The sequence below is a fragment of the Anoplopoma fimbria genome, chromosome 2 (genome assembly GCF_027596085.1).
Source record: "Anoplopoma fimbria isolate UVic2021 breed Golden Eagle Sablefish chromosome 2, Afim_UVic_2022, whole genome shotgun sequence".
Classification (NCBI taxonomy): Eukaryota; Metazoa; Chordata; class Actinopteri; order Perciformes; family Anoplopomatidae; genus Anoplopoma; species Anoplopoma fimbria.
In genome coordinates this window covers 7,488,537-7,615,825 of record NC_072450.1, presented here as the reverse complement: position 1 = coordinate 7,615,825, position 127,289 = coordinate 7,488,537, and the positions used below count along the sequence as shown (strand labels likewise).

The 127,289-nt window shown below is 39.2% G+C and overlaps 2 protein-coding genes across 2 annotated transcripts; one reads left to right on the top strand and one right to left on the bottom strand.

The window, feature by feature from the left end:
• Positions 1-9,640: 9,640 nt before the first annotated feature.
• On the bottom strand, positions 9,641-12,955 carry senp8 (SUMO peptidase family member, NEDD8 specific). Its single transcript, XM_054619155.1, has 2 exons — positions 12,697-12,955; positions 9,641-10,972 (listed from the first exon to the last, which is right to left on the bottom strand). Exon 2 carries the CDS (start codon positions 10,951-10,953, stop codon positions 10,285-10,287), a length of 669 nt encoding a protein of 222 aa, XP_054475130.1. The 5' UTR covers positions 10,954-10,972; positions 12,697-12,955; the 3' UTR covers positions 9,641-10,284.
• Positions 12,956-13,852: 897 nt separating this feature from the next.
• On the top strand, positions 13,853-125,920 carry myo9aa (myosin IXAa). Its single transcript, XM_054609584.1, is given in 45 exon segments — positions 13,853-14,157; positions 40,624-41,594; positions 73,429-73,523; positions 73,617-73,679; positions 75,969-76,068; positions 78,135-78,188; positions 80,668-80,765; positions 81,486-81,612; positions 82,425-82,514; positions 85,643-85,759; positions 85,991-86,125; positions 91,042-91,163; positions 93,450-93,591; positions 94,397-94,592; positions 95,934-96,053; positions 97,586-97,661; positions 102,749-102,889; positions 103,418-103,457; positions 103,549-103,671; positions 104,664-104,744; positions 104,962-105,072; positions 108,206-108,328; positions 109,355-109,504; positions 110,267-110,574; positions 111,039-111,487; positions 111,490-112,768; positions 113,635-113,734; positions 113,973-114,179; positions 114,884-114,981; positions 115,531-115,658; positions 115,769-115,783; positions 115,786-115,988; positions 116,215-116,328; positions 117,137-117,325; positions 117,571-117,621; positions 117,855-117,966; positions 119,628-119,689; positions 119,946-120,138; positions 120,673-120,801; positions 120,959-121,064; positions 121,152-121,283; positions 121,882-122,005; positions 123,626-123,834; positions 124,041-124,183; positions 124,295-125,920. Coding segments are annotated over 44 exon segments (8,034 nt in total). The 5' UTR covers positions 13,853-14,157; positions 40,624-40,709; the 3' UTR covers positions 124,789-125,920.
• Positions 125,921-127,289: the final 1,369 nt, after the last annotated feature.

Sequence of the window (127,289 nt, the reverse complement as noted above, 5' to 3'; positions counted from 1 at the left end):
ATGTGTACCATTGCCATCGCAAAGAACTTTGACCATTGAAGCCGGCTCTTTAACTCTAACTCTTTCTCATACTATAGTCAATACACAGTGCTGAGCGCCATTTTCAGCAGACAGTCGAATGTCCGTTCCACTGTCATTCTATGTCGAGTTGGACACTGTCCGGTTTGTTAAAGGAAATATTCAGTACCGTTCTTACTTTCAGTGTCACAAATGCAATGTGAATTTAAAAAGACATCTGCAGCCCAGATTGATTAAATGACAAACAAAGTTCGTTCACACTGTTTCCACAATACAACGTAATCATACTGTCGTGCTTTTGAACAGAGCAACTCTTCAACAAGTACAACAAGCAAATAATAAGGAAGAGCTGAGAACATTTCTTCACTCCTTAAGAAAGTTTTCCACTTTTATTTACCCTAAAAAGTACAATCTTGAAGATCTGTTTTGTCTCTTTTGCGGCACCTTTGGCGATAAACGGTAATTGTATGTGTGTTTTTGAATCTCTCTTTCCTTCTGTGTGACGCTTGTCAGTTTTCCCAGTAATGTCGCCACAGATGTTTGTAAAATTGTAAATGTAGGCCTTTCATGCCTTCTTGCCCAGGGGGAGTAAAATGCAATCTCGAAGGAGTAAAACACTGACAGCATACTTATTCTTGATCAGCTTGTTCCAGCTCTTAATTGGAGCTATGTTATATTGACACTGAGTAAATATTCAATCCAAGACTCATTTTATGGCTGTGCCATTTCTTAGATCTCCTCTGCATCAGTTTATACCGATTTCCAACAAAAAACAGACAAGAAGACACCTGAGGAATATGCCAGAAAACCGGCAAAACCGATCCCGAACAAACCTGCTGACGATCAAAACCAGAACTAAACAATGTTTAATCTTTTTTTTTTTTACTTTTAAGAACAGCTGGGAACCCTGCTGCAATCTCTAAAAATGATATTGGAGATATTCTTCAGTCAGAATATTTGCAGAGTACATGATTTAGTTTAATGTGCTGATGATTTTTTTATAATCTAGAAATAAAACGTAAATGTATCTGACAGCTAAATTATTTTTAATATTTAGTATATATTTAGTATATTTAACCTTTCACATTTTTTTACAAGACACACTGGGAGTTTAAAATAAGTTTTAATTAATGTAAAATAAATGTCAGAAGTCTTTTAGGTAAGAGTGGTTTAAGTGGTTACAAACGCTGCATACCTTCCTGTGAGAACTGCTGGATGCACGGCCATTTACAAAGCAGGAAATCTTTAGATCAGTATTTAAAGAGGCATATTTTAATGTGAATCTGCAGCCATAACTAGCCTTATTTTTGTTTCTTTGACTAACAAAATATACATTATCTACAGTTATCATGCACAACTCCACTTCAAGATCAAAAATGATAGAAGCAGCAGCTAAAGAAAGAAAAGTGAGATAAGGTGGATACAGAACCTTTAAGGATTTGGGTCATTACATTACAGTGTTTACAGTGATATTTGGTCACCTCATTTAAAAATGTCCCCCATAAGTGCACAGTGTTTAAAGTCCATTATTCTAATGGAGATTTGTTATCCCTGGAGGATGTTCAAAAGAACCACACTTCAGGTTTGTTATGAGAAAGACAGATTTAAAACCATTTGGAAAAGGCAAGATTGTTGAAATCTGTGACTGTTGATACATCACAGCTGTAAACTATTATCAGCAGAATAGTTTCATCTTCAACTCTTCACCATTTGGTCAAATGCCAAAAGTTTTGAACAATTTACCTGAACAAATGCATTCATCAGTAAGTTGAAAGCTTATTTAAAATAAATGTAGATCCCATTAGTCCATTTTCACTCTGCTTTCATGTTTAGCTCGTGTTTTATATAAGTAGGCATGTCATGCTGTAATGTAACGGATATATATACCAGTAATACATAATACAAGTGCTTTACTTAAGTACAGTACTGAGGTACTTGTAATCCCACTTAAAAGCAACCTCAAGACCTTTTTTCCATTTAGCATTGATTTAAAGTATTTGTATCATATCATACTACGCTTCATCAGTGGTGGAATGTAAAAAATAGGACATTTGCTCATGTACTGCACAATTTATAGGTACTTAATGTTTTAATGTATTTTAATGTTATGCTACTTTATACTCCGACTTCACTACATTTCAGAGGGAAATATGCAGCTTTTACTCCACTAGAACAGCTGTAATTACTTTGCAGATTTATATTTCACATATAAAACTTGATCAGCTTATAAAATATGATGCATTTTTATATATTAAACCACCCATCTTTATATAATGAGGACTTTTACTTCACTATAAGTACATTATTCTGATAAAACTTCCAGACCTCTACTTGAATTAAACTTAAAAGGCAGGACGCTTACTTATAATTGGGTATTTTTGGGTGGTATTTTTACTTTTACTTCCATAACTGAGCTTTTTAAAACTATGCAGCTCTTTGTCACTTTGCATGCAATAATTGAGCTGTAGAAACAAGTTAATTCTAATTATTAGCTCATGCAGCACCTGGTTTATCGGTCTCGGCTGAACAGCGAGGCCTTCTGGAGACCTTGAGAAGCACAGAGGGCAAGAGGCCAACCACTGTAACTCTCTGTGTGTGTGAGTCAGCTTTAGCTGTAGGGTGAATGACGGCAGGCCGGAGCAGATGGCCAGACAAGCTGCAGCCTCATCCATACCTCCAGGGAGCCGTATTGTCTGTGGTGGAATGCTCTCCCGATGACCTTTGACCTCCAGTGTGGAGGAGAATGCTGACTGTAACTTCACGGTACTGGGGCTGAATCACACACAGTAGAAATATTCACACATGAGCTGCGTAAATTGGAGGCTTTCCTGGAACACATTACCTCAGCGGTGCATTTAATGTGTGTGTGTCTGCCGAGAGCACAATCCAAGTGCATTACAGTTAATCAATTTATGTACACTGTGCAAATATGTCTTCCTATCCGAGGCGGATTTGGAACCAAAGATCCAGAGAGAATACAATTACAAATGCCTTTAATCTCACAGAAAATATTCTTATGCAATAAAATGATAGCTTTTATGATTACTTTTTTCTTCTAAACAGTTATGTAAGTGCATGTTTGTGAAATCAAATTAAGAAATATGAATTGAAAAAAGGTTTATCTGATGTAAAAGGATGCACTTTGGTTTCACCAGGCAGGCATAACAAATTGTATTAGAGAACAAACTCTCTTTAACAGAGTGCGGCAGGGATGATGTATTTTTGGAGGCCAAATCCGGAAGTTAGCATCTCACTTGTTTCCTCGACAAAAAGCCAATGCGAATTTTCCATTGAACTTTTGATTATTGAAAATAAGCTCTGTGACCAACACAAGTTTATGACACTTACATGTTTAGTTCAGCAAGATAATCTTCACAAATTAACTCCACTTTTATGATTTTTTATTAAAAAGCTAACGTTAGGCTTTACATGAACTACATCACAGTTGCATTAGTGCAAGTTTACCCAACGTGGTTGCGAAGGCGGACTAGTCGGTGCAATGACGTTTTGTAGTTGTGTCATTTAGCCACTTGCTGAGATTGAAAAAATCACGTTAGGTGTATTAACTGACAAATTTAAATATGGTAGAAACTACTTTAAAATCTCTTAAGCTTGTGTTAACCACTGACCTTACTTCAGGCATCTAACTAAAAACACATTCATAAAAACCATTATCTTCGTCACAAGGGAACGGGAAGTGTAAAAATGCTGACTCATTTCTTGGTTTTAGGACTCATTCCTGCAGCACTCTATATTACATGGTTAGAATGATGCATTATGTAAAGATTAGCAAGTATTTGATTCAACAGATCTTATAAACTATTCCATGTGTATCTACAGTTCTGTTTGAGATCAAAAACCAAGGCCAACTCTGTGAGGAAAGAAAACACTTAATAGGGTTGTGTTTTTATTATCTCCATGGAAAACCACAAGAAGGCATGGCATCATCCTAGACGGCTACAAATGAGTTTGAATGTACAAAAATGTTATTCGAAGTTTCAATGGTAAAACGTTTCATTTATTCCCTGCCAGTAGACCTTAAAGGATCAGAATGCAGTGCAGCCACAAGTTAATCTGTGTTTTGATTATCGTAGGTTGACTGTAACCACAGACACGCCCAAGTAATATTTACGTGCGCACCATTGACTTAGAGCATCAAGTTCACACCCTTTCTCTGGAGAGCTGTTGAAATGCATTCTGGGAAATCTGGGAAACCAGTCAGATTAGGCCAAAACTATATATTAACATTTCATCACAAGTCACATCTTTGTTAAATAGAGTATGCATGGGCGAATTTGTCCATTAAGTTATGACTATTCCTTATTTTACAAGTCTCTTGCTGGGAATTTTGGTTTAAATCTGAATAGTGAAAGTTTAATGATGCTATTTATTGTTTCATAACTTCAACTGCAGGCCTGAATCTTGAACGTAACCATGGAAACAAATCTACGGCACCGTTTCATTTTATTTTCCTCTGTCTATTTCTCTATGTGTTTGCATCTGCACTTAATCAGCTCTTTGGATTTCTTCATTTTTCCTTCCAGCATTAACTAATTTAACCCAGAAAGTGAAAGATCTGCAGTCCATCATCATGACTCAGTGGCTTTGATCACAAGGATCCACAAAGTGACAGAGATGTGGTGAAGCTAATAAAAATTTGTTTTCACATTTAGGCTTTTGTAGTTTGAGCAATTAAAGACAGAAACACCAGTTGCTCTAATATGTTACAATTCAAATACTTAAAGTAATAGACATTGTAAAAGTAAAACATATTTTTTGCTAATAGGCTTCCTTGCTGTGAATAAGATGAGAATATTGATGCTCTCCTGTTTGTATGATACATTTAGGTCTACAGTAGGCAGCCGGTTAGCTTAGCATAGAACAAACGGTGGAAACAGGGGGAAACAGCTAGACTTGCTCTGTTCAAAGGTCACAAGATCCGCCTACCAGCACCTTTAAACCTCACAAATTAACACATTATATATTGTTATCTCTAAGAAGTACAAAAACCCAAGTGTAAAAAAGTAAAAGTGTACTTTTTGAGGTGCTGAAAGGTAAACATTTCTTACCATTGGATAGAGCTAGGCCAGTTTTTTCCCTCCTCCTTCCAGTATATATGCTAAGCTAAGCTAACCAGCTGTAGCCTTACATTTACAATACAGACATGAAAGTGGTATCAATCCCATCACTTTACCCTGCAAAAAACATATTAACGCATTTTTCTCCAATCTCCAGCTTTTGTCATAAATATCTGTCAGAGTTTAATAGGTTTAATATTCACTGGTGACCCAAATATTTATTTCCCTGATACTAATCCTATCAAAATGGGATTTACAGGATTATTTGTAGCCAATTTACACAGTACTTTAGAAGAGATATTGCTCCAATTCTCTGGCTGCCACTAGAGGTTGATAAAAGTCAAGAATTACTTACATCTTATTAACTGCTCACAGATTTCCCCAAATGTGTTTTTATAGTCTTGATCTTCTGTTCACAGTTTTTTTACACATTGAGGAGGGAGCCTTTACTTTATTATTGTCTGCTGTTTCTTTGTTGGATTTAAGATACGACATTTCCCAACAGATCTCTGCAGGTACTGAAGTTACCATACAATGACTGACCTACATAATTGTTGTTTACCACCTGATCCAAGGACTTGGACAGGCCTGGCTGGTATGTCTTCATTTCACTGGTACTGTGTGTGAACATGGAGCACAATGGTGACGCCTTATCTCGGGGGGGGTCATGCTGCACATGCGGCAGAGCATCGAAAATCTTGCATTCTCCTTTCTGATTCCTGATGTGATGTTGTGACATGGACTTGACCTACTTCCTGATGAACAAGACTTGTTACCGTGCAGTTGAACACAGGGGAACAGTGCTGTCCAGGATGTGAGTGTGAGTGTGTGTCGTGGTCGGGGCCTCTCGGAAAGGATGTCGCTTGTTTGAATCAAACTGATTCTCACGCATTCCGGCTGTAAATGAAGCTGAAATGGGTCCAAGTTGTTGTAGATGGTTCCAGATGTGTTGTGACAGGACATGATGTAATCTAGAACCAACACTCCCAAAACGTATTTATTTCGGAAGTCAGAGACATACATGAGCTCAATGTATGGTTTGTGTGTAACTGCGTATTTGTGTATGTACTTGTACCTGCTCCGGGCCCAAGGGGTTAAATGTGATGAGTAAATATGAACCAGCTGGAGATCCTGGAGAGGAAACATTGGCTCCTGAAATCAATTACACACAACACTGACGAAGAACAGTGGTGAGTGAGTTCACTAAAGGAGCTCTGTGTTGGTTTATGTCTATAAATGAAGCTAGATGTCTGGTCATACAAAACCAAATACATACTTCAATACTTTCAGCTACATGTGTGTATTTTTAATACAGGTTGAGCTCAGAACTGTTGTAGCAAATGTGGTTTAAGTCTCTTGGAGCATTTGTCTAAGAAAAGCACTCACAAGATAGTGTGATTAAAGATTTATCTTGAACGCTGTGTTCAGTATCAAGGACAACGCCAAAACAATGACCTCATGCAGGAACGATATAAGAGCATGTTTACTCAGATTGTTGTCTGTATCCAGGATTTGTTCTTATTTTGTTCGGTACCATGCATTTTTGGGGATTCACCGATGTCTTCTTGTGAATGTTTTGCTCCTCTCTTAGGTAAAAGAATGGCCGAGAGCTCTTTTACCAAGATAAGAAAAAACATCTTGTTTTCACAGTGCACAAATTGTTTTTCCAATGCAAAGAAGCAAATGTTTTAAATTTGAGTAACATCAGAAATATGTTAATATCATATAACCAAGTTTAGATAATTTACTTGCTTTAAAGTTATTATAATGATTGGATTATTACCTTTGTGGGCAAAATTATTTGGGATGGTATTGAGTGTGTTAAGCGTCTGAATGACTTAAGAACTGCTCTTCGATGCTTTTCGATCCTTCCTTTCCTGTAACACCAGTACTGATGCTATGGAAAAATCACATGTTTACTTTGTTTAAGTTTATTCAACAATACCTCAGTTCCACAACTTCTTACATTCTTCTTCTTACAGCATTATTTTTGGTTGCTTCTCTCAAATTCTTGGGCGTATGCCAGAGTATTTGCAGACGGTATAATACCTTCCCTTATATGGTGTTTAGAGGGGCGTTACCTATGCTAATGATAAACAATAGGCCACAGGTGGGATTCAGCACACCTGCATATGGATGGTTAAGAGCAATTGGTCCATCTAGAGTTGACTTTTCTTATTTTCTTCCAGAAAATGTAGAGAAATTAAAGAGAATTATAAGAGAATGTTGCTTCAGGAGACCCATTGTGAGTTTAATTAATTTTACAGTTCCTTTGGTAAAACTGTTGTTAATGGGTTTCATTGCTTTTCTGATTTCTAATCACTATCATCCTATTTGTTTGTTGACCAGTACTGCTTCCACACTTCCTTCCAGTAAAGACTTTAAAGTCCAACTGCTACTTTAACCTTTATTGAATGTGTCTTTAGCTCACTGCATGGTTGTGCACCTGCATGTATAGAGAGGGCAGAAGACTCAAACCAGGGTCCTGAAGGTGAAGCATGTCCTTCAGTGAGTATCAATGAACCTACTGTTTATTTACAGCATAACAGAAGCAGAAATACTAAGACGCTTGGATTAAGGCCACAGAAAGATCTGCATCGTTTGCCAAAAGAGCAAAGAGCAGGGTTCAGTATTTTGTAGGATTTAAGTTTATCCATCTCAGTTTGTTATTTTGCACAAAGAAAAGTTGCCCCTTTTGTAATATTCCTTTTGTAAATTACAACACCAAACCATAGTGCCATAATATACACTTAGAGTACCATGACCTGAGATGACAATAGACAGAAAGTCAAGTTTGGTTTCCATTTAGGACATTTAGAAGCAAATCTGTCCCCATTACTGTGCCTTTCCCTCGGCTCTTTGTCTCACTAATGCAGTGCACCGCCAGGGTGGCGAAGGCCTCGGCTTTGTGGCGTTTTATGAGGACAAAAGTAAACCCTGATGTCTGGTCTGACTGGTTATACCGGGTGAAATACGCCTGTGGGATGAAGAAGTGCACAGGAATCCAGAGGAAGGAGAGCAGAGGGTGGAAACAGTTCAACCAGAGTGAATTTAAGAGCAGTGCAGGGCGGCGAGCCAGGTCAGGAGGTTGTGATCTTAATTTACTGCAACACAATTACTGATAAGTATTACTGATTATACTGATATGTGTTCAATTGACTTCTTGTAAACAGATTTTTAAAATGACCTTTCCCATTTTTTAAATCCCCTCTTCTTCATATCAAACTCTTCAAACAGCTTGGTTTGTTTTAGATAAAAAAAAAAAGGGATATCTATTTATCTAAATTGAGTTTTATCTTGACTTTTACATCACACTAGCTTTGTCTTCCTGGACAGGTTAGGAAATAATCCAAGACAGGAAAGTGATCCTTCAATTTCTGTGAATGATCTTTCTCTGGATGGGGTCAGCGTTTCTTTGCTGCGTGTCCGTCCATGTTGAAAGCCTAAATCATGTTCCAACTATAGTTCCACTGCTATAGTTATGCTCACTTATGAATATGTCAAAGGCCACAGTCTGACTCTGAACAGTAACGTCGTAAATAAAGAATACTTTGACCTTCCTGTGTGCTTTCTTAATTTAAAGTACAATGCAGAACGACAGCTTGTACCGTTCCACTTATGGAAACTCTGGATATATTTGACACTTTTCTAAAAATGAAAGCTGTTGCTTTTAATAGAGGAACATAAACTTATTTTTAAAGCTTGTAAAGTGAAAGTATTTGTTTCAGTTTTCTGAATAATAACTGCTACAGTCAGAACACAATGAAGTTTACTCTTTGACCCTGATGTGTTTCTGCTTTATTTAGCTACCACCCATCAAGCTGTTCCATTCTTGTAAGTATAATGTCCCTTTCTTTCAAACCACAAAAATGAGATATGTTTCAATGATAAGCTATCAAAATACAATCCATGTTAAGCACTGACTGAATTGTTTGTAGCATTGGATGATTGAAAACATTCAAGTACTGAAAGTCTGCTTCGAATGTTTTGTCAGGGTCTCACTTCTGTTTACTTATTTCTAATCTGTTTCTGATTTTCTTATAATCTCATAACTTCTTTTTAGATTGTAGACAGTTTCTGTATCATAATGTATTACTTTTGATTTGTCAAATACTCAGACTGTAAACGTGTTAAACATATATAATAAAGGAAGGTATCCAAAACAAAATAGGATCAACATTTTCCAATAATACCCTTAAAGCTTAGAAGTGAAGGCTTTTTTAAAGATTAATTTATTTAATAGATATATTTTTTTATCTTCTATATTGCATGTTGGTTCACAACTGTACCTAAAACACTGTATTATCTTTATTCATGCTAAACCCTAACAAAAATTGACTCTGCTTCCATAAATGTGCATATACATCGTGATGTAATTGTGTTCGAAATATCATACAATTAACTTTTATAATATTATAATATATTTTAAATTCAACATATTTACATGAGTAAGACTTGAACTCTGTGAGAAGAAGTCGGGACCACAAATAAAAACCACAAAGCACATTTAACATTGTCAACAAAAAGGTGACAATACAGTTTATTAGCTCAACAGACTATGAGTTTGATGCTTTTTGTGAGAACATATCATACATTCCACCTCTCAACATTGCCTTTTGTCCCGTAAACAGCCACAACACACAGTGCACGGCTCACCCTCATACAGCAATTTGCTTTTAAACGTTTCAAAAACTAAAAGTTCGTAGTTGTAGACATTGACGCCCGTTCAAACAGACAGAATGAGTATGTGACAAAAAGCAGGAGCCAAAGTTAAAATTCACATTCTTATCGTCAATACTAGTTCATTTGAAATGACCCTGAGCAATAATCTGTGTAAACATTTCTACAATCGCCCCAAACTAATACAGCAGAGAACGTCTGTGCCTCCTTTTTAGACACGACCTTTTCTCCATCCTCACAAATACATGGGAGTAAATTCCATTATAGGCATGCTGGTGTTCAGGTTTACATAGTGTATGTTGCTGTGCGTATACAAGACATAAACATGACACCACGTTTGTTGTAACCGTTTTCTTTTTAAACATTTTCTCTATTATTGAGTATGATAGAGACTGTAATAGAAATATATGTCAGATGTAGTTTTATACTGTATTTAAGGAGTTCATTCAGACGCTCCAACAGTAGATCTGTAAAGGCTGACAGCTGTTCTGCATATAGTGAGGGTCAGTCAATGTGCTAAGGTCAGTGCGCAGCAGAGGTCATTCTGAGCTAGACTCTGGATCAGTCTGCACCACTCAGCCCTCTTCTGGGTGATGTAGGCCGGGGTGATGATTTGCACGGGAAGACGTGGCGAGCCCTCCACCCTAACCTTCTCGCACAAGGCCTCTGCGATACAGATCACGTACATGCCGCAGTCATAGCTGTTCTTCTGCGACGGGCAGGGCTCCTCCACAAACAGCGCTTCCCTCCCGGCGCCCAGGAAGGGCTCCAGGTTGACGGCGATGCGCCGCGCGTGCAGTGAATTGCTGCCGTTTTGAGAGTCATAGTGTGCAAAGTGGTTGGAGCTGTGGTGGTAGACCAAGAGGCTCCAGTGGGATCCACCGGCGCTCTGGTTGGAGTTGTCGTTAACGGCGAGGAAGACCCATTGACGAGAGGCGAGATCCAGCGGCTCCAGGAACAGAGCTAGCTCATTGGGGCAGGAAGCACACTTGATGAACTGGGTGACCTCGGGGCTGATGAAGGTGATGGTCTCCCCGAGGACTCTGAAGCTCTCAGAAGCAAAGTACTCGAAGGCAAAACCAATGACTTGGTCATTGAGCCAGTGAGGTCCTTCCAGTAAGGTCACGTCAGAGCGACGCAGCAGGCTGTCCTGGTAGCTCAGCACCACAGGGTCCATCCTCCAACACAGTGTCAGTCTGAAAAATACAGAAGATTTTACATTACATTACAGTCATTTAGCAGACACTTTTATCCAAAGCGACTTACAATAAGTGTATTCAACATAGGTATTCTAGAGAACTACTAGTCACCAGAAGTCATAAGTGCATCTCCTTTCTTAAACAAGCATCTAAGAGCATAAATCAGAGCAAACGTACAGTGCAGTAAACCAAGGCAATCTTCAGAGAGTTAATCAATAATGTTTTGATCAATTTATATTTGTATTGATTTAGCAAGAATGTATGCTCTCAATTGTGAGAATTGTCCTCTTTTGTTTGTTTTATGTGGTTTTTTTTTTTTAGACTATTGGTCTGTTAGATATAGATATATTCCTTTAATGAGCCCCATGGGGGAAATTCAGGTGTTGCAGCAGCTCAACTGCAGAGAAACAGATAATAAATAAATAAAAAAGTTTTTTTTAAATTGTATAATATGCTTATATGCTCGCCAGAGTCTATAAAAAAAATAAAAAAATAAAAATGTACAGTATATGTATATATAAATAAAAATGTAGTATATATATATATATACATTTTTTTACAGTATATATAATTATATAAATAAAAATGTACAGTATATATATATATAAATAAAAATGTACAGTATATATATAAATAGAAATGTACAGTATATATATAAATAAAAATGTACAGTATATATATATATATAAATAAAAATGAACAGTATATATATATAAAAATAAAAATGTACAGAATATATATAAATAAAAATGTACAGTATATACATAACAATGTACTATATAATTATATAAATAAAAATGAACAGTATATATATATATAAATAAAAATGTACAGTATATATATAAATAAAAATGTACAGTATATATATATATATAAATAAAAATGTACAGTATATATATAAATAATAAATGTACAGTATATATATAAATAAAAATGAACAGTATATATATATAAATAAAAATGTACGGTATATATATATATATATATATATATAAATAAAAATGTACAGTATATATATATATATAAATAAAAATATAAATGTACAGTATATATATAAATAAAAATGTAAAGTATATAAATATAAATGTACAGTATATATAAATAAAAATAAAAATATATATATATATATATAAAAATAAAAATGTACAGTATAGATATAAATAAAAATGTAAAGTATATATATATATATATATAAATATAAAAATGTACAGTATATATATAAATAAAAATGTAAAAATATATATAAATATAAATGTATAGTATATATAAATAAAAATGAACAGTATATATATATATATATATATAAAAATGTACAGTATATATATATAAATAAAAATGTACAGTATATATATATAAAAATGTACAGTATATATATATAAAAAAGTACAGTATATATATATAAAAAAAAAAAAAAATGTACAGTATATATATAAATAGAAATGTACAGTATATATATATATATATTAAAAAAATGTACAGTATATATATATATAAAAATGTACAGTATATATATATAAAAATGTACATATTCTTTTTAATTTACTTTTATTTTTATTGTGATGCCCCTGCTGAGTCTCACATCACTGCGGTGCACTGAGTTCATCGGTAGTGAGCTAATCACACGAAGCTAAACAACTCCACGAAAAAGCTAATTTAATCACACAGAACATAAACAATATATTGTCAAATTAAAATACGTGCACATGATTTAATCTCCATACCTGTGAAAGACACACTCAGAAGAAAAGTGCAACGAAAACTGCAGTCTTGTCCCTCATTGCAGTGACTGCCGTAAACCGCGGCAGGAAAGCCGTCGACGTTTTTACGACAGTGTTTTACGACTGAAACCTGTCCGTGTGATTCGTCACCTCCAGTGACTGAAACCTTATCGTTGCTTACATTTCACAGTTACATAATTCAAAACACAGCCACATATGTATAAAACAACACATCTCCCGTCATGTTAATCTCATATATAATCTAAATATACACTCAAATGTGTTTTAACCTCTTTTTAAAATCATGGGGTGTTCGGTGCGTACAGCGCTGCCGTGTAATCTCATTCTCCTCTGTACTTCCGGGTTGTCACTACGGAAGCCGGAGTGGATCAAACGGACTGGATACTTCGCTCAAATGGCGCCCCATTCATTCCCATTAGAATTGCTCAGCTGGTGCACATTATTAACATGTCTCTTCCGTACATCCTCACACCTTAGCGTCCATAGAGCATGCACACTGGAGTTATTAATAAACTAAGCAGGTTCAAGGTTAAAAAAACATGCATTAATAATTTACATACTCCTTTTGGCAATGCTTTTGTATGTGTATTTATTGTCTGTGTCTGTGTAGTTGTATAGTATGTGTATTTATTGTCTGTGTAGTTGTATAGTATGTGTATTTATTGTCTGTGTCTGTGTAGTTGTATAGTATGTGTATTTATTGTCTGTGTCTGTGTAGTTGTATAGTATGTGTATTTATTGTCTGTGTAGTTGTATAGTATGTGTATTTATTGTCTGTGTCTGTGTAGTTGTATAGTATGTGTATTTATTGTCTGTGTAGTTGTATAGTATGTGTATTTATTGTCTGTGTAGTTGTATAGTATGTGTATTTATTGTCTGTGTCTGTGTAGTTGAGCTGCTGCAACAAGGAATATAATAATAATAAAGAATAGTTTTTTAGGGGGGGCTGTTATGATGAATACGGAAGTTGCAATATCTCATTCAACCACTATGTTCAACATATCCCCACAGTCATGCCCCCCCCTCCCACCCAATGTTCCCAGTATACATCCTCGTCCCTCCCTCTCCATTCTCTCCCCGCCCAGTAAGCAGCGTGACCGCGCACAGACGCGCGTCCCCTGGAGCGGCGGCTCTGATTAGTTTCCAGCGACCGTGAGAGAGTCTGGACGGACTTCTCCTCCTGATGAGTGTAACCTCACCACAGCGGACACGCACTGGGATCATACAAAAAGAAAAGACAAGTATTCAGCTTGGACTTGTGTTTGGAGGAGTTGTTTGGAGTCGAGCGGCTCTGCATAGAGAAGAAAAGAAATTAATTAAATGGGAATATAGGGAATTAAATAGAGACTTTGGGTGTTTCTGTGCGTCTGCGTCTGCAAACCCATCCTGAGAGCGCACTGGAAAACTTGCACTCACTATTGACTTCAATGTTCACGTCTGGAGGTAAGAGTGTGATGTTTGGTAGTGTGTGTGTGTGTGTGTGTGTGTGTGTGTGTGTGTGTGTGTGTGTGTGTGTGTGTGTGTGTGTGTGTGTGTGTGTGTGTGTGTGTGTGTGTGTGTGTGTGTGTGGTGGGCTTTGGTGGGCTGCAAGCAAAACAGTGAATCATGAAAACTTTGTTTCTTTTTAATCTCCACTCATTTAGCAACATTGTTATCCGTGCTTTTTAAGGTGTGTGTGTGTGTGTGTGTGTGTGTGTGTGTGTGTGTGTGTGTGTGTGTGTGTGTGTGTGTTTGTTGAATGAATAGTCACAACCTGAGGTGTGTTTATTGTGAGGTGTGAAAAGATTGAGTTGCAGCTCAGTGTCATGTGTCATCTCCACCTAAATCCACCTATGTTGCATTGAATCCCTGTGCAGGTTGATGATGTTATGCAGTAAAAAGAAACAGAAAGCTACGCATCAATTCACATTTACATATAGGATGATACAGCAGAAAGGAAAGAACCGTACCTTACAGTATTTTGTAATCATCTTAATGATAGGATGAAGTTCTGGAGCTGAGGTGAGTGTTTTCCCTGCAGTAGGGTGGGGTAAAATGTTTACATGTATTATTTAGCAGAAGTCAGACAGTACAGCTTTTAATGCAGTGGAGGCAATAAAGACTGCAAAGCTGCTGTAATTGTACAGGGAGGTCTAACGGGGTGAGGAAGCTGCTGAATCATGGCTGCTCATCCTCAGTCTGATCAGGCTGCAAACCAAAACACCAGATACCATCCTGTGCCAGATGCCTTTAATCTACCTTCAGCTTTGTCGCTTTAGTATTGCTTTTTGGTCTATATTCGGTCTTTGCTGCTCAATTGCGAGTTTAAAGTCACAGTTCTTTGTTGTACTTGCTTTGGATCTTTTTGGGGCATTTATTTCCTTTTTTATTATAGAGTCGTGAATGAAGTGATGACGGGACAATGAAGGGGAGTAACGTGTAACAAAGGTCGTTTGCTTGGGACGTTGCATTTCATGTTCAGTAACCCTCAGTTGCCCCTGATCGTCTTCCATCACTGTGTCTGTGTGAGCGTTATATAACACCCCTATTAGATCTAGAACAGGATTTCTGTGATTATCAGGGCTCAATGTTTTTCTTCTTTTCTTTTCATTTGGAAAACCATTTGTTATGGCTGATTTAGATCCTCTCATATCTGCATAAAGACTATAATTCAAGTAGCTGTGAGGTATTCCCCTCTCCCGAGAGCTCGTCCTGCCCTCAGATCAGCACAGGTGATGAGGGTAAAGTGGGTCTGTCCTGCAGGAATGTGAGGTCTGAGAAGACACAGCTGCCGTCAGCATGAGAAGGCGGCCCGGGCCGAGACTCCAGCAACTGGTCCCACCGTCGACATCCGACACCCCACCGGCCCCCTTCTGTCTGCTATTTCTAAAAGACCGGCCTCGGTTTGTATCACATTCGGAGGCCGCGTCTGTGTCGACAGATATCACCGACACCACCTGAGAGACCCAAGCTGTGGTCGGAAAGGTTGAAAGCTCCTTTTTGAAGCTTTTTGAGGAGAACATCTGCACATTTGTAGGATATTGTGGTGATATGAACATACTGCAGCATTGGAATAATAAGACAATCTGCACTTCTGTTCTTTGAAACACTTGTAGTCACTTTAAAGAAGGGGATTCAACTTCTATAACTAGTTTGATGAAGTTTCACAAACTGTTATTTGGAAAATGCATCACGTCATGCAGAGTTTCATCTTGACTACCACATCATTTTCGGTCTGTGTTGTCTCAGGCAAACAATGAATGACTTCAGGTTCTGTCACCTTGTACATCATGTCCTGTCTATCAGTAAAGCCTCAGGTGTGGCCTCACTTTGTGCAAGTCCTGCTCAATGAGTTCACCTCTTGCTCATACAGATTCACACATTTAAACTGTTGCCATTGGCTGTACTTCCTGTTAGTCAGTCACCAGTAAAGACGGGGGCCATAATGCAACTATGATGTGAGATATTGTAAGATTCCTCGGGGAAATGTTGTACAACCTTTTACGTGTTTCAAGCTTTCATACAGGTTGTCATGGACGGTTTGAGTTATACGTCCTGAGATCATTTTGCACAAAAGAAAACACCTCCTCTATGTCTTGAGTGTGTCATAAATACACTGCAGCACATTTTAGATGCAGACCAGCTGAGGCATCACAACGGCAGAGAGAGCAAACCGCCCCTCTGCAGTTTTTAAACCCCCCTGTCATAAGATATTTATCAGTCTCTGTCTTTATATATAACCTTGCATTCTTTTGACAGTGAAATATGTCTACGGTTTAAAAAAATACTTCTGTAGACATTGTACAGATATCAAAATTAGAATGAGGTTAAGAGAGTTATCTGCGATGGGGGCGCTACTACAGAAGTACGTTTCTATTCTGAATAATCAGAATATCAGCTTTGGGGGTTTGTTTTCTTTTTTGCTTATTTGTTGACTATTTCCTCGATTGATCAATTAGTTGTTTGGTCTATAAAATGTCAGAAAATATTACAAAAAAAAAGTTGAGCTGTGTTTCCAAAAACCCAAAATGACGTCTTCGAATGTCTTGTTTTGTCCAAATTTTTTATATATTCAGTTAAATGTCACGGAGGAGTAAACGAACCAGAAATATTCACATTGATGAAGCTGGAATCAGAGAATTTAGTTTCTCGAAATTAGTCGGTTATAAAAATAATTGCAGATAAATGATAGCTAATTGATTCATCGCTGCAGCTGTATAGCTTTCACATACATTTACCATTATTCTTGGAAATTTTTATCATGATGGTGGGATTTTCTGCTGCCATTTTATACTGTTATAGAAACAATTGCAAACACATTATTTTATAATCCATTTCTCACAGAACAGGAGGATAAGGTAAAGTATTTATTTAGCCATTTGCGTGAAGAGAGCAGATTTCAATTTTGCCTCATTTCCTGCGTACGGTTCACCCCACTGTGACCCTCATACAGAGTGTCTGTAACTGTGCCTAAATAGGCCTACGTGTGATATATTACCACGTTTTCAAAGTTGCAGTTCCTTTTTAAAATTGCAGCCTTGTGAAGAAACGCTACAACAGTAGTCGGAGCCTTTGTCCTCACGTTCATTTCTTTGCTCTTTCAAAACATAAATACAGTGTTTTAAAGCGTAGTGGCTCCTCAAACACGATGTTTTGTTCTCTTCATAATTGAGGTAACAAGCCTCTCTGTGCTGTGGCTTCTTCTTTGCACATCCGCAGCAGCTCCATTAAGCATAGAGTTTCCGACCTGCTCCGAAAATAGGAATGACCCCCATCATCAGACCCCCGAGGTGTTACCTGCTGAACCCAGTCTCAGCCTGTGTTTTTGGGGTTGGAACGCAGGAGTCACGTGCTCCAGACCCACATGATCACGCTCTCCTGAAAAGTGGCCCGCATGATGGGATTGTGTGGCGTAAGTGATTGGCATGCACATGAAGTCATTAAAGAGGAACCTGCTTGTGTTGCAGCGAACAAAGCTCCCCTTTCTTTAGTCGGCCATTATACGAGGGAGGCTTTGGCCTCAAAGGCTCAGCTAGCCACCGCGGTTTGCATTTCCTCTCATTAACTCACTGGTGCCGCTAACAGTAGCTGGACTGAAGAAAGTGCATTGTGTTGTTCTTTGCGATTTTTTTCTTTTTCTTTTTGCTTATTTGAAAGGAGCTTAAGGAGCTTGTTGTTTTTTTAATGAATCCCCAAAAAAGGGAAATGGAGTCAACAAACAATAGTGATCTGTTTGGAAGCTCAGTTTGTGTTCCCCCTAAATTAAATTCCATCCTCCGAGGTTTGTTTTGGACGGAGAAGCAGGCGTTCAAAGAGCTTTTTTCAAAGTTTAGAAAATGACAGAAAAGCTGAATGTCGTGCAAAGTAAGCAGTTTGTTGAGCTTTAAGAGCTATGGTTTTTGAATAATTATGCGATTAGAAAGGACTGTGCTAATAAATGATTAAGTTAGAGGAGGATATAGATGCTCACTGGCATGGGGTTTTGGCAGCGGAGCACTGACTCCAAACTAAAGTTGTGACTTGCAGAGTTTGTGTGTGTGCGTGTGTGTGTGTGTGTGTGTGTGTGCGTGTGTGTGTGTGTGTGTGTGTTGTGACACACAGCTGTGACAATAGCTCGTGGCCCCCTGCAGCCTCGTGGTGCAGACAGGACAGGGCCCACAGTTAATCCTCAGGCATGTGCTGCTGTGTAATAATGGTTCACCGTACTGTCCATGTTTAGAGCAGTGCTGCCATCAAATCACTTAAACCATCAGTGAAAAGTGTGAAAAGCTTGTTGAAGCCTTCATATGGCAGCATTGGTGTTTACATTGTGTGTCAAAGCATCAGGAAGTATTAATTAGGATATTTAACCTGCAAGTGTTGTGTTTATGTTTCTTAACACCCAATCAGTGCTACATGTAACATTAAAACCTTAAAGAAACCACTTGATGTATTTGTTTTACGTCAGGGATACAGGCTTTTCAAGAGGACAAGTTATTAAATTAACTTTTTAAACAATTTGCCTTACGTACAAACAATCAGGCGCAGATTTCCGAGAGAACAGTATTGAAATACTATACATGCATAAACACACATTTAATTAAGAACAAAGAAACAAAGTAGTTATTTTAGTTTCTTTGGTCCTTTTCCAATATAAATGGTCTCACTGCATTTTTGCTTTCTGTAAAGTTCAAAGAAGACTAACGTCTCTCTTTGGAAGATGATGAAGTTCAGAGTTGTCCTGAGGAATCTTGTTTTATGAATGGAAAAACTTTTAATTTAAAAGTACAGTAGCACTTTTATCATCGAGTACAGAGCCAAAACATGATATCAACTATATGAAAAGGTTGCTTAACCAAATAATTTAGTTTCTAACAATCATGTTTGCCATCCCAAAATGTTTTTCCTGTGTTCTTTCATTTCCATATCACTTTTCTCAAGTTCAATAACTATGTTATACTAATACAAAGAAATGTACGCAGGGGTAAAATGCCACTGATCAGTTTAAAGGAAGGCACTTTGGGAGGAACTTGGTATTGGATACAATTTAAATGGAACTTTCTGATGGTGATTTAGTGAATTTCAAGAGAATATCATTTTAATATGACAGGCCGGGAAATAAATGTGATGGGAAGCAGCCTCGAATTACTTTAATTAGACTTTTCCTCTCCTTGAAGTTGATAAGCTGCAGATAAAAAAAAAGGTGGAGGTGTGGAGCTGGAGGACTGGATGTGCTTGCAAAAAATGTCTCAACAACATTAGGAGCACAGCTGGAAATAGTTTTTTCATCACAACGTTTAAACTAGATTTCGAACCAAAGTTCTCAAAAGACAAAACGTTTTCCTGCAGGTCATGTAAAATGTTCACAACAGAACAGATGTTCTTCTCCGTCCAGGCAGGAGGAGAGTAGGTTCAGAGTTGTGTCTCCCTGGTGCGCTGCCGCTCTTATCTGTGAGGAATTCTGTCAGTTTACACTTACAGTAGTCTGCGCTCCGTCAGAATGAGGCGAGAGGGAGGCAGAGGGGAGATAGTTGTGGCTAACTGACAACAAACAGGCCGCGATAAGCTGCATTTCAACTGAAGCCCGAGACTGGCTCAGTACTAGCTGGAATGCTCTAATCTATACTATAGTTATCAGCGTAGTAAACCAGCAGGTGATACTGGCCACTTTGAGGTGGAGTCTCACCATTAACTGTATAAGTGTGGTGTAATAAAATATATTGGTTTTATTAAAGAAAAAATAAGTTAGAAATGCAGCTGTTCTCTATCTGATTACTTTTCTATTTGTTTTAGAGGTTAAATACATCAAATATCTATCTTATGTAAAGGGCAACTCTCCAAAATGCATTATTAAAGTCTGATAATATGTTTTAATTCAAGATTTTTATATTGCGAAATGTATTCTGTAGCAGACTTTGCTCACTTTGCTCACTTGTCTTTTAGTTTTCAGAATATCTTAACATTTTGATACCAGATTTCACCGTTAATCCTTGTGCCAAGCAACAAGTGATCTGGATCCAGTTGCAGATCCTGGTATTTTATAGATCATTTTTGACATGGAGAGACATTTTTCTATTTTTTGTGAATTTATGATCATTAATTTACATGGATAAAAAAAAGAAAACCTTCTGAATCTTCGCGCCCCATAACGATCAGAATGTATATTTTTTGTGTATTTAAATGACTAAATAATTAATAAGATGATTGTTCCACCTTGGCAGCGTTTTCTTTTTGTAATAAGAGACAAGCGGTAACAAGAGATATATGGTCTGTGAGAAGGAATAGGAGTTTTGGTTTTTGTTTTATTTTCCTACTGGTAGAAGTGCTTTAAAAGGTGCCAAAATCTAACAATTCTCTGTCAGTCTGAACAAACAGAGCCTTAATTAAAGGAATCATTGTTTAATCATCAACATCAGGTGAAAACATGAATCATGACAGATACATGTGTCCTCAAGAACTCTGCTGAGTCAGGTTGTGCCACAGTGTCCAGTTTGATGCGGCTGTTCTGTTACGCTGGCACCTGCATTCATCCTGATTAACCACTGATGCACTTCAGAGCTCGTATTCACTGCAGTGACTTCAGTAGTCTGGTTGAACGATTACGCTCAGACACGCTGGAGACGATTAGAGGGTCTCTATTGTCCCCACAAAGTCAGAGTCCTCTACTCACAATGAACAGAGCCCACTTAACAGTGAAGCTGTCTCAGGTTGGCATGTTTTCGCTCTACATGTCACGCTGGCCGAGCCGCTCTCTATGTGAAGAGACTCAAAGCAGACTGTAATGAGTTTTTGCTTAAAGTGGAGAGTTTGAGTCAGAATGAGCTTAATCAGGGTTCACTGTTCTGACCTTTTCAATAAGAGAATGAAGTATTGTTTATAGAGTGGACTGAGTGTTTTGGTACTCTTTTGGTAAACTATAAGTGTATTTAAAATGTGGATGGTTTTGGTTCATTTAAAGCATGAGGCTCTGAACAGTGTGTAGATAAATCTGCGTTCTTAAAGGGTAAATTCACCACCTTTGTTTTGTGGTAGTTCAATCAGTGTTGATGTTGAATGTAGTCAAAGCAATGCATTCCTCAGTGTGTGCTACATCGACCGAGAAAGCAGCTGCAAAATCAGTTTTTCTAGCTGCGTTCAAAATCGTCATTTGACATAGTTGGAGGCGAGGAAGAACGAAGCGGAGATTGTCCGAGGCTCCGACTGCGTTAGCCGTACCGGAGGGTGTGGCTGGCACAGTTCTTCCCGGCATCCGAAGCTCACGTGCAAGTCATCCTGGTTCCTGTAGGCCTTGCCAGCAAGTCTTTGACAGCAGGAGAACGCAGCTTACCTCGGTCATACACTGCGGAATACATTTGCTTCAATTGACTACATTCACCGTCAACATTTATGGGACATCCACAAAAACATTGGCACATTTTCCTTTTAATAGTCAAACAGTAACGTCATTATTTGAGGATATTTGCAGACAGTTTCTAAAAGATGGAAACATGCTGCTTTTCTTTGCTTTATGCCATCATTAATTGAATATCTTGCGGTTTTGGAGTTTAAAGTAAAGAATTGTAACAGTGCACTTTTGGAAATGTGGATGAAAGTAATTAGTGTTAGTTCTGAACCTTCTATTGAGTTTGACAACAGAAGCAGCCCAAAAGAAGGATTCAAAGAGTAACCAATATTTGGTGACCACAGAAACCTACATTAAACTATGAGGAGATATCATATGTTTGTTTCCTCCGCGGACCAGAATGCAATGCAAACACTAAACATATCGTGTTTTAACCAAAAGGCTCAGTGCTTGTCCTTTCTTGTCCACAAAACTCTTGGTCCTTGTTTTCTATCGCTATTGTGCACAAACCCATGAAACCTGACTGAATAAAACATGACTGTGCATGTTGTCTGGGGTGGTCGCAGAGCATTCTGGGAAATGAAGCAAGTTTCAGAACGAAGGGTTGATGTTTAAAGTGCAGTATTTCCCCCGCAGAAAAACCCATGAAGATCATATATTAACGATATAAAGTGGAAGAGTTTCTGAGAATGGAAGTTTAATTGAGCATGACCATCCTCTCCCCTCAGGTTTTGGGTGTGCAGTAGAACATGAGGTCATAACACAATATGAAAGAGATCTCTCGCCACCGTCTCCCATCATCTCCTTGAAGCCTGAAAAACCAAACATGCGTTATCATCACGCTGCAGCTCTTTCTGTCTCTCAGTCGACCGCGGCTCAGACTGCAGCACCAGGATCGGGTTTCAAAAAGGCCTGCGGTCCGCTGGAGGCAGAGAGACAGCCGTCATCCTCCCATCCTCAGCCAGAGCCACTGTTACGCTGCCCTGTAATTACAGGTCATGTTTTTTTTTTCCTAATACGCTAAACAGATGTGCTTAAAATGATGCTTAACATTCAGACCCCGAGTTAGACATGATGACATGTCATTACTATCAGCCGGTGGAGACGCACACAGTTTCTGTCGCATACGTGATTTGTATCTGATCGTTTACAATGTGTTGCTTTCATTCTCTAATAGAAACATCAATTTTATTCTAGAAAAACCAACAAATTAAACTTTGATTCAAAATATTAAGTTATAAGAATATATTTTTAAATAGAATGACATATACCGTTTATAAAAGTGAATAATATATTACATTTCTAGATAGCATTTAGTGGTGTAACAGAAAATAAAACTAAGATTCAAGGATGGGCTCACAGATGGGATCAGCAAAAAAGAAAAAAGGGAGCAAATATAACTTAGAGATCCCTGATCATGTTTAATTGCCGGTGATACTAAATGCCAATCATTGATGATCATATTGGAAGATACAGATCCCTTTGTTGTTTGATTATAGCTAGCATTAGATAAATAATCTAAAAAAAGCATTTAAACTGTTTGAAGTTCATCATCAAATATTCTAAATGTTATCCTTTTACTTTGCTATAGTAATTTATTTAGTTTTTTTCTTCATAAAAACACACAATTCAAGTCTAAGTTTATATTTTTATTGATTAAAACAAATCTTATCATTAGTAGTTTTAACGATGTATTATAAGCTGCTTAGAGGTATTTTAAACAAGTCATAATTCATCTCTAATATCTATTTATATTGCTGTGACCAACACTTTATTTTACGAGATTACATTTGAACACACTATAATTTACATTCCCCAAATGCTCCTTTTCACAATAACACTTTCTTTAAGTGCCTTTTTACAGTCTGTTTATCATGTAAAATTAAATTTGCATTTAAAAAGAGGCCTTTGAGATAAACTATCTAGAGGGCTGACTGCACTGCACCATACGAGGAGATCAGATTGTGGGTGTTGGGTTTGTTTAACTTTCTGTGTGTTAACAACATGTTATACACACAGACTTGCAAACATGCCCACGAGTGCGCTTTTGAATTCCAATATGTATTGCATTGTAACATTTTCCTTTCATCACTGGTGCCCACTCATGTATTCCATGATTCACAGCGATGCCTTTTGTAAAAGCTCTCGGTGTAGGTGTCCAATGGCCTCGAGGAAGAAATCTTCCCTCTGTATCGTTACGCAACGCTTCACAAATGAAAAACCTTTTGGCAGCTTAATTTGATCAAATTCACTGCAGCAAATGGACCGTGAAGATGACGCGCCCATCTTTGATTCTGAGGTTGAAGAGTAACTTTTCTTTTTCTTTATGTCTTACTGTCTGTACGCATGCTTGACCTCGTCACAGGTATTCAAAATAAGAAACAGTGCATATGACGTGTGTGTTCGTCGCGGTGAATGTTGCCGGCATCTTGGCACCGCGCTGTGTGGGCAGCGCCACTCATTACTGCTCGTCTCCGCTCAGCTATGAAAGACGAGATGAGTCCTTTTGGCACTCGCAGCCTCTCTGAGTCTGAGCGTCGGCGGCTGCAGACAAGCTCTCCATCTCGTTACCCATCCCATTTAGTGTTTGCATCCTTCGTACACATTGTTGTAAACACGACCTTGCTGCTGGTTGGTTTGTTGTGTTTTACATGGTTGAATGTTTCGTGGCGGTGTCCTGGCTGCTCCTCAGCGCTGTCTTTCTCCCCCCCCCGAGGCCAGAGGTGGCTGAATGGGTCCGTTTGGCCGAACAGACTCCCCTTTCTGAGGGGGAAATGGAGTGAGCATAATCTGGGTCATTGATACCTCCTCGTCATTTGCCTTCTTCTTCCTCTTCCTCCTCCTCTTTTATCTCCCCCGCTCTGCCGTTGCTCTCTGATAACACCTTTTGTTTAAATGCTACTAAACTTTTTATTGTAGTCCGACCGATACAGGATGTTTGACGCTGATAAAGTTCCCTTAAAATAGCAACTAGGCCATGCGTACAGTTGTAAAATAAATGGGTCACTTCTCTTTGAAGGACAAACTATAAAAAACACATCTTTGGCATTTCTGTAATTCATTTATCGGTTGACATATAGTCATCACAGATATCTGCAATGAGCTAATATCGGCCCTTAACATAGTAAGATAGCAGCTTTGAGTGCTGTCAGTCGGCATTTGCAACCTTGCTTTTTACAAATGGAACATTTCTACTAGAGCCCGACCGATATAGGACTTTTAAGGCCGATACCGATACGAATATTTTGTGATTTAAAAAGCCGATATGCCGATATATCGGCCGATATAAAAAAAAATTACCCTAACATTGGTTATTTGTAGTTATTTATGAGTCCTCACTAAAATAATAAGGTAATGCAGTTTAAAAATAAACTTTATTTTATTGTTTTATTGGCACAACAGAAAAGAACATCAAAATATATTAAAGTTCTGATGAATAAAGTGCTTAGAACAAAAACACAATAACAAGTATCAATAGACTTGGTAAGCTTCTTAAATATAACTTTGAACAAGACTGGAAAAAAATGCATACTTGGACACAGAGCAAAAGAGTCTGAAGCAGCATTTTACATAAAGTAGGTTTACTCACTGTTTAGTTTGCTAAATTTAGTCTCCTTTTTGACGAATTAATTTGGACTAATACATGTTATAAGAGGAATAGAGCAGCGTTACGTGTGTGTGGTAAAAGCGTGTGCGCATGCTGCGCATCTCGTTACCCATCCCATTTAGCGACCGCGCAAGAAAGACGTTTCCAAAAAAAAAGACGTTTTCCAAATAACGGGCCGGGGAGAGATGATACGTCTCATTGCTGTAATGCTATTAAAGAAATACATCTTCAGTCACATTGTCAAGAGTTAAACCGACAGTCAGTCAACTATACTGTAACAATTAATGTTGGCTAAATCCATTTCACTCTCATCTAACACGTAACAACAGCAAAACTGGACATGGTAGTCATGAATTAAGTCATGCTTATCGACTTTAGAGAATTGATGGGGATGTTATTTTAATTGTTATTCAAGCAATGTATGTCTCGTGACAGTTGCCAACTTACCATGAACGCACTTGCACACATGAACAACACAACACCGATGATCTCCGTCGATCTCCGTCATTCACTCTGCCTGAATCAGCGGGTTTGGGACGTTAGAGCGCCCCCTGGTGGACAAACTATGCAACGCCAATACTTTATTTTTATTTTTTTTATATTCATTTATCGGCCATTATTTTGCCGATACCGAATAGTTTGATAAATGCCTAATATCGGCCGATAATATCGGCCCGCCGATAATATCGGCCCGCCGATATATCGGTCGGGCTCTAATTTCTACCACAGTTGTTATTTAATTGCGTCAGAAATAGGGATGCTCCGATCCTGATATTGGGCCGATACTGACTCGGGGTGAGGGAGCTAACAACGACTATTTTTGTCCAAAATTAAATGTCTACGGATATTTTATTTTACAAAGTTAAGAAAGCAATGTTTAAGTCAAGCCTGACGTGGCCTTACACATGAAAGAATGATGCCAGTCCCTTCCACTCAGTAACTCGTACAGTGAAATAGGCACCGGTATCTGATCGGTGCTCTGGACTCTGTACTGTTTAAATGTTTCTATTTTCCCAACACTGAAAACATGCTGTAAAAACCAACCAACCATGTGGATTTAACAACCTTTTTTTTGTTATATTTTAAGAAAATACAAAATAACATCTACAATCCTGGAAGTAATTAAACCTAAACACTTAATGCCTTCTAAAAACAACAGCTGTTGATGATGGATCTTCCATTTGCTGGCCTTCTTACTGCGGGGTGGTGTACTTTTCCTATTCCGTCGGCCAAATGTAGACTGTGCAGCGTCATACTGATATTTCCAGAGTCTGAGAGGAAAAACACATTTTTTTCCACTCTCTAAAACAATAAAATGCAAATGTGAGGTCAGTTCAAGAGCAAGGGTCTTGTTTCAGACTCAATCGTTTTTAACAGTCATACAGAACATGGAATACCATTTCTCCAACTACAGTAGCTTAATAAGATAAGTAATTCAGGCTCTTAGAGTATTAAATCAGTATTGAGTGAAGGGGAGCACAGGAAGGTCGTCAGGGAAACAAAAATAGGCATGATGAGAAAACTGCACAGACAATGCCCTACTTGTATGTTGAGTATAGGAAAAGGAGTAATGGTTTTCCTTTAATGCTCCTCATATTTGGTTGTAAAACACTTTGATATCTGTAATTTTTTTTACATGTAATCATGCAGTGGTTTTATTACGTACTGAGGACTATCATTAAAACCTTCACTGCAATTATGGTTTTGACTCAGACTGACCTGGTTGACTCCCACATTCACAGGCTGTACAAATCTGTATGTAGACACTTTCCTTTGTTAAGAAACAAGAAAACTCACATGGTTGGATATATAAAATACTCTGATCTCCAAGAGATTCAGCCCACCAAGATAATTTAGTTCACATGTGCATGAGCCAGAGTAAAAGTTTGGCTTGAGGGTAAATGGCGGAGTTACCAAACACAAAGTGTTGTAAAGAAACCAGCCGTGGAAACGCCGAGTCGGAGACAGACAACCGGTTTAGAAGCAGGTGTTTCAGGATCAGCTGACATGACCGTCTCATCGGCTACGTCTGGACCCGCGAAACAGGAAATACTGTGTCCAAAAAAAAAAAAAAAAAAAAGTTGTCCACTATGTTTTCTACTTATTGCAGGAATTGCATTTGTGCTTTCTAACAAAAAGTGGTAAAAACAGGGTGTTGTGCACACTATGGAGTCTGCCCACTCCACACCACTCCCCACTGTGTGTCCGTCTGGGATTGTCTAAAATGTCACATGTCTTGTTGTATTGCATTGCTGAAAACCCAATCCTTTTAATGATTTCTTTTTTCCTGTGCTGCATGGTCCAAATCTGGCTCTGTCACTCTTTCACCACAGCCCAAATTGATTTAGTTATTTGGGGTTTTGGTTCCTTGATGTTTACATGTTTAACTGAGCGTGCTGCATGGAATAAGCACAAATTTGTATGTGGCGCCGTAGTCAGCTGTGTTTCCATTGTGGTTTATGTTTGACTCCATTGTTTGCTTCCAAAGTTGGCTGCTTGAGAAGTCCTGATTGCCAATTTTTTCCAAAACTCTTTCGTCATGGTTTGTGTGTCTGACTGAGAGTTAATTTAGTTAACTACTACTGTTTTTTATCACCAAGTCGCGAAACAAAACCGCTTGTACCTACTTAAAAAGAGACTTAAAAGATAAATATGATTCATGAAGCATCTTTTGCGAAGGGTGAAATAGAGAAGTATTAACAACGCCATGATGGTGTTGTTATGTTGAAGCCCCCTGAGCCACACTTCCTGTCTCACCCAAAGCTGCTGTCATTGTCCTGGGAGTGGACACAGGAAGTTGAACTCTCCATGGCGACAACAGAGGAGTGGTGCTGTTTACTCCCACAGTTTCTAGTAATTCTTTTCATAGAAGCCCCCCAGTTGCATTACATAGTCATCATTAACTTAAATGGCTTTACCAGAGTGAGTCATAAGAGGAGTACATTGTGACTTTTTTTCATCAGGGTCCATTAGAATGAATCCAGCATTTACGAGCTTTTGACTTGACCTTGAACTTTCTAATTGTGCTTTTTGTGTCGGAACGTAAAGTTACATTGAAACTTTGACTGAAACTGGTTGGAGTAACAACATTTGCTACAATGTTCCTTTTTCCGTGAATGCTTGTAATGATAAAATACTGAGTCAGTGAAAATAATTGCTTCAGGAATTGCAGAGATATCAGAGCACACAGTAGCATGCAATGTCAATTTTTTTCCTACAATGTTGTCCTTGGAACTGCTGCTGTACTCTGTATTAATTTCCTTCCTCTTCTTTCTCCCTCCACTCTCTCCAGTCCACCTCAGGCAATAACAATAATAGGTCCTGCACAGCACAGTTGGGCTTTTAATTTAGAGCACACACACACACACACACACACACACACACACACACACACACACACACACACACACACACACACACACACACACACACACACACACACACACACACACACACACACACACACACGGCACTTCCTCCAGTGTCATATTTTTCGTGTGGGTGGAATGCGGAGGGAGTTGGTGTAGGCCCGGCGCTTCATTCAGAGTGACCAGCCACAGTTATCCTCTGCTGTGTGCACAGGCGGCTCTAAGAGGCCTTCAGTCATTTTTAATTACGGCGTGGACAGTGATTCCAGCGTGGACTTGTTCCAGCGCCGCTCCGGCCTCACTGACTCAGGTGTCTTGGTAACTCACTTCCTGTGTGACCTAAAATACCAGCAGAATAAAGGCAAACACTTTGTAGTTTAGATTTGATTTTTATGACTCAAACTGAGTCAGCTATTTCTTGGTTTCCTGTCTCTTTAACTTTAATAATATCCTGTTTCACTCTGATGAGCAGTGGTTTGTTTGTTTAATGAATACGTATTTTGTTATAAACCTAGATATTGAATTTGAACTGGAGCTTAAATACTAAATAATAAGGATTTTAAGGACCATACCTGTGTTTTGGAAAGTTTTAGCTAATCCTGGATGGTTTACAGTTATGAAATACATGCCGTCCAATTTACTGTCCAGTGTATTTCTCATACATTTAGAGGTATTTCTGTTTGACAATTGATCAATAGACTTTCGTTGGTTAAACCTTTTTTATTTTAGAATTTTTGTTTCAGGAAATCATTCTGTTTTTCCACAACAGACCTCTCTCAACAAAACTCTATTTTTTGCAAATATATGAGCACAAACTGTTGAAAAAAAGGACTCAAATAAATAAAACATACAATCAATAAACAAAAAAAATATTTGATTTCAGCAAACACTACAAAAGTGTTCAACATCAATATAGTATAAAGACTCTTCAAATCAATCTGCACTTTAACTGTGTTTCCATGCAACAGTTACTTGAACTTGAAAAAAGAAATGCACTTACATGAACCTAGAATGAGCGCCAATAGATTTGAATGGAAACCAATGGGTACCTGGAAAGGTGGGAAACAAACTCGATAGCTTGGGCAGCAGAATGTAAAGTACGTGTTATTAGTGCTAGAACCAATTATTGTTTTATATATTGATTAATTAGTCAATTGTGTTGTCAATTTATTGATTTCAACAATTAAACATTTCAGGAAATAATGACAAATCCAATCAGCCCAATTCCTGCTTTTGTCTGACGAACAGTCCAAAACTCAAGGAAATTAAATTTACAATCTGATATGTAAAAGAAAAAAGCAGCAAACCCTTTATGTTAAGCTAATTCCTTCATAGATAATAGTCAATTATCAAAATATGTTAACGTGCTAAAGTAAGCAAATTCACCAGTATGGTCCTTTAAACAATGTGTCCTATATAATGTGGTTTGACATTACCTAAATAAAGAAAATGAAACGTGTGTTTGGTTTAAAAATTAAAACGCTGGTCAGTGAAATACATTCTGACCTTTTTGGTTGTATTAAGTTGATTTCTGTCTACATTGTGAAGTGGAGGGAGACGTCAGGTTTTCTTGACATTACTGCTAGTAAACTCTCAGCTCTGAAGCCAAAGACACAGATTGTCACTGAAATGGTGGAACAAACCATGTGTTGAAGAGCGGTAAAGATATACAGTGATGTCTCGTTATTCTGAAGCCAGGTTGTCACTCAGTGTTTCTCACTCTCACTTTGCCACAGATCAGATTTCAGAGTAACTAACATCCTCTTCTGTCCTCATCCGTCTGTCTCTCCGTCATTTTTGTCAACTTCTCACACTTTGCCGGCTCTCTGAATATTTCCGTCAGAGCTCATGTTCCACACCCCGGCCTCCACTTCCTACTCATTAGTAGTAGAAGAGAGACTTGAGTGCTGTGTGAATTGAGCGCAACATAACACGGAGGTAGTAAAGTTTGTTTCAGGCCCTGAAACCATGTTACTGCATGTCCTTCTGGGCTTCAACTGACAAGTGAATTCAGCAGTGACACTGTCACACGTCCACTCCCTTACCCTTTAATTTGAGTCATTCCTCTCTAATGGGTCATCAGAGCAGTAAATCTAGCTGAACTAGATATTAAGGGCTATGATGTGTTTCTTTCAGGTAGTTTTGCAGGAATTGTTTTAAGGTTGTCTTAAGAAGCTGTTTTTATTTAATTATTTGTTTGGCCAAATTGAAAACGATCATCGCACTTAAGTGTGGACATGAGTTGTGTGCATTTTAACCAGAGAGTGGTTCCTGCTTTTCAGATTTTTTTTTAAAGATATGAAGAGATGAATGTGTAACAATTTACAAGAAAAATACAATATCTGTGACCCCTCACATTTATATTTTGTCAAGATTTCAGTTTTGTTAATTGATGTCACAATCAAGTGTTATTTGTCCCAAATCCGAGTCGTTATTATAACTTTGTGTTTGAGAAAAAAATGTTGCTATTTATCGGTTTCCATCACTATCCTGGTTCAAAACTATTAAACGGATCATCTTAAATTTTGGTTCGATATCATAGCCTGACTGATGCTGGATTCTTGAGACATATACTGTGATTTTCAGGGAATTTAATACTTGACATATGAAAAGTATTTCGAGCCAGTAATTTTTTAAACGGTAAACATCTTGATACTTGTTTTATCATGACCAAGATATATTCTGATCAGGACATTATATTTGAAGTAAATGATGTAAAGGAGAGCCGCAACACTAGCAGTCTGAGGTGGACAAAACAAAGAAAAGTTCAGTTCAGAAAACATCAGGTTTTGATTTAATTTGCCCCGATACTGATCTTTAGGACTAGCTCATGACATGTCTATTTTTGTTGTTAAATATCAGAGGAAGTTAATAAATAGTCCTTTTTAAAAGAACTAAATATGTTTTCTCAGTGAGTTAACTTTAGTTACAGTTTAGTTTTCATCGTCACTTAAAAAAATCATCTGAAGAATTAGAACTGCTTTCAGTCACTTTGAGCATTGGTAAGCTGCTCTGATAAAGTCTTACTGGTGCTGAAAAGAAAAGTCCAGGTTCTGGAGCAGTGAGCACCGTCTACACATTTGAGCTTTGAGGAAGCATTTGCATGTCTTAACTGCAATTTTAACAAAACCCCAAAACCGAAATGTTAAAGACGCTGACTACAGCATTGGCATCCTGCACTCTTTTTCCATTGACCCAAATTAGCGTCAAACATGGTCATTCACCATTGACTTAAATACAGGGAGAAGTTGCCGTTGGCTGCCGAGCCATATCCTCATGTTACAGTCAATTTACGTCTAGGAAGGAAAGTTAACCTCTGTCAAACTTGGGGATGCCTTTATCCAGTAATGGTTTTCACACTTGAAATGGTGTTAACAGCAAATTGATTGCTAACTGTAAGTAATGTCCTCACCTGCATTAGGAGCTACAAAATAAAACTAAACAATCATCTATGAGCTTTACCTTTCTGCTATTTGTCCAGGTTTTTGTTTTATTTTCATTATTAATTAATTAGCTGATTATTCTTACACATCAGAGGATGGGTGTCCAAGGTGGCATCAAAAAATGACGAGGCCTCGTCATGCCAGAAAATGGCACATTACAATAAATCTGTGTGTCTTAGGCTTTATGGGGACAACTTGCAGGGCTAGTCTCTCTTTTTTTCCTTTGTAATATTACATGTTCTTCTCCGTGGCATTTTGTTTTAAGGATCTTTTCATTTTATAAAACGTTTTAATGTAGATTTGGGAAAAGCTCTCCAAGAATAACGCGCTCTCTAACGGACAGTTAGCAAGAAACTGTTACCTGCAAATATTTGGTTTTTCTTGATAAAGTCTCAAAACTATTAAAAAATGGTGATTAATTGGAACTAATTGGCAAACTGTTTCACTTTGCAGCTTTCTGTTTCCACTGCTATCGTCATTTTACCAATCTGGTATCTATATATATATATATATATATATTCTAAACTATATTTATATATACATATTCCACCTACATCATGTGCAGAAAGTATCCTGTGACAACCTTTCCATATTCATTCAAGCATCCTTGCACTCTTTACCATTTAATTGTCATTGTTTTTGTGTTTCTATAAATATACTTTTGCATATATATTTATGTGTAAATAGTAGTTAAATGTTTATGCTTACACTTTTTCTTCGTAGTTGTCCTTGTTTTTATTTGTTTTGTTTATTTGCCTATTTCGGTGTATGTACGTTGAGAGCAACGAAAAAAACAGAGTCAAATTCTTAGTATGCATACACATACATGGCCAATAAAGCGGATGATTACTACCCTAATGGAGCCCAAACAAGTCGGAGGATTGTAGCTCTCTGCTTGACAAGGTCAAAGCTGTTCTCTGTGAGCTACAGCGTTGCCTCCAGGCTGAAGGTGAACTGTTTCTGTGGGACACCGCAGAGGCCGAGTTGTGTTACACATTGATACATTTAGGTGAAGAGAATGGTGACCTCTAGATATGTGTATGCGGTGTGTGCATTAGTTGGGCATGTTGGTGCTCGCATGTCACGTCCACCGCCATCATCAATCAGCTGACCTCTCTGTTTCTTTCATACAGCTGGGGCTTCTCCTCCTGCACTCTAAAGTAATGACCTCAATATATGGTGGATAGACACAGACATGCTGTTCACATGTGGAAAAAAACTGCATCTATGTTAGATTTTCACTCTGATTTGGAAAGTTACAGTATTACTCTTTATGATCACTTAGATCATGCTTTAGTATAGTCAAATACACGTTTAATTGTTGTTATTGATATCTTTTTTTGCTGCTGTTGACTCTTTTGTTGCTGCTGCACTGAACCGAAATCCCCATTTTTATGCTTGTGAAGTTTTCAAACATAAAATACAGATGAATGACCACATCCATATTGTTGGATTGGCTTATATTGACATTAAAAACAATTGATTACAAGTTAACCTTTTAACCAGGTATAAAACACAGTGTTTCATTGCAAGTCACAGAGGTAAAAATGCCAGATAAAACAAGTAACATACTATTCAAACCAAATCACATATTTCTAAGCCACGCATGATGATTTGGAGAATATTTAGTTCTTCAGATATTTTCTTGTTCACTATGTTTACGAGAGTACATGATACTGTTTAATACATTTTTACCAGACACCTATGGAGACTCTAAGTTTAAGCTTTAACCAGGCATATGCTGTGTGTTTTTATTAATTTTGAACGTTGTGTTAACTCACACTAGATGTTTTAAACCACCAGAACCTACTGCTTTTATTCAAACTGGATGTCCGTGTCCTCAACAGTGTTGACAAAAAAGATAAAGGCAGATTTACTTTGTGCAATTCTTTTAAGGACTTAAAAATGATCCGAAACAAAAAGAAAAATATGGAGCCGCAGTTTGCTAGAGTTCTCGACACAGTATAATACAAGACTACAGTTTGAGCGACAGCATGTAAACTACTACTCTAATAATATTAAAGCAAGTTCACAACAGCTTATAAAGGATCTTTTCACAGCGTTCAGGATGGAAATCAGACCATTGAACTGCTCAGACAGGTGACCAAAACTTCGGACATGTCAGAAATCCAACCAATCCTCCATTTAGGCAACAATCGTTACTCCTTAGACGTTACGCCAAACAACAACTGAATCTGGCTGTAATTCGGCCTGATTCTAAAATAAATCGGCAAAAAAATCTGTCTCAGTCCGTACCGTGTTTGCCGGCTTTTAAACACCTGCTCCCAACATGTCTTTGTATACAACACTATGTGATGTGTAAGATCTTTACAGGAAATGCTGCGGGCGTCTCGCATAGCTTAATGTTGTTTGTAACACTTTAGTTATATCCTCCATATGACAATCAAAGCACAGTCTTTATGACTGCCTTGTACTGTATACGTTTTATGTCTGAAGGGCAATTTCCTCAGCCTGTAACAGTGAGGGGGGTTGGGCCTGTTTGTGAAGGCAGCGTGAGCCTATTAAAAGCAAGGAAATGAGTTTCTGTGTGGTATTTATATTGCATAACGTAGTCTGCCTCTCTGTTCCTTATCTGTGTCTCATCTTTGCTGTAATGTCGTGCCATAATTAGCACCTTCTTTCACACATGTGAGACACCAATAAAGTTAGCACACCTTTTTGTTATCGAGTATTGCAAAGTACTTTCCAAATAAACTTACGGGTTAGCTAATTTACCGTCAGCAATACAAACTTCAAACCTATTACATTCAACAACATTACCATCATATAAAATGTATACCAAACGTAATGACGGCAAACTTTTCTGTAGGATTTTAAATCATGCTTCTCCATCATACTTTTTATATTACTAATGTCAATATCTCTCTTATCTAATGGTGGATATTAAAACCGAATCTTAAGAAATTATTGTGGCACAAGCTCAAGTTGTCCGTCAAATTCAATGAAAATCTCTTTCAGCTTTGTTGTGCTGTTGGAGAAAACAAAAGGGCGTGAAATGATATAATAATAAGTACAATTCATAGTAATACAACTGGTAAATACAAGATGGCACGCCTGTTTTTATATAATTATAAACACACCCAGTGAAACCTTTACTGGCCTTTAGCTCCGCTAGGAAGCAATGATACCTACATTTAAGGTTTAACAGATGAAGTATCCAAATAACATCAACATAGAACATTATTATCATTTTCTGTTGTTTCCTAACAATGAAAACAACACTGTGACGTTAAGCTAATAAACATAGCAGCTAAATTTGGCACCGCGGAGCTGTCAGATTCACGGATGAAACCTTAACAAAACGTGTAAACAAGATATGAGAGTTCACAATCCAGTGCCAACTCACACACCTTTGTGTAACTCATACAAACTCCCAGTGTCTAAAGGCACAATAAAGAGCCATCTAGACATTATGAGCTTTGAATACACAAGCTCATCCCTGAAGACGGTGACACACACACACACACACACACACACACACACACACACACACACACACACACACACACACACACACACACACACACACACACACACACACTGCTTTTCAGAAAGATGATTTCACAGCGTAGAAAGCTGACCAAACTTGATCCTTCAGTCCTCAGCAACAATGGCAGCCATTGAAGAGACTGACTCACATGGTTGAAACTCTCCTTGGCTTCTTCCAAACAGACAATGTTCGGATTACAGAAAGAATGCACAGAGCGCCATTTTCTTCTACTTGTTGTATATCTGTCCATAAATCACATTGGAGGTGTGAATCTTTACCGGCCTCACGATTCAATTATGATTCACCTGTCAACAATTTGAATGCAATACCTGATCTGAACTTCCTTTTTATGTAGACCGTGAAAGCTTGCACAAGAGAAACTTGCACAATGAGCTGAAATGACAAACAAATCCAAGATTATGTTCTGAGAATTAAAACACCTCACCAATATTCAGACCAACAAAAATAAAAAATATATAATGTTGATGGTAAAAAAAAACAGCACTTCACCCAGATGTTTTGATGTCATAGCTTGAAAATCGGTCCATTTGTTAAATGCTTTTTGTTTTATTAAATCTACCGCACTTGAAATGTAAGTGGGACACACTTTTTTTGTATTCCTGAATACAACACACCATTGTTTCCATGTTTCGCTCCTGTACAGGTCGTTTTAAGCCACTGATCCAAGTACAGATACATTCCAACATTACTCTTTACATTAGTGAACTGAGAAAACATTTGACTTAAATTTGAACTCAAAGCAAAAACTTGTGTGTTGTTTTTTTTAAAAATATATTTAGCATTTCCTTTACTGTCCATATCTTCGTAGAGATTGGGTCAGTCAGTCCTGGTCCACTATGTCTCGGGGAAAGTACCGTCAAACAGATTCCAGGTCAGATTACCTGGCTGCGATTCCTAATCTCTGAGCATTCAGGTGAAGTAACCAGATCTGTTTCTGGTTCAGTTGTTTGAGGAGGACAGAAATGAAGAAGAGGCCCAGCCAGCAGGTTTCTTCCAGCTGTGGTCCCCCCCCTCCTTTGCTTTGTCACTTCCTCCAGGGCACAAACCTCGCTTATCTACAACAAGCATTTTTTCTTTTAAAGTTACCGTGTCGACGCACACGCACAGCGCTCAGGTGAAATGACATCATGCCTCAAACATTCTCTCTTCTTCTTCTTTGCTCACTCCGTTGCTGTTTGCTTGTTCGGTCTTACAGGTCATCACTGCACAATGTGATGCTGTCTACGAAGGGTGTGAATGTGAATCTATACTGTGTTGGAACAGAATACTTTGTTTACCAGTTTAAAAAAGTGCAACAAATGTGATTATGTGTGAAAGTTTTTAGTATCACACTATGTGCATCTTGTCCTTTTCTTATCCTTTGTTGCAGTCCAGAGAACAATGCTGGTGTAGAACACGTAGGCCTGAACAGTGAATAGTTTACATGTTATCTGAGAAGATATTTTCCTCTTGGACACAAGAGTAACAAACTTTCACAAAGAAAGTTTTTGTGTTTCACTTGGACAACAACTGAACTTGTGGGTTGGTTTCACTGACCAGTTGGTTGCTATGGGCCTGCCGATAACATGGAACAACGTGGTAGTGTATTGTTTTTTATCTTGATGACATATTAGAGGTTTAACCACAATGAAACAATGAGACGATTATCATTATTTTATCATCATGCTGAGGCTTCATCTCTCATTTGTTCTCATGCTTCCCTGTCAATCAACGGTCATCCTATCTGAAGGGTCTTTAAACTAAGTTAGCTACTTTATTAGAATCTTTATCTGTGGACGACATATAAACAGCAGAATGTGCCAAAACCTTTTCTTTCCAGTTCCTCATTCTCAACTCGTTTTACTCCCTTGTTTTTAGGGTTTTAACGTTTTTCAAAGTACGATAACCATCTCGGAAAATATCATGGTAGACTGTATAACATTAAATAACTGAAAACAGAAGCATGTTAGTTTACATGTTAGCAGAACTGGCATGTAAAGTTAGCTTCTAAATTAAATAACGACAGCTGTGAGCTATTACTTTAACATCCTATAATTATGAACAATTAACAAATACTTTAGGTGCAGACTATTTCTGATTGTACATTTTATTTTGCACATACTCAGTTTTTTGAAGTACCACAGATAAGCAAATGTAGACTGTATGATAAAAGTAAGTTTTAATACTGAGGTGTACTTTGATACCGATATATCAGTTACAACCTACTCATTCAATACACAGGTAATTGGTTGTGAACATAATAAGTAATTCCATACACTGTGATGTATTTTAACCCAGGCATCATTTCTTTCCTAGTTCAGAGAAAAGGCTTGTAATACACATCTATAAACGTACATTTTTTCACGTTAAGATCAGGAGAGTGAAAGTGAAATAAAAACACTAGTTTCTGTGACGCCTCTCTCGTGTCATTGCAGTCTATGCACCTACCTGACTTCTATCCCACCACTGTGGCTCCCTACAGTCACCACAATGTACTTGTACAGTAGATTAAAATACAATTTGTAATATCTTTCCTGATTTAAATTAAGTAAACATCCGTTATCTAACCAGCTCAGCATGGTAGCTGCTTTGTCCTTCCTTGTAATATTATCCTTTTCAAAACCGATCTGCCAAATATTCATCAACAAGGATTAAATAAACACTTGTGCGGCTGGTCTGTTTGTCTGTTGTCAGAGGGCCAGATCAGACCATTTCATTTTTCTACCAGGTGATCTGTATTTGTAGGTAACAGCACCTGCTGCACTGGTGACGCTTTTATTGCCCTGAATTTATTTAGTACCGTTTAATTTATGTCTTCAAACAGCCTGTCATTTGTTATAAGTACTATCTTTAATCTTTTAAAATTTGTGTGGTAAATTTCTGAATAATAACAGGCTGATTGAGCAAAAGCAGAGTTAGTGTTTTACAACTGTATGACTTTACTATCCAAATAAATTGCTTAGGTTTTTTTATGATTCATTTTATAATTTAATTATGTGGTTGATGAAGTTGTAAAGATATCTAAAGCAAGGGAGCAGTGGAGATGGTTTTTACTGGGAGATGTGATTCAGTGTTTTCCTGAGAGAGACGTGCGTTAGTTGGTTGTCCTCGTGTGATTGTAAACAGAGAAGCAGCCAGCATGGCCACAACCCTAAATCCCCCCTCCCTCCCTATCCTTTAAGCAGAGCTGACCATCTGTTCCAGGCGCCGGGCCCTAACTCAGTGCTCAACACACACACACACACACACACACACACACACACACACACACACACACACACACACACACACACACACACACACACACACACACACACACACACACACACACACACACACACACACACACACACACACACACACAGTACAAACACAAACATTCACAGTCGGTTAATACCTGTCATTGGCTTGGCTGTGTGTATGGATATGAGCTAAATGCAGTTGGATTGAACGTTTTGTTCGAGGTTAAAGGTCATATGAGTGTGTTTTTGTCTCACGCGGGTGTGTGTGTGTGTCTGTATTTGGAAAGAGGAGAGGATCTGTTAAAATGTTTTTGAGCGCCTCATGGTCATACCAAAGTTGCTGAGGAGACACATGGCAGGAGAGGTTGGACATGGGGCGACAGGAAGTGACCAGGGGGGCAGGAGCCCTTTGTGCTCCACACCGCACACCAACTAAACGTGTCCCTGTTCCATTTCCTGTTTGCACTTGCTGCTCATGCAATTCATGCTTTTTTTTTGTTTGGTTTGGCCTTTTACCCATTTATACCTGGTGGTATGCAAACATTTCCAGAACAATTGAGATACTGATTGGAGCTGCAATACTGTAGAAAATTCATCTGAATGGACATTTCTTTGTTCCAGCTTGTGAGCATTTGATCCTTTTCTGTGTCATACATGAAAATTAACTTAATATCTTTAGGTTATTGTTTTGTCTGTTGTTCAGGCAAAACAATACATATGACAGAACAACTTCTGGCTGTATGAAATTACAGAATACATGGAAAATTAAGTAACGCAGTACGTCGCTTTTCTTTTCTCTTACCTGCTAGAAAAAATCCAGAGCTGATAGCAACAAGTTGAAGCTCATTCGCCTGCTTTGAAACTCGGTTTCTTAAGGAGAAGTCGAGAGACAAGTTAAAGGAAAGTGGGTACAATAAAGACAAATTACAACGCGTCACATACTAACTCCTGGAATGCATTTAACATTTCAGACTGATGATACACTAGACTGCAATGCTATCTGGTTGAGATGAAAGGAATGCAACCGCAATTGCAATGAAGGATTCATCTGAGGACAACAGAAATAAACACAATGAACACAGTCATACACCCGCTGTGCTCAGCTGTGGCTTTTTAAGAGCCATCACGTATATTTAGCCTGTTTATTTGCAGTTTTGCAGACACACAACCATCTCATGCAATGCTGAATGTATGTTATCGTAGATGGCTATTAGGAACATTTTGCCCTATTTGCTAAATGCTTGCGTGTATTGTATGAAAATTCCAGTTCAGTTGTCCATTTAAAAATAACCTAATTGATTTATTCAGATGTGGTCTATGAAATGTTTTTGCTACAGAACTCTTACAGAGAGTTTTAGTCAGCAGCTCAGCCACTCGTCTCTCTCTCTTCGTGGCCTCTTCTCACCCCATGATGCCTCTCTTCTGTGTATTAAAGAGGGAACTTGTGAATGGCGTGATTGTGTCGTCTTCAGTAAAGAGGACGGCAGCTGCTGGTCTCGGCGTTGGCGAGAGCTTATGTGTGTGCTCGGGAGCGTGTGTGTGTGTGTGTGTGTGTGTGTGTTAATGGTAATCCTGTGGATCCAGATGACTTATCCTTTATCCTTTATGAGGGTGCATGTCGGGGGCTCCAGCTAAAATAATTTGGCCCTTTTTAGATTGCATAATAGCACATGAAGTCTCTGTGTCATAATCCGACAAATGTCTTAATCTGGTTGACTGCAGAGGGTTTTGCTCTGGATTAAAATCAGTTCAACAGTTGGTAGAAGTCCGCTTTTGTTGCAGTTTCAGATCATAGATGCGCAGCATCATCCCTGCTGTTTATTTGATGTTTAACCTGTGTTTTCGTTGTTAGTTTTAAACGTGATATTTAGATTTTAAACCAATCCTCAGTCTTCAGGGTATTGATGGATATTTGTGTCTTCCTCTTCTGCTTCACAGTGGTAATGTCTTGACTCGGCGACCTTTCCAGCCCAGTAAAGGACGTGCCAGTGCCGGCTGCTGCTAATGGGAACTCCTGCTCCGCCATGAGTGTTCGCGATGGCGTTGGTGGCGCCAGTGGCATGGGCACCCTGGGCCGGCGGCCGCGCTTCGAGAACTCCGAGTTCACCCTGCGCATCTACCCGGGCGCCCTGGCCGAGGGCACCATCTACTTACCGATCAGCGCCCGCAAGACCACCACAGCCGCCGAGGCCATCGAACGCGTCATTGAACGCCTGCAGCTGGACCGCACCAAGTGTTATGTTCTGGCCGAGGTGAAGGAGTTCGGTGGAGAAGAATGGGTGCTGAACCCCTGCGACTGTCCCGTGCAGAGGATGATGCTCTGGCCACGCGTTGCGTTAGAGCACCGCCCGCTATCTGGCGGCGAGGATTACCGATTCCTCCTCAGGCAGAAGAACCTGGACGGCTCCATTCACTATGGCGGCAGCCTCCAGATGTGGCTGCAGGTCACGGAGGAGCGGCGGCGCATGGTGGAGCGAGGACTGCTGCCACAGCCGGATTCTCAGGGGGACCACGCCGACCTGTGCCACCTGCCGGAGCTCAACGAGCGCTCGCTGCTGGACAACCTGCGCTCGCGCTTCCGCCAGGAAAAGATCTACACTTACGTTGGAAGCATCCTCATCGTCATTAACCCCTTCAAGTTCCTGCCCATCTACAACCCAAAGTATGTGAAGATGTACGATAATCACACACTGGGCAATTTGGAGCCACATATTTACGCCGTGGCGGACGTAGCGTACCACGCCATGCTGCAGAGAGAGAGAAATCAGTGCATTGTTATATCTGGGGAGAGCGGCTCTGGGAAGACGCAAAGCACCAACTTTCTCATTCATCACCTGACCGCTCTCAGCCAGAAGGGATTCGCCAGTGGAGTGGAGCAGATCATCTTGGGGGCCGGGCCAGTGCTAGAGGTAAGCAGAAAGCATTCTGGGATTCAATAAATGTGCATTTGTTGTACGCAAATGTGCTCTGTTGATGACGAAGTGAGCATTTGAGATGAAAGACCTGACCTTGAGTCAGACCAGAGTTGCAAAAATGACGACTTTAGACTTGACTGCAATGACACGACATTTAACTGAGATTAGACTCCCAAAAGACAAAAAGTGACTTGAAGGAAAGTAATTAGTGTTTTGAATCCATGCATCTTGAAGATTATAAAGCCCCTGAAGGAAAGTTGTGATATGTGATGGACTAAATAGATTTGAGTTGACTTGGGACTTGATCTGGAGATCTGAAGTTGCGAGCACATGGATATAATTGATTTCTTTAGAATACAAGCTTTATGTTAAAACATTAGTTGCTGCCTCTTATTAAAAAGCTCTAAAAGAAATTGCGTCTGTTCCCGACCTCATCACATCGGATCCTGTCTCAGATCCTTGTTGAGGCTTTTAGTTTTGAGTTGGCTGATGCGTAGAGATTCTTGAATTGAGACTGAAATGACTTGAGACTTGACTTGGATTTGAAATGACTTGAGACTTGACTTGGATTTGCTCCAAAAGACTGACAGTTCCTGCTGAGAATGCGGCGTGGTTGACATTGTTTTATAATTGGATTTACTACACAAGAAGATAACGATAACTATCTTGTGTAGTTATTGAAGTCATACCAACATGTGGGGGCTGATGTTTGCCTGTTTAAATGGATTGATTCCTGCGAGTTTCTGCCATTGTGTGTCTTTTAACATCAGTTACACAACGCTGCTCAGCCACATTTGTCTCTGTGGTCGACCCCGAGTCGTGTCTGCCCCCATACAGAGGTTTTATTGCACTTTGGGTCCAGCTGTGAGAGGATTATTATGTAGCACACACAGAGGAGCTCTCTATCTGCAAACAGCCAGTGACCCATCAGTGGTTATAGTATTATTCTTGTTTATGTGATTAAGCCCATTTGTTCTCTGCCGGGTGGAAAGATCGTCCAACCTCAGACCTCGCGGAGGCCCCGGCCAAAGGTTGTGAAGGAAACCGGTTGTTTTCATATCACTCAAGACATTCCACTCATATTCTTTTTCTTCTTCGAGGACCTGTCACTTTAACGCCCGCCCCGTCAAGAGGCTTTGACAGGTTCACAACCACACATTGTTTGCTCATTTGTCTTCAACTGAATTCCTGGCGGTTACACAACACCCTCTTACTGTATGCACAATGCTGCCAGTCAAGAAGTCAAATAACTGGTTGCTTATTGCCAAGATGACAACATGAAGGGGTGGGATCGATCACTGTCACGTCACCTGACCACCCGCTGTTCACTCTTGATTCACGTACAAAGAACAAGGGCAGTGTTCACAGTAAATGCATACTTTGCCTTCTGGTATTTCTTCATCTAGGTTGGGTCAGCCATTATGGTGGAATTGTGTTTAAAATCTACCCGCAAAATAATGTTTATCTTGGCTTTAAGGCCACTTTGTCAGAGGTGATGTCAGATTTAAATTGTAAATATCGCAGTCCAATTTATCACAGTTCCTCCCAATGTAATACAATGACGATCCCGCCATTGTTCCCAGTATCAATGTCAAGTTTAAACCGGCAGCTTGGAAGCCAAGTTCAAAGGTAACCGGCAAGACGACAATCTATGCAACAAGTAGCTCTCCGCTGTGTTTCATTGCCTTTCGGTTTAGCAAACACAGTCCTCAGGAATGCCATTCATTGGTGTGTCTCCGGGGTTAATGAGTAAGCGCGTTGGGTTAATCCTCAACGCTGCAACACGAGTGAGTAGTTTTGAGTGCAGAGGAGCAGCCTTTAATTGTTTGCACAGTAAGATGCGTATCTGCCCGCTGGTGATTGATGCCAAGACCGGAGCTGCTGTGCTACTGCAGAGAGAGAGAGAGAGGTAGAGATGGAGGAGGGGAGGAACGGCAGCCAACATTACCGCATAGGAAAACTTCATCTTCATTTTAGCTCTTCATTCAGGAAAGTAGACAAGCAGAACATAGGAGGAATGATAAATGCCGGTTTTAACATTCTGTGGATTTTCTTTATCATTATACATCCATCCATCTTCCGTAACCTGCTTATCCAGTTAAGGGTCGCGGGGTGCTGGAGCCGATCCCAGCTGTCAATGGGCGAAGGCAGGGTACGCCCTGGACAGGTCGCCAGCCTATCACAGGGCAGACATATATAGACAGACAACCACTCACGCTCACATTCACACCTACGGGCAATTTCAGAGTCATCAATTAACCTAACCTGCATGTCTTTGGACTGTGGGAGGAAGCCGGAGAACCCGGAGAGAACCCACGCTGACACGGGGAGAACATGCAAACTCCACACAGAAGGTTGTCTGGCCCGGGAATTGAACCCGGGCCCCTCTTGCTGTGAGGCGACAGTGCTAACCACTACACCACTGTGCAGCCCATCATTATACATCTCCCTCTGTAATTGCCTGTACTTATACTTCATCACAGGATTTTGACAAGAAGTTTGATGGCTCTGGTCACAGTTAAAAAAGTACCGACCTCTACAGGAGTTATTTGTCCTTGAGCTTTGAATTCAACCTTGACCTCTGACATGCACCATTGGTTTTAAAGAGCTGTGCCTCAGTTGGCTTAAAGAGGAACTCTTATTCTTTGACATTATAGTCTGTTTGTAGGTGTTGATGGTTGGAGTATTGGCGGGGGTATGACTGCAAATGGGGAAAACATTGGTATGGGTAATGTAGGTGCAATGTTTGGACAAAAAACTGTTGTGCACAGTTGAACTTGGCACATGCTTTTGTGGATGTTTGCTCCGGTTGTGACTAAATGTGTGTCCTACAAGTACGTCTAGTAGATGGCATTTTAAAGTTTTAGGAAATATGTTTAGGACATATGTTCTCCAGGTTAAGTATCAGATCGTGGCAGTGGGTCGCAGATCAATTGCACTTTTTGCCTTATCAGAATTCAGGGTCACATATTAAGCAAAAAAACACATCAAACATGCCAATAAAAGCAAATATTAAACTTGCGTAGCTTCGTCATTTACTTGTGCAATCAAATTTCCAGATTTTAGGACAGGTTTTCACAAGACATTATGAGGTAAAGCAGATTATTCTCTGATTAGTAAATAAAACATTACTAAAACATGACTCTTGAGGTTTGTTTCCTGGGTTAAATAGGTTTAATTCTTGCCTAATGGCAGTGATGATGTGTTTAATTTAGCATATTCTTTTTCTTCCCACCTCCTTTATCAAAGACCAGTGTTGAGCCATCGAGTCAACAAACCTTTAGAAAAGCAGACATGCGTTTCCTGCTGACTGTCAATTGAAGGCCAAACCTACCCCGAGGCCTAAAGCGTATAGGGAGAGAGAGGGTTTTTTCCTTTAACTCCTGATACAGGATATCACTTACAAGAGCTTTTGGCCCTTATTTTGGACACCAGCCAACAGCTGCAGTTACGTGTTAAGATCCTGACAAGCCCTGTCGCTCAAGTGCTTCAATTAATAAGACTCAGCCTAAAGGAGATGAAAACTTAAACCATGTCGTGCTGGTTAGATAAACACAGCGAGATACAGTGTTTCGGCTGAACATTGTTATTATTCTAAAATAAGGACATTAGAGTTGTGACAGACGGGCTTCAATTATCGTAGGTTGTAGTTCGAAGAAGAACAGACTGATTTTTACTGATCCTACCTTCAACACCTTTGGTTTTCAGTTGACCCTGCAGAAGGAAATACGTGAAATATGACAAATACTTCACCAGATATTGGTTTAGCGCTTATCTGCCGTCTGTCATTCCTCACGCTGTTTTCCTTCTTGCGCCAGATATGACTGAAATTGACATTAAGCTTTAAATTCCTGTGACTACTGCACCCTGGAATTTATTGTGTGAAATAGTTCGAGTAGATTCGATCTCCTTTTGTTTCCATGTCGACATGGAACATTGTATGTATATATGTATAATAGAAACTTTAAAGCTTTTTCCCAATTCACCAATTGATGTGATCACATGTTTAAGCTTGCATAAATGTGTGTAATATAGAGACAGACTGACATTAGCCGTAAAGCAAAAGGGTTCCTGCAGATAATTTAAAAGTCTTAAGAGACACTAAAAAATACGGCCTTACTTGGTGTTGAAATGTCTTAAATGAAAGTCTTTAAAATGCTTAGACATGGGAAGCTGGATATATAGTTTTTTTCTGTTTCCTGACTCAAATCTCTGTTTTTAAAATGATAAACTGAATGCCTCGCATATTGACGCACTCATATTAAGGTAGCTGGTAGCTGAATCTTTCATGTCATGTTTTACGTGCAGTCGGGATCTGATAACTGGCGACGACGTGGGGAAGTAAATTCAACCAAGATTTTGCATAGCTAGATCTGCATGCGTAGATAGATCACTGTCACTCCCAAGTACAATCATCTGCTACCTGTTTTGAAGGAAAACTTCACATATGACTCAAAAACTAAGCTCTGACTTGCGCTACCTGTTTTATGAACCCACACAACTCCATGAAATTGAAAAAGCACTTTGAAAGGGTTAACGTTGTAAGACATAAAAACACAGACAACTCCCAGACCAGACACTGCCGTGTTAGGAACCTGTCATGCACAAGGTAGCCACGCCCACAAGCATACCATGTTTTATGGTCCATTTTACTCTCAATGTCACCACTGCATTGGCTTAACATTTAAAACCTGGAGGTTGCTGCCGGGGCATTTCACTCAAACTTGTCCCTTAACCAAAGTAATTGTGTTGTTTTTCTTTCTCTCCTTTAGTTACGGTTAAATTGGTCTTGGAGTCGCATTAAAAAGTCTTAAATCTAACTTGCCATTCGCTGTAGGAACCCTGAAGCAATGGATAAAAGCATCGCTATTAAACCCCATTTGCTGTGGGTTTCTCCGCTTGATCTCTATTTGTTCAACAGTGCTAATCATCAGTAATGATAGGTTAGTGCAGATGTCTTGTCTTTGCTCAGTTCGCTACATAATAGTTTACCTTTCCTCTCCTTTTTTAAGCTCTTTGTGGCACATCTACAAAGACCAAACAAGTGTTGGATTATAGCTTGATAGATGGAAAAATGTATCCTCTATAGTGTGGAGATGGATCCTTGGTGTACTTTATTTATTTATACATAGTTTTCTTTTACTGCCTAGTCATAATCTTGTGTTTAACTACCACCCAGCGTCTGCATCCAGATGTCAGCCTGTCGAGTCTTAAGGTTTTCAGGTTTCTACCTGGCATTTAAGAATGATTTAAAGCACAGTCGGGGAATGAATGTCCGAAGTAATGATAATGCAATATGTGGTTAAAATGCTACATGATGGGGCTTCATGGTAGACGAATGGTTAACATAACTACAATGTGACACTCTGTACTCTCTCCCCATGTTTCCTTTGTGTCTCTAAAGTATCTGGCATCAGAAATGAAGGAAAAACTTCTAAAAACTAAATGTAAAAAAAGAATACTCTGCAACGTATTTAACAACTATGTCTTTATGGATTATAACAAATTAGAATTTTGATTTGCGTCATTTTCACATACCAAAACAGGGTGATGTAATGCTTTACTATTTAAATAAAGGAGCTGGTTCTCGTTCAACATTGTTATTGACGCTGATGAAAACGTAGACTGCTCACAGGAAGCGCGGTCATTTGTTTTTACATGTGAGCCAAATGTCAGCTTAATATGAGCTCAGCTGTCGTCTGTTCTCCCTCTGGGTCAAATGGGAGAGTGTGGGGTTACCTCAGAACGCTCACTCGGATGATGCATCATCAGGATCTGCTTTCCAAGACCGGAGAGGAGGCGTCACAGGGCATTAGTGCAGGAGCACAGCTAATGGTGTGTTCGTGTGTGTTCGTGTGTGTGTGTGTGTGTGTGTGTGTGTGTGTGTGTGTGTGTGTGTTGTGTGTTGTGTGTGTTTCCGGGGTACTGCACTGCCATCAAAGTCTGGACCCACTTTCATGTGCACACACATGAATTCACAGTCTGGCACAGAGACATGAATGCTCTCAATCATTATCTTTACTTTATGGCGCGTGAATACAGCTACTGACCTTGTGTGTATATATATTTATAATCTATACATCGGCTCCACTGTCATGTGACCCTTAAACCTGCTATTATCCATATATTTTATACTAACATTGAAATACGTTAGTTTTGATAATCATTTAATTACTGAACACTGTAAATGTCAGGATTTGCTGCTTTTCTTTTATTCTTTTTTATTGGCTTTTTTGAAACATACACACTGGCCACACAACAATATTTATATAAAGACTTCACTATGTGTGTGCAGTGACAACTTAATAAGTCATATACATGACGGTTGTCTAGGTCGGCGTGTTTATGTGTTAGCCTCTGATGGACAAAAATGTCGGCAAAGTTTGAGGTTTTGTTTTCTTTAGGACACAGAGACAACTCTTGTAGTTCTTTGTTAATGTTCAATGGATCTGGATCTCACCTGCTAGTTGCATCTTTTTTTTGTTTTACCTACAAGTATTATATTTTGTGCCTGTGGAGGACCTGCAGGCCTCGTTGGCCCTGGTGATCTCTGCAGCTCCTGTTGTGCTCCTCCGTGGTTCCCTGGCCAACAGAAACACTCCCAGTGTGAGTCGACCCGGTTCAGCAGTTTCACCTCTCAGCATCTCCCTCACTGCTGCTACCTCAACACACTCTGACGCAGAAATGCACACACACATTTGCTCATTTAATACCATCTTTCCCCAGAGCCCCTGCTAACAGTGAGTAGGATTAGTGTGTGTTACTGGGATCTCCCCCAAACTGGGCGGGTCGAGCCAGATCTACTGTGCCCTGAAAGTGTTGTTTTCCTCAGGCAGGGTGAAAAAGAAAAAAGAGATGAGGAATGATCGAGCGGCGTTCATGTGCAGTGTCCTTTCAGATGAGTGTAAATGTACAGTGCTGTGTGTTTTTATTGAGGTTGAAACCAGGGTAAAGAGTGTAATTAAACTGGACTGTAGGTTGAGTAACACGTCAGTGTCGAGTGCCTGGTTATCTGTACGATACCGGACTCTGGTTGGAGAGTAAAAACACACACAGTGGCAAGTTACACAAGCAATTCACCACAGAGTTGTTTGTGCAGCGGCTTGAGGTTAGCGGTGTTGTTGAAGAATAGAGTTGCATTTGTTTAAGCACCACTACCCTCCTCACCATGGCATGTGGATTACGTAACATCACAGCCATATGTTCAGAGTTGTTTGCTCAGGGTTGTCCCAGATGATCGAGGGAAGGCTAATCCGTCACGGACACTGGTGCTAGAATCACGTTCAGACAATTAATTTGACTCTTAGTAGTGCTGGACGACATGGGGAAAATCAAATGTCATGATATTTTGAGCAAATACGTCGATATCGATACTGTGACAATATTGTGTGCTTGAGTTTTGCTGCTTTTACAAAATATTTACAAGAGATTTTTTGATAAATAATCATTAGTAATGTGGATCTAATGACTAAGTGGGTAAAGGTAAATCAAAAAACAATGTTGCCAAACCATAAAGATATTAAATAAACAGTACAGAATAATGGTTAAATAAATATTAACACAAAATAAACATAGAATGACGATTGTTATATAATAAAATATTTATATGGTATTATATTTCATTTTATTTCAACAGCTAGAACAGTTTGATTCATGCACTTAAATCCCTACTGTAATGCAGCGTTTAAAACCACAGAAATACAACACTTATGCCATATTATGATATCCAAAACCAAGAAAATTGCTCATATCATATCTCATATCACAATATTGATACAATATCAATATATTGCCCAGTCCGAACTGTTATTATCTCTCTTATTTCCTGTTTTCCTCTTGTTAACACTTATTAACTTACCTAACAGGAAGCAGAAGTCACATCCAGGATGGTTTTGGTTTCTCTAGCTCCTGTCAAAGTCTAAAAACTACAACTCCCATGAAACCACAGCTGCTTATGTTGTCATCATATATATCCATAAAATGCCCCAACACTCTTTTGAACAGTAATTTTTCCAACATTTTTTGTTGTAATATGTGTTGTCTTATTGTGAATTATTATTGTAGCTAGTTTCATCTGGTCGATATTAAGCCATGAGAACGCAAAAGCATCAACTGAAGACTGTATAAAGACATTTTTACAACTAAAGGCATTTTGCTCGAGCTTAAAAAAGCAGAATGCCAACAACAACTCCAGCTGTTACTTTTCACAGTTTGTTTATTTTGCCAACCCGGTGCCAAGCTTTGATTTTCCTCGAAACATGTACACATTCAGACTGGTTCCACTGGCCGGGACAGAGGAGAACATACTGTTCCTACTTCTTCAACTATTAAGAGGAGAGTATTGATAGAGCTTCTCGCTCTGACAGTAACAGCTTGAGGTCAGAGGTCACAGAGAGATCTGCTGGAAGCCACATCAGTCTCAAAAGGGGTTAGAGTGATTTGTTTGACTTCTTAGCTGAGTCTAGTTTGTGCTGTGTAGCCGGTCAAACTTTAATTAAACTTTCCTCCAGTTGGATCATCTGCACGCTGCAGGTGAAGTGGGCGTAGAAGTTGCTTTATCCTGCTTATTTCATTCAATGCCACAGTCGTCACGGTAACAGCTGAAACAAATAATTAGTTGAAAGAAAATAACCTGCAAGTAGTTTGATAATCAAATAATTGTTCCAGTAATTTTTTGAAGGAGGAATAGTGAAAAAAAGGCTGAACGATCTTGTTAATGCAGCTTTTCTTTGTCGTATGTTCTTGTAAACTAAATATCTGTAGCTTTTGGCCTGTTTTTTTTGTTTTAATACACTAATCAATGAATCAATTAACTGATAATTAGAAAAACAGTTGCAGCCCTACATCTGTGCGGAACTATCTGCAGATTTTTATGGCCAATAAAGTAACTTGTAGCCTTGTCTGCTGCGTCTTTCATCTCAGTTTTTGAGCCAACCAGTCAGTCGTCAGCAACAGATGTCAGCAGCAGCACGACAATGTGCCTGTTTGTGTCCCCTCACAGGCTCTTTATTTATGCTGGGATACGCCAGAGTCTGCAGGTGCCTGGTCAGCATCAAACACACACACACTAACCATCGTCAGCACTTCGACCAGCTGCCCCACTGCCCTCACTACACCTGCAGCAGTAGAAATGAGACGGACAGAAAAGGCTTTATTCTGTCTGAAGTCCAGTCACAGTGGACCTGCTCTCTTCTTTGTTAGTCTTTAAACTAAACAAATCTGCAGCACACATGACTCTGTGTTGTCCATGCCCTCATGTATAATATAATATAACTTTGTTGTTCATATTTTATAAAACTAAAGAGCAACTATTTTAATAAATTATTTATCCTTTGAGTCATTTTTCACAGCAGAAAAGTCAAAATTCACAGGTTTCAGCTTCTCAAATGTGAAATATTTTCTGGTTCTCCTTAACCTGAAAATAATGTTTAAACCTATTGTTTTTTTGGTCTTGGACATATGCTTGGACAAAAGAGCAGCCTGTCCATATTTAAGTTGTGGAAAGAAATTTTAATAGCAAAAAAAAAAAAGAGAGAAGTTTAATTGAAACCTATTTTTCTTAGATGACAAACCCATACTGAGATTCATGCACTCCCTTCTGTTGCCGTCACTTTGTTCATCTGCAGCTGGCCAGATGTTGCCTCCCCCCTCTCCTCCCTTTGAAACCCCTGCACTGATTTTGTGAAGCAGCGGATGTTCGGGGCTTATTTTAAAAACCCTCCCCCCCTGCTCTCCTCCTGTAGGAGAGGCAACAACAGAGAGAGTCTTCTTTTGATGCTCTTTTACAGAAACAGTTCCAATTCGCTCTCTCAAATTCAAACGTTTTCAAATTCAGTCCAGGATCTGAAGGATAAGTAATGTTTTTGTCTATTCAAATGTAATCTTTTTATTCTAAAACCCAAAAGTTGATTACATAAACCTTGAGACTAAAATCTGAAACCACCCCTCGGCCTCCTTCAACAGCTCACAGACGGATTTTCAATCCTCATGATTTCGAGTATCAATAAAGTCTGTTACGTAAATGCTGAAAGCACACGCCCTCCACTCCTCACTCCAGTTACATAAATCCTCACAGGTGACCTCTCTCTGCTGCGAGGTTCTTGTGTGTGTGTGTGTGTGTGTGTGTGTGGTGTGTGTGTGTGTGGGTGGGTGGGTGTGGGTGTTTGTGTGTGGTTTCTGGTCATTTTGTTCTTTCCCTATATCCAGATGTGCTGATATAAAACAGAGTGTGAAAAGAGCACACATCTGGCAGGGAGCAGAAAGCATTGAGGGATGTGACCCTTGCGCATGGAAAGATCATCGCTGCTCTGTATATTTTCCCGGTAGTTTGTCTTTTGTTGGTCCCAAGTTGAGGAAAGTTAGATTACATGGCTGAATCTCCTCTGGACCTGGAAGTTTTTTCAAAAATAAGATCTGACTTTTGTGCCCCTGATACGTTATCACTGCAGGAAATGAAAAGCAATTATGAAGTGCCGTTATCTTCCTCCTCATTCTCCGTCCCTCTATTCCTCTCTTCCTCTGTTGGCCCATAACATCGATAGCGGTGTGTCTATCTCAACCGGCCCATCCAAGTAAGAAGAGATAAGTGTCAGTGCTAAGAATACATCTTTGTTTCCTTGGAGAGCTGCCTGTTGGAGAATGACTCATTAACTGTCCAGTATACTGGCTCTGAGGAGGCGTTGTAGTAAGTGTGGACTGGAGATATGGTTTCCTTTTAACAGCAGCGACTTCTAGACATAACCGCTTCTGTTTAAATCATTAAAAGACCATGACTTGATTATGCTCCACCTACAGTGCCACTCAGTCCATATTACTCTATTTTTTCATAAATAATGTTAGACTTTCTCATGCTCTTTGAGGAGAGTAACTTTGCATGATTTTCTTTGAGGTTTGCATTTGTAGGACAGTTAGTCAAGTCGAGTCAGTTATATTTACATAGCCCAATATCACAAATCCAAAATGTTCTCACTCTGCAGTATGGTAGTTACATGAAATTCCTCGCTTTCATACTATTCCACTGATTGCAAGACTGCCAGGCGATGTAAACAAGGCAGGTTTTAAAATAATCAATACATTTACTGTGCAACTGTTTTATTAGGAAGAAAATGAATTCAACATCTTCGTTACACCTCGAGGATACACACACTGAATATAAAATTGACTGTGTTTTTTTTTTTATACAAGAAATCACTGCAAAGTACCTTTAAAGTACAACTCTGTAATGAGCACAATGAGGTCATTTGCTAGTAGCTTACTTTGCACTACATTGAAGTGAGCTGATGTCAAAGAAGTGGGGCCGGCCAGCTTTTCAGATTACATAATTAACCAAGTAATTTCAGACGTATGTATAACATAGTTTACCTGTTCGTACTGTTAGGTTTTTTGATGCTTTAATGACTAATAAAATGCATTAATGTATGTGGCTGCAGCACATGTGTGTGTAATGTACGACAGAGGACCTGAAGGGGGACGGATATTCTAGGCCTGTCACGGGATTGGACAGAGCTCCATGTTTGTGTCTCTCAGATATAACTAATAGGATTGACCTCCTTTCCGCTCCGACCACGTGGCTTAGCTTTAGCGTGTTGATTGTGCTAAGTCACTCACCTCACCTGTCTGCATCATCCTGCCTCATAGCGTTAGCCTAGCGCTGGCCGGCTAATGCTGGACATGTGGCCTACATTTGGGCGTGCTGCTGGTGTGACCACCTGTTCTGACTTTGCTCCAACATGGCTAACTGTGTGGACGGAGCTTTAGGAACATGACCTGGGTGTTGGCTAATGGCCGATGAGGTCACAGCACACACATACATAGATGCTTCTGTCAGCTGTCAGTTAGAGGTCACCCGGAGCTTATGCACTTCTTTGCTTGCATGTGCCGCTTTTTTCATAAAAAGAGAGAGTTTTCGACACTGTTATTATCAAAGATATAAGTTATCACAGTCAGTTTAAGGCTAGCTCCTTAAAGGTTTTTAGTAGGTAAATACTTTGGGATAGAATGGGGTTTTTAAACCTTTTTGTGATTTTTCAAAGATTAAAAAGACACCTATAGTTCTACTTATTTATATATATTGTTTTAGTTTGAGTTGCCTGGTTTTGGAGATATTGAACGTAGAGATGTCTGCCCTCACTCGAATATAATGAAGTAATAAAAAAACACATTTATAAAAACTAATCTGCAGTGTCTCTTTACAGTAATGATGACCCGCTTACTCAAGATAATGAGTGATTGGCTAATCTGTAACTCTAGCTAGCTCATTGATGCTAAGTGAACTAGCAGTATGGAATATATATGCACGCTTCATTCTGCGGGGTGATAAGATTGGCGTGTGTAGTTCGGTAGAAAGAAAATAGTTCCTACATGAAAAAGCTTAAGTGATTATCGTGACATATCTGATCGTGATTTCTGGAAAAGGAGTTTTTCACAAGTATTTTTTCATTATTTTATTATATTTGAGAGAAGACAGACATCTCTAAGGTCGATATTTCCAAAACTCAACAACTCTGATAAATAGCAATAAATGCAAGAAGAAAAATGTGTAAATGCTAAGCCCAATAATACACTTTCATTATCTAAAAACACATTGTAATTATGCTTCAAATGAGATTGTGTGGGTTTAATCTAAATGTTGACTATAACAATGTATTAAATGATTAATGTGAAAGGGGGTTGCATTACAGAAGATTATCACCTGAATCTACAGCCCCTCTCTGCTTTATGAACCATTATAATGAGTTTCATTGTCAATGTTTAACTGTCTGACACACAGCTTTACGGTTTTGGTTCACTCTGTGTTCTCACAGTCTTCAGAGCTGTAAAAACAACCAAATCAGTAGTGAAAATGTTGACATTGTATGTTTCTATTAACCATGGGATATGTTTCATAAATATGTTTCATATCAGCCTTGTATCACGCTTGCATAAACCCACAATACCATGTGGTTAATGTTGTGAAACGATTTGTAAAGTTTAGGCAACAAAAGTACTTGGTTATAATTATAAAAAACATCATGATTTGTGTTAAATAAATAACCTGATTAGCGTAAACAAATAACAACCGCCCTCATCGGACTTAACGTAACAAATTTAAAGTCAACGTTTACTTTTGGTTCCATACCGACACAAACAACCGTCTCCAGGGTGAAAGTCCTGTGTTTGTTTCGCATGTCATGCTATAATCCCAACTTGTTTCCGCCGCCCCCAGGTGGCCAAAAGAAGAGGTATTGCAGGTTTAAATTTTTAAAGATTTACATTTTAGACATTCAACTAAACACAACCCCAATTTTCCAAATGCAGCTGTTATCAAAGAATTCCAGTTTTCTTCCAGGATCTGTCTCCTTCTGCAGCCTCACAGCTGTTGCTCGCTGTTATCCCTCGATGAACAGATAAATAAATGGATGATCCCCATTACGGAGTGCACAGGCAGCTTAAACTCAAACAGTGCTGACAGTGTCGGGTACACAGCTCGGATTTATTGAGAGAGAGTTCCTGGATGTAGTGATACTCAACATTGAAGCCAAGCCCTCACAGTGGAGGCAAATATTTACAAACTGATCTTGACTCGTTTAAAAGTAGCTGTCGACCTCAAATAAATTAATTTTAGAGCTAGCATGGATATATTTTAATATGCATTAAGATCATGGATGGTGACAGATTAGGAATGTGACAGGACCTGATTCTTCCAATCAAGTCAAGCTCATGATTTGTGACTTGATAACCTGCTGTAACCTTTCAGCTGTGAAATATACTTTATATAAGCAACAGGATCATACATTTGCATTTAAAAGGATCCCAAACCTGTTTTAAGTAGCACTTTTGTTTCTTTCCATAAAACTTCAGCAGGACCGGTTCTACTATCCCTACATGTAATCGATCCTCCTCAAGTGTCACTTGTGCTGTAATCATCCTGTGTGCGTTCAGCTCGCTGTGATAACTTGAGAGACTGGGAAAGCTGAGGCCCGACAGTGACTGATCTGTAATAACAATTAGCAACAGCTTTGCACTGTTATTTTAAAGACACTGTTGAGATTATAAATACTTGTAGAGAGTGAAGGTTTAGATTTTTGTGGTTTGACTAATCCTCTCTGTCCTGCAGCGTGATGCCTTGAGCCACGTTATCGTCAGTACGCAGCTTTTACTGCATGAATTTCTGCATTTTTTTAGGGTTAAAGGACATCAGGGTTATGTTACCGCCTGTTAATACAGTGTGAGAAAGGAAAACAAGTCTGTATATTTACCCACTTCAAGAATTAAATTCAGCTACACATCTGTGAAGAGTTTCTGAAGCACACGCATTGGGGTTGGTCTGTAACTTACAATTACTTTCATCTTGATGAGTCAATGAATCATTTAGTCCATAAAACCTGAGGCAATGCCATTGAATCGCTTGTTTTGCTCCAAACAACACATAAAAACCTCAAAATCAAGTTTAGTGGTGAAACCATTCATTGATTATCCAAACAACAGTCATTTTTTCCAAATTCTCTGATTTTAGCTTCTTAAATGTGAATATTTTCTTGTCTCGTTCCTCTATGACAGTAAAGTGTAGATATTTGAGTTGTGTACAAAAAACTCTTGTCTTGAGTTTTGGGAGTCATTGATCAACATTTTTCTTCATTTTCTGACATTTCTTAGACCAAGCTGCTAATCATTTAATTGAGAAAATATTCCATAGAATAATCTATAATGAAAATAATTGTTAGTTGCAGCCTTAATGTTGTCAAACTTCTTATTCGTTAAATGGATAAATAACGAAACAGGAAAATGCATTCTGGAAACTTTACTATTGTTCAGGCTTAAATAAAACGGCTGTGAGCCAATATCCATAGACATGAAATGAAAAGTGTCTCTTTAAGACAAAGAAGAAAAGTAAAGAGTTAAAAGTTAAGGTGCTGGAACAAGGAATACTTAGTATTTATACTTTGATTCTAAATCGATTGCTATTTTTTCTGATGATTGACTTGTTATGTTGACCAAACCTTTTAAGTTCTACATTTGCCTCATTCACTCAAAAGAAAAGAGTCATAAAACTGTAATTTGCTGTGGGACAATTTGAGACAATATTATAGATATTTCAGATACACTTGGTCTCAACACTTTTCAGGTTTTTGGTTCTTTCCTTACTTTCCCTTTTTTACGAACACTTCATCGGGATGTGACTCCATGTTTCCAGCCCTCGCTCCCACTCACTGTTACATTCCAGTTCAGTTGTATGGTGGCCAGATTTCGGGGAGCTTCTTTCTGCTCCTCCCGCATTTCCTCTCTTTCTGCTGATGTCTGGACTGTTTTGGCTCTTCTCCCTTTACAGTGAGCACCTCTATTTTTTTTTTTAGAGGAGGGCTGAGAGGAACTTCTATTTATTTTCTCTGGAATAACCGCTAAAACCGCAATCTTTCACGTAGGAAATGGTGAAATATATCATACGCTGAATGTTTTTTTGTACGGATTCATACAGGCGTTGACGCTTAAAGACTGCTGTAACCGCTGATGTACCTGCACTCGTACAGATATTCACATACACACAGTCAGAATGCAAAGAGTCGGATTAAGGTTTTCTTCTTCTTGCCCAGAAAGCTGTCACCGCTTCATAAATCCACCCGTGAGCCCTCATGGCAAAACACACAATTATGTGTGTGTGCATCATAAAGTGTAGGAGGTTTAATATGGGGATTCTTCTTTCTTTGTAAATATAGTTGGGTTATCTAGTTTAACCTCTCCTGCAGCCAGTCCTTCAGAGTTTTTGTGCTCAGCTGTGCTTTTCACTCTTCTTGCATTTTAATGATCTTGGTTTATATTTTGTCACACAGTTGGTTACACTTTCTATCGACACTTTCTTTATTAGTGACATAATAAAGTCTATGAATGGTTTGTGTAGTTGTTTAAGGCATTGATCAGTCCTCTTGGTCATGACATGTCAACCCCAGTCTCATTCCCACTGAATCTCACACCGACGCTTTGTCACTCCCCTCGGCATCTGGTACCAAAACATAAGGCACCTTTAGCGTCTGTATGAGACGCACAGGGCTTTCAAGTAACTACAATGTAAACAAATAAGCGTCATTATTATGAGATGCTTACTGAAAAAGCTCCGAGAGTGTGATGACGAAGTATAAAAAGCAAAAAAAGGCACACACAAATACAGGACTTTCAATAAGGAGACAGTTGTTCTTGTCCCCAAGTTACGATAGGGACGTTTATGATGTTTTGGTACGAGTGTATGCATTTATTTTAAGCCCAACTATGATGTTTTTCTCAAACCAAACAAAGTGGTTTTGTTGCCTAAACTTCTGTTATTTTGCTTTTTTAAGCCTAACCATGATGGTTTTCCCCGACCCAATTGGTTTTGTTGCCTAAACCTAAGTTTGTGTACTTATTTTAACCCAAACCATGATGTTTTCCCACACCAAAGCGTCAGTATGTGACGAGCTTGAATGAGAATGTGTCGGTTGATCCAATGGTGTACATGTACCTAGATTGGTGGCCATTTGGAGCTGATCTCGAGATATGTATGTATGTATCTTATATGTTGTTTTGCTCTATGTTATTTGTCTCATACATAAAAAGAGGAGGAGGGAGATATTTCCTCTGTAGCTGCAGCAGGCTATCCAAGCAGCTCGTTGGCACAGAGCAATAGCATATTGACACAGGCTTCTGGAGTGAGTGGGATTAGTGTTTGCTCTTAAAGATAGGCCTGTTTTCCTAATGGCTGAGCACATTTACTTAGCGCTTGTCAAACACATCCTATACAGGGAAGCAAATTGACTCGGGTCATTCTGTCTTCGTCAAAGCAAAGCGCTGATTGGAAAGCCACCAAATCTGTTCCGACACTGACCACTTTATTTTTCTCTGGTTTTAACAAAAGAATATTTAGTTAAATGTAATTCACTGCAGTTTTGAAAGCATTAATACTTGAGTTTATGTTTTTGTGAGACTTAAAATGCTAATTAATCGACATTTCTGAGAGAAATAATGCACTGTTTACTCTGCTCCAACCGCAGGGAAAAAGAGTTTAACTACAAAACATGTACATTAATAATCTCACAAAATAAATAATTTAATGTTTTAATGTACGTAAACTAGCTAGAAGAAGAAAGAGTAGTAAGACTGCTCCAGCATTTATATACTTTGCAAATGCAAAATGGCATTTTTTGCTTGATAAATGAATTAAATGATTATCAAAGTGGTTGCAAATAGATATTCATTTTTAATAGTCGCTATAGGATAGTTTTTTATTCAACACTGTGATTATTCATATATTTGTGCTGTTATCGTAATGAAGAGTGTCATATTGTAGCTAGACATGATGGAAAATTTTGATTTTTTAACTGTCACGTTTATCTTGACCAATATTACTGAGATTCATGATACTAATAAGCTTAAAACTATTACTCTTATAGCTCAGTACCACTGTGTACATTAGGATTTAAATCCTATCTCCCAGATTAACATTTCATCTACAAATCAAACTTGGTGACCACTTAATAGCACTTCTGTGTAACTGACTCACTCTGAACTGATTGTAACTCATCCTTCTTTCTAAAGTCTGCTGCAACACTTGAACCCGTCTCGATCCCCACCCAGCCGTTAAAATAGACGTGTTGAGTGAAGAGGGCATTTAAAGGTGTTTCTCTGTGGAGGCTATGACATCACCAGAAGGCGGAGGCTTGTAGATTTTGGTGCGAGCCAATAAAACCTCTTTTAATACCAGATAGACGTCATGGTTTTCAAGTTTTTTTTTTTACTATTTTCTTTATGAAATATCAACATGAACAATTTTGTTAATTGCTTGTTATTTTTCAATCTTTCTTTTGTACTTTACAGAGCTGTGTTGTATGTTATGAATTAAGAACTGGCGTTTCCCTCAGATGCTTCTTCAGCTGCCTCTATGAGCGTTCAGCATAACATTATTAACCCTCGTGTTTCTAACTGGATTTATGTTGTAGTTGGCCCTTATATAAGATACATTTGATCGAATATGTGAATATTCTCTTGCTTTGTCAGTCAAACATGGTATTTACCAGTTAACATGTAGTTATTCTCCAGTGTCTTTGCAGTAGGGTCACATTTTGAGGTATTGATGGAAAAACCTTTTAGTGAAGCCACACCCATGTCTGCAGTGCTGCATTGAGCTGGCAGAGAGTCAAGCTGAGGGCTCAGACTCTGTGTGTCTGTGTGTGGATTAATATGCGTGTTGCTGGCTTTGTAGCCCAGTCTGCCCAGTCACTCTCTGTCTGCCAGCTCAGGTTATCTGCTGGTTTATAGTTTGTGTTGGTTGTGTTGATGCCAGCGGAAGGTCAGTTTGTACAAACGGCAACTAACTAAGACAGCGTTATAAACTTTATATCTTTATAGTGTATATATGTGGATCAGGTTCAGTTGTGATTCATTCCTCGTCTTATCATATTAAGATAAGATTAGCATTTATTGATCTCTAAAGGGGGAATTCAGGTGTTGCAGCAGCACATGGAAAGAAATAAGTACCGTTAAATAAAGAAAAGTAAAATGAATGAATGAATGATTAGAAGTTTGTAAAATAAGAATGAAACTGAAATACAAAGATACAAGTGCAGTTAAATACAAAAATAAAAGGATATAGGTAGTGTGCATAAAGAACCCACCAGTAGAGTTGTACTTAAACTAAGTACTGTCTCAAGGGAAGTGACATTGTGATTATTATTGTCTACTTATGTTAAGCTACTAGTTTTCTTCTGGTCTATTAAAATGCACCCTAACAATGACAGATGTGCTTGTTTTCATTAGATTAATCTGCTGATTACTTTCTAGAGTAATAGATTAATGTTATTCTCTATAAAGTGACAAAAAATGGGATAAAATGTTCATTATAATTCCCAACATCTTCAGATGTCTTGAATTGTCCGATCAACATTCCAAAAAATACAGATATTCAGTTTTACAATCATTTTTGACAAGGAAAAGGAATATAATAACCAGATTGAGAACCTTAAACAAGCAGTTGTTTTCTTAAAAGAACAAAACCTAAAAAGTATCAAAATGGAAGTTATGTCAAAGGGGACATCTTCATTTTTTTTGTTTCGTCTGACCAACAGTCCAAAACCCATTTATATATATTTACTATTGTAAAAGATGAAAGAAACCAGCAAAAACATTTAAGAAGCTGAAAGTAGTGAATTTGGTGCATTTTTGCTGAAACAACTTACATTTCTTATCGACTATCAACACCATTGAGATCCACTAATTGTTTTCGCTCTAGTTGTGGTTTCTGTCTGTATTTCATCTTCCCATATCTTTCCCTGGACTCTTTATGTGGCTCATTATTGTTGTGGGTTCTGGTCAGTTTGATATTTGACTCAACAATCAGGTCTTGTGTCTCGGCTTGTTGGTGGAGTGACTCACAGCGCTGTGGGCCGAGTGGAAGGAATGACAGCGGGTCATGAATATCAAACATCAGCTCCTCCTACTGTTTTGCTAAAACCCCAGAAAAACTAAAGACATCTGGTCTGATGAAGACGGACAGTGAAGACATTTTGTATGTATATGCTGTTTGTATACTGGATACAACAGGAGGATTACGTTTCTTCTGTTGAACTACCACTACACAGGAGTTATTATAAGTTTATATATAAACAAATAGTAGGGGTGTAAGAAAACATGAATACACTCGTGTATTGTAATATTATGTTTGTGATATTGTTCAGATCAAATGCAGATCCCACTCTTCTGACTGCGTTAAAAAAAGTAAACTTTTAGCAGTGTATTCTTTATATTATGACAGTTTTCACAAAATTAGATTGTAAAAATCACAATTGTTCGCTTTGCTCTCAGTATCGCAATATATTGAATCATAATTCCTGTATCATGATACTTATCGTATTGCCAGATTCTTGCCAATACACAGCCCTAATAAATAATGGGAGTTGAGCTTTGTGTTGGTCGGGTGAATGGAAACAGCATGGATGGTGTTTGTTTAATCTTTTGTGTGTTGCTCAAAGAGTGTGAAAAACTTTTTGCATTCCTTCATCAGGAGGCCTGGAAATATCTGAAATATCGGGTTTGGTTCCTGCTTATTTTAAGATTTAAGAAGTTCAAAACAACAATCAACAAAACTTTATGTTGCTATATATTGAAAGATTTGTATCCTGTTTAATGGCAAAAAGTTCCATTTCAAGTTTGCCATAATTTTACAAACCACGGTCTTGCTACTCTGTTTTTAAAATGTTAGTGTGTCTATTTGTTTAAGTAAAGGTTGATGTGGGGAGTCAAAGGAACAAATATCATCATGGGGCGGCTGTGGCACATGAGGTAGAGCGCTTGACCCGCAACCACAAGGTTGGTGTTTCGAACCCCTCTACAGGCAACATGTCGAGGTGTCCTTGAGCGAGACACCTAACCCCAAAATTGCTCCCCGGGCGCTTCATTGCCTTGATAAAGTCAAACCAGCAGAAGTGAACTGGAAAGTTTCTTTGATCTACATTTCTTTTACATCTTTCTATTTTCTCTCTCTCTCTTTCTGTCTCCCCCTCCTCCCTCCCTCATTTTTCCCCTCCCTTTCTGTGCCTCTCGTTCACCTCATCTCGTTACAACTTGGAAACACTGCACTATTGTTTCGTCTCAGAAAATTGATGCTGAAACAAGAAGATCCACCGTCCCCACCGTTTCCACATATTGAGCTCCTTTTGAGAAAACTGTGTATCTGACGTCTTCGGATCACGTTAACTTCTTTTTCACTCTTCAGAAACCCAGCGCTCTTATGTAAGGTCAAAAGTTCAGCCTAAGAAAAGTTTTGCTGTGAAATTGTCACATGGCAGAAAGAGCAGGAATAATGAGGTGAATGACTGGAGAACAGAGCCGACTCTGTGTGCCGGTGTGAAAAGTGACATTGCGACAAAGGCATCTTGACAATGTTTGAAATAAATCCTGTAAAGCAGCTGAGCTCCACGGAGGAGGACGAGGCCGCGGCTGTAAATAGTCACCCCACACAGCAAAGGACTACAAGTTCAGTCATCTGGTTACACTGAGGAAGAATGTGGTTTAACTTATCTTTCTAAGAAATACAGACCTGCCTTCATAATGTTATGAATTTAGGATTTTAAATAGTTAAAACTTTTTGTTCTGCACTCAAGCTGGAGGATATTTCCCAGAGAAGTTGCAGGTGCAGTAACTTCTGTCTCACCTGGACCTGAACTGCCTTTAGCCTAAACTTTTTTTAGTCTTATCATCATTAAGTTTGGGTTTTATTTTCCAAGAAATTCTTATAAATTGAACTTATCAGTGTTCTTGTAACCACCTTTGGGTCATTCACATATATGTGCGGTTATACTTTAGAAAATCAAGAGAAAACTATATAAAATAAATGGAAATTGGAAATGAATGTTATGATTTCAAATCAAATGTGAGAGGAAACTTTCTTAACCAAACAAAGACAAAAAGCCAAACATGAAGGGATGTTAAAGGAAGGTCAAGGACTCTTCTTCTTTTGTCAAAATACAGTAGTATAGTATCAGTTATCAATATTCCTCTGACTGATATTTCAAAAACTCTACAATATCAGCAACACTACACAACAACTACACAGCTGGAGGAAATATCCTCCAGCTTGAGTGCAGAACAAAAAGTTTTAACTATTTAAAATCCTAATTTCATAACATTATGAAGGCAGGTCTGTATTTCTTAGAAAGATAAGTTAAACCACATTCTTCCTCAGTGTAACCAGATGACTGAACTTGTAGTCCTTTGCTGTGTGGGGTGACTATTTACAGCCGCGGCCTCGTCCTCCTCCGTGGAGCTCAGCTGCTTTACAGGATTTATTGTCCTCTGGTCTCGTACCCCCCCCCCCCACTCAAGCTTGCTGCTGTCACCCCCGTACTGAAAAAACCTGGTCTTGACCCCGACATCCCCAACAACTACCGGCCCATCTCCAACCTCCCCTACCTGTCCAAAGTCCTTGAGAGAGCTGTTGCATCACAACTCAAGTCCCACCTCAATCTCCACAATCTCTACGAACCCTTCCAATCCGGCTTCCGTTCAAAACACAGCACAGAAACCGCCCAACTGAAAATCACAAATGACATACTTCTCTCTGCTGACTCTGGCTTCCTCACCATCCTCATCCTCCTTGACCTCAGCGCCGCCTTCGACACCATCAACCACTCCATCCTCCTCTCACGTCTCCAGCACTCCCTTGGCATAACTGGCACTGCCCTCTCCTGGTTCACCTCATATCTCTCAGACCGACATCAATTCATTGCCATAAACAACTGTAAATCCTCCACCTCCCCAGTCACCCACGGTGTCCCCCAAGGTTCCGTGCTTGGTCCCCTCCTCTTCATCATTTACATCCTTCCCCTTGGACAAATCATCCGTCGTCATGGTCTACATTTCCACTGCTACGCTGACGACACCCAACTCTACTTCTCCTCCAAGACCATCACCTCAGTCACCCACTCCACTCTCACCACCTGTCTCACTGATATAAAATCATGGATGCAACAGAATTTTCTCAAACTCAACTGCAATAAATCAGAAATACTCATCATCGGCCCTAACTCCCTCACCCGCTCAGCCCAGACCTTCTCTCTCAACATTGATGGCTCCATCGTCACCCCCTCCACCCAGGTCCGCAACCTCGGAATCATCCTCGACCCCACCCTCTCTTTCCTACCCCACGCCAACCACATCACCAAAACTGCCTTCTTTCACCTCAGGAACATTGCACGCCTCCGGCCCTCCCTGTCCTCTGCCACCACCGAAATTCTCATCCATGCCCTCATAACCTCCAGACGACTACTGCAACAGCATCCTCTATGGCTCTCCCAACAAAATCCTCAATAAACTCCAATATGTTCAGAACTCTGCCGTCAAATCAGGATAGACTGCTCACCTCCAGCCCTAAACAACCTGGCCCCTCCCTATGAACACATCACCGGCGCAAACACTCTGAAGACCATCAGGACCAAGCGCCGGACCTGGGGTGACAGGGCCTTCTCAGTTGCTGCACCCTCCCTCTGGAACGCCCTCCCCATCCACATCCGTCAGGCTCCCACCCTATCATCATTCAAACAAGCCCTCAAAACCCACCTCTTCAAACTCGCCTTCACCTGCTAACCCCTGCTCCCTTTCCCTCCCTACCCTCCACTACATGACTCATTCCGCACAGCTTCTCCAGTTTTTTTTTTTTTTTAAATGTTCTGTTTGTTTGTTTTGTTTGCTCCTTTGTGTTCTTTTTTTGTTTTGTTTGTCTTCGCCCTATGTAAAGCGTCTTTGGGTATCTAGAAAAGCGCTATATAAAATGAAAGTATTATTATTATTATTATTATTATTATAGAGTAGGTCTGTTGTTGTCTGTGAGCTGTTTCTCTGCTGTTGTCGAGCATCAGCTCTTTGTTTGTGTGTGTTTGCTGTTGAGGGGGAATTCAGTGCCGATGGGAACTTTAAACCAAAGAGGACTAACCTTCAATTTAGCTCGGTATCATATCTCCTCACTGCACCTGCATACTAATAATCCAGACTGAGACTTAGCTGCATTAAGAGAGTATGTGAACGTCTCTTTAATAAATCCGTATCACCGTTAATATGATTTACTCACTACAGTTACAGTAGTTGCTCTTATCTTTATGTCTGTGATTGCTAAGATTGGTAGTACACTTAATTGCCATGCACCCATAATCCTTTGCAAGATTGAGTTTGTGCGGAAAGTTTCAACCGATAGTGAAAGGAAAGAAACATTAACCTTCCACAGCAATGTTAAATTCTTTAAATTGGATTTAAGAACAATTAAATATTGTTTTTTCAATAAGATTAAAGAAAACCAAAGTTCAGCCATAAACTTTACAGTTTTATAAAACTATCCTTAATCTTGAATACCTGTTATTTTCTGCTGCTCTTTTAATGTTGTGTTCTAATGTGTTCATTACTTTTTGTACGTCAAGATACCTCAGATTTAAGTATGTATGTTAACACTTTATCTAAAATTTAAGCACTTTGAAACTGCTAACTATATAAATTGTCCTCGCCTTGTATTGTTAATTTAACTGGCAGTGAAGTAGCAGCAGAAAAACAGTAGGATTAGTTGTAATTCACTGTGATTATTTTATTTTAAAGCTCATCAATATCAGTGAATGCTCACACCAGAGTAATGTAAATTGAGTATTTATTTTAGCAGATGGTTGCACTGCACTTTGTGTGTGTGCGTCGATTTGTTTGAAAATGGAGTGAAAGTAATAATGCTGTTATCGTTTTGAATAAGTTGTTCTCTGAGGCGTTCGTCTGCTCTCTGTCTCACTCTCTTCCTGTTTAGTTTTTGGTGAACTGAACATTTTCATTATGTTTCTGTCCTGCTTGTTCTGTTCTCTGTCCCTGTTGAATACTCTACTAAAGAGATACTGTAATCTGACATGTGTTTTGAAGTATTTCACCCATTAACCATCACAGTCATAATATGTTGTGGTTTCTCATAAAAAGACTTTAGGATTTCAGTTCCAACATCAGTATTATGTGCTGGTGTTCCTCTGTCCGCTGGGATCAGCTATCTGTGAGAGAGAGAAGAAGAAACACAAATAAAGTAGGGCTCAGATGGTTGAGGGAGGAAGTCGACAATTCAAACACACACACACACACACACACACACACACACACACACACACACACACACACACACACACACACACACACACACACACACACACACACAGTCGCTCCTGAAGGTTCAATCAACAGCATTTTCTCAAGCTTCATCCCAAAATTTGTGTGAATTATAAACACATTGTGATGATACAACTGTCCCTACAATTTTTCATGTATTTGATTGTGTTGTTGAATTTTAGTTTTGAGTTAGTGTTTAAGTGTTTTACTGCAGATTGAGAAAAGTTTTCTGACCCTGGGCTTTTACATTCTTTGCAAAGTCCATCGCATAATTTGAACAACCAATAAGGTTCTTGTGCTCCTGGAAAGTGTTTTCTGTGCTCCTCCGACATTATGGATGAACTGAATTTTCTTTGGTACTCAACTTCACGCTGCTGTTAACGGTGATTATTGCAAATGTCAACATCTTCTCTTAAAGGATAAGATTACCTTGACTTAAGTCTGTCTATACTGTTCAGACCATTATGGGTAAACACAGGAAATGGATTCACCTAAATATGTTCATGGTCCATGGTAATTTTCTCGCTTATTTATTAGTCTCACATTTCAAGAACAGCACAATGAAGGAGAAGTTCTCACACAGCCTGAGGGTCAGAAGACGACTGTCCTCTCTCGGGATTCGTACACAGGTCTGTGATTCATGGAGCAGCATGGGAAATGAATTCGCTAATTTGGAGGTTTTGTTAGTTTGCTTCTGTCTGAGGGGTCTTTGTAACGCAGGAATGCAGCTTTTTTTCCCCTCGCCACTCATCTTCTCTAACTCGGTGAGGTTTATGTTATATGAGAGATGTCTCTGATAGCTGAGGACTCCTGGAGATCTGTAATTATTTTTCTATTATGTCTGGCTTTCATCTCCATCCCTGTGACTAATGTTCACTTCCTTTCATGCTAACTCAGGAGGACTTTCTGTTCGAGCCAAATACTTTAGTCAGCCATTGGACTGATCAGAAGGCCTCTGCTTTTTCTAATTAGGTTTTTCTTGTTTTGTTCTCCGTCACACACATTCTTGTCAGCCGTGGTCCAGTGATTCACTGGAGAATTGTTGATTTGCTTTTCGGTGAGTTTGAGAAGAAGATGGAAACCATCTCACATCTGTCTGTTAAATATGATCCTTCAGCAAGCAGCCGGTTAGCTTAGCTTAGCATAAACACTGTAAACAGGGGGTAACTGCTAGCCAGGTTCTATTTTAGGTAATCAAAATGTATTAAAAAGATCCTTTTCATGTTATAACTACATATTTTATGTATTTTTTTAATATTTTCTTGTTATTATATTTTATCATATAACTCTATTTTATTTAATTCAAGAAAAGTTCCTTTTATAACAACAAATCACCTTGTAATGTCTTAAAACTTTCTCTTTGTTACCAAAATTGACATATCTCGTTAAAACAAGAAACGTTTTCCGTTGTAACAAAAAAATGTATTACAACATAATGATTGGTACAGTAACTTCCATACGTTGTTAAAAATTTGAAAAAAAATATCCGCTGGGTTCAGCATGGTTAGAAAAGTGGCTGGTTGTCACGGATTGGTTTAAGTTCATTCATGAGATGATATGATGTGTTTCCCAGCTGAAGCCTGTTTATTTATTGTTCCTTTGGGATGTAATGTGTCTATCTTTGATACAAACTGCATGTTCTTACATCAGCATGCATGACTGCGGTTTTATTAAACAAACTTGAAGCTGATATTCTCCTGAACAGTTGTCAAAAACCAGAAAGCCCTGCGGTTTATGGCAGTTCATTCAAGCGTGACGCATCTTGCCAGAGTTGCACAACCTGTCAAGCTTGACGTCTGTACGGCTAGTTTCACTGGACCATCAGATCTGCTCCCGGGGGTGTTTGAAGCAGAGTGATGATGAGCTTACTGAAAATTATGAGTTTTGCAACCAGTGAGTGAACGGAGGTGACCATATGTGGACTGCGTAGGAGTGACACCTTAGTAGAGACGCAATGGTAACAACCTGTCAATCGCAAGACAGCCCGCCCTAAAGCATACCCTGCTTTATTGTCTATTTTAGTCTATATTGGACCATAATTTACTAAATGAACATCACGCTGTATTGAAGAAGACTTGAAACTAGCGATTGAGACAATAAACTCATGTTTACAATGTTTATTGAGGGAATATATCAAGTGAGAATAAGGTTAATTTTCGCAAATACTTCCATACAGTTAGACTTCTTTTGCAACCAAAATAGTCGTCCCCTGTTGGCCATTAGAAATAATGCAAGTTTAAGGCTCTTCCACATGCTTCACCTTCAGAACTGGAGTTTGCTGCCTGCTTACGACCAAAATATTGGTGCATTTTTAAATGTACCAATGGCTGAATCACAAGAACCACAAACAAAAGCTCTCATAACTTCACTCCTATTGCACGTAAGAGAAAAGCCTCTTTAATGTTTCACACCGACGGTAAAACATCCCACCTCAAACACTGTTTTGACAGAAGCAGCCAGAGACCACATCCCACTGTGCTCTCACACTATCCCCATGACTGCAGATCCCCCTTGTGAATCAACAACCACAGTGACCACAGTCCACTCTGGTGGTCAGCATGACCTCAGGTGTGACTTTACAAGGGGGTACGGTAAGGAATTAGCATCTGGAGAGCATTGGCTGCCCACACAGGCCGTGACATAACGGTGATACATGTTGGGCCGAGTCCGTGCCCCCTTTCACTCTTTTGTTGACATCCTGACCGCATACTGTGGTGTATGAGTCATTCTGGTAACGGACTCAGGAAAGGATATGAATCTACGAGGGTCAGATGAGCAATGACCCTGAGTAACCATTGAGTCACACAGATGCTCCAAAAGCTACTGTTGGGGAAGGAATGCAAAATATTCGGTGACAATTTCCTAAATCAATTTGAAGTCAGAAGAATGTCGTTTTCATCCCATGGCTCATTTCACTTAAGTGACTTTGAAATTCCCACAAAGGATTTCTCTGTTTACAGTTTATGAACGCGCTGTCACATGACCTCTAAACACAACCCAACGTGGAAATTAATTTGTAACCCCCCAAGCAGTTGATGCCTCACTGAAAGATAATCCCTTTGTGAGTTAAATCAAGCAGCGTTTTGTCTGCATGTTCTATCCGAGCGCCTAGCGTGACCCCTCTGTCCGTTTGAAACACTCCCCGCGGACTCGACAACAGGACGACGGTCTGTTTTCCTGTTTTCACTCTACTCTGTTCACCTCAAGAAGCTGCTAATGAAGTCATCCTCCTATGATTAAAAGCCACGTGTCTCTGCTCCACACGGCATGAGTCAGAGCATACAAAGGCGGATGAAGACCTAATTATCTCACTACAGACCGAAGCAATAATAGAATAGAACTGATTGCCTCTGTGTGAGGCGACGCTGGAAGCCTAATTGATTTCCTAGAAAAGAAACTTGCATATTGAAATGTTCCTGTTAGAGATCTATGACCCTGTAAACCATATAATCCTTCTTTTTGACAAAACCAGTTGTGTAGTGATCTGATGTACTAAATATAAAGAGATACATTTATTGAGACCTATTCAATGGATCAGGTCCCAATGAATGACTTTCTTCTTCTGTGTTGTCAGTGTGCAACTTTATACGTCCTCTTCAAAAACCATCATTCGGCAACTTCTGCAGTTCGTTCAGAAAAATAGAAATTATGACTTGGTAGAATATTTAAATATAAAACCATTGGACTACCAGCTCTGATAAGTGGACTTCACACTACCCACCTCCTTCCATATTGAGTCAGTTGTAACTCCTTAACGCCAAGTATTTCGTGAAAACAGGCACGTAAACAAGCACAGAAGTTTAAGAAAGCTAAAATGAATGCATAAAAGATAGAAATGACTATCTTTTGCTACTTCAATTGGTGGCTGTACAAAAGTAAACTTCACGAAACCCACTGAAAAATAGAAATCATCACTCCAATTCCAGGATATCTGTTCTCTATGAAAAAAAATGTTTATTAAAAGTTTATAAATATTGAAGGTGTTGCTTTTTCACTTCCCTGGAGTCACCGAGCAATGAGCGTTTCTCGAGAATGCTGCGAGCGATTGTCCTGCTCTCAACGAACACTGCACTAGTAGATCTAAAATTGTAAAGAGCTGGATAATGGTTGGGATTAGACCCCACCATGAGTGAAGACATCATTATGAGTTAACTTTCCCACAAAAAAAAGTTGATTGAGTTTGAAAGCTTCAAATGAAAGCCATCTATATAGAAGGCCTTCTCCCAGTGAACACCGTATTCAACACAGCTGAACAGTTGCAGACACAATGATCGACTGAGTGCTTTACTTATGAAAACATCACATCAGCCTTGTGGCATCCTCTCTGCCCTGACTTCCTCTGGATGACTCTGACCGAGCCTGTGGACACATTACACCCAGAACACACTGGCACCATCTCAAGTCTGTCGTTGGTCGGCCTCTGGCTCCGTCTGTGGTCTGAAGCCAAGAATAATGCTGTTGACCTGCTGGAGTGACTGAAGTGGTGCGAATCATGTCTGTCCAAACAGATTTAGTTCTGGTGTCCCTTTCAGTCTTTGTCATTATTCAAAAGGGGAAAAATCTGCTGTTATATGTTAGAAATCGTCTTCAGACTTCACCTCAACTTGCCCACTTTACTTGAACTCAAGTTAGTGACTTCACCAGAATAACTTTTGACAACTGCCTTAGGAGATGTGCATTTGCATTGTTGTGGGTGGTTTATGTAGATGGAAAGTGAAGTAAATTCCTTTTTTTCCCTAATGGAAGCACAGCTTGTCTTGCGGCTGCTTTGTATTCGGGCCTATTTGCAATTATTTTGAGTGAAAAGACGTCACTTTCTTTAACAGATTCAATACTGACTGATTGATGTTTTTGTCTGTTTACATGTTGCTAAAGATTGCTCTTTTGTTCTGCTCTCAGGGAATATCTAATGCGGTTAGGAAAGTGTGACAGATATTACGGTTAATTTACTTTTATCTTAGAATTTGAAATTGATTGTGGCAGTGACTAACTACTTCGCTGACCTAATGGCAGCAGGCTCTGATTAGTGACTTTCCTCCATTTCTTTTGCATGTGCATTTATGTTATATTGCATGTTGTTAAGAAACCTCATCCCCTCCAGAGGTCAGTTATGACATATCTTTCTGTTTTATTGCCGTTGATATGGAGCTTGCCAAGGTTTAAAAGAGATACAAACTGTCGGCTGTAAATGTGTCTATCCGTTTTGTCTTTTTTTACACAGACCAGGTGGACGAATACACGGTGCCTCAACATAAATCAGCTCTCAGTGTTTTAGTTTTTCCAACATCCTGCTTCCTGCTGGCCCAACACAAAATGTTAAATGTCAAGCAAACACCAAAAGGTCTCATATCAGACTCGTCTGACCCGAGTTCCTCAACATGACTTTGAGCGGTTGGGTGTTCTGAGTGCTTGCTTTTCATTGGCTGTCAAATCAGGAAGTTCTTAGGGACGCTGACTGATGGCGGTCTGTCCCTGTCTGACCTGGAGTTCCTGAACCAGGCTGGTCAGCCGGTTCATAGACGGACAGAGTGGTGAACAGAACACCAGCTCCTCTGGAAATATCGAATGCATCAGGCGCCGCATTTTAAACCCACATTTCTGGATGTTAAATCATATCGGCACTGTTCCGCAGTTTGACCCTCTGTGCTCTTTCTTTGTCCAGACGGCAGAGTTGAATCGGTCTTTCCACAGCGTCTGCCCATTTTAATGATTTGCTAGGCTCGGTGAGTCATGAATGAAGGGGCGAGTTCATTGTTGGGATCCAGTTGTTTGAGTCAAGCTCTGGAGTAGAGAGAGGCCAAAGAGTCCTTTGTCTTGATACCCAAAGGCATCTTAAAGTCAAACGGACGTTGGAGCGTCTTTAGCTTCTGTACTGTGATGTTTTTTCACAGTGGAAGAGAATATTTACGGCGTGTACAGTTACAGAAGGGATCAAATCAAATCCTTCACATTAGACTGAAGCACACTCTCTCACACACACACACACATACACACACACACACACACACACACACACACACACACACACACACACACACACATACACACACACACACACAGAACACACACACACACCTGTTGTTAGATTCATGAGGAGGACGAGGAAGATATGGAAGGGAAACTTCGCAGATTCTCAACCGGCTCTATATCAATGCAGTGTGGCTACTACTTGCAAAGTTTCCCTTGAATGATTAAGACTTCAGCCACATTGTTTTGGTAATGAATGCAACTTATATCCAAACTCTCTCATCTCTTTTTATCTGGCCATATTGCATCAAGGTTAAACAGATAGATAAGCATGATTTGCGAAGCGTTCCCTCGTGATGCTATGGCCTGCCATTTTAAGCTGAAAAAGATAAATGCATCCTAATTGTTACCTCAGTGTTGCATTGCCAATCATGATCCACCCGGAAACAAAATGATATTTTTTAAAATACAAGGCAAATTCGACGATGGACGAACTCAATCTCAGCTTCAAATTTGTGAATTCGGATGATCCCGAAGCCCTACAACGTAGCATATTAGCTTACCACTAGCCTTCTCCTAGCATGCTTGTATTCTAGAAAGCGGCGTTGGTGAAGTGTGGGATCAGAGAGGGGTGTTTTCCCATTCCTCAGACGCTGGACTCGGGGCAGCTCTAAGTGATTCACTGAGGAATTTGTTTACTTGTGGCGGAGCTACAAATAACTGCAGGGTTTATATATGCCAAAAAAAAAAAAAGACTTCCCTTCCAGGCAGCCATACAACATAAACAGAGCTGCGAGGGGGAAATACTGGAGCGTCTTATTAAAGCCCAACCACTACACATGTTCCACACGGCCACATGGATCCCATTACTCACTGAGGAGCATTTTTTTTTTTTTTTTTTTTCATCAGGCCCCAGCTCCTTCATCCCCAATTTTGGAAATTTGTCTGACTCTGACTTGAATGGATCCTAAAACCATGTTAATAATCATCCGTCTCAGACTGACGCTGTTTGAAACTGTGCAAGAGGAAAAAGGTTGCTCTGCGCCGTCGAGGCTGACCGTGTTTCAAGACAATGTTTGGCACGAGGCCTAAGTCTCTGTGTGCTTGACCCACAAAACAAATTATCCACGCCTAAAACCTCTGTCGCTAACGTGTGTGTATGATATGTTATATGTGGCCTATTCCCATTTATTTGTGTGCATTTGTATTTGTCTCACCACTTTTTTGTCTGTTCCCCCTTCAGGCATTTGGGAACGCAAAGACAGCCCACAATAACAACTCGAGTCGATTTGGCAAGTTCATCCAGGTGAACTACCAGGAGAGCGGCACTGTGAGAGGGTAAGGAACCAGAGACGAATGCTTCTCATTTTCCTAAAAAAAATAATGATGTTTTTGAAGTTAACCATTTTATTTTGTGATTTTTTTTTCCAGAGCATATGTGGAGAAATACCTGCTGGAGAAGTCGAGGCTGGTCTATCAGGAGCACAATGAACGGTGAGCACTTCAAGCAGATCACAATCATAGAAATCAAAAACTAAAGTACATATGGTTTGTTAGGAAGGAAGTGGCACTTACAGGAGAGGTCGCTTCACTTCTGAGAAATGCAATATATCATATAAATACTAAAGTAAATATGAGTCATGTTTAAGTTATAAAATGTCAGCATGGCAATTCTTGCACAAACTTGAATTTTGAATCAATCTTACGTGACATTTCAATAGCACTTTGCTGAAAACAATATTGACTAAAAAATGATGCTAGCAGCAAGTGTGGTTTGAATTTTGGCAAGAAAATAAAAGTTAGAGTGCATTTTACTCAGAGAGCTTGTTGTTTGAGTTTACCGAAGTGTGATACATGAAGTGGGTTGAGCTGTAAGTGGAGCTGACACTAATGTGTTGGACCGGCTGGACGGTGTGTGGAGGGTTAACCTCACCATGGGGGGCTCACAGTGGGCCCCCTGCGTTAGCCACTTCTTATTGAGATGGATTGCTGACTCCGGGACCATAATAGCTTGTTTGTGTGTGTGTATGTGTGTGCTCCACGGGGACCATGGTCGCACAGCTGCTACACACTTTTGACCTTTAACCTTTAAGCTGCAGCTAGATGCGGTCAGAGAAGAAAATGCACACCAAGTCACACTCCTACACACAAACAATCTGGGATACCGAAGCTTTCATGATTCTGTTTTCAGATTTTTGCTTTTGTTTTAGCCACATTAGCTTCAAGTCAGAAGTACATCACATTGAAGTTTTAATTAATAATCCAACACATCAGTTAATGAAAGGTTACCTGAAAATATAAAACAGATTTGCCATCGTCAGTTCTCTATTTCTAGTTAAAGTTAGTTTATGCTAACTTGCTTACATTACCCTGCTGACAATAGATCATGTATGCAAGTTAATTTCTGTCGAGCTATAACACCATGTGTCATCTCATAATCCATTTCATCAAATACAAATTGTTGAATAGAAATTATGCAAAAAGCATCATAAACCACCAAGCAGAATTGAGTCAGCATTCAAACACCTTTGACCGAATAAAGAAACTTGCTGATTGACAGTTTAGCAGGATGCTAATTTTAAAGGCTGTTTCCACACTTTTTAAGTAAACTCCGAATGATTAATCAGTAGAATTAAGGCTTTGATGTCTGGACGTTGGCAAATAAGCTGATCCAGATCATTCCATTCCATTTCCATTCCATTTCCCGTAACCTGCTTATCCAGTTAAGGGTCGCAGGGTGCTGGAGCCGATCAATGGGCGAAGGCAGGGTTCACCCTGGACAGGTCGCCAGTCTATCACAGGGCAGACATATAGAGACAAACAACCATTCACACTCACATTCGCACCTACGGGCAATTTAGAGTCTTCAATGAACCTAAGCTGCATGTCTTTGGACTGTGGGAGGAAACCGGAGAACCCGGAGAGAACCCACGCTGACACGCGGAGAACATGCAAACTCCACACAGAAGGTTGTCTGGTAATTGAACCGGGGCCCCTCTTGCTGTGAGGCGACAGTGCTAACCACTACACCACCGTGCAGCCTGATCCAGATCAACCATATGTATTTATCATTGACCATGATTATTGCTTGGCTTGTCATTTATTAATGCTTTAATGCTGCTGAACTTTTGAAAATAAATTTGCGGGGATTGAGGAGTGATGACCCCGTCCCCCGTGGTACTAATGTGAAAGAGGGCCACTCATAAAATGCTCCAACTTTAACAAAACCCAATCTCACTCCAAACTGAATAAAACACTTGGAAGCCCTGATTAACGTCCTGCTGTTGCTGACTGACATTTTAGTATTTAGCGTGGAGGCTTAAAAGCCAATAAGCTAACATCAACCAAGGCTTACTATGTCACTACTTTTGCAACAATTGGCTCGTTAATTGTGAGCTTATTCCCACGCTGACGTTAGGAAGCTAATATGCTAAAAGTTGACATTGTAATTGAGGGCATGCTTAAATGACTGTGGTACAGAAGATAAAGCCATTTTATTTATCATTAGTAGTGGTAAGAATCTAAGAATGCCACATTTGTTTCTCCTTTTGCGATTTGGTTTTGTGTTATTTGTATTTTTTATCTAACAAGTTCAAATGTTTTCCTACTGCTGGAAAACTTGAGCAAATTATCCCTTTCAAGAATCAAATATTTATGTCATATTAATATGATATTCTCAGGAAAAAACACAAATTTTGATTTGTGAAAATTGAAGCTTTAGTTTGTTATGAGTTCAAATTTACTGTAACAAACCATATCTTCTTTCTTCTGTTCTGTTTTTAGAAACTACCACGTGTTTTACTACCTGCTGGCAGGAGCGACAGACGAAGAGAGGGAAGCCTTTCACCTCATGAAGCCTGAAGAATACCATTACCTCAGTCAGGTGGGACCCTCACAACCAGACACAATAAACTTTATTTAAAAAAAAATTCTGGTTTTGTCTTAAACTCGTTGTTGTCATTTTTCGTTTTTTTAATGTCTTTATGAGTTTTTTGCATTTACATGTCTAAGAGTTTTGCGTTGTTTATGTGTTCATTAATTTGTAGAGTTATACGTGTCTTTATTGGTGTCATCTATCAGCCGTTAGACTGATAAACCGAGCACATTTACCTCTGTGTCTCTGCAAACAGGATAAAAGAGACAAATCACGACACAAAGGAAACACATTCCTCTGTTTGTGGCTTTCAACACCTACTATAAAGTCCCTCTCTCTCTGTCACACATACATACAAACAAAACATGCCGCTGTCTAATCTCTGGAGACATGTTTTATTGCAAACCTGTCTGTGTGTTTGAGTTTATTTGATTGTGTATTAATTTGGGTTTTGTTTTGTTTTGCACACACTTTAGTCTGCATTTAGCTTTTGACACATGCACTCACACATCTTTATCCGTACACCACCACTGACAAACACACACACAAAGACTAAAAAAAACACAATCACTCGTCTCCGTTTCTTGTGTTTCCCACAGCGAAAACGAGTTTCACATAACCATAAATCAAAGCCATGATAAGCAAACAAACGCACACACACACATTACATGTATGGAACGTGTGTGTTGTGTAAAACCTGTTGCGTCTGTTCCCTCCGAGCTTTGACAGTAACGCCATGACAACAAGCGACCTGCTCCCCTCCTCCTAAATCCTTCACGCCTACGCAGAAGCGAGCAGGGAATTCCTTCCATTCCTTCCGGCCACTGACGCTCACATGCAAACACACAAACACACATGCATACATCAAAACATTCACACATTCTTGCACTCTGTTCTTATTCTGCCCGTCCCTTGTGTCTTTCTTCATCCTCCTTCCCGTTCTGTGTATTCTGAGGAGTTTACATAAAGAATCCACACTCTTGTGCCGGTTAAACCTCTCGCATGGATTTCACAACGTCTCCTGTCTAACACAACCAACACAACTTGTTTACAGGCTACGTAAACACGTTGGAGTTGAAGCTGTTTTTTCCCCCAGTTATTTATTTTCACACCTTGGCGCTTAATTATTATGACCCATTCTGTATTTTGTTCTTTCTGAGCCACACCTGTGGTATTGCATTTAACCACAAATGTACATTTAACTAGCCAATCATTTCCTCCATTTTTAAACATGATTCATTTAAATTCTGAATGAAAAATCATTTATAAAATGTTTCCTTTTCAAAGTCAAATTAACATACTAAGAAAAACTCTTGCAGATGGTGCATTTAAGGACACCCTGACTGAGTCCTTCTGGCTGCTAGAATGCTTTGCGTTGAAAAGATAGCATGCAAAAAAATTGTTCTGTATAAACAAAGACAAGCAGGTGTTCATATTTATCTGGTAATTAATTACAAATCTCACTTTCAACAGCAAGAGTCTAAAAACCCAGATGGTGCAGCCTTTCCAAACAGACCGGGAGAAGAATTTTAAAACAACAAACTGTTACACCATGCAGTGCAATAGTTACTTTAACATAAAAAGGAGGTCGTACGCTCTGATAGATTTCATATCTCAAGTACGTTCAATGTGCAAGTTTACCCTTGAAGGTAGAAAATCAATCATTAAAACTCACGATACTGTCTTCTTTTAAAACCAGTCAGCCGTAATGTAAACTGAAGCCAATCGTGTTCATGCTTGTTAAAAAGCTGCCGCTCTTATTTCACCCTATCCTGCTTCAATGACTTTATGTGTTCAATCATGACATGTGCTTGTTGTTTAGTTTCTGTTGACATGTTTTGTGTGCATACATCTCTCTTCCTCATGTCTGACTGTGTTAACTTGATATTTGTCTGTCTGTTTGAAATGAATAGAGCTGTGAAGTTCAGCCGTTGCTTGCGTCTTAACAGCACGTCCTTCCATTAGTTGCATATAAATCTCTGTTTAATTGTACAGTGTGTGTCCTCATTTGAATGCTGCTGTCTAACCTTAAACCTCGCCCTCCTGTAAAAACATTTCTGCCTTAACATTTCCAGATGACAAAGTCCACCCATCAACTGCACTGGGACAGTTACTGTGAGAGTGAAGCGGTCAGTATCTCTGTGTGTAACGTCCGTGTGTCTGTTGGAGAAAACCTCACGTAGTTTGTTTTTTTTTGGTCACCTGAGCACTTGCAGATCAAGCCTCACTTTTCCCTGCACAAGTTGCACACTCCCCTCCCTCCTCCCCTCCTCCCCCTCCTGCTCATTTTGTTGCTTTTTTGGGGATATTTCCTGGTTTGGTTCGGGTTAGCGTTTATTTCGGCTTTGTTTTGTTTTTGCTTTTTCCCCTGTTGTGCTGCATCTCTGAGTTATGTTGGTATGTCTAGTCATATCCTGGCCACTGTAGTTGCCTGTGTTGCTGTAACCTGAGTGACTTTTTTGATCATTGACTGCAGTTTTTTATAGTACCGATAGTAAAATCCTCCATGTTGACAATAAGGTTCTAAGTAAGTTACACAAACAAATGTTGGTAATGTTGAGTTAAGACTATTTCAAGTCTTTGACATTTATCAAAAATATAAACATTTTAATTAAGAATTCACACAGGGGCAAGAGAAATGTTTGTTCCACAAGCTGTGACTCTCTAAGGACTTGAGACTTGACTTGGACTTGTTTTCTAAAGACTTGGACTTGTCCTCTAAGGACTTGAGACTTGACTAGAACTTGCACTCTAAAGACTTGCATTAACCCTCTAAAGACTTGAGACCTGACTCGGACTTGCTCTTAAAAGACTTGAGATTGGACACAGACTTGCCCTCTCAGGACTCGAGACTTTACTCAAACTTGGTCCAAAAGACCTCAAAGTACAGTACCTCTACTTTAGTTCCCTGAATAGGACATCATATTTTTGCAGCCACCTGTGTGAGTGTTTGAGTACTGGGCTGAGGTTCAGTCACAGACTGGTCCCATTGTTCACCAGTTAGTGGCTGAGCTCCAGTTTATTTACATGCTCCTTCCTTTATGTTGTCACAGGTTATTTGCCCAAAGACACACCCTCACCTCTCAATCTCTGGATCGGATTCAAATCACACTCTGCAGTAGAAATACTGATTGAATGATGTCAATGATCAGAAAAGTCTTTTGTGATTTGTGTTGGGATTTTTTTTGTTTTTGTTTTGTGGTGGTCATTAATGTTTCTGTTTATTAACTCATGTATGTTAATGTGCTCTTGGATTAGTGAGTTACATTTGATTAATCCATTAATTTTGCACTCCTTCTATCTCAGTAAGTTAACTGTATTATTTTATATAAATTATACTGTGAGATGCTTAATGTAGTTTATATAAATTCTGAATTTGTGACTAGAAAATACTTTAAATATGCAGTAAAAAGGTGATCAGCCCTGCAGTAATGGTCTATATTAGGAACGATATAAGAAGGAATTAATATATATTATTATATAATATATTATTACATGTCGAGAAAGGATATATATAGATGTACTTTAATGATTATTTTAATGTTTTGTTTAATTTACAAAACATTCACACCATCTGGATTCAACAAACACCTTTTTACGACACGGACAGATTATTTTCAGTTAAAGAAGTCTAAGTTATAGCGACTACTTTTAAAATAAATGTAGGTTTTCCTGCTCTAGAAATGTAACACCAGAGTCACTAAGAGGTGAGTGTGAGTTTCTGCCATCAAAGCAGAGAGCGATGGGGCTGTAAGACGGAGGCACGTTGGCGTAAGTGTGAGTCCCGTGTTTGGAGTGTTTGTCTTTCGGAGGCCTCGGTATGTGATAATTATGGCAGCCATAGTGGAATGGGCCCATAAAGCAGAGAGCAGAGCTCACATTACGCTGGGTGTATGAGCAGGGATGGACTGTGTAGTTATGTAGTTACATCAAAGCACGTGGTCCTGGTCTGGGAAAAAAAGCTCTTCCTCTTGTCATAAACAACTAATCCAGATCCAGATTTATCCACGAGTTTACTCCTTCTCATGTGCATTTGGATGTTGGATGATGAATAATAATCCAGCTACACTATTTCATACACAGTATTTTTTTACGACATTATGATTCTAGTCTTGTCAACGAGATCTGCACTTCACATGTATTACATTTGCTTTGTAAGAACTTGTGCATATAAGCGTCTACCTGCATGCATCACTGTTGTTGCATCAAAACACACTTAGCCCGTCGTCCATCACTCAATCAAACACAGGAAGACCCATAAACCGCTGCTCTTCTTAGCTCCTTTTTTTACCAGCTCGCCAAAATTCTGTGGATTGGTTTTAAAGGGGGCCTGCACACGTTCTGCACACCAGACTGGAGGGTTTTGACCCCTGAGCTTCTTAATGATAGCTTATTATAACATGAGTCATTCATTCCGTCTGCTTTAGGCCACTCTGCTGTTTTTTTTGTGTGTCGGCTGCCAAGTAAACAAAAAAAACTATTTCAAGTACCTTTTGTTGGACACTCTGTAAACATTAAAATTATTTGGGCACACTCTTTAGTAAACAGTCTTTAGTAAGTCCTTCATTAGCTCTTTTGACTTTCAGGCCGTCTTTTTTTGTCATTCAGGACTGCTTCACAGTAGAAGGAGAAGACCTGAAGCATGACTTTGAGAGACTTCAGCTGGCCATGGAGATGGTGGGCTTTCTTCCTTCCACGCGCAAAAAGTGAGTCACACACACACACACACACACACACACACACACACACACACACACACACACACACACACACACACACACACACACACACACACACACACACACACACACACACACACACAAGACCGCAATAAGTGTATGATCCACCTCATCGTCCACACTGGAGGAACTTTCTGTTATGCTGGTTTTGCAAATCACCATATCTCTACCTTTTGTACTTCCCTTATTCACACTATACATCAAACTATCTTCAGATACAGTATATGTATATACTGTTAGGATTTGTTGAAAAAGTGACGGTATCTATTTTCTTTTATTATATATATTTTTCTTCTAATTTTAATATCTGTATGTATGTTTAATGTGCTTGTAGCATAAAGCTATGATCTCATTGTGCAACCCTGTGCTTTAATATGACAATTAAATAAACTTTGTAACCAAAAGATAAGAATAACTTTACTGTAATAGTCTATTAAAACAGATGTATTGTGCTTAGAAGAACATATTGTTACAGTACAAACACCTCATTCTTGTTGGCCCCCACATTTATTTTCCCCACCAGCACCTGAACCATGATGGAATTTAAATTTCCATCCTTATTTCAATCAAATCTGCACTATTAAAATCAAAAGATTCCAACTATTAAGGGTATCTGCAGTTACAGATAGTCCAGCAGTAATTCAAACAGTGCAACATCTGTTGAACGTTTCCTGAACTGTTGTTTAGGATCTTCTGCCTGCTGTCGGCCATCCTTCACCTGGGAAACATCCGCTACAAGAAGAAAACCTACAGGGACGACTCTATCGACATCTGTAACCCAGAGGTGCTGCCTGTGGTCTCCGAACTGCTGGAGGTACGGCAAAAATACTGCTTCATATTCTAAATGTGTTTATATAGAAAAAAAGAGGTGGTTTCAAAGTCCAAACATGATATTCCTGCTCTGACTGTGTGTCTTTTTTGTTTGTATTGCCAAACAACAAAAAAAATACTTTTTACAATAACAAAATATGACATAAATTAAGATGAAATAAAACACTCTGGTTTAAATACCTGTGCCTTATGTAAAGGATTGAATAGAGTAAAATGCTTTTGCTTTATTTGCATTTACTTGTACACTAGGAGTCTATCTGTCATTTGAATGTTCTCTTCATCAGACTACCTAAAGTCTCCATAAAGACTGTGTTATCTTTGTCGAAAGGTTCGGGACATAATATGCACATTACTCTCTAAAGTTTCACTTAAATTTCCTTTGGAGACTGAAGTAATACATGAAAACACACAAGGCCTTTATGTTTTAATTACAGGTGACAGTTTGATATCATCCCAGTTATGTGGATTAACTTGTTTTACATAATTGCGGTTTGTGAATCATAAGCCAATTAGATGACTAGGAGACAGTTTTTTTGCTGCTGCTGTAGATTTTTTTAACGCACTTCTTCAAGCTACACACAAGTACTTAAACACTGTCAAAGATGAAAGGCAACCTGAATGAAAAGTTTCACATATCAAAACTTCATGATGATTCAGGAATCTGTGGTCACAGAACACATTGTTGCTATTACTTTTGAGAAAAGGACAGACATAAATACATTGAATTAAATGATGGGTTTATCGTCTTTTCAGTGCAGATTAAACTCATCTCACTTTTTCCCTCGCTGTCATCAGGTCAAAGAAGAGATGCTGTTTGAAGCTCTGACAACACGGAAGACAGTCACCGTCGGAGAGAAGCTGATTGTTCCTTACAAACTTTCCGAGGTGAGAATCTCCTCCCCATAGTAGTTTGAGCATTAAATATCAGGGCACATATGTTATGCTTGGTGAAATGACACATGTAAGATAAAGAAAAGCGGCAACATTTAAATGTCCAAGACAGGAAGGGACATTACAGGTGATAGGAAAAACAAGTGTGATACTTCCCTGCTCTGAAGTAGAAGTGTTCCAGGTAAATTGACCAATGGTGTAAGTATTTTATCACTTCCTGTTAGTATAAAACAAGTAATAGTATAATCTGGTAAGTAATTTAGTGATTAGTGTGTGGCACATATTGTATTATGTAGTATTAAATTAGATCTAAATATTCAGTGGTATGACTGAGCATTTTTTTAAAGTTTAACTAAAGTATCATACTCATAAAGCGTCTAAAGGCATTTTGCCAACTCAACAACGGCGCTGCAGCCTCGTCTCTTCAGTCTGACCCGGCCGTGTGTTTACAGGACAGCGTGCACCAGGACCGGATCTCCTCCTCCTGCTCTCTCCTCTTTCAGTCTGTGGCCACACATGAACACACATGTGCACACAGTCACACCGGCAAGCACTTACAAACACACAAACACAGAGTCCTTCAGTGTGTTTAGAGAGACAGGGGAAGGCATTTCAAGTCCCTCTACAGTTTTCTTTGAAAACAAACACATGGTCACGGTCTGCAGATGAGAGACTGAGAAAGGAGAGGGAACAACATGGATACACACTGTAACATGCCAGGCAGTTAGAATGGAGATGTTTTTACACATGCACACAGATTTTTTTAGCACTCAAAGTTCTCATTAGGCCTAAATATTTCATTTTCCAGTAATGCCAAATGTTAAATATTTCCAGCACACGTACAGTAAATACAGTTAAATCATTCACAATAGTTACCCAGTTCTCAGGAATATTTTACCACAAACTCTCCCCAAAAGATTTCTGCATGTGACACATACAACCTCATAATGGCCTGTTGGATATTTAGGAGGCATTTCAAATGAACAAACAGTGATTGTTTTGGTAGCTCACTGGGTGGTCTCTGTGTAAATATTGCTCCAACAGCCACAAACAGTCTCATTGCCTGTTTAACTGAAATCACACACTTGAAAACCTCAAAGAAATCGGAGCGTCTCTGTAATGAGTTTTCTGTATTTGGTCATAGTTAGGAGGCAGTTTCTGTCTGAACGCTTTTAGTCCAGCTTCCTCTAAATAATGAAAAGCTCATGGGTCATTAGACCGCAGTACGTATGAGGTTCAAAATTCTGTCCCGGCTCAAAGAAGGCATATTTGGTCTGAGGTTAGCTAAAAATATCCTTGTTAATTATTTAGAAAGAAAAGAGATTTCAACTTTGAGTGGCCACTTCATGGTTTGTTTGGTTTTCTGAACACCACGGATGGATGACCTTTGCTGCAGCAAGGTCAAATCTTTCCAGCGGATATGGGAATTAGAAGGTTTTTTTCCCAATAATTTGACAAGGAAGCTTTTGTCGAGTAATCTCCCTGCTTATAAAAATAACACACAACAATGATCCAGCACTCTGTTATTTCTATATCTTCTTCTATATCTTCCAAATATTTAATGTTTTTCCAATTGAATATCATGCTGGTCTTCCCAGCAGCAGAGCGGTTAGTATATACAGACTATGTTTAGCCTATTAAAGCTAATATTTCCATTAGGGCATGACTGAAATGTTAACATTCTGCAGCCTCGTTCCAGCAGCGCTTGACAGATCACACTGTCTGTGCCACACTCGATGTGTTTGGCGAGTCAACCTGATGTGTTAATGACATTAGTGACATCCAGCTGTGAAGCAGCGCCGCCTGCCAGAGCCGCCTGCCAGCACGTCAGCGCCTTCTGGGCCAAAGTTTCAGTAGAGAATATGAACGCTGGAGACGTATTTGGGCAGTACGGTTGTCTGGTTTTCTCTTGTTTATCTGGATTCTTACCTTTGAGAACCCATTATACATTTTCCAGTCAGAGCTCTGAGTGCAGTGGTGGCTGACAGTGAGGATGTGATTTATACTCAGACTATAAATGTTTGGACATAAAGGAGAAATACAACCGTCTGCACGTCTTGACTTCTTTTCATATAGCTCTTATTAAACTGAGCCAGGGCTGTCTGAGACATTTTGATCATAGTATGAATCATTTTATTTTCTATCTGTAAATGCCTCCATTCACTGTTTTTTTTTCTGTACAAAAGTGCAGTGTAACAAAGCCCAGCTCTTATGTGTAATACAGATGTGTGGAGCTTTGAGAGTGAGCAGGTGACTGGGGAATGATGTCAAACCTCTGGCTCTGCACTAATAGGTGTCATAAACTTTCCTTTGACATTTTGGGAGGAATAACGCTTATTTGCTTTCCTGCTGACAAGATCGATACAACTTTCGCGTGTGTAGGGTCAATTTGAAGTGAGAGCTAGCAGCCGGTTAGCTTAGCTATGAATAAAGACCAGAAGCAAGCAGAAAGAGAAAGCTTGGCTCTCTACAAAAGTAACACAATTGACCCTCCAACAGCATTAAAGTTAACTGTACTAATTAAAATGTTGTATATTCTTTGTTCAATCCATGCAAAGAACAAAATGACGAAAATTAGCCACTTTATATCTACACATTTTCTTGACTGGGACATATAACTCCCCATAATACCGCTTTTTACTTTTTCAGTTTTTGTCTGTTTTAAACAAACAAGTTTAAACATGAGATGCTACTTTTGTTACCTTTGGGCTGGGCCAGACTAGCAGTTTCCCATGTTTCCAGTATTTCTGCTAAGCTAAGTTGGGGGATGTTGGATATAGGACACTGATAAGGGGGTTCTGAGTATAGGACTACATTTTCTGTTTCACAACAAAGAACACTACACTAGAATAAAGCTCATTTTGTAATAAAAAAGAAAACATTCATTGTCTATGGAGCAGCTCCAGATTTATACTGGATGACGTCAGAAGTTTGAGACTTACTTCTGGCTCCTCTAGGAGAGTAGTTAATGTTCACAAGTATTGATTTAACTTTCTACTATATGGAAATAATATTTTTAAATTCTCGAATTAGTTGTTGTTCCCCTTTAATCAAATGTTATCAGCTGAGATATCACCATCTGAAGAAACACTAAAGAAATGCTGTATGTGTTTTATGTGCAGGCTGGTACGGTGCGAGACTCCATGGCGAAGTCCCTCTACAGTGCTCTGTTTGACTGGATCGTCTTCAGGATCAACCACGCTCTGCTCAACATCAAGGACCTGGAGGAGACCACCAAGGTGGGACGACACCAACACAATGAGTTTTAGAATCACAGCCTCGATAAGAAAATAAGAAAATCTGAAAATCTCAGACAAATGTCACTTAATTTGGTTTAAGTATTACATGTGAAATTCTGGTTTGAAAACTGTCACCTTTTCTTAAAGATTTAAAACTCTTACTTGACAACAGAGAGCCTGAGATTTTGAAAAAAACTGATGCCTTTTTTCATGTTTGGGTTTGGTCGTCAGATCTTGTCTATCGGAGTGCTCGACATTTTCGGGTTTGAGGATTACGAGAACAACAGCTTCGAGCAGTTCTGCATCAACTTTGCCAACGAGCGTCTCCAGCACTACTTCAACCAGCACATCTTCAAGCTCGAACAAGTAAGACGTCTCTTAAACATCTTTCCGTCTCAAGGCCGATGATTAAGGCATTGACTTAGAGCTGAACCTCCGAACTTCTGTTGTTTTAAGATTTTGTAGATCAGCTTAAGTTCTTTGGCTGTGACCATTTCCAAGGAAATCCCTCATGCTTATCACACAAACGCCGTGCACTTAAATTACAATGACACAGAAACAATGGAAGAATTCTCCATCACATTATGAAACGGGGGTTGCCGACAGTCGTATGACTCAACCCTCCCTCCCTGTTAGCAAACCTGACTGAGGATGTATGTTCTCTTAAGTGCGCTGATATAGCTTCAAAGGGCTTTTCAAAGTCATGATCTGGAAGATTTGTGTATAGGTTAAACATTGTGTTTACCTTGAGATTAACTGAATCAGCGGACCTCCTGTCCTGACATGTTTGACGGTCTACAACGAGACACGAAGGACTGTGTCCTCAAGTCTTTCCGGTTTCGTACAAAGGCAGTAGTACACAAATCCCGTCTTGCCTTCGTGTCATAAATATGTCAAAATGTGTACTGTAGATGTTTGTCATGACAAGAGACTTCAAAGACGTCTTTGTTTTTGGAGGTTAAGATAAGTGTAAAGCAGAATTATTGGGCTGTGCATTAAGGCCTTGTCAGATTTGTCTCGTTAAGATCTCATGGTTTTTGCAAGTAATTGCTTGAGAATTAAAGTTTCAAAGCCTCCTAAAGCAAACAAGATGTCAAGCTTCCAAGTTTTTTATACAACCTCTGCAGGGAAAAGACCTGCACATGACTTCTATGCACACTTTATCCACATATGTTGTTTATATAGCAAAAGCAATATATAAATGTATAAATGTTTAAGCACTCAGTCATTCAGGCAGTACTTTGTCAGCCCCCAAACATTTATTTTAAATAGTATTTTCATTCTTGTGAAGCATTTCTTCCGCCCTTCCTTGTAGAATGCTTCGTTCTTGCAAAACATGTTTAAGATCAGCCTGAATATCACGGAACCAGTAAAAGCCATGAACTAAATCTTTAGTATCTTTAGGGAGTTTGTTGTTGATTTGAAGGTGTGTTTATGATCTCAATCTTGTTTTATCATACCTCTTTTCTTGGGTTGCCCACTGTTAGTTGATTCATTCCTTTTTTAATCTTCTTTTATGTGTTAAAGGTGCAGTCAGCGGTTCTAATTAAATACCCTATCTTCTACGGATCCGATAGAAGATCCGTAGAAGATTTTGTTTTTTAAGTCATCGGTTCCCATTTACTTCCCCTTATTAGAGTATTGAACACACAGCCTTCAAAGAAATGTACCTAAACCCAGAGGAGGAGGTTGAGGGGTGACTTTGTAGTTTGAGAGCATCGTTTTTTAGAGAACATCACATATTTTTCACTGATTTTTTTGGGGCCTTAGTGGACAGAATTACTGGATTTTCTCTGAAAAAATACTACATATTTTGTTTTGTAATAAACACTACAGAATGGGACTAGAAACAGTTGATAATGTGATAGAGTGATTCCTTGTATAGGTTGTGTTTTTTGTATATTTTTCACCTGGAAAATGAACAAAACACCCAGAAGAGGACGATCTTTACCTCATATACTGGTTTAGTCCAACCTTACTGTACTTAGAGTGTGTCTACATGTACATATTGTATCTCGTAGGCTCCCATAAACTGTGCACTTTGAGCGGATGTGTTTTCGGTTTATGTCCATCCACTTCTTAATTTTCAATATATTGACCCCCACAAACACTCAGTCACTCTCCATGTGAACAGTTCATGTGTTCTGCTATTGATTTCTAATGTTTTCCATGGATCAAACTGCCACTACACTCACATTTTTTATCAGACATCCTGGATTTTTGTAAGAGGATAAAAGCCACAATTTTGCAAAAATCTCTCTAATCTGTTAACAGAGTTAATGTAGTTTCGGGGTTTTGATATTATAACATTAAGACTGCACTTAAGACTTGATCAAAAGGAAACTGGAGAGCTTATGATTTCCGAATGGCCTACAGTCGGTACTGTAAAGCATTAGTTGAGTGTGGAAAAATCGATGTGCACCACTGAGGCAGCCCAAAAGCCTCTGAAAATGATTCAACCAGGATAAGTGAACCGAGAGCTGGCATGCTTCATATTTCCGCCCTAAGCCAGCTTCACACCCTCATCTACAGTTACATATGTATGTTTCCATTCATCTGTCGACCAGTAAGTCACTCTGCTGGAAGCAATGAGGGGCTAAAGGGTTTGCTTAAGGGCACAGTCAAGGTTATTTTAAGGGAGAATAGTATTTATTTTCATATTTTAGTGTATTTTCCAACCTTTTCAAACAACCTCTCCGCCAGTAATCATATTGTTGAAAGACGTTTAATGGAAGAGAATGTTAGTATGATAATATTTATACTATAATTTGACAGTATAATCATGCTTATTATAGACAAAGGCATTGAATAGCCTATCATTAATAATATGATTATTGGGATAAATGGATAAAACACTATTAGCACAAACTGTAAATAACTTTTCAGTCAGTCTGCAGAGCCGTAGTGCAGATGCTGATTCGGCTCTTTTTGGAGACGTGCTATTGTTGAGTCAAAATAAGAGTGAATCACAGCGGTTGTTAAATGACTTAAAGGCATGTGAAGGAGGCGGATACAGGATCCTGTGTAATACAATGCAATCCAAAACAGCACCCCCACAAAACCACAGCTTAGCGATTACCAAAGACTTGAGTCAGCACCCATCTGACACACAAATTTAATGTTGTAAGCCTCACAAACGCTTATTCCAGAGCTGCTGTATTGGATTTTGTTGCACAGGTGTTGCTTTTATAGTTTTATAGTCTTTAGTAAGACACTCAGGTTGATATTGTGACAGGACGAAAAGACAGACCTGTTCTACAGCTTTGTCTTTGTTGTTATCCCGGAGGAAATTTGGTTTGCAGCCAGACATTACACTACAAGTCAACAGATGACACTGAACAACAGAAAGCAGTTTCAAATATTACCTTTGTTTATTCCTTATTTTATTCCCTTTTTCAACCTATGTTTCTATAAAAAGGCATTCAAGACAGCAGCTTATCAAACAGTGTGCAGAACTAAAGTAAAGGACTATATCTGTTTTCTCAATAAAAGTAAAAAAAAAAAAGAACATACATAGATGTTTGTTTTTTTGGGGGGGGGGGGGTTTCAGTGGTGGAAGTAGAAATACCATTGTCTGAAAGTACTCCATCAAAAGTCCAGATTTTAAAATGCTAACTAAATTAACTAAAAATACAGAAGTATTTAATCACTTAAAAAATAAACGTAAGAGCCTATTAATTCAAATCAAAGCCAATCACAGATACTTTGTATTACTGGATATGATGAAATATAATTATGCATCATATCATATAAGCACATAAAATATTTTATAGTGGAGTAAAAAGCACAATATTTATCTTTTGAAATTTTGAAATATTGAAAGTAGCATTAAATGGAAATACTTAAGTAAAGTCCATGTACCTCAAATTTGTACTACAGTACAGTACTTTATTGAATGTACTTTGTATAATCTGTCCTGTTTAAATTCATATTCTAGGATTATTAATGTTAAAGTGAAACTCTCATTTTTGAAAGAAGAGATGATGATATTCCTTTTTATTGAAATCAAACACTGAGGTTATAAACAGACTGTTGCTCAGTTCGGTACTCGCTGACTCTCTTGAGATATTTATTGCTGTGACACTGACATTACTGGGTCAGATTTCTGACTCATGGATTTTATCATCTCTATCGTCTGCACTACAAGTCAGAGTTCAAATTGTCCCATGATTGACACTTTTTGCTGCCGTAAAAGTTTCTATAGAAGATGAGGATTATACGAACTAAACACTGTCGCTCTTTTGAAAATACAAGACACAGCTGTTCTTTCAGTTACAGAAAGTATTGAAAGATATCTTGTATTGAAAACAGTTCATTGTATCTTTTATTGTTCAGAGTCCAGTGAAATCAGTTGGATTGTTTGTATTTATAAAGATCAGCAGCACAAACTAAAAATCACTGCAAGAAGATAAAGAATGTGTCAGAATGTTTCTCTCAAACGGTCGTTATCTTAATGAAATGTTAAATATTTTTTTGTCCTGCTGCAGAATTCATACAGACAACGTCTCTGTTTGAATGCAGCATGCTAAACTTTGCCCAATAGCAGCACTCAATTATTTTATATTATTTTGAGAAATGTTACATAAGAAAAGGATCATCTTCCCTTATTTTTCTCTGTCAGCTTTATTGTCTTCGGTTGTGGAGTAAAGAAACTGCAATTAACAGCCTTCAGACTTCATGGTAGCAAGAGGAGAGAGCATAGAAAAGAAGAGTCCAGTGATTTTTATTAAACCTCCCCTGGATTAAGGTCTTTATTGGTTAAATCTCTTTCCCAGGAACACAGGAAAATAACATGTATGGGGAAGCATACATGATGAATGCTCTGAATGCTTCTCTCATTATTAAACCGGCGAGATGCCATGAAAGATCTGAAGAGTGTTTTATTGGACGGAGAGACGACATGAAAGCCGGCATAGAAACAACATTGTTGCTTTGATTGGAAAATGTAAAACAGCCCGACCCACATAGAACTGGTTGTTTGTTTTTGATGCCACGTTGATAATTCATTTTTTGGATTGATGACACATATAATGCACATCTTGAGGCTTTAATTGAATCATTTATCTCTGTTTTCCAGCTGCTTTAAAAAAATAAAAGCACAAAAAAAAGTTCAAATGTCCCATATAGATGTGATGAAATACAGCACTTACTATTGTTTTTAGCAGGAGCTGCTGACAGGGCAAATGTTACCAAAGCAAAATAATATAGTTCCTACAACTAATTATAATGCTCTGAAGCAAAGTATTATCCCTGACGCTGAGGTCTTTTTTGTGTCCCTGCAGGAGGAGTACAGAGCAGAGGGCATCAGCTGGCACAACATCGACTACATCGACAATACAGGCTGCCTCAACCTGATCAGCAAGAAGCCCACAGCTCTGTTCCACCTCCTAGACGAAGAGTGCAAGTGAGTCCTTCAGCCCGTCTGGCATCCTGTTTGACTAGTTTGTTTCTGTGAAAAACTGATTTCATTTTTTTCTGTGAGGTGAAACGTCAAGTGCTTCCAGCAGGTTGAAGCAAAGTTGGCGGGCAGCCTGAGAGTTGAATGGTGGAGACATCATATAACTGCCATGAGCCTGTTTTGATTATAGCGAGGGAGGGACTTTTACCAATACTAATACGACCAGACTATTAAGTATGCAGGAAAGGATTTAGTATGTACCAATGCATAGTATGTCAAAAATACCAGGATGTCCTAATGCATCAGGTCACATTTTGCAGTGTGCAAGCCCCCATACTGTTCTGTCTATTCTGACCCACAATCCTGTGCACAGAGGATATGTGAGAGGTTCAAAGTTCAAGATGCAATGTCATGAAGAAGTAGTATGTTCCAATTTAAATCATACTGCATGCAACAATAAGTACTTTGTAAGGGCAGCTGCAGTGTGAACTAAGAGTAAAAAGAAACAGTATGTGATGAGGAACGCAGTTATAGACTCCACTCTGTCTTTATACTCTCAGCTGTTAGATAACTGCAAAAAACACAAACAAAAAACTTCAAAATTGGCATCTACGAGCTGTACAGCATAAGCGTTTGCACAACACTGTGGCTGCATATATACGTTTTATATTAAAACTAAATTAAATGACGACCCATAATGTGAAAGGGGTTGATTTAAAAGTTTTTGCCCAACTCCTTTATTATAAATTGGCATATTTTCGTTTTTAAATATGTCATATTCTATTTCTGTGTGTTTATTGTCATGCACCAATCACCAAGTCAAATTCCTTGTACATGCAAACAGTAATAAACAGTTTCTGATTCGGATTCTGAATGTTTCAGTATTATGGCACCACATAGCAGACAGACTTAGTGACTAGTTGGGGAAGAAAGATGAATATTTAGCATCTAAAGAACAACATTACATTACATTACAGTCATTTAGCAGACGCTTTTATCCAAAGCGACTTACAGGAAGTGTATTCAACATAGGTATTCAAGAGAACTACTAGTCACTAGAAGTCGTAAGTGCATCTCCTTTCTTAAACAAGCAACATAGAGATAAAGGGAGAATGCATATCTGCCTCTCATGCGTCAGGTGGCCTGAAACACCACTTCAAATGCTCCATGTCTGCTGGATATATACGAGTTGACAGTTTTCCTAATAACCTCATAAGTTGGCAGTATGTCAGGCATGTGTCTGTCTGCTTGTTCCTCTGGTTTTATGCCCCCTAGTGGCCAAAATAACAAGGCTTTAGCTTTCTACATCATAAGTTTAAAAATATACAACTGGGACTGATGCACACATGCTACTTAGAGAAGGCTTATTCGGAGCTTTAAATGTATCTCTGCATGCTTTATGCAAGCTGCAGATAAAACATTGTTTGTTTGTTTTCATCACCACTTTGTCAACAAACATTCACAATAACAAAGAAGGCGAGAAATCAGAGTGACAAATCAGCTCGACCTGCTGCTAACTCTAGAGATCCAACTCATGAGAATATTAACCGTCTAGAATAACGATTCTCCACATAATCAGAATATTGTCACATTTCAAACAATAAGTACATTTTAAATGTGTTAAATGTTCATGCATTTCTGCTGATATAACCAAATTACCACAGTTTAAGATAAACTGCAGAGTTAATTTGATCCTTTCAGGTTCATGACTGTAATCTGACCGTTTTTTACTGACAGTATTTCCTCCTTTATTTCTCCCTCTTCTCCATTTGGACACTGAATCAAATTCCTCCCACTTTGAAAAAGCTGGAGAGCACTGAGTCCTCGGCTGTGTTGTCTTCATAGTTCAGGTTTCACTCTGTTCCAAAAGCCCCCTGTGTCTCATTCTTCCCCTCTTCTCTTCCTGTGAAGCTGCTGACTTTTCTGCAGAATCGTTGGCTCTTGATATTAAAGGACTGGGGGGGAATCTGATCAGCTTTAAGTGATAATCCCCAACCTGTGGCTTCAGAGGATGAAATGTCAAAGCTGGTTACAGATCAGATAGTTTGCCACGTTTCCAGTGGTGCACATTAAGAACTGCTGTAGTGACTGTTGTTGTGGAAAAAAGTAATGTCTTTAACTCATGATGCTTTTTGTGGATGATGAGATGCGAAGTATGATTCGTTCCGCAGAACTCATGACATAGTTAAGAGCTTTAAACATGTTGGCAGATTCTTCTTTCTTGATGTGCTTTTATTAAAAACAAATTAAAAAACCCAAAATCAAACTCTTTTTTTTCTGTTTTTATTTCAGTTTCCCTCAAGCCACCAACCAGACTTTGTTGGATAAGTTCAAGCGGCAGCATGAGGGGAACAGCTACATCGAGTTCCCTGCCGTCATGGAGCCCGCCTTCATTATCCGACACTATGCCGGCAAGGTCAAGTACGGGGTCAAGGTCAGTGTAATCCCCCACTTCCACAATGAGTTACTGATTAGATGGAAAAGGAAATTGCAGCTGGGTTTTTTTTTGTTGAGGAAGGAAAGTGTTTGTTTGTTTTTCACACATTCACACACAATCATCATTACAACCTTATTATAGCTACAGTAATATTGCAAAAAAAGATCTTCCTCTCCATCTTTTTCTTCCCCTTCTTCTTCTTCTTCTTCTTCTTCTTCTTCTTCTTCTTCTTCTTCTTCTTCTTCTTCTTCTTCTTCTTCTTCTAAGTTGTTCATACCATACTAGTATCATTAATATGCATAATAGACTGTCATGGCTCTCTGTTTAAGCCAGATTTCATGCCATTCTACTTGTTTTCAGTTATATATACCGCTTCTGTGGACAGATATAAGTTACCCATCAGTATTAGACAAGTGTTTACACTTTTAACAAACAAATACAAATGTATTTAAATCAGACTGTATACTGTTTCATGACTTGTGCGGATGGTTGTGTACATAAATGTAGCTCTATTGTTGTGATTTTTAGCTGTCATCGTTTGTGCGTGTTTGGCACACTCTTTGCCTTTATTTTGTTTAAGTTACATGGGGTAATTTTACCATTTATTGTTATTGATTTAATTTAGTAAAATCAGCTGCTTTTAAGACCGTCTTTAATAATGTACTTATGTTTTATTTGGACGTCTTTTTGTGTGCGAACCCCCGGATGTTTAGCAACTGCTCTGGCAGAAGCTAATGGGGACCCAATAAAATCCACAAATAATACCATCGACTACAATTTTTTAAATCTCTGTCACTCACAGGATTTCAGGGAGAAGAACACGGACCACATGCGTCCGGACATCGTGGCTTTATTAAAGAGCAGCAAGAACGCCTTCATCTGCGGGCTGATGGGCATCGACCCGTCGGCCACTTTCCGCTGGGCGGTGCTCCGAGCCTACTTCAGGGCCCTGGTGGCTTTCAGAGAGGCTGGGAAGAGACACACGCAGAAGAAGACTGGTGAGCTCCCACATAAAACGGAAACTCTGCTAATGTGCTCATAAAAGCAGTGAGACAGAGTATGTTGTGATGTAGGAGGTAGACAGGGAGATGTACCTGAGGTTAGAAAAACATGTCATCAACAAATATATCGTTTTTTATTATATTAAGGAATCTTCTGAAGTTCAATTTTGCAGCTGCACAATTTTGTGATTATATTAGAATAGATATAAAACATTGATGCAAATCTGTGCTTGCTGTGTCAAAACATCACCGCAAAGTGGGAAAGCACATTGATTTTATTGAATGTGAGCATCACAGGTACTTTCAGGTACAGCAAGAATAATGGTAAACTAGAAAACCTCTTTTTATATCCGCTATGTTTTTGAGGCTTGCAGTTTATTGGCTGTCAGCAGAAAGTTGAGGTCTAACTCCGCTGAAGCAGCTCAGATGAAGAGCTGATGATGAAATAACCAACATTTTTTCAGTTTTTCCCGCCATGTACAGTACTGTATGCTCACATGCCACGAAAGTTACGATTTAGTCCCGCTCGTTCATTCTAGTTTGCTTTTTCTTTGCCATACTTTGTGTTTCAGTAGTGACCGTTCTGTAGTTCGTGTGCGTAGTGCTGCCATGTTTTTACCGTAGCTCTCGCTCTTTGTCTCTCTCAGCTTTGTCTTCCTACGAATGCCTTCTTTCCCCATAGATAAACTTGATATGCAGTAGATGTTACCATCCGATGTTTTTCTCAGCACTGCCGTCGTATGAATCAGACTCTGCACCCTCTTGACCCTTTCTACACATTATGTTCTATATGTAGATGTTGTTATGTGAAATTAGAAGCCTTGTATCTTTTTCTTACCCTTAGATATCTTTTAGAAATCTTTCTAACTGAACTCTAAAGATATCAGAGTCGCCTAAGGGAACCTGACACATGTCTTCTAAAACATTTCTGTTTTTTATGAAAGTTCTTATTATCTTTCATTTATTTATTTTTTATGATCATGGTTCAAGTTAAAAGTTAAATTACCTTTTTAAATACCCTCACCTTGTCTAAGAGCACAAGCACTTTAGAATCAGAAAAAAAACTTCGATAAGACATTGTATGGAAGTGCCTTTGGGCGGCGAACACCTACTCACAGAACAACAATGGCAAACATCCTACCGCTGCCAACAACTGCAGTTTTGAATGTCAATCATCTTCTCTCCTGAAGTCTTGCACAGGTATCTCTCCAGTAGACGACTGCATCTCTTGATCTCTTCTTCTTCACTGTCTAATCTGTCATTTCTCTCTCTCTCTCTTCCCCCCCTTTCTCTCTTCCTTGTGTTGTTTTTTTTCTCTTTTGTTTTTGCTTCTCCAAGGGCATGATGACGCTGCTCCCTGTGCAGTTTTGAAAAGTGTGGATAGTTTTAGCTTTCTGCAGCACCCTGTGCATCAGAGAAGCTTAGAGATCCTGCAGAGATGCAAAGAGGAGAAGCACAGTAAGGCTGCCAATACAACAATAACTCCTTACCCTCATGTTAGACTGTTATTCTGGGGAAACTGTAGGGACGAGGCTGACCAACATCAACTTTACTGCACTGTACTGCAGCCAAAGTCAAGCCAAAAGGGATCAAAATCATCATTCAAACTTAAAGAGAAGAAGATTTTATTTCTTGCTTTGTGATTTTAATTTACAACTCTTATTTTCTATCAATAGACTAGATGCTTGTTGGTCTCCGCTCCCTCTGTCTCCCCTCTTCCTTCTTTCTGATGCACCTGCATGCGTTTGTTCTTTAGTCTCGTCCTGCATGTTGTTCTTGTGCTTCCGTCATTCTGTCACTTACATCGTGCTAGTGAAAGGCTAGCACAGAAATGCATGGTTGTCATCGCTCTATCAGCTAATTTTGGTCTGTGGAAACAACGCAGTAACACCTCTAGGTGTCCCATCACTGTCTGTTTTTGTCACACAGCTACACTTTCTCGTCCAGTCCTGTCTGTTTTGGGGGAATCAGTGGGTGTAGTTGCTTGTCCACCACAGCACACGTTTAAAATCAACCAACTTCACCCCTCACTAATACCACTGGTGATGGTGATAGAAACACTGAAGCGGGTATAATAGGACATCACTAACTTGCTCACAGGCAGCTTTGGTGTCGGACACACAGCCGACCTCACACGCACTTCTCTCACAGAAAGTCACTTTCCATCTGGGAAAATTTCATGACACTTGGATGTGTTTGTGTCTTTTTGTTTTGTGCCAACCTGCAGCTCCTGAAGAGAGTGAAATTGTTGTTCAAAGTGATGAAACTGAGAACGGTATACCGTTAAGTCACCTGATGAAATGCTCTCTATGCTTTTTTTTTTTTTTTTTTTAAAGTAGGCTAACACTCACCGTAGAGTTCTCTGACTTCTCGTCACTATGATTGAATGGTTCAGAGCAGCAGCTGAAGGCTTATCACTGCCATCACACTGTAGTAATGTAGCACAGCAGCCTAAATTAAACAATCCTGCTTAGTTTTACTTTTTTAAATTCTCTTTAGTCCGACCTAAATATTGACCCCCTGCTGTACTTCAGTATATAAATGATTATGGGATAAATTTGCTTTAAATATTGGTATTTTAAATAACTAATCAAGGTTTAAAGCAAACCTACAGTCAAATAACTCTTCAGGATCATCTTCCATAATTCGACACTAACAAGAGAAACTCACTATTAACTTCACAGATCTTTTTTCAATATTAAATCATCCGCAGTAGATCATATTTCCAATAAAAAGGCACAAAACGCTCACTGCAATAACACATGGTGTTTTTTGCTTGGTTTGAGTGTTTGTCTTTGTTTGTGTGTGTGTGTGTGTGTGTGTGTGTGTGTGTGTGTGTGTGTGTGTGTGTGTGTGTGTGTGTGTGTGTGTGTGTGTGTGTGTGTGTGTGTGTGTGTGTGTGTGTGTGTGTGTTAGTGGTGTGTTAGTGTGAGAGTGCGTGTTTTTTTGTGTTCTTTCACACGATGCCAACCTGTTTTGTTCGTGATCAGGTGTGACCAGAAAGAGTCCACGTACGCCGCTGTCAGACCTTCAAGGCAGCAACACCATCAATGAGAAATCACCACGGTAAGAGTCTGTGTTTTGAGAATTGCTGTGACTTTGTGTTTCAGGCTCTTTATAAAGATTCCCGTCACTTATCGGGTGAAGTCGGATGAGTTTTCAGGAAACGGTCAAATCTGAAGAAATACATTACAGATATATCAGCATCCGGTTATTGACAAGTAGGTTTTCACGTACAAGGAAAAAGAACAAAAGTCAAAAAATAATAGAAAATAAAAGAATATAGAAAAAAATGTCTATACAAACACGAAAAATACTTTAAAAATGTGTACAATATATCTGGATTTAAAATGAAAAATGTGTAGAAGAAAATTACAATATAATATAAAAATATACTACAAAAAGGTGTACAATATATCTGAATTTGAATGAAAGCTCTATAGAAGATTATAACAATAAAGAATCAACATTTTTAAAAAACATTTACAATATATCTGATTCAAAATTTGAGCTGAAAAGAAGAAAATTTTATTGAAAACTATAAAGAATACTATTAAAATATATACAATATATTGAATTCAAATGAAAGAGCTGCGTACTTTTAGAGGTGGTAGTTTTGTGTGGAAATGTGCAAAATTGTTGAAAGGAATGTGCAAAAGTTCACAGTATTACTTATGTGTGGAAATATATACACAATTTAGAGACAGGTCCTCCAGATGACTGCATTCAATAAACAATGCTACAGATATGGAAGGGCTGCACACACATGAGCACCTAAACACGTGTCACTTGTGGACAAATTAATGTGCTGTCACGCCTGACAATGTAATACAGTCCAACACCACAGTCTACAAGCTCCACAGTTACCATATAGTTAACATTATAACATTATAAGCCTAATAAAGGATTCTAATGCACAGCTGTTTACATAATTTTGACCATCACCTGTATATTTTTTATGTTGTGGCACAGTGATGGAAAATATGCTTTTTCCACCACTCTACACATGCAAATAGTGTTTCAGACGCAATCTGAATATTGAATTATGTTCATATTTATTAACATAATATGAAATATATATATATTTACATCTTAATTTTTGTTTTCCCTTTTGTCTTTTGCTTTTTGTAGTATTTACTCTTTTTATATTGTTTTTATTCATAAAAAAAATAAAATAAGAAAGAACATTGATAAAGAAAAGAAACAAACAGATATTTTTTTTCATATTTATGGTCTATTCACCCAGAATTTGTTGAGCAGTACTCGGTATAATAAACTTCTTGTAAGTCTTTTTATTTGTATGATTTTTTCCGGCATTTACTAGTCAAGTGAAGAGGAAATGAGGGGAGAGGGAAATGGGGAACGACCTGCAGCAAAGGTCTTTTGTGGTTTATTGTCAGAGTCTTCACCTCTAGGCCTCCAGAGCTACTCGTAAACTTTGCATTTGATCCTGCATAGGTATGACAGAGAACTGTAGAACTATTTATTGTCAACAAACGCTTTTAATATCGTTCTGGCAGATGCTCTTTCACTCATAAAGTAATGTATATTTTTAATCATTAAGCAAAAACATGCCTTTAAAAAAAGAAGGAGTGAGTGCTGTGACCCTGAGCGTTGCTCCCCCCCCCACTGAGACCCCGGTCCACCACCTCCTCTAATTAGCTGTAGACTGTGAGATTAGTGGCCCACGACAGCGGCTGGTGGCACAGAGCGGCTCGTACAAGTCGGCTTTTGTTACACAGGAGCTCAGTCCGGGGCTGTTAAATAATTCCCCCCCCTTAATGTGATTTAGCAACCTTCTGCCCTCCCTCTCTGTCTCTGTCTCTCATATGCTACACACTCATCCTCTGCATACTAGGAGAGCACTAAACCCCGTGCAGCTGCTTCCTCCGTGATGTAAAGTCACAGCTATGCATTGGACAGGAGTGCTTGGAGAGTGATAAATATTAGGGTCCCTGCAGGGTGATTGTCTGCTAGACAGAGCCGTGCAGTGCTTTATGGGACTCTCAGAGAGACTGTGGAGGTAAACAGTCACCAGAAGCATGTTGTACCATCACCATTCACTGAGATCGATGATCAACTAGGGAGACATTCTCTCTTGTCGTCTGTATATGGTCGGCCAGATGCTAACTGTGGATTTGTGCTTGTACTTTAGTGCACATTGTGGCGTCATTAGCATTAAATTCTGATGTGGTCATTCTCAATAAGCCCTTAAACAATCATCATATAACGATAGAGCATAAACACAGAAATATACAAAGATTTTGATTTACTCTAACACATTGGAGCTTTGTGGATCTTCTGCCTTTAATTTATAATATTGTATTGCAGACTAGTAGTACAACTCATGTTAAATCTATACGACTCTGTTGGGAGTGTGATGAGTAGAGCAGTGAGCTCTGTCTGTGTTAGCGAAGCATCCTCTGGGTCTCTTCTGTTCCCTCCATAGAGAGAAGCTCTGATGAAGAAAACAGTCACACCTCTGTTGTGTGTTTTTACACCTGGTTTCTATTTGCGGCTCAGTATTTTGAGGTTTGATCGAAAAAAGAAAATCGTGGCAAGAGTACGCCAACAGTTTCAGTATTTTTTTTAAATTGTTAAATCATAATCAGCTTAACCGTCCAAGTATGTTTATGCATGCGTGGACTTTCTTTTTGGTTTCCAGTGACTCTCTATGTACTTGAGCCAACGCTACGATTAGCATGATACAGCTCAGTTCAGTTATTGTTGATTTTCTACTGTTCTTTATTGCTTATTTATAATACTTGTTTTTTTTTTTTAGTTTTTTTTTTATCTTGTCTTTCTTCTACTATGTCTCTTGTGTGCACTTTACTCTATGCTGCTGTAAGCCTGCAAATTTCCCCGCTGCGGGACTAATAAAGGATTATCTTATCTTATCTTATCTTATCTCATTCATAAACAGTAAGTAATTGCTTAAACGTTTTATAAACAAATCTGGGGTTCATCAGTATTTTTGTGCTTGGATTTGTTTCGTACCCTGTGAACAAATTTAGAAGTGCCTCAGACTATTTGTACGCACAAATGATAAAGACCGCGTTGTCTTAGAAAATGTCAACACACATCTTTTAACTACATGCATAAAACCAATTTCTTTTGAAAATATCTAACATTAGGGTTAGGGTTTAGGGGGGCTATACATCTAAATAATGTAATTTTCTTCCTGTAAAGTTATGTGCTTTAATCATGAATGTCTATGGGGAATGACCTGCTTCTGGAGCCAGCACCCATATGAGGCTGTTGTCAGAAACCCCAAAAATTTGACAAAGGACTATTTTGACCTTTTGTTGGTGCTACATGAAAAGTCAAAGGAATCACCAAACTCCGTAGGATCCATCCTCTGGTGACTATGAATGTCTGCACAAAATGTCATGGCAACCAATCCAATAGTTGTCGAGATATTTCAGTCTGGACCAAAGTGATGCGACCAACATTGCCACCCTAATGTGAAAAAAATAGATAGAAGGGACTGAACACAATGAGCACAGAGAAGGTTGTGGTTTATTTTAATGCCAACACTGAAGAGGAATTCACATAAGCTACTTTCTAAAATCATATTTATGTATTACAGCAATGGAAAATCCCTTAACCCAAACAGCTGCCTCTGCACAGGAAGCTCAACCTTCTCATCTGTTCTTCTGTATTGTTATTAACTTTCATTTTCATTAGCCATTTTAAAACCTCTCCACATGCTCGTGTCCCGCCTTGTTTTCTCTGTAGGAACGACTTGACCTCCTGCTAATAAAACAGGATCAGCTACCACACAAATCTTGCTACTGTAGTCTGTGTGTCATAGTGTGTGGCGGCTTGTAACTCAGCACGAGAGATTCTTGTAAACCTATAAATACATTTTAACACTGAAAATAATACTTAAGTGCTCCAATGCATCTGAGGAACTGATGTAATGATACATTGCTGCTGCCACAGATATATACTGTGTGTATACAGTGATGGTGGAGATCGTTGGTAACCCAGTCTTCTCTCCCTCCTGCTCCCTTGGGCTGAAATAGTTCAGACTGGTTAATGGTTTTAACCATGACCCGACCGCTCGTGTTTTTTGTTTGTATTCTGGGCAGGTGGTGAGGTTTCACCTTGAGGTCTGAGGTTTAAATCATGTGTGAGGTGAATTCCACTCTCTCCAACGGGGGAACAACATTGAAACTTGCTGCCCCCACTGGTGACATTCCTACTGGGGGAAGAAAATACAAGTTACTGGTTGACGCCTTTTCAAATTATACAAAAGTGTGGTGTGCATCAGCGTGCCGAACTTTTGGGGTTTAGTGTTATTAATACAATACAAACATTAATACAATCAGACTGCCAGACGGTTACTTTAAATGTATCTGAGTTTGTTCACAAACTCTCAAAATCCCAACAGATCTTTGTAAAATGCTTTCTGATTACTTCAGGAAAATATCTGAGAATTATGTGGAAAAGCCAAGAGACACAGTAAGTTAATATGTGGCTCTCAGATACTATCAATACCTGACATCTCTGGTGGAGCACATCATGTTCTGGTGGAAAGACTATGCAGACAAATATGATACTATTTTAGGAAAAAAGGTCAAGGTACAATAATAGAGCTGGGAAACAATAGTATACTGTATGATTGTGACTGATTGTTTATCACTCCTGTGGCATCATCTACTGTTTAAATTTCACTTTCAAATTGCCATATGTTTTTATGTAATTATAACTCTATTCTTTACATACAACTGTAAAAATGTTTACAACATATAATGTTGTTTTTCCTGATGCCCTGAAGTCTAAACTAATCGCCTGAATTTTCTTTATGTTGACTGTGTGTTAAAGATGTGGTTATGTTTAATATTTACCACTGGGTGTGTAGTTTTGAGCTCTTTAATTAAAAAAAAGAGATAAAGTAGGAATGGATTCTATGCTGAATTTACAAAATACAGGAGGACTAATAACAGTTGAAATTGATTTATAATTATATCTTTTTATTGCTTTCCACTAATAAAAAAACATTTAAATCTTGTTAAATATTGTTTTTATGTCTATCAAGATTTAAATCAAGTTTGTTTCACTACGAAAGTGTCTTGTAATGTAAAAGTTCCTGGACTAAAGTATGTTTGGATTTTAAAAAAATGAATAGATCTATTGTTTGTCTAAAGGAGTTCTCCGGGTCTCGGCTGGAACGGGCGGGTGGGTCGACTGAGCCGCTTGTCAACCGGCGGCTCCACCACAGAAGAAGACGGCATCTTCGTCAACTCTGCCAGCAGCAAACTCCTGGAGAGAGCCCACGACATCCTCATGTCAGTATCAACACGCACCCACTCTCACCATCATGCTTCAAACTCCTCCTTGTTGTGTTTTTCTCTGAGCTTTCTCACTAATTGGAAGATGCTAAACAATTTTTTTAGCATCATATAATTCTGCTGTTAATTATTACATACATCAGCAGTGTGGTCTCGTGGCCTAGGAGACATCTTTAAATCTGAAAAAGACCAGAGTTCAAACTCAGTGTCAGAAAACATCTGCGCTGCCTTGTCTCCTTCAGTGATCACTACATTCCTACTTGCTCCAAGGGCGCTGTTCTGCAGCTGACCCTGACCTCTGACCTCCCTCTGGAGGGGAGCTATTCCCCCACAGGGATGACTAATGTTCCACTTTATTGACAGGAGTATGAGCCATTTGGAAAGAATTTCTGAAATTAATTAAATGCTGTGTTGACCTTTTACTTGGCAGAGAAAAATAAAATCACACACCTGTTGATTTAAAGAGCAAAAAGGAGGATTTTGTTTCTCCGTTCTGATGTTTCTGTTCCTATTTTTTTGTAACAGGAGGAACAAAAACTACAAATCTAAGCCAGTTCTTCCAAAGGTAAAGTCCAGGTTATCTTTTATTTTTCATAACTTCTAATGTGTTGTTACATTATCAACATTATCGGCTGACTCTGGCTTCACACCTGCAGCATTTACTGAACGTCAAGTCCCTGAAGTACCTCAGCAACCTCACGCTTCACGACCGCATCACCAAGTCGCTGCTTCACCTCCACAAGAAGAAGAAACCACCCAGTATCAGTGCACAGTTCCAGGTCAGACACACACACACACACACACACACACACACACACACACACACACACACACACACACACACACACACACACACACACACACACACAAAAGTCTTTAATGTATGACATCATGTCTGGGAATTTAAGAGACACAAAAATTAATAAATGTCTAATAAAAAAAATAATTTCGATTTGGTTACAAAGTAGAAAGTTTTCCTTTTTTCTGACACACTTTTCCTCCCAAATGTTCACCTAGTAGGAGATGAGACAAATAACCAACAATGAGCTTATTTGTACCATTTAAACTGCTTAAAACTAAGAGGAAAACCTGTTAAATGTAGGTGCTCTCCTCTTTGTTTTGGCATATTACACCAGATACTTTTCTTTTGACAGACTTTATAAACGTGAAATAAATTAGACTGACCACTACAGTTAGCATTCAGAATAAATGGTTATCTTCAGGGTCAAATAATGTCTCTCACATGCAGCCAGTAACACAAACCAGCTCAGAAAAAAACACTTTATTTTCTTCCTAATTTCTTTGAACATGAACTCTGTGCTCTGACTGTTGAGAGCCGAGGCCCCTCTGGCGGGCGGCCTCAGTGTGTGGATGACTTCACTTCCCACATCCTGTGCTGCGCTGATTGCTTTAATCTCCCATGGAGGAGAAGGAGGAGGAGGAGGAGGAGGAGACTGAATTCCTTCTGCCTGCCACTGAATCATCACACACACATGCTGCTGACACACATGTGCATTTGTTTACACACACACACACACACACACACACACACACACACACACACACACACACACACACACACACACACACACACACACACACACATGATTGCAAATGAAAATACTACACATCTTTTTTTTTTTTCTGCAGAACCTCATGCTTACGTGGACGTATTTATGCTCCTAGGCAGCGATATTAATCTCAACTTGTGCCTTTATATTCTGGGCTATGTGTTAAATGTGACTTGTTGTGTTTGTGTGTCTTTCTGCAGGCCTCTCTGTATAAGCTGATGGAGACTCTGGGTCAGTCAGAGCCGTATTTTGTCAAGTGCATCCGTTCCAACGCTGACAAGGTACAGTGTGCTCCATCCAGACTGCTGCCACTGTGACCGTTTTGGTTTAGTTTTCAAAGCATTTTTCATTTCCTTGTTGAAGTTTGAACATTTCTAAAGCATGTTTATCATTTCCCCCCCTCTCCTCCTCTGTAACCTCTGCCATCTGTCCCTTCTCCCCCTTTTCACTATTATCCCCTCTCCCCTCCTCGATTATCTTTTTTTTAAACTTTCTCAGCTGCCCTTGAGGTTTAATGATAACCTGGTGCTGAGGCAGCTGCGTTACACCGGTATGCTGGAGACTGTGCGCATCCGACAGTCGGGCTACAACATCAAGTACAGCTTCAAGGTAACAAACACAAACACACATTTACAACCTGTAGACACTCTTTAAACATCCAAGTCCAGATGTGTTTAAATGTCTAATTAATACAATAAATAAGAAAGAAAGAAGCAGTTGGAGATAAACAAAAGATTCACACATGCAACATTTATTTCACAAGAATTTGGGCGCGTTCACGACTTAGTAATTAGTCAGTAGTAGAATGAAAGTAGATTTACTCCAGCACTTATGTACAAGTGTTTTGTGATACAGATTTCAAAAGGAAATATTGTACTTTTATGTACTCCATAACATTTATATGAAAGTTATAATCATTAGAAACATTTGCTGATTAAAATATTACACACAAAACATGTGATCTGTGATTAGAGTGCAACTATCCAACACTTTCTAAAATAGTTAGAATTCGTTTGCAACCTAGATTTTTGTTAAAGAATATATATTTTTCTGAGCCCAGCCTGAGAATAAATGTATCAAATATTACAGAGCTTCTCCAAATCCACAGAGGACATCATACGGCAGTTGTAGTACGGAACAGGACTATTGAATTGACCTTTATGTGTTACATAATACAGGTACCCTTTAAATTATGTTAGTTTCCTGAGAGTTTTAACAGACCCACTTCATCCACTGTTCTTTGTCTAGAAAGTCCAGGTATCATGTTCATCATGAAGCAAACGGTCGATAAACCAAATGTTAAAAGGAGTTCAGCAGCCGATTACATTAACATGCGTGGGCAGGCCAGAGCACTGCTGCATCAATCTCACTGCTTAAGTCCTAAAGCTTAAACGACACTCAGGTTTCCAAGAGTTTAGGGTGCCAGCGATGAATTCATCTCCACGAAACATGTCGCTGTTTGAGCCACAATTGATGGTGTCAAGAGGGAATTATGTGGGACGTGATGTGGCAGCCATCTTTGCCACATTGGCTCTCGTTAGAATGATGTCAACCCTGTGAGAAAATGCTGTATGACTCATAGAGCCGATCATGTTTTAATGCTGGTTGGACGTGAGTCTTTGGACGGAAAACCTTTGGGAGTGGTTCACTCCCACTCCTGTTTTCTTCTCCATTAGTTTCCATCTTGTGGTCATGAATGTTCATTTGTGCCAGTCATGTGACGTCAGGGTTGAGATTATTCGTTAGTCATCGTTCTGGTTTATTAAGGAGTCACCATAACAAATTATTCTCCCATGTAACACACGATAACCACTGTAGCTGTGCAGATTGTTTGGGTTTTATTTGCTAGACTTCTGTATTTTCAACTTGCCTAGAAAATTGCAGTGGTGTTAAGAAGTACATTTACTCAACTACTGCACTTATAAACAATTTTGAGGTAATTTATTTTATGTATATCCACTTTATGCTACTACTACATGTCAGAGAGTAGTATTTCTCCAATACACTACATTTATCTGAAAGCTATAATCACAAGTTACTTTAATATATTTTTTAAATGTACATAAAAATCACATGTGATAATCTTATAAAATACAACACATTGTTAAAAGATGTGAGGGGGAATACTTTGAATGCTAAAAACATATATTTAGCTGATTTACTGAAGTAGGATTTTGAATGCAATCCTCTTTACTTATTTTTTACACCGTTGTACTTGTACTTCCACCACTATTGGAAAATACGTCCCACTACCATTTGAAAACTATTATAAAAATGACCCTATATATTCACTGACCTAAAAATGTACATTACTGGGTGCAAAACTCATAAAACTGTAACTATTTCGATGAGCTCACTCAGATGACTTTAGCAGCAGACATCTTCACTTATCAGAAATTCCCCCCCAAACGTATTTAGTGCTCCAGTCAGCACTAATGAGTAAATATCTTGGGCATGGTATCACTCTGGAGGAGTCTGCTGTTTCCAGCCTCTTCAGAACAGAGCCTCTCCATTGTGCTTGGGTCTCTGAAGCACTCCCCATGCTTGTAATTGTATAAACACAGCATCTGTTTCCCTAGCCACCCCCCTGCAGCCCGGAGTGTATTGAATTCAGACAATGGACCTCAGTTTGAAGAGTGGGAGTTCAGCATATTTATGCCATGATGATTGAACCCCTGCAAATATGGACTTTTACCTGAAACCACATGTGTATCGACAGTTTCTTTTTTTTGTTTGTTTCTACACAAGAGATGCTTCAGGAGGCTGCTTCAGTTTCTGCTGCTGGTCTAGATTTTTAATTCACATTCAGCACCACAGGGTTTATCAGCCCCAACCAATTAATCCTGCCCTGCTGGGGTGGCCAAACTAGGGCACAAATGGTGAAATATTGGTTTCTGTGCCAAAAGGTTAAGGATTTAGTCCACATCTAATGTTTAAACTAGGATGTTCAATGTACATACAGTCTATTTTCATAGAAATATGGCCAAGCTATATCCTAGTTGATTTTTTAAAAACAAAGAAAGATGGAACGCTGCCCGTTTTTAAATGGCACGTAGGGAATATAGCTTAAGTGTATTTCTAATAAATTGCACATCCTAGTTTAAACACAAGATGTTGACTACATTTAATGACATAATCTCTCTAAACCTCTTGGCACAGAAACCATGATTATACTATTTCTGCCTGATATGTTTGTACCATTTTAATATTAGACAGATTTATATTTTAAATTTACATTTGCATCAGAAACTTTTAGTGGGCCCTAAGGCTGTGAACAGAAACCTATATTTGCTAATTTCAGCCTGTTTTAACTGTACTTATTTACCTATTTGACTTAGGCCATTCACTGTATGTAAGAGTTTAAACATTTTTAATTAAATTACATAAAATCTAAGAGCAGCAGATAAATAAATGCTTTTTCTAATAGGTGGGCACACCAGTAAAGGACTGTCATGTCCAAAGTTAAAAGTTTTGTTTATTTGTGTTGTGTAGTTATTTTGAGATATTTGTCTAGAGACACTGATTTACTTTCAGTGTAACTGGTTGTAAGCTATGCATTGACTATTGATTAGCTCTTGACTCAATATAATTTGCCATCCCTGCTGTGCTGAAGTCAGTGTTAGGAAAAAACGTTTTGCTAGACACATCAATGGACAGATATCTTTTGCACATAACAGACATATAATACTGTAGGATAATACACATATTTCTCATTAACACCCTTTCTTTGTTTTCTTGATAGGATTTTGTTCATCACTTCAGTGTGCTGCTCCCAGAAGGCACCAGACCCACCAGAGACGGCATCCAGCAGAGTCTGGACCAGCTAGACCTCGAACCAGATGGGTACCAAGTGGGAAAGACAATGGTATTTACCCTCCGTCCTGCTCCATCCTTTCATCTTTGCAGTTCTTTAAAATCCACATACAAACAAATACAGTAAAGAAATGAGGCGACATCTGCCTTTAATACGGCACATTATCCCTGTCGGTTCAGCATCCTCTACTGTACAGTAAATGTGTTCCTCATTACAAATGAATGTTGCACAGCTGAGCTTCATTCAGCTCCTCAGAAGTTACATTTAGATTTTATTGGTGGTCCCAAAGTTTCCATAAATACCAAATCTACCATGCAGAGTGAAAGCTTATTTTGTTTAAGTTTATATAATATCAGATCATATTTAATGTGATCCAGTGGTGGAGCCATAAGGGAAAATAAGCATTTTTTACTACTACTTCAGCAGACATTTAAGAGGAATATCCAGGTTCAATAAGTTGAATAAAGTCACAATATATAATCCAGATGTAGAATGAAAAGGTAGAATCTCCACAGTGTTTTAGTATTTTTCTTCCGTTTTGGTGACATTGATAAAAAAAGAAAATGCTTCATGTTATATTACATGTTGAGGTAGTTAGGAATCAGAAAATGCCGGTCCAAAATCCAAAATCGATTTACTTAAGATAAAGTTGGGGTTTGAAATCACTCAAACTCTGTTAGTTTATTAAATCGTTGAATTTCAATAAATAGAGTCATAGACAAGGGAAAGGTTAGTGTTGGGGATAAACTAATATTACCTGAAAGCATCCTCCCTCTGGAATAAAAGGATGTAATGAAGACAGTGCACCTTATTTGGTCTTGGTTGGTATGAATGAGTCATGGTGGAGGGGTCCTCACCTTTGGGATGCTGTCTATATAATTAGAAGTTCATACCTGGCATACTTGTGTCCATGTATGCAGCCAGAGATCTCTTAGCATTGTGTGTGAGCAGAGCTTTTTCAAAGAGTGTGTGTGTACATCTCTTTAACAATACGGTTCTTCATTAAGTGTGTGTGTGTGTGTGTGTGTATGTGTGCGTGTAACCCTGCACTGACTCCATCATGGTCCCTCCCCTCAGGTGTTCTTCCGGGAGGCTGAGCGCCAGCGTCTGCAGGCCGTTCTCCACGCCGAAGTGTTCAGACGCATCGTCACGCTGCAGCGGCGATTCAGAGCCCTGCTGGAGAGGAAGCAGTTTGCGAGAATGAGAGAAGCAGCGACCTGCATCCAGGTACAGAACAGTAATTTAAATCCCCAATCTTTTCCTTCTGTATGATTTACATCACTCTTTCTTCATTTTTTTCCTGTTGTTTTGTATTATTTCTGATTGACTGTCAGTTAAAATTCAAAGCAATTCAAATTGTACTTTAACAAAATGCAGTTTTACAAATGAATGTGTCCATGCCTATTTTAATTATATTCTAACAAATGATTTATCATACAAGTTTCTGGTTTTTTTTTAGCTTAAAAGGTCTGTATGATGTAATGCATAACTATTAAACACAGTTAATTTCAGCAATTATCATATTATATCTCATTTTGCTTACATTTGAAAGACTGTGATACTTATATCAGAAGGATGTTGGTAATAATATTGTGGTATTGATTTCATGCCCGCTGTCCAGTCCTAGCTCAGTGCAGCACTAAATTTGAATTGAAAAGATCAAAAGGTGCCCGTTTGATATCAAGGGTGTTTTATTTTAGTCCCTAAACTTGAAATGATTTTAAGTTTGATTTGAAGTCTGTGGGAACGTCCCACTCAAATACAGATCAAATCAACTTGTCACTCACAGACATGCTGGGTCCAGTTGGAATTTGTTCATTTTTTTATGTCCCATAAAAGACAATTATGATTACCTTATGAGCAAACATGCTTATGTTTCTAATGGAGTGACTTTACTCAGTGAACACAAACATATTTTGCGACTAAAAGGGAAAAGAAACATCACACTCATCATAAAAATAATATATCATTATCATCATCTCCTCACAGAAATGGTGGCGTTTGTACCGGCCCATAGACGAGGTGGAGGATTATGACCCTAGAGTCCAGGAGGGGGCAGCATTGTGTCTGCAGACACACTGGCGAGGTTACAGGGAGCGTCAGAGGTTCAGGCTGTGGAAGGAGGCTGCTCTGGTGCTGCAGAGGGCCTGGAGGTTGTGGCTCCACCGGCGCTGCACAGCAGCTCTGGTCATTCAGACGGCGTGGCGCTGCCATCAAGCCAGAGACGCCTATTTACGTCTGTATGACGCTGTGCTACAACTACAGGCAATTAGCAGAGGCTTCCTGGCCAGGCTGAGGTAAGCAATACTGTAAAACACCTGTTCCTGAAAACACCAGCACCAATTCTGATTTTTCTATTGATTCTAAATTGAGGTTCAGATGAGTTAAGTTTCACAAAACCAAACATTTTTATAAAGGTTCAACACTCTGAAAATAGATTCCACGTGTAGGTGACGCATGATTTTTGCTCAAGCTGGTGAAAAGCCAGATTAATCTTTGCACACCGCTCCTGCTTGCAGTGTATGTGGTCATTGTTCAGTGTTCAGTTATTGACCGTGCTTGGTAAAAGCATGCCATTACGCAAGCAATCCAACCCAAAGCTGCTCTACAATCAGCTGAGCCGCTGAGAGCAAGACTTTTTAACTTTGGTTGAATACTAGAGTTTGTTCTGAATAACTGTTTAAAATGTATCCTGAGGAAAAAGCAGTAGGACGTAGTTTGACAACAGCTAAAATTGTATCCATGCCTTCTTGATTGACAGCTTCAAAGAACTGAAAGAACAGAGACTGAGGGAGGAGAAGGAGCAGCAGGAGAAGTTGCTTCAACTCCAGAATGGCCAGGTGAGTCTCTCGCCGAAAGAAGAGGAGCCTCCTGAGAGGATCATGGGTTTGGACCTCAGCACGTGGGAGGATCGCTCCTACGAACAGCGAGAACGGAGCCTCCAAATCCTCAGCAGCCACGAGGGCGCCGTCAAAGAGGAAGTAGAAGAAGGAGAACACGCCCGGACAAGGGAGAGCCCCTATAAAGCTCAAACTGAAGCTTTCGACCCGATCCAGACCTCCACCGTGGTGGTTCGAGAGAGGTCCAGGACTTTAGATGAGCCCAGCCAGAGGACCACTCGGGCCAAGAGAGAGAGCCGGAGGATGAGAGAGTTGGAGCAGGCCAAGTTCAGCCTGGAGCTCCTCAAGGTCCGGGCGACCAGCGGGGAGCCTCGTCCCCGTCCGAGGAACGGCGCTGGTCCGTGGAGCTGGTTGCCCCGGCGACGCCACCTCTCGGTTCACCGCAGGGCACGCCGGACAGCCAGAGCTCCAAAGGCAGCTTCGAGCTCCTCAACATGTACGACGAGCCCCCGAAGGCTGTAGAAGAGGTGACCGACAGCGAGGACCTCTGCTCCCCTCTTCTCCCGGTAGCTCCAGTACCTGAGCCCAGTGTGGAGGTTGTTTCAACGAGCCCAAAACCATTAGAGCCGCACAGGACAGATACAGTCGCCCACCAAGGCAAACTGGATCCGGCAGCCAACTCTGCACCCACACATCCGCCCAAAATCGAGAACTACCTCCCTACCTTTTACGTCCCTGCTAGTGAGTCAGTCGTCTCCCGTCGTCCTGCTGAAGAGCCCAAACAAAACATGGAGGCAGCCGTCTCCACAACAATAAACACCACAACCACCACCACTGTCACAAAACCTCTCAAGGAAAGGCGGGAGTCATCGCGGCGACCGGTGGTGGTGGTCATCAGCATGCAGAAGGAAACACCAGTAAGCCCAGAGCTGGCTGGTATTGTCCGTCCCCCTGTAGAGGTTCGAGACTCTGTGGCTCAGACGGGCGAGAAACCAGACCCAGCTCCCGTCCCCGGGTCTACCTCTGTCCCTCAGGCTGACCAGGCGATCATAGAGAAGCTGGTGCGACTGAACGAGGAGAAGGAGGTGAGGCAGCGTAATCAGCAGCAGCAGAACGAGAAGGAGATGATGGAGCAGATCAGACAGCAGAAGGAGGTGCTGGAGCAACAGCGTCTTTTCTTCGCTCAGTACGAGAGAGACATGTTTGAGAAACAACGAGGAGAAGCTCTGCACAGGATCCAGCAGAGTCGACAGGGCGGGCAAGATGTCGTTGCCTCCGTGACCTCCGGGGAGCCCCGTAGACCCAGCTCCCTGCTGATCGAGAGAACAGCAGGTCTCGCTCCTCATGTCAGAACACAGTCGGACTCCACCGCACCATCGGTGCACTCTGCCCCGGGTGTGGTCAACAAGGGCAAGGCCCGTCACCCACAGCTGCCCCCTCCACCTGCTTCTGTTCCCAGAGAAAGGCGCAGGGAGAGCAGGCCCGCTGCGGAGGGCTGGGCGCCAAAACTCACGCTGGAGTCCAAAGATGGAGGAGGAACCAGAGCGAGAACAGTAACCAGGAAGACACCAAGTGATCAAGTAACCACAGTTAGTCTGACGGAGAAGCCGAACATCTTCTTCTCCCCAAAGGACAAAGTCACATTTACAAAGTGAGTTACGGATTAATACATTTTATACATTAATCATTTTTAATTTATATTATTATTATTACTATTTATGTTTTTTGTTGTTATCTAGTGTATTTTTTTTCAATCAGATTCAGGTTTCATTGACGGGCAGTTTTTACATGCAAGGAATTTGCCAACAATAAACATAGGAGAAAATAATAAACATTTTAAAAAAGTACCGCAAAAGTCATGAATAATAAATAGAATAGGGATTAAAAATACAAAATAGTAAAAATATATCAAAAAGAATGTAAGATATATATATATATAAGACATTTTTGGACATGATAGAAATAATTGTTTGAATACTAACAATGCATTAATATCAATCAAAATACAAGAGAGAAAAAAAACTGGCAAGGTCACGATAAACATAAACAAACAAATAAATGGATGAATTAATCTACATGAATAAGTTTACATTCAAAGGGTCAATAAAACAAATTCTATTTAAAATAAAGAAGTAGATAACTAGAAGGAATTGTGGTAACATGAATTGTTTACGTAGTAAGACCCAAAATCTAAAGTACTAAGTGAAGAATTTGAACATTTCTGACTAACTCAGTAGTATCACAAATACAGTACTGCAGACGCTGCCCCGTACTATGAATTTGACAGAGGGACACTGAGATGAATGAGTTGAAAGTAACAGATAGACAACACCAACTTAAATTGCGATTGGCAAATTTTTCTGAAAACAAGAAATTATACCATCATACTAATTTGAATATGCTCTAACTAACCACATAATCATCTTCTCATAGTGGTTTTAAGTGTGCGTTAATGACATTTTCATTGACAATCCGGTAATAACATTTTGTATTTGTTTTTTCCGTGTTGTCCAGCAGGTTTGTCAGTGATGCTGCCTCTAAAGAAACGCCTGCGTCCATTCCCAGAGAAGCACCGTCACCAGTCTCCAAGCCTTCTAAAGGGGCAAAAACGCGCGAGGTAAGCAAACTCTCCTTCTTCTTTTTTAGAACATAGACATAAAGCATGTGTTTGCAAGTTTGCAGGAGTGCCTTTTTTTGTTGTGGAAGAATTAATCAATCTGGGCAGCCCCCAAATCTTACACTAAAAAAAACGCCACAGCCGACCTACACGAAGAACAAAATGCACTGAAGCTCTCTTGCAGGACATTAAAGGCTGCTTTATAAACATGCTATTATCACTTCCAATAAAAATCCAGGTTGGCAGAGCGGGCCAAAAAAAGAAGGTCCGAATGGCACGGACCCGCTCCGACTTCCTCACCCGCGTCCCCAACTCGGTTGGGGGCGATTCAGACGAGGATGACTATGGAGACGACAGCAGCCCCCGTCATTACAGTCTGCCCCTCTCCAGACAGAGCTCCACGGAGGCGGGCTTATCAAAGTCCTGTTTCAGTGACTCAGACATGGTAACGGGCTCCAATCCAAGCCATCAGCGGCCCTCTATGCGTTCCTAAAGCGTGGCTTCTCTTTGACGTTTCTAACCCCCACCGCAGAAGGAGCGTAGATCTACACCACCCACTCAAACTGAGCTTCAACCAACCTTCTCAAATTGAGCACTAACTTTCCATAAGAGTGGAAGGCATTTCAACCGTTTGCCTTTCAACACTAACCCTTTAACTTAGTTACTCTTCTAAAAATGATCACCTTCTTTTTCTCTTACAGCTGTAACACAGACTTTTCCCTCTTCCTGGTTAATTTACAGTGTTTGCATGTCACTTGGTTATGTTTCCTCTCTGAGCACTAGTCACGAGTCAGACCTTGGGAATTCTTGAAAAAGGTCTTCATTCACTCTTGATAGTCTTCATCATCTAACTCCTACTGTCTTTTAACTGCTCTTTTCCTAGGAAATTGTGTCATATATTTCATATTTTATTTGTTGTGTTAATACTTTTTAATATCAATATTAAGATAAAGGGCATTTATACTTTTACTGATGCCTATAAGACGTTGGGTAAATGTAGCTGGTGAAGCTCCAGGTTTGTAATGCTGCCCTCTGCTGGACTCAACTGGTCCCTAGATCATAATATACTGAATGTATATTCATAATAGAGAGGCTGTCTGGCTTTTTGTTTTGTGTTTTAACTTTTTTCCAACCTGATGTTTTTTTCAGCCTGCAAGCTCTGAGGAGCAAAAGAAGATACACAAAGCCATGTCGTCAGGAGATTTGGTCAAATCGGACTCTATGCGCAAGAACTCTCAAGATGGAAGGTTTGTTTCTCAACACCGAGAAGTTTTTCTTTATATCTTGGCCTTAATATAAATTGTTAAAGGTCCTGTGAGGAACTTATAACTGGTTTTGAAACACTTTCAATTTAATGAGGATGCCTCTATACGACCTATATACAGTAAGTAAACGAGACCATCAGCAAGAAGATTGTATATTTCTACATCTCAATGCTTGGCATCAGGGCCACTGAATCAGACTCCAGCAAACATCAACGTCACGCTGGTGGAAGGCCAAGTTGTATTAATGTTCCCACTGGAGGAAAGGGAGGCACAGGAGAGCCAGAACCAGGTCTGCGCAGGGCAGTCTGTCCGACCCTGCTGCAGTCAAATGAGCCGTTTTCTAAACAGACTCTGATCTTTGGAAACACTAGCGCTTTTGTCCACAGTGACCTTAAAAGTAAACACAAAATTAAAGTTCCTCGTAGTAACTTTAAGTACGGTTTTGTCACTTCTTGAAGCTTTTTACATTTAAATCCCAATTTTTCATCAGTAATCAAAGAATGTTTCAATTTTGTTTTCAAATTTGACCAGGGGTCGTAAGATGCGTTTCTGGGGCAAGTCAAAGTACGGGGATAAGAAGTCATCCAGAGAAAAGCTGATCTGCGGAGGTGATTCCCTGGATGGAGACTATGGAGACACTGGTCCACTGCTGGGAGATGGTGCGTCGTCCAAAAACCAAATAAATAGGACTTTAAATACTGTCTTTGAATGCACCTGAAGTTCCCTTGACTCACATGCACAAATCCTTCGTTCCCTTTCCACCCAGCAGGTCAGGAGAACATGTCGCCCCCTGCAGCCCCGACCTGGTGTTTGATCGAGGATTCAGGGACTTGAAGGAGAACAAGGAGCCGTCTCCCAAGGTGAAGCGGCGGCGCAGCGTTAAGATCAGCAGCGCGGCTCTGGAGCCGGCTCAGTGGCAGAACGACGCGCTGCAGATCCTCACCTGCACCAACGACTACAGGAGCATGAACGAATTCCTCATGAAGAAGGTACGGACAAACATGCTCCCTCTCATTCCCCCGACACGTATGGGTAAAGATGATTATGTCGCCTACACGTGTACTACAACATCTGAAAGTCCTCACAAGGAGAGTAACTCCAGATGAACTCAATGCATGAGTTTTCATTCATTTATGTCTCAACACTTTCACAAATTATTTGAGAGCTACAGGAAGTTCATATTCATGCTAAAATGACTGTGATGTCCTTTTTTAGATCAATGACTTGGACACTGAGGACAGCAAGGACACCATGGTGGACGTCGTGTTTAAAAAGGCTTTGAAGGAATTCCGTCTGAACATCTTCAACTCTTACTCCACAGCGCTAGCGGTAAGTGCTGTCAGCACTGTTTACATGAATGATAACACAGATAATTTAATGCATTATAAGCATACTTATAAACCGTTTATAGCACTGTATAAGTACACTGATCCTATAATATATAGGACCAAAGTGTTTTATAATTTCCATAGTTGTAATTTATTAGAATCTTTTTATAATGCATTACAATCACTGTTACAATGTATTATAATGTGATTATAAGGTATTTTAAGTGGACATTGGGTGCTTAAAGTAAAGTACAACATTTTGTTTTGTTCTTTCATAGATTCATTATATTTTTCCCGTTTTACTTAAAGCAAACAATGACCACTTATACTAACTTATAATCACATTATAAGCACTATAACAGTGGTTATATTGCATTATGAAGAGTATAATGTATTACGATAATGGGAATTATAATACACAATGATCCTTGCAAAAAAAGTATAAAAATAATAAGGTATTATGATACTTGACCTTATAAGTCATTATAAAGTGCTATATAATGTGTTATTGTTATTGTTATAAAGCATTATGAATATTTTGAGTGGTTTAAACTATGGTTATATAGCGCTATAAGCAAATTATAACGCATTATAAGTATGTTTATAATGCTTTATAGACCTAGGCATCATAGAAAGTTTTAAAATGTGATACTTCTCAAACACAGTGATAAGAAGTGCAAAATTATAATCAAGTTACAGTAGTTTTTACATAATAGCAAATAAAGGACTAGATCTTATGTACTGGAACATTATTTCCAAAGTAGATTAATACTGTGCTCCTTCTGTGACCTCGTCATCTTCCTGTCCAGATGGATGACGGTAAGAGCATCCGCTACAAAGACCTCCACGCTCTGTTTGAGGACATCTTGGAGAAGACCATGCGTCAGGAGCAGAGGGACTGGAGAGAGTCTCCTGTCACGGTCTGGGTCAACACCTTCAAGGTTTTCCTGGATGAGTTCATGACTGAGTACAAACCTCTGGACAGCACATCCAGCAAGGTAAAGACACGCAACAGACTCATGGAAAAGATGATATCAGATGATGGCTTTTTGAGTGTCTTTGCAAACTTTAAGTGTTGTGTGCTCTGGTGTATAAAAGACTTCTGGATTCTTACTTTCTAGGGATTTTATCCTTATTATACATGATGTTTATATTTCCTAATATTGCATTTATATAAAGTGACATAAATAGATAAAGACTTAAACATATCTGTTGTTCTGTTTTGTGTTTCGTTTTCCTACAGCAGGTACCTAAACCTGAACGCAAAAAACGGAGGAAAAAGGACACAGACATTGTAAGTCTCTTCATCCTCATCATTACATTATTAAGTACATGATGTTGATCATTAACAGAAAAAAGACAACACTTTATTTTACACCCCCATTTGCTCTTTGGAACTACATTACATCAGCCACCAGAATAAAAAAAAGGCTATTACAAATACAAGAAAGAAAAACTCACATGTAAATGTGTAAGGAAATAATCAAGTGAAACCCAAATGAACCTCTGCTCTGCTGCTCTCTGCAGGTGGAGGAGCATAACGGCCACATCTTCAAGTCCACCCAGTACAGCATCCCCACATACTGTGAATACTGCTCATCACTCATCTGGATGATGGACCGGGCCTGTGTGTGCAAATGTGAGTGTGCATGCAAAATATCACACAGGGAGATATTTGACCTCCAGAATCCCTGAATTTCTTGAAGTGCATCTGAGAAAATTGATCTCTTTTTGATAAGCAGTTTTGAAAGCTATGGATGGCTTTGAAGAGTAAAATGTTAGTGCTTAAAATTATGAGTTAATATTCAATTGACAGAAAATTCATCATCTACAATTTGAATAAATTAATGTCATTTATCAAGGAAAATTCCCAATATTTGCTGGTTCCAGCAAATTTATAGCTTTTTTTTTTTATATCTTATGTGATTGAGTTTCTGACTGATTATTGACTTAATTATCAACAGATAAATGAAGATTTTAAATAATTAAAAGTTGCAACCTGAAAATATATCTGAAGTTGAAATTACAATATGTGTTTATCTATGTGTTTTGGACATGCACCAACCTCTAACATGGAGGAAAAACCCCTTGTGATGAATATTTGGGTTGATACAACTGTAGATTAAAACTGAAAAATGTCACTACCATTTCTCTACTTCGACATGAACAAAAGTGAAACCAAACAACTGAGATCAGAAATTGATCGATAAAAACACTATGATACCCGGTCCTCTCGGCCTGGAGTGAATCAGCAGTGGGGAGTCATTAGTTAGTGCGTTAGTGACCTCTTAATGTTGCTGTTGCGGTCAGAACCTGAAACACAATGCTGCACGTGGTTGGTGCATTACTCACTTACGCTCAGGAATCTGTTTTAATGACAAAGGTGAAGCAAATTAAGTTGTGCAGCTGTGGGTTGAAAAGTGAAACTAATTCGTCAACATCACAAATGAATGTGCAAATTGATTCAACTGACGAATAACAAGATTAACCTGAACTAAAGTTGTCTTGGGAGGCAAAGTGTTCCGGCTTTGAGCTGGACGGAAAAGTATACTGTAGTTGGAATTTTGAATTTACCTTGGTAACTTTAAATAGGCTTTAATTATTTTGTCATATTTTCATCATTAAGCTTATAACTGCATTGTATCTTAATCTCAAAAAAGAAAGTTAACTATATTTTAGTTTCGGCAACCAAAATCTTATGCCAACCAAATTTAAAAGTCAGCATGGAGCGCTTTGTCCTTTAAAAAATAATGTCAGTGAGTGCTGGAACCGTACAACTCTTACACACACACATACACATAAACTCACTCACTCATACAGCCAACACTGTCCTGGTGTAGCCAACACCTGAATACTAAAGTACATTTTCAATCAGACAAAGTGTTTTGAAAGAAACAACTTCTCATGCCAAATCTTTGTGACCACAAATGGACACACAAACACTCTCTCCTCCACACAGACATTCACTAAACACACACACACCATGTCTGTGTCTGAGCTGTGTTCAGTCTGGCTTCAGAGAGCGAGCCCCTCCTCTCTTCCTCCTCAGCACTAATCAGATTGTTTTCAACTGGACTCATGGGGTCTGCAGTGCCGTCACTCCAGAGTTATCTCCACACAGTTTGTCCTTTATTCCCACAGGATGTTTTCCTCACGCCAGCCAATACTGCCTTGCTCTCTCAAGCGATAATATACATTTTCTTTTCTTTTGTACCAACCTTTTCTCAATAATGAGGAGGCGCTGCCTTTCTGTGGATAGTGGGAATGACCCGTTTGATTTCTCTGGTTGTGTTCATCCAGTGTGCCGGTACGCCTGCCACAAAAAATGCTGCCAGAAGACGACCAGCAAATGCAGCAAGAAGGTGAGTCGGCCATATTGTGCTCCCTCCGACAATGTCCCAGGACACTAATTGTGTTACTGTGGGTTTATTTGCAGTAGGTTGTGTTAGTGCTGCAATCCAATACACTCGCATTTATGGTTCCTTAAAGACAGTACTGTTTTAAATACATAAGCAATTCTTGTTAGCATTTTAAAATATAAGTATTTGTTGCTGTGTGCAAGTGTGTGTGCATGTTTCTGTGTTTAACAGAGTATATTGTGTTTGTGTCTGTGAACAGTTTGATCCAGAGCTTTCCTCCAGACAGTTCGGAGTGGAGGTTTCTCGTCTGACTAATGACGAGAGGACGGTGCCCCTGGTAGTGGAGAAGCTCATCAACTACATTGAGATGCATGGGCTCTACACTGAAGGAATATACAGGAAACCAGGATCCACCAACAAAATTAAGGAACTTAAGCATGGACTCGACACAGGTGAATGCTCGTCGGCTTTACTAGCTGAGAAACATGTGTCGGGAGGGATTTAATGTGACAATTAAGTGTTGTTTTGTCTGCACCATAGATATATAATAGTAGTAGGACAGACATTCCCATTCAAATCATCGTAGCAGGATGGTCAGAGCAGTGGCCATTTTTAGGTTTAGCATTGCCACTGCAACCTTCAATATAAACTAAACCGACTTACAGCAAGTCACAGATTCACTGAGGCGAGGTTTTGCAGTAACGACTAAAATAAAAAAGGGCAAGTTTAACAACCTAATGCTTCATCCACACACTCTTGTCAAATTGCTATCACTAGATGAGTGACAACTTTGGTCGGCTCATTTTGTAACTGTAACCAGTGTTGCATTAAAGTATGATGGACTAAACAAATAGTTAGCTAGCAAACTACGACAACACTGACATATGTTGTCACCATAACAACAACCGCCATTTTCCTTTGTAATGTTCAAATAACCCCCCCAGAAATGAATTTCTATGGTTTCCACTCTCCTTGTGACCACACAGATGTTGACAGCATGAATCTGGACGACTACAACATCCACGTCATCGCTAGTGTTTTCAAGCAGTGGCTGAGAGACCTGCCTAATCCTCTGATGACATTTGAGCTGTATGAGGAGTTTATACGTGCCATGGGTAAGTGATCAGCATTAGGGGTATCCAACTCCATTGTGTTTTACGAAATGCATCACATTGGAGATTCTGTCCGCAATCACAATTTATTATTGTGAACAGCAGTGTGTGTTTGCTGTAACATTAAAGGGTGATTTGTCTCGTTGAAATGCCTCCACAGCTTTGCAGGACAAAAAGGAAACGATCAGAGGGGTGTATTCAGTTATTGACCAGCTAAGCAGAACTCACCTAAACACTATTGAACGCCTCATTTTTCATCTTGTCAGGTAAAAATCACTTCTTATGGTAATGTTAGAGTTGGATTCATTTCCTCCCTGATAGACTACTCTAATACTAAATTAATTCCCTTTTAGGATCGCCTTACAAGAGGACACCAACCGTATGTCGGCTAACGCCTTGGCTATAGTTTTTGCTCCCTGTATCCTGCGCTGTCCTGACACCATTGATCCACTGCAGAGTGTCCAGGACATTGGCAAGACGACTGCGTAAGAACAAACTTCATGTATATTAAAATCCTCTCTGTCTTTGCCTCAGGCTGGTGTGGTTCACAAAGTTTGGTGCGGGAGTGGATCTTGAATTAATCTGTTTCATGTGGGAGCAATTGACAAAACTGTATAAAAAGGCTACCAAGATCAGTCAAAACCAAAGTCAGCAGAAGAAGGGCCTCGTGTCATTCGTTTCTAAAAGGTCAACTAGAAAGACAGACAGACAGACAGACAGAATTCAGTTCAGAACTTAAATAAAATAAAAAACTAATTGTACTGTACAATAGTGCAGTTATGGATCACATAATATAAGATATTGAAATGTGTATGAGTTCCTAACTTACACCATGATATTATTTTAGTAAAGTTATGGTTTATTTGGCTTGTTTTTGCTGCAGATTTCCTCAATAATGGGTGGAAAAAATGTATTGGGATTTGTTTTCTGTTTCCAAAAATCTACGAGCCACTGTATACTTATAAATAAGAGTGTGTAGAAAACGGTTTGCTTTTTGAGTAACTAAATATGAACTCATCGTTTTGCTGTGACATCGTTAAGCATTTTCCCTCCTTCTGAAGTGGTTTTATTTCCCCTCTGTAGGTGTGTAGAAGTCATCATTTGTGAACAGATGAATAAGTACAAAGTTCGACTGAAGGACATCAGCAGCCTGGAATTTGCAGAGAATAAGGCCAAGTGCAGACTGACCCTCATTAGACGGTCGATGGTAAGATCAAATGATATAACAAATATACTGTTATCAAAAGAATCAGCTGTTTGCAGGCACCCTACAAACTCCTTCCCTGATTTCCGCCTTTGTAGATGTTTTTCTCCTCCCTAACCTGTCCTTTCCTTTACCCAGAAACCCGTACTAATAGCTGTTAGATTTATGAGCATAGCGCACACTATGGTATGTATACACACACCATGGATCACATCCCCAAATTATCATCCAGTGGTGATGTTGTTGTGGTGCCGATCCCTGCATAGTCTCATCTCTTTAAATATTAACATCTGCCTTCTCCATCCCTAAAGCATGACTCATCACTTCACTTAGTCTCTGCTTCTATTTTCTGTAACTGTCTCTTTTGGATGAAAGTCATGAGGTCATTCAATCACTTTTACATTATTTATTAGATTTACATTATGCAACACATAAAAAGGGATTTTATTTTACATATTCTATGACTTAAAATGTATTGTTAAGCAAGTATTGAATAATGAGCTGATATCAGTGTCTCACTCTTAAGAAATCTAAAAAAAGAAATTGGAAAATTAAATCTAATTTTTGTCTCTGGATCTGGAAGTTCTCATTAAGCGTATGCGGAGTCTTATAGTACATTTTCCAAGCAAATATAATATCTATTATAATGATAGAGCGATTAATTGTTTGCCTGATGAATCGGTAATCCAACACCACCAAAGGCAAATAAACTTACAATGTTTAATTAAAGATGTATTCATGTAAGTTAACACATTTTATTTATTTCTTAGAAACTGCAATCTATACTATATATTGCCCAATTTTGCTGTTAATTGCACCAATTCATTTTTTTGTTTACCTGACAACGTTTATTTAGTTGATAAATGTTTTCAATTTAAGTGCATTGCAAAGAGAGTACAGATCTACTTAAGCAAACGGAGACAATGAACACAATAACAGTGTTAAATAAGTGTTCATTTAAGTTCTGCAATATTGTTAGATTCATCAATTGTTGGAATTTTTCAGCTGCAAAAATAGAAATTAAACAGAAAAAACATGATATCAGTATTATATATTGGCCATTGGCCGCCCATGTTGGCATTAGCCATTGAAAAACTTCTATCAGTCGACCTCTAATCTTTATCACACAACAGTGATATTATTATTACTATTAGCTTCACTTCTCAGAACTGAGAAAGGATCCAGATATGCACATCATCTGCCACTCAGCTAGAAAGGCAGCAGATCAGTTGCTAGTACTGACTGACTTTGATACTGCACATTAAAACTAACCTTTATTAACCTGGCATTTCTGATTCCTCTTCTTTTTGCTTCTCACTTTTGCTCTAAGTCGACAAAAGCAGCTAAAAAGGTAAAGTTTGTGTATCGTTGTGTTGTATCTACATTTTGTGTTTGATCAGTCATTCAGTGCTGCTGTGCTGTTTTTTTAAACTAGGTTCGTCATTTCATGTGGTTTGTTCACTGCATGTGCGAGTGAGTAGCTGCTTGCTAAAAGTAGTGAAATGTAATGTATATGATAGCATAATCGTTGTAATTTAGTGCTGGCCAGCTGCTTTTTTATGGAGCATGAATGTCGTATTTACATAGTGAAAAGTAAACATCTACCTCTGACTTGTTTCTCAGGGAAAAGGCCATGTACAGCGACTGAGCTACCACACGCCCTCGCCTCCGGTTAGTCCGCGGCTCCCATCTGTGGCTGAACCAGTTATAGAAAAGAGCGGCAGTGAAGAAGGAGAGGACTCATTTGGCGAAATTTCAGAGCACCAGCAGGCGGCCATGCAGCAGGAAGAGAGAGTGCTGACGGAGCAAATTGAAAGCCTGCAGAAAGAGAAGTAAACACTGTCGCTGCTCTCACAATGTTCTGTAAACAACTGTGACGTGATACGTAAATAACTCTAGATTATATTAACAGTGTATCGGGGCAAGAACTGAATATACAAAATAACAGTTTCATTTTGCATGTTTTATTACTGTTAGCTTTGTCTCTACATGTTTGTTCAGTTCATTTGTTCATCTAGACAATGTTTGCCTCTTACAGAGAGGAATTGACTTTTGAGATGCTGACTCTGGAGCCACGAGCATCGGATGACGAGACCCTTGAGTCGGAGGCTTCTATTGGTACAGCCGACAGCTCCGAAAACCTCAACGTGGACTCTGAAGGAATCATTTCTGACTTCTCTGGTGTGACACTGTGCAAGAAATCACAACTCACCCTTCAGTTTGCTGTTTTTGTTATGTGTATAATCGGAGACGAATGATCAAAACTAACCTCGTCTTTGCCTTTCATTGCAGAAAAAGGTCCAGCGTTGACTTCCCCCTGGCCTCGGAGGTCTGAATTTACGAGCCCCCGACACCGCGCTCTCCGCCGGCAGCCCGACTCCCTGGACTCTGTGGACTCTTCTTCCGGTGTTTCCTCCTACTCTTCCTCATCACACTTCCACCCATCGTCCTCTTCCTCCTCTGCCAGCACCCGACGTTTTCGTTTCCACTCCAAGTCTCCCACCATATGCTCAGGTCCGGCCCAGGCCCAGGCTCTGAATGCATCTCAAGCCTCCCGATCCGACAACATAGACAGTAGCCCTACAGGAGATCAGGAAGGAGCGTATGACGAAAGGCCCCAGTATACCAGCAGGGGCACCTTCAATCCAGAAAAGGGCAAACAGAAACTTAAAGGGGCCAAGCAATCTACCCGGAGGCACTCCAGAGAAGGCACTGGCCACGGCAGGGACCCTCCAGACATACCGCAGCAGCTGGTATTGTATGGCAGTAATGAATTCATGGTATGAAGGACACTGGGACACCAAAGCACTCCCTATCCAACTCCCTGTCAGGCGTGTACGTTCTCAATGGGGAAGTAACGCAATGGCGACTGATCTCCACTCCTCAAAGCACTTTTGCTTAGCCTTTCTTTGAGTCTGCAAAAAAAGTGTTCCCAAGTGCCGTGTACAGTGTTTCCAACTCCAAAGAGCGGGGAGAGCAGTGAAAAAGGCTCCTCTTCTGTGGACTAAACTGCCGCCCATGCTCTCACAGTGCCTCGGCAGCTCTTCACTCGGCGCCAAGAGGAGACGCACTGAGCAGGAGGACAGAGAAAAGGGAATGTTGGAATATGCGGAAGACCACTAAGCATCAGGGAACGTTACGGAGCTGGAAAGCTGAAGCAGTATACTTTTAAGTAAATGAGAAGAAATCAGGCAACATGAGGCGTCACGGATGTTACAGTGAACGTAAAGCTCACAATTATTAGCTGCTTTATGAGTTTACAGTTCATAACAATCAGTGTAAGCAGTGGTTGATCTGTTACTACAAATTTATTTTGCCCTTATTTAATTAATTTTAATGGCACAGAAATTCTTTATAGCATATAATATACAGGTATAAATACTGTACAAAGCCGGAACACCAGCTTTTGCTGGGTAGGGTAGTTGAAGTCAAATATTTATCTTTTTTTTTTTTTTTTTTTTTCTTCTAGAGTATCTTGGACAGAGATGTACGGATTTGGGCGGTGGATGAATTACGTGTGTGTGTGAGTGTGTCTGCATGTGCCGAGTGCTCATGCAGCTTGACTGTTTGTATGTGTGAGAAAGAGAGAAACCACTTCACGTGTTTTAAGTTTGTGCTGCTTTTTCCCCCTTACAAGGGAAATAACGCCATCAAAGGGACCAAGTCAGCTGGTGTTCATTCCAGCCAAAGGGGATCCCAGCTCTGTAAAAAATGTCGGATGTGTATAAAATCCCTGCATTCACTGCTTAACAGCCATATTACAATTATAATTGTACAGTACAGTTCATATGTACAGTATAGTGGACAAATGCCATTTTATTCTTGAAACCTATTGTTACCCCTCCACTCTCAAACCCATCCCCACCTCCTGTCTCTAAAGTGTTTGCTCAATAGCAACCAAGAAAGAACATAAAATCAGTACGTCTCCTGTTTTTATTATTGAGAATGTCTATGATTTTGATATTTAAGTGTATTTTTCCATATCATTTTGGGGTATTTTGCAACAATGTCAAAGTACTGCAGATGACATATTTGAGGTGTTACTAATAATATTAAATTGGCTGTTTTATTCTCAGTTATCCATGACAATGAGCCAGTTTGAAAAGTATCAGGACCCTGAAACTGAAGCAGCTAAATGGATTTCAGCCATTGTTCATTTTTATTATTTACACCTGCACTAGTCCTACTGTGACACATCAAAATGTGTTCTGTGAAAATGTCGAATTTTACATTGATACCCATCCATTATCAATGATACCAAAAAAAAAATATATAATATATATAATATATACATATAGTCAAAAGTTTGGACACACCTTCTCATTCAATGGTTTTTCTTTATTTTTATTTTACTTTATATATTTTTTTTTATTTTATATATATACAGTACCAGTCAAAAGTTTGGACACACCTTCTCATTCAATGTTTTTTCTTTATTTTTCTTTATTTTTTTTTCTTCATTGTAGATTAATATTGAAGACATCCAAACTATGAAGGAACACATATGGAATTATGTGGTAAACAAACAAATGCTCAACAAACCAGAATATGTTTTATATTTTAGATTCTCAAAGTAGTTGAATGAGAAGGTGTGTCCAAACTTTTGACTGGTACTGTAGATATTCTAAATGACATGACTGTACTGGGATGAAAACATACCAATGCTGGTGGTAATATTGACATTTCTCTCTTACTTTATGAAAATAATTTAATGGTTTGAAAAAGTCTAAACACACCTGTTTATAATCAGCCCTCTCGCTCATCCACAACCTTTATTTTGATGCTTACACTTTTATGCTTGATTTTGAATGCAGGACTTTTACATACAACTACTTCTACACTGCAGTATTTCTACTTTTACTTTAGTACAATATCTGAGTACTTCTCCACCTCAGACATGAAGTAAAAAGTAGAATAAAATGGAAAATATTCAATTGTATTTACAGTACCAGTCAAAAGTTTGGACACACTTTCTCATTGAATGTTTTTTCTTTATTTTTATTTTTTTCTACATTCAGCAAGGGTGCAGATGTTTTGACAGACAGGGAAATCTGCAATTTTCAACCATTAAACCAGACCACATAACTTTTAATAGAAGAGAAACACATTATTTCTCTTACAGATGAAAGGCTGAGTTAATTTGCTTGATTCAGTACTTGCAGGGGTTTGGCAGCTATATTCTTACTTGGTCCAGTATTACCGGTAGATAACGGTAGCTAATGTTAGCAAACTATTGTTTGTGAACTTGCTGTATTATGACTGTTCTACTTCTGTTACACTACATTTT

Bases quoted from the DNA above. Each gene is read 5' to 3' on its own strand.
- senp8 (XM_054619155.1), bottom strand. From the start codon at position 10,953: ATGGACCCTGTGGTGCTGAGCTACCAGGACAGCCTGCTGCGTCGCTCT.